Here is a 137,771-nt window from a genome sequence, read left to right as displayed (position 1 = left end):
TTTACCACCCTCAGCATCTCCCAGCCGAGAGGCCAAGGCCTAGCATCCTCTTGCACGCCCGTTCGTCGGCCTTCGCCCCAGCTCTCTCGGGGTTTGACGGGGCTTGAAGGGGCAGAAGGGCTTCCTCACCTTGAAGACTTCTCCATAGGTTCCGCCGCCCAGTCGCTGCAGGAGATCATAGTGTTCCCGGGGGTCCTTAGTAAAGATGTCGGGGTCCACAAGGGCCATCCCTGGAGGCCGGGGCTGGGCCAGCAGCCAGGGTTGAGGGGGTGGGGGGCCAGCAGGGGCCTCGGGGCTCGAGTTTGGTTATTACCCGGTGTCTCCACAAGTCTTGGGCCCGCCTTGACTCTGCGGGCTGTGGCCTTCCCCCTCCCCACTCTCGCTTCCTGCCCCAGCTGCAGGGCTGTACAGAGGGCTCCACCCCCCAGGTCCCTTGGGTTCCTGAAAGCCTGATTGCTTAGAGACCCACGGGACTCCCTTTTACCCCCCTGAAGGGCACTATGTAAAATAGTATGCAAAAGACCTTAATTGCAACCCCGGGGCTAACCTAGCACCCTCTCCCCAACGCTCTCCTATTCTGGGAGGAGTGACAAGTCACAGTTGAACCTCGGCTAGGTAGTTGAAGCTTTGGAGTCAAGCCAGAGCGTTGCGCGTGTGCACGACGCTGGCTAAGTAGCACATAGGCCTGTTTGCCCGTGACACGTACCTACGTGTCACTTTTAAGTGACAGCTTACGCTCAGGGCACCTGCCCACATTGGCACGTGCAGGTGCATGGCGCCTCGAGTGTGTGCAGTCTGTAGCAGGCGTGGGACACTTGCGAGGAGCCCCTACCAGGAGCCTGATGGAGACTCCGGGGTGCCACACGGCAGGGATGCAGGGACCCATTCGGAGCAGAGCAGTGTGGCATCCCAGGGGCTGGGACCACGGTCTGGGACTTAACAGTGAGGAAGTGAGAATACTACACACACACCACACACACACACACACACACACACGCCTTCGCGCGCCTACACGCGTTTACGGCTACGCATGCGCTCGCAGAACCCCCCGACGCCTTTGCCTAGACCTCCAGCGCACGCGCGTCCGGAGCTTAAGCACAAGGTTTGGGCGGCCCGGGAAAACTCGGCCCCGCCTCCCTGCGCCTGCGTAGTAAGGCAGACGAGACCTTTTCTCACGCCGTCGGTCCCAATTAAACGGAATGGGAACCGGGAAATAGGGCCCAGGACCAAGGCAAGCCAAGTATTGGTTCAGAACGGGATCCAAGAGGAGGGAATCCTCTTGAACGAGACCGATGCGCGTGTTCTAATTGCGACTGCTGGGGAAAGAGATCACGCGGCAGCCGGAAAACCGGGCGGATGCCAGAAGCGGGTTTCCTATTGCCTTCCTGGCGGAAGCTGGCGCGAGGGCGTGACGTAGTTTCCGCTTCCTTCGCGTCCTTTTCTCTCCCTTCCGGCCCGGGAGAAGCGCACACGGAGGCTGGTGTTCGACTCCCGCCGTGGGCTGCGGAGGACGGCAGTGATCATGGCGATGTTTGAGCAGATGAGAGCGAACGTGGGCAAGTTGCTGAAGGGTATCGACAGGTCTGAGCTCGGCTGGAGGGCGCGCTCTGGCCAGGCGGGGTGGGGAAGCCACACGCTCGCCCAGGGGTGGAGTTTCTCCGAGATTCTCTCCGTCGCTCCCTCAACCTTCTCTTTCCCGCCGCCTCAGACTCTCGGTGTCTCCTTAGTGTCACCCTTCTCTGCTCGTCTTGTCAACCATCCAGCGTAGTAATGTTCGCTGGTGTCTACCTCGGCTGGTGGGAACCGGGGGTGATGGAGACGGCGCCAGGCCCTGCTTCCCTGCACCCGTGCGACAGCAAGGGGTGGTGTTGGGGGGCAGTCAGCCCAGGGCAAGGGGCGGCGAGGGTGGTGTTGGGGGGCAGTCAAGCCAGGGCAAGGGGCGGCGGGGGTGGTGTTGGGGGGCAGTCGGCCCAGGGCAAGGGGCGGCGGGGGTGGTGTTGGGGGGCAGTCAGCCCAGGGCAAGGGGCGGCGGGGGTGGTGTTGGGGGGCAGTCAGCCCAGGGCAAGGGGCGGCGGGGGTGGTGTTGGGGGGCAGTCGGGCCAGGGCAAGGGGCGGCGGGGGTGGTGTTGGGGGGCAGTCGGGCCAGGGCAAGGGGCGGCGAGGGTGGTGTTGGGGGGCAGTCAGGCCAGGGCAAGGGGCGGCGGGGGTGGTGTTGGGGGGCAGTCAAGCCAGGGCAAGGGGCGGAGGGGGTGGTGTTGGGGGGCAGTCAGGCCAGGGCAAGGGGCGGCGGGGGTGGTGTTGGGGGGCAGTCAGGCCAGGGCAAGGGGCGGCAGGGGTGGTGTTGGGGGGCAGTCGGCCCAGGGCAAGGGGCGGCAGGGGTGGTGTTGGGGGGCAGTCAAGCCAGGGCAAGCCACGAACTGGTCTAGGCAGGCAGAGAATGGGACTGGGTCAGAGCTGGATCCAGGAGGTGGTGGTGGATGTACAGGAAGGCACAAAAAACAGGCTGCGGAGACTGGCCGAGGTTGGAGGCATCCTAGATGCCTACCCAGGGCTTTCAGTAGGTTTGAGTTTTGAGCGCGCTTTCTGGAGATTGTACAGTTGGTCAGCTGTCTAAAGGTAGGTCCAGTGGGGAGGGGGAGGGGGAGGACCAGCTTTATTTCCAAGATCGAATGGATGTCGACTTATTAAAGAGACATTAAGAGGAGGAATAACCCCTTGGGCCAGATTTAAAGCTGTCAGAAGAGAGTGATTTCAGGTTAACATTACAGTGGCCTGTTGGGCTCATAATGGGCCTGGCATCTGTTCTTGGCATCGCTCTGTTCCCCCAATCTGTCTGTCTGTGTCGCTGTCTCCCTCTTCCCTTTGAGACAGGTTTTCACCATATACCCCAGACTAGTCTCAACCTTGCAATCCTCCTGCCTCGGCCATCCCCAGGTGCTGGGATGGAAGGCACGCACCTCCACGCCAGGCAGTTTACTTCGTCTTGGTTCCCTTCCAGGTATAATCCAGAGAACTTGGCTACCCTGGAGCGGTATGTGGAGACACAGGCCAAGGAAAATGCCTATGACCTGGAGGCCAACCTAGCCGTCCTGAAACTGTGAGTGCCCGCCCCCCCTCCCTGCCCTCGGGCCAGCAGCTAGCCAGCAGGGTGCAGAGATGCTGCAGGATGTGGCTTCTCTTTGGTGTGCAGGCTAGGAAGCCGAGAAGGTCAGGGTAGGGTTTTTCTGTTGTGTTTTGTCTTTGACTTCAAAACATACTAAGCAGTTCTGTTGCTTGACGCATTGCCGAGAGCAAACATCTTTTTCTCGCTCACATGCCCCGCCCCATCAAACCCCCAGCTTAGGCAAGAAGCACCATTGAGCCCTCATGGCTTAGCTTTGGGTCCTTGCGTCCACATCGGCTGCTTGCACACCTGCTTGCCTCCAGATCAGCTTAGCTCAGCCGTGCTTGCCTTCAGCTCTGCTGAAACCGCGCAGCACAGGGCCTTCTGCACCAGGCATCTTCCTCTCGGGGCTGGGCTAATGCGGCCTTCCTTTGTTCTTTATTTTCATGTGTGTAGGAGGAGTAAGTGTGTGCCTGTGCGTGTGGAGGCTTGAGGTTGTCATTACCACCTTTTTATTCCTTGACTTGGGGGGGGGTGTCTCATGAATCCCAGAAGTCACCAACACAGCTGGTCTATGCTAACCAGCTTGTGTGTGTGTGTGTGTGTGTGTGTGTGTGTGTGTGTGTGTGTGTGTATTTAATTTTAATTTATGTACGTTGGTGTGAGGGTGTCAGATCTTGGAGTTACAGACAGTTGTGAGCTGCCATGTGGGTGCTGGGAATTGAACCCGGGTCCTTTGGAAGAACAGGCGGTGCTCTTAACCACTGAGCCATCTCTCCAGCCTGTAAGCAACTTGTTCTTGGGGTTCCCTTGTTTCTACTTTCAGAGACTGGAATCCCAGACAGGCTGCCGTGCCTCCCTGGCATAAATATTTGCTTTATTCCTTTTTGTTGTTGGTGGTGTTTTGTTGTTGTTGTTTCAAGACAGGGTCTCTGTGTAGCCCTGGCTGTCCTGGACTCACTTTGTAGACCAGGATGGCCTCGAACTCACAGCAATCCGCCTGCCTCTGCCTCCCTAGTGCTGGGCACTCAACTGCTTTATTCCTTTTAACTCATTCCTGCTTTATGAGTGAGGGTGACCATGGAGGTCCAAGGACAGCTTGGAGGGGTCAGTTTTTGCTTTCTACCTGTTTTGTTTTGTTCTTTGACACAGGGTCTCTACAATCCCTGGCTGTCCTGGAACTTGTTCTGTAGGGAAAACTGGTCTCCAGCTCACAGAGATCCACCTGCTTCTCTTTGCCTCATGAGCACTGGAGTTAAAGGTGTGCCCTCGCCCAGCACTCGGGAGGCAGAGGCAGGGGGATCGCTGTGAGTTCGAGGCCAGCCTGGTCTACAACGTGAGTGCAGGACAGCCAAGGCTACACAGAGAGACCCTGTCTCAAAAATCCCCCCACCCCCAAGAGAAGGAGCATGCCCTCCACCTCTTTCAGTTCCTGCCTCTTAAGGCTAACTGGCCTACACACTTCTAGAAGATTCTATTTCATTTTTTCCCCCCCAAGACAGGGTTTCTCTGTGTGGGAAGATTCTGTTTTCTATCTCACTGTTTGTAAGTCCTGAAATTGACTGACCTTGAGTCACTGAGGGATTCACACAGCGGGGTTTGACTAGCCGGGCCATCTCTCCCACCCCTTTTCTGGTTTGGTTTTTGTTTTTTTAAGGAAGGGTCCTGTAGCTCTCACGGACTTTGAACTTGCTATCAAGATGACTTTCAACTCTTCTTCTTCCCTGGGATTGTGAGCGGATGCCACCAAGCTTAGCTTCCCCCTAGACCTACCCTGTATTGTACTGTATCGGCTGGCCTCACACTCCTGGGGTTCTCCTGCCTCAGGCTTGCACTGCTGTGATCACAGGCATGGGCTAGGCACACCTAGCCGTCCTCCCATGCTTTCTTGACACACTCCCAGCTGTAGAACTTAGTTTTTCTGTTTTGGTTTGAATTGGGAGTCTCTCGCTATGCAGTTGTTGGCTCTACAACTTTTTTTTTCTCCTTAAAGACTTATTATACATACAGTGCTCTGCCTGCATGTACCCTTGCAGGCCAGAAGAGGGCGCCAGATCTCATTATAGGTGGCTGTGAGCCACCATGTGGTTGCTGGGGATTGAACTCAGGACCTCTGGAAGAGCAGACTCTTAACTGCTGAGCCACCTCTCCAGCCCCCCAGAACTTGTTATGTAGACCAGGCTGGCCTTGAACTCACAGAGGTCCACCTGCCTCTGCTGTTAGTTGTACCAGTTTATGTAGCCTTAGCTTTCATGTCTTTAAGATGGAGATGTCACAGCCCGGCTAAAGAGCCTTAACTCCCACTCCAAAATGCCGCTTCTGTTTGTGTTCCTTTGAGAGTTACATGACAGGGTCCACCCTGTTGTGTGGCTATGAACTTTACCTGCCCCTCTGGTCCAGAGCAGGGAAAGAAGTTAGTTACATAAACAATGCAGTTGAGACCCTGGAGAATGGCTCAGCAGTTAAGGGCACTGACTGCTCATCCAGAGGACCCGGGTTCAAACCCCAGCACCCACATGGCAGCTCACAACAAATCTTAAAAAGTAAAAATAAGCCGGCGTGGTGGTACATGCCTTTAATTCCAGCACTCGGGAGGCAGAGGCAGGCTGATGGCTGTGAGTTTGAGGCCAGCCTGATCTACAAAGTGAGTCCAGGACAGTCAAGGCTGCACAGAGAGACCCTGTCTAGAAAAACAAAAATCCACCGTTGCTGTGTCTCCGACTGTCCTCCTCAGGTACCAGTTCAACCCAGCCTTCTTTCAGACCACAGTCACCGCCCAGATCCTGCTGAAGGCCCTCACCAACCTGCCCCACACCGACTTCACTCTGTGCAAGTGCATGATTGACCAGGCACACGTATCCTTCCAGCGGCGCGGCCTGGAGGGGGCTAGGAAGCAGGCAATGGGTGGGGTGTCTGCGTGTGCCTGGGATGGGGTAGGGGTGGGGGGGCAGGCGGGGCTGGTGCCTGTCCTGGCATCAGCTGGATGCTGGTCAGCCTCTCGTGCTGTGAGGTGGTGCTGTGTCTCAGGAGTGCATATCGACGTCAAGTTCAACTTGTGGCTGTTCTCCCTTCCCTGTGTGGGTTCCAGGGGTTGCAGTCACGGGGTCTGCTGGACCATCGTGCTGGGTCAGAATTTTTCATTTATTCTTATTGCTGTGTTTATTTTGAGGCAGGCTCTTGCTGTATGACCCTGGCCGGCCTGGGACTTGCCATGTTAGCCCAGGCTGCGCCTGAACTCAGAGGTGCTCTGCCTCCCAAGTGATGTCAAAGTGTTAACCAAGCCCTCATCCATGTGAGGCGAGAAGTCAAGGGCTGAACTACTGAGCCCTCAACCCCATCCTAATAACCAGTTCTTGGGGGGAGGGGATGAGCAGCCGGAAGGGGGGGGGAGAGGGTTGGGCTAGACCCACCGGTTCCTCCGCCGTTTTCTTAACGCCTCCTGACGGCAGCAAGAAGAGCGGCCCATCCGACAGATCCTATACCTTGGTGACCTGCTGGAGACCTGCCACTTCCAAGCCTTCTGGGTAATGTCCTCTGGCTCCATGCTGGCTGGAGTGCTTGTCGAGCACCTGGGAGCCCCTGGCCCCCAGCCCCACCCAGCACTTCATAGACCGAGGCATGTCAGCACAGGCCTGTAATTGCAGAGCGTGGGGGGGGCATCAGAACAGCACAGAGAGGCCAGCCTGCCCGCATGAGCACCTGTCTCAAGCAAGCAAAAGCAGCGGTGCCTGCTGGGTAATGGGCCCTGCCCTCACTTTCGTCACATAGAGCCAGGACTGAATGAACACGTGGCGCAGGCTGACCCTGTCCTATTGCTCGGTGTCTTCAGTTCAAAACAAACGCTCTCTCATCTGTCTGAGCACTCTGCCTGCCCAGCCTTCACATGGGCAGCCACCCAGGGCAAGGCTGTGCTGGGCGGGTGGTCCCAGCCTGAGACATCAGAGCCCCAGGCCAGGGCCCACCTCACAGGGTTCTGTGATAGCCTGCACCCAGGCTGGTCACTCCTGCTATGTAGCTGAGGCTAGCCTTGAGCTCCTGACCCTGCTTCTGTCTCGGTACATGCAGCGTCGCTGCCACGGCCAGCAGTAGGTTTGCTTCCATGTTTGGTTTTGAGGTGGCTGTGCTGTACGCCAGGCTGACCTGGAGCCCGAGATCCTCCTGCCTCGGCCTCCAGAGCGTCTGCGCGCTTGCTGAGAGCACTGGCCGTAACCCTGCTAGTGTTGATACCGTGTCATTGTCCCTTGTGCAGCAAGCCCTGGATGAAAACATGGACCTGCTGGAAGGCATAACTGGCTTTGAAGACTCTGTCCGAAAATGTGAGTCCTTCTCAGTCCTCCTGAGCCTGGGTTCCTGAGGGGCCAGGGAGGGCGGCAGTCGCAGAGGGTCCTGAGAGATGGCCTCTTGTCACCATTCTGGAGGTGGTGGGACCCGGGAGAAGGGAGCCTAAAAATGAGGCAGGCTAAAGTCTCATGCAATAGCCAATTTTATTTAGAGCATCGGGCAATTTATATTTTGAAAGTTAAGCAGAATCTATGAGAAAAGGTCACACAGTTCAAGCCGTATCCAGTCACAAGGATAAAGTGTGCTTGGAAACGCTTTTTGAATAAAGAAAGTAAGCCGCTGTGTGTAATCTGAAGCAAGCCCGTTCCTATTTACTGTACCTGGGAGGGGCAGGAAAGCACATTCCAAGACCAAACCCGCGTTTAGAAGGAAGCGGAACAGGCCACAAGCCTCTTCCGGGTTCCTTGTAGTTTTCTCACAAGCATTCAGAATTCTCACACAGCCTGGCGCTTGTGCCCGCTGCCCCTGACAGTCTTTGTTTTGACTTCCGCAGTTATCTGCCACGTGGTGGGCATCACGTACCAGCGCATCGACCGCTGGCTGCTGGCGGAGGTGCTTGGAGATCTGACCGGTGGGTGAGGCCTGGTGCTGTGTGCATCTGTCTGAGAGGCACAGGGCGTTGGGGCCGGAGCCGCAGCCAGCTCAGAGAAGCCCGGCATGCCACTTCTAGGTCGTTATCTGGTCCAGAGACTGGGTAAAGGTTTGGGATAGGGTGCTGCCCTTTGCGTGTCCTGTGAGCCCAAGGCCAGCCAGAGCTACATAGCGAGATGCTTCCCCAAAAACACGTTGCTAGAGGCAGGTGGATCGCTGTGAGTTCGAGGCCAGCCTGGTCTACAGAGCGAGTCCAGGACAGCCAAGGCTACACAGAGAAACCCTGTCTCGAAAAAAAAAAAAAAAAAAGATGTTGCTGCCCTCACCAGCTGTGGTGTCTACCTGTAACCCCAACAGTACGATGCAGGAGGATTGTATGGAGTTCCAGGCCAGCCTGGGCTATAACCTAGGACTGCACCAACTGGTTACTGAGTTGAGTGACTGGGTCAGACAGTGGTCCTGATGCTGGTCCTCGTACTAAACACAAGAGCTCGGCCCTTTTGTCTTTTTGTTTTGAGACCGGGTTTTTCTGTTTAGCTCTGGCTATCCTGGAACTCACTCTGTAGACCAGGCTGGCCCAGAACTCGCAGCGATCCTCCTGCCTCTGCCTCCTGAGTGCTGGGATTAAAGGCGTCCACCACTGTCCAGCTTAAGAGCTCAGGCCTTTTTCATAGATGGAGCACAGTGGAAGCAGTAGGTATTTGCATCTTGAAGTAGTTGATACTGCACAGGGTAGTGAGGCTGCTTTAGAGGGACAGCATTTGTTAGGGCCCCCGTTCCTTGAGGTGGGCACCCCGAAAGGAAAGCAGATACTCCTTTCCTGTCTGTTGTGTACTGAGGACCTGGAACAGCATGACTGGGTGAGAAGGCTTCCTTCCCGTCCTGTGGGGCTCTTGGGAGGACCGTGGAGGTCTGTCGTGATCGGTAGGCTCTGAGGGTGCTGGCCTTGGTCACAATGATGTCTTTTTTTTTTTTTTTTTTTTGGTTTTTTGAGACAAGGTTTCTCTGTGTAGCCTTGGCTGTCCTGGACTCACTTTGTAGACCAGGCTGGCCTCGAACTCACAGCGATCCGCCTGCCTCTGCCTCCCGAGTGCTGGGATTAAAGGCGTGCGCCACCACACAATGACGTCCTTAAAGGGTCCCTCCAAACAGGCTGGAGAGATGGCTCAGCGGTTAAGAGCACTGTCTGTTCTTCCAAAGGTCCTGAGTTCAATTCCCAGCAACCACATGGTGGTTGCTATAATAGTCTGGCGCCCTCTCCTGGCCTGCAGGTGTATAGGGCAGAGCAATGTATACATAGTAATAAATAAATCCTTACAAAAAAAAAAGTCCCTCCAAATAGAAAATGTTGACATATTTGAGCTTGCAAAAAGAAACAGTGTGCCTGGTAAGAGGGTCTGGTGGGTGGGAGCCACCCTAGCACCCATGGCGGGCAGTTCACAAGCTCCAAGGAGTTCAGCACACTTTCTGGCCCTGAGAGACCTGTGTACATTCACACTTGCACACACACAGGAAGGTTGTTTAAAAGAAATAGAAAGGAACATTTAGCACCCTGGGGACACCCACTCTATAATCCCCAGTACCCACCTACACTGTATTGGGCTACATGAAATTCCACCTCAGAAACCCTATGTGAGCCGGGCGTGGTGGCGCACGCCTTTAATCCCAGCACTCGGGAGGCAGAGGCGGGCGGATCACTGTGAGTTCGAAGCCAGCCTGGTCTACAAAGTGAGTCCAGGACAGCCAAGGCTACACAGAGAGACCCTGTCTCAAAAAACCAAAAAAAAAAAAAAAAAAAAGAAACCCTATGTGAATAGGATAGAGACCAATGGCGCCCTCTGGTGGCCACATGGGGGACGTGCCCCAGAAGGCCCGCTTTGGCCTGGAGCCCTGATTGCCTTGCCGTGTCGTCTGCAGACAGCCAGCTGAAGGCATGGATGAGCAAGTACGGCTGGAGCGCCGACGAGTCCGGGCAGATCTTCATCTGCAGCCAGGAGGAAAGCATTAAGCCCAAGAACATCGTGGAGAAGATCGACTTTGACAGTGAGTGGCCTGGGGCCGCGGGCCTGGGCAGGGCATGGCGCCCTAGGCCGAGCCGCGTGAGGGGGCTGAGATTGTGTGCGCCGCGCCGTTCATGGAGAGTCAGGGCTGCCAGGCGGCCTGCCCTGCTCTGAGGCCTCCCCTGGCTTGCTCACTGTCTTTGGTTTGGGTTGGGTTTTAAGAGGGTTTCTATGTCGCGCTGGCAATCCCACAGGCCAGGCTGGCCTTCTTGAACGCAGAGCTGCGTCCTCTCCTTCGCCAGTGCTGGGATCCCACCCCACCTTTTCTAGGTCTTTCCGGGACTCAGAGTGTCCTGTGCCTGCTGGGCCCAGGGCTGCCTTAGGCCCGAGGCGCTGTTCCTGCTTCCCAGCCGCCTGTGCCAGGGTAGCCTTGCTGCTCTGTGCCTCCTTTGTCACCTCAAAAGGCAAGCGTCCCGTTCCTCGTGAGTCATCCGGGAGCTGACTGAAACGTCGTGGCACCTGCCTCCTATCGTGTAGGGCGCTCAGCCAAGGGCACAGAGCTCAGTCGGTGTGGCTGACAGCAGCCAACGTCATGCCTTGAGTAAACAGACTTACCCAAAAAGAGCAAAAGGCAGGTGCGGTGGCAAGTGACTTTAGTCTCAGCACTCAGGAGGCGGGAGGTTCAGGGCCAGCCTGGGTTACCATGTAAGCTACTGCCTTTAAATAAGTCATAACTAAGTACGTTTAGCTAGGTGCCTGCACCACCCTTCTGTCCGTCTGAGCAAATGTGGCGAAGGGAGAAGGACAGGGACAGGCTTCCTCCTGGGTCTCCTCATTCTCCCAACTGTGGCTCTAGTGAGTGACCCAGCCAGGGTTCAGCAGCCAGCGTGAGTGTCAGTGAGCGGTGTCACTTCCAGGCTGGGCACCCTGAGCTGTACAGGCCGTGTTCACCATGTTTGGGGCTCAGCGTCCGTTGGCAGTCCACAGTCTGCACTACAAGGAACTAGGACGGGGCGACCTGTGCACAGTACTTAGTGCTAACGTGTGTTCCAGCACTTGCTTAGCCCTGTGATCCTGTACAGTAGATGCTGTATGCAGATGGGGAAACTAAGGCACCGAGCTATTAAGTGACAGATCCAAGACCTCCAAATGCCTTTGTGATGACCGACCTGGCCCTGAGGGGAGGTGGTTCTCGCCCCCACCCCCATACATTTACCATTTTATAGCCGGGCGGTGGTGGCGCACGCCTTTAATGCCAGCACTCGGGAGGCAGAGGAAGGTGCGTCTCTGTGACTTTCAGGCCAGCCTGGTCTACAAAATGAATCCAGAATAGCCAAGGCTCCACAGAGGAACCCTGTCTCAAAAAAACAAAACGAAACTAAATTTATAATGTTCTCTCCTTCTCAACAGGTGTGTCCAGCATCATGGCCTCCTCCCAGTAACTGTGTGCATTTAATAAAGCTGTGTTCGCTCCACCCTGTTGTCTCCCACCTCTGTCCTCAGAACCCCAGCTTGTGCCCCAGCTGGGTCCTTCCCTCCTGGGTGTCCCCCCCATGTCACTTCCTCCTTTGCCCCACCCTGCCGCCTCTCCCTGCCTGCCCTCCTTCCTGACCTGTGAGTCACCGCAGATGAGGTAGGCAGAGGAAGCGAATGACCTGGAGAGCTGCCGCCCTGGGCTCTCGGGAGAGTGGAGAGCAGGCTTTGTGTCCCTGACAAGTCACCTGCTTCTGAGCATCTGCGTCCTTATATGGCAAAGAGTACGGAGCCCAGCTGGGTGGCGCACGCCTTTAATCCCAGCACTCGGAATGCACAGGCAGGTGGATGGATGAGAATGCGAGGCCAGCCTGGTCTACAAAGCACATCCAGGATAGCCAAGGCTACACAGAGGAAAACACACACACACACGGAGAGAGAAAGGCATCTCAGCAGGGTGGCTTCTGGGGAGCTTAGGGCTGGGAGCGGCAGCTCTTGGGAGGTGCGGCCAGGGAGGTCAGAAGTAACAAGTTACCTTAAACTGGGGCAGACTCTGTCTTTAAAGGGGAGGAGGGGGAGGTTCAGTCCGTGAACTCAACTGAATTAAAAAGATGTGGTGCCTCACACTTTTTACCCGCCAACACTTGGGGGCACCCTATGTCTCTGACCCAATTGGTGAGCTCCAAGTTAAGGGAGGGACCCTGATTTAACTGGGGCCGCAGCTGTAGTTGACGTGGGTTCAGTCCCCGGCATCACAAGGAACACAGCTTTAATTCCGGTCTTTGGTAGGCTGACCCCCCATGTGCCCGTGTGTGCACACACGTCACACTCGACTTGAAGTCCCTCTATCCGCCCCTTTGACTGTTCCTGTCAGTGATCCAAAACGAGTCACCGAGGAAACAGACCAGGAAGCAAGCGGGAGCCATCATGCCCTTTAGACTGCAGGTCCCTCAGGGTTGTTGGCTGGCCTTTATGGTGGTGTTCGGATTGGAAAGGTTACCAGACTGCCCGCCCGCCGAGTCAGCCACCCGGTTCTTGTCACACCCAAAGCATTACAGGAATTCTGACCAAGTGACCTTGAGCAGTTTGAACAGTTGATTTCTGTGCATGCAGGGACAGGGGTGAGGTGAGTGGAGATAAAAGTGACCCAGTAGATGTTCATCCCGCGCCACTCCAGCCTGTGAAAGGACTGCACGCCTGCGGAACCCTCCCGTGGAGCTAGCACTCACCCCACATAACTAGGATCCCATCCCATCCTGGAGAGCCAGGGTGGGGCCGGCACCCTTTGCTCAGGTCTTCAGACTGACCTGAGCAGCCACCAGGAACTAGAAGGCGCCCTCCTAGCCTTGGGGACAGAGTAAATATAGGACTGCTGTTCCTGAAAGTCAGCTGTGAGGTGCTGTAGGAGGGAAGCCTGGTATGCCGCCCCGCCCGCCGCCAGCCATCTTTCGGGCCATCCCTGGGCGGGGTTGACAGCCAGGCCTCCGCCCGCAGATACTCTTGCATAGGATGTAACTGGAACACCTGGGCATGGCTGCTCAGCTGGAGAAATGACCTCCCGTCCTTTGGCAGTCCCAGCTGGTCCTTTCTCTAGCCCTGACCAAGGACTGCTGAGCAGTCGCAGACCGGTGGCTTGTGAGCTTTGGTTTATTGGCTGGAGTGTGTGTGTATATTTGTGTGTGTTCTTTTGAGTTAGTACCTACACCGGGCATGGTGGTGCGCACCTTTAATCCCAGCACTCGGGAGGCAGAGGCAGGTGGATCGCTGTGAGTTCGAGGCCAGCCTGGTCTACAGAGGAAGTCTAGGACAAGCCAAGGCTATGCAGAGAAACCCTGTCTCAAAAAAAAAAAAAATAATAAAAATTGGTGTTGGACAGACGGGTCAGTGATTAAGAGCACTGGCTGCTCTTGTAGAGAACCCCAGTCCAGTTCCTGAACCCACATGGTGGCTAGTTTCAGGACGTTTCTGCGGGGACCAGGTGTTCACATAGTGCGTGCACATGTATGTAAGCAAACAGCGCACACAGGTCAGTCTTAATGAACTAACCAGCACCTGTGGTTATTTATAGCAGCCCCTAGGAGGACTTGGTCCTTAACAGTCGTTCCCTGAGTAGGAGGAAGTGCACGAGGCTCTCCATCTTCATCTGCCACCCCCGCCCCCACACCATGTATATAGAATTTGTTAGCACTCAGTGACCGACCGTGGTGACCGGTGAGGACCATTTCATGCAAACGTCACTGTTTGGGCTGGGAGTCTCAGGTGCCTACCGTTAGTGTGCCAGAGGGCTGCTGGCCAGTTGTACCCTCGGCGGGAGTTCCGGGCCAAGCAGGCCATGCTGCCCACACCTGGAATCCTAGATGGGCATCCGAGGGCTCAAGGCCACCTTCTCAGACCAGTAGGGAGTTTGAGGCCAGAATGGGTCACTTGAGACCCTGTCCCTGTCCCCTGCCCCCAAGAAAGAGCCTTTTCCCTAGGGGTCCAGATGTTAATAAAGTCTCCATACATGATCCCGGTCCTAGAGGGGTCACCCTGATTGTCCCTACAAAGTTAAATTCATGACAGACCTGCCCACCCCACTGTGCTGACTTCCCTCCCACACAGCACGGCAGGTGACAGGCCGCAGCCCCTGCACTCTCCTCACGTTGCCAGACTCTGACGGTATGTTCCTCTCCTACAGCAGTCACCCACTGCTGAAGCCCCACTTTAGCTTCCTCATTAAAAAAGAAAAAAAAAAAAATATATATATATATATATATATATATATATAACAATTGAGATATAATCTGAAGAAATTAATAAAAATTTAAAGAACAACAATAATAATAAGTATTATTATTATTATTATTATTATTATTATTATTATTATTATTTGGGACTGGAGGAATGGCTCATGAGTAAAGAGTGCCTGGGGCTCCTGCGAAGGACTCAGGTACAGTTCACAGCATCCATGTTGGGTACGTGGCTTATACCTGCTGTAACTGCAGCCTCAGGGCAGCCAGTGACCTCTTAGGTCCTCCATGGGCACCACACTCACCTCTATACACGCACACACAGTAAAACGAAATATCTAAAAATTACATTTATGCCCCAGGTGGCGCACGCCTTTAATCCCAGCGCAGGGAAGGCAGAGGCAGGCGGATCTTTGTGAGTTCGAGGCCAGCCTGGCCTACAAAGTGAGTCCAGGACAGTCAAGGCTACACAGAGAGACCCTGTCTCAAAAAACAAAACAAGAACATCAGGCTGAGCAAGCCACGAGGAGCAAGCCAGGTGTGGAAGTGTAAGCCAGCCAAACCAACCCTTTTGTTTCTGGTTCTCCTGTGGTTTTGAGCCTATTCATTCTGTCACCTAGGATTTTGACCGTTTCTTCTGCCGGCCAGTCGCTGCCTCAGAGGCCAGGGCAAGGGCAGGGTCTGAAGCAAAGGTCCCCTCGTCTCCCTTGTGGGTTGCTATTTTGGGGGAGGAAACAGACAAGACAAGGCAGGGAAAGGCAGTAAATCAACACTGTTAAAGGGTGATGAGCAAGGCCGGGCGTGGTGGCGCAGGCATTTCATCCCAGTATTCGGAAGGCAGAGGCAGGCGGATCGCTGTGAGTTCGAGGCCAGCCTGGTCTACAAAGTGAGTCCAGGACAGTCAAGGCTACACAGAGAGACCCTGTCTCAAAAAACAAAACAAAAAAAACCCAACAACAACAACCAAACAAATGGTGAAAAGTATTATGGACAAAGGTGCAGGAGGCAGTTTCCGTTTGGCGCTTCTCTGGGTGGAGACTAGGCTCCTCAGGTTGGGCAAGCATTCTATCAGCAGGCCACACCTCCAGGCCCTCACAAGGGGATTCCAGTGAAGCATCTACCACTGAGCCATGCTCCCACCCCCTCAGTACTGGATTCTAGGCAAGTGTTCCGCCACAGAGGCACAGCCACCACCCCCCCGCCCCCCACCCCACCACCCCCCCCCGGCCGCCCCCACACGCAAGCTCCAACAAAACATTCCTCCACCCTCCCAGCCCAGAACGCTGCATTATATACAGTGGTAGGGACAGGCTCGTGGAGGAGGAGAGAGAGCAGGCTGTGAGTCACAGAGACGCGGAACGGGTGGAAAGTACAGCAGCGCAACACTCTACCCTGTGCAGAGGCCTTGGACAGGGGCAGCAAGGGGGCCAGCGAGCTAGGGAAAAAGTGGCACCGGACGCCATGAGGAAAACTGGGACCCAGGCGCGGAGGACCTTCTGGGTCCGGCTGGAACTCCAGGACTTTCTTTTTTTTTTTTTTTTTTTTTTGGTTTTTCGAGACAGGGTCTCTCTGTGTAGCCTTGACTGTCCTGGACCCGCTTTGTAGACCAGGCTAGCCTCGAACCCACAGCGATCCGCCTGCCTCTGCCTCCCGAGTGCTGGGATTAAAGGAGTGCGCCACCATGCCCGGCCTCTCATTGTTTTATTAACTATATTCTTGCACGTCGTGGTGGCGCACGCCTGTCATCCCAGCACTCGGGAGGCAGAGGCAGGAGGATCGCTGTGAGTTCGAGGCCAGCCTGGTCTACAAAGTGAGTCCAGGACAGCCAAGGCTACACAGAGAGACCCTTTCTCGAATCTCCCCCCGCCAAAAAAAAAAAAGAAAAGAAATGAGGACAAAACTGGTCCTGATATGGCTGAGGGGGATGGGCTGAGGGGGATGGGCTGAGGGGGATGGCTGAGGGGGATGGGCTGAGGGGGATGGCTGAGGGGGATGGGCTGAGGGGGATGGGCTGAGGGGGATGGGCTGAGGGGGATGGCTGAGGGGGGTGGGCTGAGGGGGATGGGCTGAGGGGGATGGCTGAGGGGGATGGGCTGAGGGGGATGGGCTGAGGGGGATGGCTGAGGGGGGTGGGCTGAGGGGGATGGGCTGAGGGGGATGGGCTGAGGGGGATGGCTGAGGGGGATGGGCTGAGGGGGATGGGCTGAGGGGGATGGCTGAGGGGGATGGGCTGAGGGGGATGGGCTGAGGGGGATGGGCTGAGGGGGATGGCTGAGGGGGATGGGCTGAGGGGGATGGCTGAGGGGGATGGGCTGAGGGGGATGGGCTGAGGGGGATGGGCTGAGGGGGATGGGCTGAGGGGGATGGCTGAGGGGGATGGGCTGAGGGGGATGGCTGAGGGGGGTGGGCTGAGGGGGATGGCTGAGGGGGATGGCTGAGGGGGATGGCTGAGGGGGATGGCTGAGGGGGATGGCTGAGGGGGATGGCTGAGGGGGATGGCTGAGGGGGATGGCTGAGGGGGGTGGGCTGAGGGGGATGGCTGAGGGGGATGGGCTGAGGGGGATGGCTGAGGGGGATGGCTGAGGGGGATGGCTGAGGGGGATGGGCTGAGGGGGATGGCTGAGGGGGATGGCTGAGGGGGATGGGCTGAGGGGGATGGCTGAGGGGGGTGGCTGAGGGGGATGGGCTGAGGGGGATGGGCTGAGGGGGATGGCTGAGGGGGATGGCTGAGGGGGATGGCTGAGGGGGGTGGCTGAGGGGGATGGCTGAGGGGGATGGGCTGAGGGGGGTGGCTGAGGGGGATGGCTGAGGGGGATGGGCTGAGGGGGGTGGCTGAGGGGGATGGCTGAGGGGGATGGCTGAGGGGGATGGCTGAGGGGGATGGCTGAGGGGGATGGCTGAGGGGGGTGGCTGAGGGGGGTGGCTGAGGGGGGTGGCTGAGGGGGATGGGCTGAGGGGGATGGCTGAGGGGGATGGGCTGAGGGGGATGGGCTGAGGGGGATGGCTGAGGGGGATGGCTCACGGGGATGGCTCACGGGGATGGCTGAGGGGGATGGCTCAGGGGGATGGCTGAGGGGGATGGCTCAGGGGGATGGGCTGAGGGGGATGGCTGAGGGGGATGGGCTGAGGGGGATGGGCTGAGGGGGATGGCTGAGGGGGATGGGCTGAGGGGGATGGCTGAGGGGGATGGGCTGAGGGGGATGGGCTGAGGGGGATGGGCTGAGGGGGATGGCTGAGGGGGATGGGCTGAGGGGGATGGCTGAGGGGGGTGGCTGAGGGGGATGGGCTGAGGGGGATGGGCTGAGGGGGATGGCTGAGGGGGATGGCTGAGGGGGATGGCTGAGGGGGATGGCTGAGGGGGATGGGCTGAGGGGGATGGCTGAGGGGGATGGCTGAGGGGGATGGGCTGAGGGGGATGGCTGAGGGGGGTGGCTGAGGGGGATGGGCTGAGGGGGATGGGCTGAGGGGGATGGCTGAGGGGGATGGCTGAGGGGGGTGGCTGAGGGGGATGGCTGAGGGGGATGGCTGAGGGGGGTGGCTGAGGGGGATGGCTGAGGGGGATGGGCTGAGGTGGGTGGCTGAGGGGGATGGCTGAGGGGGATGGGCTGAGGGGGGTGGCTGAGGGGGATGGCTGAGGGGGATGGCTGAGGGGGATGGCTGAGGGGGATGGCTGAGGGGGATGGGCTGAGGGGGATGGCTGAGGGGGGTGGCTGAGGGGGGTGGCTGAGGGGGGTGGCTGAGGGGGATGGGCTGAGGGGGATGGCTGAGGGGGATGGGCTGAGGGGGATGGGCTGAGGGGGATGGCTCACGGGGATGGCTCACGGGGATGGCTCACGGGGATGGCTGAGGGGGATGGCTCAGGGGGATGGCTGAGGGGGATGGCTCAGGGGGATGGGCTGAGGGGGATGGCTGAGGGGGATGGGCTGAGGGGGATGGGCTGAGGGGGATGGCTGAGGGGGATGGGCTGAGGGGGATGGCTGAGGGGGATGGGCTGAGGGGGATGGCTGAGGGGGATGGGCTGAGGGGGATGGGCTGAGGGGGATGGGCTGAGGGGGATGGCTGAGGGGGATGGCTGAGGGGGGTGGCTGAGGGGGATGGCTGAGGGGGATGGGCTTAGGGGGATGGCTGAGGGGGATGGGCTGAGGGGGATGGCTGAGGGGGATGGCTGAGGGGGATGGGCTGAGGGGGATGGCTGAGGGGGATGGCTGAGGGGGATGGGCTGAGGGGGATGGCTGAGGGGGATGGCTGAGGGGGATGGCTGAGGGGGATGGACTGAGGGGGGTGGCTGAGGGGGATGGGCTGAGGGGGGTGGCTGAGGGGGATGGGCTGAGGGGGATGGCTGAGGGGGATGGACTGAGGGGGGTGGCTGAGGGGGATGGGCTGAGGGGGATGGCTGAGGGGGATGGGCTGAGGGGGATGGCTGAGAGGGATGGCTGAGGGGGGTGGCTGAGGGGGAGGTTTTTTTGTTTGTTTATTTGTTTGTTTCCAGCATAGCCTTGGCTATCCTGGAACTCACTTTGTACACCAGGCTGGCCTTGAACTCATCACGGAGATCTGCGTCCCCAGGGCTGGGGGTACAGGTGTGCGCCATCTTGCCCAGCTAGAGGGAAAGTTTGTATAATCAGATATGAGGGAAGAGTACAGCTGGAGGTGTCTGGAAGAGTCCAGAGCTGGTAGACGGAAGCAGGCCATGAGAGGAGGCGGGGGGGGGGGGGGGCAGCAAGAGGAAAGCAAGAGGCGGCAGGCTTGCAGGGGACCTGGAAGCTGGCAGAAGGGAAGGCCAGCAGCCGGAGGAGTTTAGGGTCGGGTGAGGGTGAGAAGAGCCACAGGACTCACTACTGAGTCCACACAGAGAAACCCTGTCTGGAAAACCAAAAGAAAAGAAAAGAAGAAAGAACTGACTGGGTCTACAGGCCAGGTGCCCTTTGGTAGGCTAATTGATGCCATGGTTAGCCATTTGCCCTTAGTTTCTCTTGGACTTGACAGAAATCCATTCTTCTCGTCAATTACTACTACTACTACTACTATTATTGGGTTTTTGAGACATGGTTTCCCTTTGTAGCCTTGGACTCCCTTTGTAGACCAGGCTGGCCTCAAACTCACAGTGATCTACCTGCCTCTGCCTCTCTCCTGAGTGCAAGTGCTGGGATTAAAAGCGTGAGCCACCACTGCCTGGTGCAATTTTTTTTTTAATTTAAGATTATTATGTGTTTCGTTTTGTATAAGAGCACATATGGAAGTCAGAGGGCAACTTTGGAAAGTGGTTCTTGTACCTTACGTGTCTCAGAGATTGAATTATGGTTGTTAGTCTTAGCCACCAGTACCTTTAATCTGCTGAGCCAGCACACCAGGGCATCTTATTTATTTATTTATTTATTTATTTATTTATTTATTTATTTATCAAGACAGGGCTTCTGTGAAGCCTTGGCTGTCCTGGATTCACTTTGTAGACCAGGCTGGCCTCAAACTCACAGAGATCTGCCTGCCTCTGCCTCCGAGTGCTGGGATTAAAGGACTGCTCTACCACGTCTGCCTGGCCACACACCGCATTTTAAATAATACAAAAAATTTTAAATTACTAAGGAAGGTGGGCCTAGACCCGTAGCCTGCCCAGCGTACCTGTACCTGACTTTGCTTTCTCTAACTATAGAGACACACAGGGCTCTGATCTGAGCAGGGAGGGTCATGGTCTGACTCCAAGGTGAACAACCAGGCAGCTGACCCAACAGCACTCTGCTGAAAGCTAAGGCTGTTCTGAGTTCCCTGCTAGCCAGGGCCTGTTAGAATAAAAGACAGAGAGCACTCGGGAGGCAGAGGCAGGTGGATCACTATGTGTTCAAGGCCAGCCTGGTCTACAAAGGGAGTCCAGGACAGCCAGAAACAGCCAGGGCCACACAGAGAAACCCTGTCTCAAAAAACAAAACAAAACCCAGAATGTGCTTTCATTTTAATCCCAGATGTGGGGCTACTTTGGACTGTCGGTAGCAGCTGACTACAATCTGCCTGGAGCTTCACCAGAGGTGTGGTTTTGCCAGCTGCACATAGTTTCTGAGATTGTGTGATGTTTGGAATTCTGGGAATTTTTCAGAGGGTAGCTAAATACTAAACCCCGTTAGGCAGGGTGGGTTGGTCCTTCAGGGTGATTGTTTGCGGTTTGTCACTTCTTTCTTTCTTTTTCTTATCTTTTCTTTTTGTGTGTGTGTATTTTGTTTTTTGTTTTGTTTTTTCAAGACAGGGTTTTTCTGTTTAACAGCCGTGGCTTTCCTAGACTCGCTTTGTAGACCAGACTGGCCTCAAACTCAGAGAGAACTGCCTGCCTCTGCCTCCCGAGTGCTGGCTGTTTGTTAGTAGTCATACTCAAGAAAGAAACAAGAAAGAAAAAAAAATAGATTTAAGGGATCTCTCTCTCTCTCTCTCTCTCTCCTTCTCTCTCTCCTCCCTCTCTCTCTCTCTCTCTCTCTCTCTCCCCCCTACCTCTATCCTTCTTTCTCTCCTATCTACTGATGGGGCATGAGAGGGTTGAGAAAAGAAGAACCCACAAAGTTACAAAGTCCAGCTACAAGCCTGGGCTATATAAGACCCTGTCTCGAGTTCGAGGCCCGCTTCCTCTACAAAATGAGTCCAGGACAGCTAAGGATACACAGAGAAACTCTGTCTGGAAAAAACCAAAAAACCAAGAAAAAAAAAAGAAAGAAAGAAAGAAAAAAATAGACCCTGTCTCAAAACAAAACCAACACCTCAGCTGGCAAAAGCATTTGCAGCCAGGCCTGATAACTGGGTTTTGTCCCCAGGACCTCAGGTCACAGATGCAGGGAACCAACTCCGACCTCTGGGGGTGGCATGCCCAGCCTTGTCCCCCACACAATAAATAAATGTAAATTTAAATAATCAAACCCAGAGCCAGGTGGTGGTGGCGCACACCTTTAATCCCAGGACTCGGGAGGCAGAGGCAGGCGGATAGCTGTGAGTTCGAGGCCAGCCTGGTCTACACAGAGAGACCCTGTCTTGAACCCCCCTCATACCCTCCCTCCAAACAAAACAACTAAGATGGAGAGAGCTGCCCTACCCTGTTTGGATGTCACTTGCCTGTTAATGTGGCACTTATTTTTCTGTATGTGTTTCTTTTTTTCCCCCTTCCTTCCTTTTCTCCACTCCCCTATTTTTCCTTCTTTCTTGGAGACAGAGTTTCTCTGTGTAGTCCCTTGCTTCCTGAAACTCACTTTGTAGACCAGGCTGGCCTCGAACTCAGAGATCTGCCTGCCTCTGTCTCCTGAGTGCTGGGATTAAAGGGTTATGCAACCATGCCCGGTTTCCAAATGTTTCTTTCTTTCTTTTTTTTTTTTTTTTTTTTTTTTGGTTTTTCGAGACAGGGTCTCTCTGTGTAGCCTTGGCTGTCCTGGACTCACTTTGTAGACCAGGCTGGCCTCGAACTCACAGCGATCCGCCTGCCTCTGCCTCCAGAGTGCTGGGATTAAAGGCGTGGGCCATCACCGCACGGCTCGCAGCATGGTTCTTATTCTTGCCCATCTCCCCTACCAGGTTAGTTATTTGATGATTGACCTAGTTTATCACGCTGCCCACACGTGCTCAGGGCCTGCACATCGCAGACGCTCAGTGTTTGCTTAATGAAAGACGATAGAAGAGAGCCGAGTCAGAAACAGATGCCCTGTGTTCTAGCTACCCGTGTATTCCAACCTACTCTAACCCCATGCCAATTCTGTGAATCCTTCAAGACTTTAAATATCTACCTTTCGCCTGGCGGTGGTGGCGCACGCCTTTAATCCCAGCACTCGGGAGGCAGAGGCAGGGGGAATCTCTGTGAGTTCGAGGCCAGCCTGGTCTACAAAGCGAGTCCAAGAAAACAAAGGCTACAACAGAAGAGACCCTGTCTCGGGAAGAAAAATGAAAAATCTACCTTTCCCATAAAGTCTACCCTGAAGATTTTATAGATCAGGCCATCCTAGAGTTTCTTCTATTTATTTATTTTTAGACGGGGTCGGTCCTCATGTAGCCCAAATTCACCTAGGCTGTGTATCCAATCTGGCCTGGCAATTCCTGATCCATCTGCCCACACTTCCCGTTGGGATTAAAGGCATGTGCCGCCTTGCCGAGTTTTAAGCTCGATTTTATTTATTATTTAAATTGAGACAGGGACCTCCAACAGGTTGTCGTCTGTCCTTCAGTCTCACAGGCCGGAGACCAAGAGACAGACACCTCAGGGTGTCCGGCCTGATTGATGCAAGCTTCTTGGAAGGTTGAGTGCCGAGAGGGTGGGGACCATTTCTGGCTTCTTCAGTGCCCGAGGCATAAAACACCATCTCGCGCACACACAGTAGGCGGCAGCCAATAAATCTCGATTAGGTCCGAACGGCTCGAGAACGGGGAAACTCACATTCCATCGCCAAACAGGTTAAAGCCGGACGACGGAGCCCCCGCCTTATGAATCATTCATGACTTGAGCCACGCCCACACCGCGGGGGGGGAGGGAGGGGGATGGGGGAGGGAGGGAGAGGAGGGAGGAGAAGGAAACAGGGGTGGGGGAGGGGGGGATGACGCGCGCGCGCGCGCGCTCACGAGAGAGACGCGGCCCCGGGCTCCCACGCTAGGCAGGCGGGCGGGCGGCGGGAGGTGTGGATCCGCGGGTGCGCGCGCTCGAGGGCGCGGGAGGGAGGGAGGGCGGCGGCGGCGGCGGCGGCGCAGCGCGCAGTGCGCAGGCGCAGGCGTGGCGAGCCGACTGCGCACGCGTCAGCCGTCTTGGGCGGGCTGGAAAGCAGCTGAAGCGGCGGCCCGAAGTCGGAGGCTCCGGCACAGGGGCGGGCGCTGAGGCGGGAGCGGAGCGGTGCGGAGCGGAGCGGCTGGCGGGCTTAGCTAGCAAGAGGCGGCGGGATGGTGGACTACCACGCGGCGAACCAGGCGTACCAGTACGGCCCGAGCAGCGGCGGCGGCGGCGGCAATGGCGCGGGCGGCGGCGGCAGCATGGGCGACTACATGGCCCAGGAAGATGACTGGGACCGGGACCTGCTCTTGGACCCGGCCTGGGAGAAGCAGCAACGCAAGGTGCGTGGGCCCCGTGGGCCGAGCTTGGATGGCGTCCTGCCGGGGACGGGGAGGCGCTGAGAAACAATCCGGCCGGACCAGGAACCGGGTGTGGAGTCCCGGAGAGGGATAAAAACAGAGCTCGAGGAAGCAATTGGGAATTCAGGAGGTGGGGAAGGGGGGGGCGCTGGGGTGGGGTTAGGGAAAAAGAAAAGTGGCGGCCAGGTATGAGATACGGGGAAACCTTGTCGAAGGCTGTGGCAGGAAGAAGGCTGGGCGCGGGAGGGGGGGGGGAACTGGGGCTAACCGTGATGGTGATTCGGGAGGTAGAAAAGGGAGCTGGGTTTTAAGGCGGGATTGCAGGGTCAGAGGGAGGAAGCATTGGTAGGGCCCAGGCAAGCGAGCCAGGGGGGTCCGGGGAGGGAATTGGTGAGCTTTGGATAAGTATTTAGGGGTTTGGGAATCCCGGTATGGGGGAGGTGGGTCCGGGGTGCGGATGGAGTGTGAAAGAGAGCTTGGAATGTCGGGAAGCCTTGGTGTGTGTGTGTGTGTGTGTGGTGGGGTTGGCGGGGGGGGGGGCGCGGGGGGTCGTGCTAGAGGGACGAGAAGAGTCAGGGAAGGTAAGGAAGGGCCACTAAGAAGAGGGTTGTGGAGTCTGGAGAGAATAAGGGTGGGAGCCTCGGGGAGTCTCATGGGCTTGGGGTGGGAGGTGGTTAGGGCTGTTAGGATGGTCTGGTCTGCCGGGACTGGGGGGGGGGGGTGGTCTGAGAAAGCTAGGTGTTTAGGGGGAGAAGTTAGGGCCCTAGGAACAGAATGTTTGCCAAGTGGGTGAGATGTATCGAGGGTGCCCTGTTGTAAAAAGGAAGAGGATTAGGATCGTAAGTAGAATTGATGGGTGGGGGGGTGGGGGCGCCCAACAGAGTGTTTGTGGGTGCTTTGAAGCAGGGAAAGGTAGCGCAATAATAGTAGAGGTTCCAGGCCCACGAGGGAAATGCAGTCCCGCAAGGGTGAGGCTGGTGGAAGACCGTGGGGGCTGGAATGGAGGGTACCGGGAAGAGGTTAGTTTGGGGAAAAAATGGAAGTCTGGCTATATAAAGGTGATTCGGAGCCCGAGAACGAAAGAGGGTTTAATTCAGTGAGGAGGAAATGGGTGCTCGGGGCAATACGGTCTTTTGATGGGGGGGGGGGAGAGTGTGATACTAAAACTGTATTTTCTGATGGTGCTTGGGGGTGTGGAATGTAAAAGGGAAGCCACAGTAGCGAGGGGAGTTTAGAGGAGGGAATGGTGCTGTGCTGGGGTGGTTGAGAGGGAAGCTCAGAGTGGGGGGGGGAGCAGGAAGAGCTGTAGCAGGCTGGGCTGAGTGGGTGAGAATGTGGGGGCGGCTCACAAGTGTGTGAAGCGGGTGGGAGGTAATTGAAATTAGAAACAGTTTCATGCCTTCTAGAGGTTGAGACATTCTTTCCAGATTTGTAACTAATTGATGGGCAGGGTGGCATTGGATAAAGACCTTTGCTCTTAGGGCAATGTCGGGTGTAAAACGGGAGGGGGTCAGGACGGTGCCTTTGGTGACTGCAAAGGGGATTGTGACTTTGGGATGTGGGAGCCCGGGGCCCCAAGGGGTGTGGGAGAGAGCCGGTTAGGTGACATTTCCCAGAAGCCCCCTGGGGCAGACTCCAGGAAGTGTGTGGTAGTGGAAGGAGCTGCTGTGCTTGAGAAGCCCCAGGTGGGGCCTGGTGTAGGTGTGACCTGTGTAACCAGTGTCAGCGCGTGTGTTCCCAGCAGTCGCCACTGGGTGGAGGGCAGCAGTGGTGTAAGGGGGTGTCTGACGCCGAAAAGTGGGTGTTGTGTGGAGACGGAGAAGGAATGAGTTCATTTTGAAAAGAAGGGGAAATATAGTTAGGATCACAACAGTAACTTATTGCCTGAGGCCATAGAGATTGGAAAAGGTTGGAAGTTGCCAAAAGACTGGGAAAGTTGGAAGGAAACTGGGTCACAGCCTCGGCTTTGAGAATGCGTTGGGTCTTTCTTTTCTAATGTTTAGGAAAAAATGTGCCATGCCTCCTTTTTTCCCCCCTTAGATGACAGGGTAGAGCGAGCACTCTTCTTTTATTTATTTATTTATTTTTGGTTTTTCGAGACAGGGTCTCTCTGTGTAGCCTTGGCTGTCCTGGACTCGCTTTGTAGACCAGGCTGGCTCGAACTCACAGCGATCCCCCTGCCTCTCCCTCCCGAGTGCTGGGATTAAAGGCGTGCACCACCGCACCCGGCGCGAGCACTCTTCTTTCACCATCTTGTCCCAGCCTCTGGTACCTCCTTGGTGTTTTGTTTTCTTTTGTTTTTGTTTTTCTTTTTTGTTGTTCTTTTTTTCTTTTTCTTTTTTTTTTTTCGAGACAGGGTCTCTATGTAGCCTTGGCTGTCCTGGACTCACTTTGTAGACCAGGCTGGCCTCGAACTCACAGCGATCCGCCTGCCTCTGCCTCCCGAGTGCTGGGATTAAAGGCGTGTGCGCTACCACCGCCAGGCCTCCTCCTTGTTTTTCTAGCCCACCCTTCGGGCAGCTAGGGTGTGTGTTTCAGAGCCTGCGTGGTGAGGCTGGTGTTCGTTGGATTGAGACCCTGGGCAGGAAGCAGGACTCCCTGTGTCATTTTCCCCCCTCCTTCCTTCCCAGCCAGGAAAGGCTGAGAAACAGGGTGGCTGGCTCACCCAGTTCTGGCTGCAGTTGTTTCAGCCGCCCTAAGGGCCGGGCTTTAGTGCGCTGGCTTTATAACCTGCTCCAGCAAATATTTACACTTAGCTGTCTGTAGGGGAAAAGTATTGCTTCACCTCTACACCCTGTCCTGCACAGGCTAGAGCTCCCTGCTGCTGTGGGGGAAGGAGGAAAGGAACAGACCAGTTGCTGCTCCCCCCCCCCCTGCTTATAAGAGCCCCCAACCCAACCCCCAATAGGACGGCTAGGCCTTTTCCTTTTATGGCTGGGCCTTTGCACTGTTGCAGTGCAACTTTTGCGAGCATGAGTGACAGCCTGCCTTTCTTGCCTCTCGCTCCAAGGCGTTATCCCAGCCTGTCCGCACACTCAGATTCTGTGGCCAGAACAGCTGAAACAGAATTGGCCCCAGTCAGGCGTGGCCCTTTGCTCTGCATTCTAGGGGCCCCATACCAAAGGCATTGTCAGTAAGAAGGCGATGCAACAAGTGGGCAGCCTTGAACACTCTGAGAGGATGGGGCACTGGTCTGCTCTTTTAAGACCTCTTATTATTGTTGTTTTAACCTAGGTTTATGCCCAAGCTGTTCCTGAATCCTGGGCTCAGGTGATCCATGAGCCTTAGCCTCCTGAGCAGGCTGGCAAGCAAATTCTTATTTATTTATTTATTTATTTATTTAATTTATTGTGTACACAGTGCTCTGCCTGCCCGTACAGCTGCAGGCCAGAAGAGGGCATCAGATCGCATTGTAGATGGTTGTGAGCCACCAGGTGGCTGCTGGGAATTGAACTCAGGACCTCTGGAGGAGCAGCCAGTGCTTTTAGCCTCTGAGCCATCTCTCCAGCCCCTGTAAGCAAATTCTTGAGCAATTAAGAGTACCCAGTTCCCGTCCCTAGTTTGTCCCATCCGAGTACTGATCAGGCCTGACCCTAGGATGGTGTGGCTGTGGACCACTTTCCTAAAGTGGCTTCAGTAACACACACACCCCCCCCCACTCTTGTGGAAGGGTGAGAGTTACCCCAGACCTCCTCACAGAAAGTGGAAATGCCTTGTTCTGAGCTGAGTGTTCACTGGCACGCCAGCCATTGTATACGGACCTCAGAGTTTAGACCCTGACCTTTGGCTCAGGCTGTATTAAGTGCGAGTTAATTATTTGAAAGTTCTGATAGGGTTTTGTCTTCCTCTAGGTCAGTCCTTCTCCCCATCCCCGCTTTTCTTTTTGACTGACAATGAAGGCCCCAACGTGGCCGTGTGGTGTTTTGCTCCATTACTCTAATTGCTCCAACACTAACGGCTCCTTAGCACCTTTCAAAACTGAATAACATACTTACATTAAAAAAAAAAAAAGTCACTAAACTGGGTTGTCCTTTGGAAACAAGATAAGCAGGCGAGCTGGCTGAGTGCTGTGTGCTGCGTGCCTCATGCCCGCTTGGGAAGGGAGGAGGAAGCACCTCAGCTGCCAGTGTCCTGCTTCTTCCTCCCCGCTGGAAAATGTGTGGTGTTCTGTAAGCCCAGGGCACTCGGGATCTTGAGTCAGGCCGAGCTCCAGCTCAGGGCTGGCCAGCATGAGTAACACAACAAGACTCTACTTCAGAAAGCAAGAAAAGGAAGCTGGGAGGGCAGCTTCTTCACACTGGGGAGTTCAGATCTGGTCGTGGCATCTACCGCTTCACCTAGATGGAGCAGGGGGGTTGCCTTTTACCCTTTGAGACTACGCCCTCTCTGTTTCCAGCTTCTGAGACCAACTGGGGAGGTTTCTTTGGCAGCCGGGACTGACTCATCCTCCAGTTGGAAGTCAAGCTAAAAGCTTTCATTTAATGGCAGCCAATTGCTTGGCCTAGTGGGGAAAGCTGGGTGAAAGTGTTAGTGGAAAAAACGACCCAGGAGAGTACAGCACCACAGCGCACGCTCGAAATCCCAGCACTTGGTATTCTGAGGCTGGAGGATCATTGAGAGTCCAAGGCCAGCCTGAGTGACCTAACACATTCACGGCAAGACTCTAGCTTAACAGGGTGGCACACATTTGTAATATCTCTCACTGGGCACAGAGGCAGGAGGATTATAAATGACTTCAAAGCCAGTATACATAGTTTTAGGCCTGATAGAGCTGCATAGCAAGACCCTGTCTTAAAAACAAAACAAAAACAGCCAGGCGAGGTGGTGGCTGTGATCCCAGCACTAAGGGAGGCAGAGACAATCAGCTCTCTGAATTTGAGGCCAGCCTGGTCTACAAAGCAAGTCCTGGACAGCCAAGCCTACACAGAGACACCCTGCTTGGAAAAAAAAAAACCAGAACAAACAATAACAACAAAAGAAGCCAGCAACTAAAAGCCCACCAGGAAATGAGGGCGTGGTGCCTTGTTTTCCTATCCCAGGGAGAGGCTAGCTAGTAGGGAAGGCCAATTAAAACGTATCTTCACACTTAACATTTTCACCTGTCACCTGGCTGGGGAGGAGGGACTAGTCTTTGCTTCCAAGCCTAAATCTAGCAGGCAGGTAAGGAGAGTTCTGCCGTTTCAACACATGCTCGGCTCATGGCCGACTTTGGCCAGACAGCGGCCTTTCCAGAGTTAAGTGAGTGCATAGTACAGGTTGTCTGGCAGTGCTGTCTAGCAGATGACAGCTGGGCGGAGGGCGCCAAAAAAAGCATCAGTTTGGGAAGGCCCAAGGAATTTGCGGCTGTTGAGATGAACACGCTAGGGTTTTTTTGCCTCGCTGCCACTGCTGCTGGTGTCTTGAAGGGGAGAAAATGAGCCACCAGCTGTTTGCTGTAGTACTGCTCACCCATTCAGCTCCTCTGAATAGGCAGATAACCAGGGCGCTGCTCTCCCCGTGCAGCTCGCATGGTTGGCTCAGTGTCCACGGCTTACCCTTCCTTACTTCCCTTGCTCTCCGTGGCCCTGTTCTCAGCATTCAGCTCCCTTCCCTGGGTTTCCTTCCGCTGCCTTTATTTGTGTGGTCAGTTTTACAGAATAACAAAAACACTCATATTACATTGCTGAAGCTTTTTTTCTCTCTCTCCCTTTCTCATGGAAATAAGAGGCCAGTGATATAGCGAGCTGGCAATCCAGTGACCAAGGTAACTGAAACACTGACCTATTAAAGGGGAGATGAAAGCAGACACAAAAACCCATCTTCCCTGGACCAGTGAAAGAAGCCTTTATTCTGGGTAGTTTGAGACCTCAAGATTAGAGTCCTTTTAGCTGGGTGGAAACATCAAAGAGGAATTATAAGGAAACGTAGCTGATTTGTTGCAAAGTATCTGAAAGTGGGCAGAACAGCACTTAACACTTCAAGAAGGTTGGTGAGCAACTCTTTAGTCAGCTGCCCAGGTATCTGAGGTCTAAGGTCATTGAGTCAAAGAGAAACAACCATTTTCAATTGTAGCCTCTTTTTAAAGAGGAGGCGAGCAAACCATCAGTCAGGGAGGCGCTGCCTGGCAGAAAGTGCGCTCTCTATGGAGATGAGCAGCCCCCCCATGCCCTGACCTGAGTGCTTTGGGGTTTTAGCCCAGGAGCAGTCTCCCTGAGGCACTTTTCTCGATGCTATGCCTTTTTTTGTTTGTGTGTGTGTGTGTGTGTGTGTTTTCCACATTCTTGCCTCTTCTTGTAAGTAGCAGAAGCATTAGCTCGGACTGCCCACATAGAGTCTTTTGGCTGGTTGATGGAACTTGGTGCCCTGTCTTGAGTTTGCACCACAGTTACCAGGAGGCTGCAGACTGACCTCCCCGGGCCTTGCTACTTCCCACCTGCTCTGCTTGCTCCTCTGTTCTTGGAATGGCCTCTTCCACCCATACACTCCCTGACTAACAGGTAGGAGACATGAGCTTGAAGGAACTGGCCCAGATAGCCCACACTTCTCTCTGTCTCCTAAACTCACCCTGCTTTACGCACTTAAACATCTTTAAGTCACCTTGAAGTTTTTTAGGTTTTAAAAATAAACTAAGCCGGGCTTAGTGGCGCACACCTTTAATCCCAGCACTCGAGAGGCAGAGGCAGGCGGATTGCTGTGAGTTCGAGGCCAGCCTGGTCTACAAAGCAAGTCTAGGACAGCCAAGGCTACACAGAGAGACCCTGTCTTGAAAAACAAAAACAAAACAAAACAAAAAAATTAAAAGCTGAACGTGATGGACAGCACATGACTGTAACCCCAGTACTTGGGTGGTGGGAGGCAGAGGAAGAAAAAGTTGAAGTCATCTTTAGCTACTGCTGAGCTTATGACCAGCCTGGGCTATAAGGACATCCTTTTTTTTTTTTTTCTTTTTTTTCTTTTTTTGAGATAGAGTCTAACTATGCAGCTCAGATGAGCTGGAATTCACAGAGACCTGCCTGCCTCTGCCTCTGCCTCCAGAGTGCTGGGATTAAAAGTGTGTGTTACCCTGCCTATTCCTAAAAACCTTTTTTAAAAGTTTAGAGGACCTGGGTTCAATTCCTAGCACACACATGGCAGCTCACAACTGTCTGTAATGCCTGTTCTAGGGGATGCAACATCCTCACACAGCCATGACACCGATGTATGTTGTTTTTAAAAAAAAATATTGAAAAATTAAAAAGGGTATGGCGTCTGACAGATTTGGTTTCCCTGGCCATACATAAAAGGAAACTATAAAAATAAATTCATGGAGAACAAAAGAATGTTAAGTTCCAGTGGGGCTCTATTCCAGCCAAAGGCTCTGGCCCATGGCCAGCTCCCGTTGGTCAGAGAGTGGTACATGCTAGTGGGTATTGAAGACCCATGTGGCAAGAGACCTCTGAAGTCATCAGGTTAACCAGCGACTTGCAGAGACTAACTGCTTTGTGGCTCAGGGCTCCACAGAGGATGTGGATCATCCTGAACATCCCTGTGTGCTGCCGCACTCAAAACTAGCTCAACTGTCCGCAGAAACATTTCTGGAAGTGGGCAGAGCAGTGGCTCACCCAGGGCTGTTGGATGATGTGGATGCATCCTTGCCCAGCCCTCCTCTTCCTCCTCCTCCTCCTCCTCCTCTTCCTCCTCTTCTTCTTCGAGACAGGGTCTCTCTGTGTAGCCTTAGCTCTCCTGGATCTCTCTGTGCTACGCTGGGACTGGAACCTAGGACACCATGCTTGCCAGACTCGTCGCCAGGTCACCTTCCTAGATGATGTGTGAGCCAGGATGGCCTCACACTCCTGCCTGTGCCTCCCGGGTGCTAGGATGACAGGCACTGCAGGTATAGGAATGTGTGGGTTGTCAGCTGCTCCACCCATAGCTTCTCTCCCAGGCTCAGCGTTCTCAGGACTGCCCCGCTGGCCGCCTGGCCGCCGCTGTCCCCGTCAGAGGACAACGGTGCTGTCCTGAGGAGTAAGAAAGGCTTACCAAAATGTTTTCCCTCCAATATCAGAGCAGAACAGACTCCTTGTGTTCAGTGGAACTGTGGACACGGGGCAGCAGTAGTTGGAAGTGGCTTGTTCCTGCCCCGCGGAGCGCAGTGGCGTCATCTTGGGAAATATCCTTGTGATGGTGTCGCAATGACTAAATGCGGTGCAGGAACACCAGCAGCACAATAGCATTTGTGTCTTCGCTGCAGAGAGAAAGAAAGGCGACATTGTGGTTTGTTTTATCCTTTTTAAAAAAAGTTTTTCCCTCAAAGGTGTGGGGCTGAGTGATGTCTGTCACTGGCTTTCTAGTGGCTTCTCTCTGACAGTCTGACAGTGGGTGGGTCCCAGGCAGCAGGTCTTGTTGCCTAACCCCACACACAGGTGCACGGTGCAAGTGCAGTGGCGCACCCCACGCTCCCCGCCATAGTAGAGGAAGCCAGTTGAGGTGGACAACATCATGGAAGGAAGCGTGCAAGTGATTCAGCCTCCAGAGGGACGCTGACTGGACAGGGATGATGAGGCCGCTTCAGGGAGTGTCACAGGCAGGAAGAGGCGTGGGTCCTCTGCCTCTGTATTGGAATAGCAGGCATTTGACCATTCAGAGTCAAAGGCAGTGCTGGAACCTGGCTCCAGTTAGTGTGTGTGTGTAGATTAGCACATTAAGCACATTAGCACTCTTGACTGACTAAGTCTGGTGTGAATAGAAGGTATTTAATTGCTCTCACCATGGAAACCCAGTCTGCTTACTATTTGGGGGAAATGCCGCACCCAACGGGGGGGGGTTGGGGGCCTGGGCAGAAGAGGTGCTGCTACCATGTGGTCTCACAGGAAGATGCCCACGTGTCTTGCGCAGTGGCCATGCCCAGAGCGGTGTGAGTGGCTCTGTTCCCTGCCAGGGACAGGACTTGGGCCTGCTTTGTTGATAAGGGCTATGCACAGCGGCTGCAGGCTTTGTGGCCACTCTAGGGTCCGCATGCTTTTTCTCTGGGCATTTAGAAGTGGAATTTCAGCTATGTGGCCTTTTGTTGTTGCAGTGCTGGGGGTCGAACCCAGGACCTCACATGTTAGGGAACAGCTCTTCCCCTGAGCTGTCCCCCGCCCCTGCCTGAGATGTGTCTTCATCTTTTGCCTGCTTTTACAAACACAAATTAAAAACTCTAAAGTTCCCACAAGACCCCAAGAACAAATAAAGCGCACCATTAAAAAACAAAACCCCCTCCACACTTTCCAGCTCTGAGAACACCCCCCTCCTTTCCTTTAAAACACATGGCTCATTAAACTCCTGATGAAACAAATACTTCTGAGACTCGCTGCTGCTCCGCCTGTCGCCGGCATGGCTTGCTTTGGGAAGCGTCGGGTTTTCTTTGTTGTTCCTTTTCCTTTCTTTTTCTTTCTTTTTTTTTACTTTAAGAAAACATAATCTTCTAGTTTGGGCCTATGAAGTAACCCCAGTTTCAAAATTCAAAATGCCTGGAAGCAGTGACTTGCCAGGCTGGTTCAAGGGCAGTCTGATGAATTGGCCCTTCTTCCAGGCTGCCTGCGAACCAGGCATGATTCAGATTTTCAAGCCCTGGAAGGTGTCCAGACAGTAAACATCACCAGGATTGTGAGGCAGTTACTTTTTTTTTTTGGATCGTTTGAGCTGTGCTGCCAAGGCTGTGTGGTAGATTTGACTTTCTGTAAAACAGAACGGCCTGTATCAAGATGTCTTATTCAGACATGTTGGCTTTAGTCACCCAGCCCTATGGCTCTTGGTGAGGTGGTCAGGAAATACCTACACCCCTGAGGGGAGGAGGGTCTTCTTAGCCACTGGGCCCCCTCCCCTTTTTCAGACAGGATCTCACTGTGTGCTTGTAACTGGCCTGGGACTCACTGTGTGGACCAGGCTGACGTCCAGATCTGTCTGCCCCTGCTTCCCAAGGGTTTGACATTAAAGGCGCGCGGACACCACCCCCTCCCCGGGCACCTGCCTGCCTTCCCCACTTCTTAAAACTTTCCCTTCTTTCTTTTTTCTTCCTGATACTAGAGATTAGATCCAGGCCTCATGAGTTCTCCAGACTCTCTGTGCCACACCCCTGCATGCCAGCCCCTCCCCCTCCCTTTGAGAAAGGGTCTGGAATGAAATCCTGATTAGACAGTTACTCCTTCTGTCCCAGCCTCCTGTGCGCTGGGATTCCAGGCTGCGACGCCCAGCTCCTGTGGTAGGGGCCAGCTTTTCCGCCCGCTGAGGACTGTGAACGGTTCCTGGACGGTTGGTTAATGGGTCTTGTCCCCAAACTGAGGAAGGTGTGGAAGAGACACTTGGCTTCTACCACCACACACGAGCACCCCAAGACTCAACGGGGCCAGCTTTGACTAAGGATAGACACCGTGTTCCCTGGGCATCTACCTTAGACTTTAGAAAATTCTGGGCCTTTCTGATAAACAAGCCCAAGGCGATCCTTGCCAAATACGGCCTTCTCTAAGACTGCAGGGTTAGCTTAGGAGACTACTTTTCTTGCCTAAAAATAAATGCCTGTTCCTATCAAACATTCCAAGCATAGTTGGAACATGAGATTTCTGAGGAGTGGCAGTTCAGGCTCTGATGGGTTCAGTTTTGTCAGGAGTCCAGGGCTTTGGGGACTGCTTTGGGATTGGTCTGTGACCACTGAGGAAATGGGGAGACCAAGAAATGCATGCCGACTTCCACCTCGTTCTATCTGTTCTAATTCTCTTGGGGGTTGGAGGTCGCTAAGCATGAGAGATGGTTCAGGGTTAGGGTGCGTAGCCATGGCAACACATGTCTGTAACCATAAGGTCTACGCGTGCAGGGAGGCCGGCAGCTTTAGGGGGCTTGCTGGCCAGCCAGTGTAGTCAGGGCAACAAGTTGCATGTTAAGTGAGAGACCCTGTCTCACCAAGGCTCAGTTCCCAGTGCTCACTTGGCTCACTTGCCCACAACGCCAGTTCCATGGATACCCTCTGGGCACTCTGTTCCATTACATGCGTGTACACACACACACACACACACACACCAGAGAAGCAGTTGAAGAAGACTCAGTGTAGCCCACACACACACACACACTCAGGAACAGGGAAGACAAGTCGCATGGACACACACAGAGGAAACAAGGCAACTTCAGGTCGGATTGTGCTGTGAACTAACAGGCGGCCAGCATTGCCCTCTGTGGTACGTTGTGGACGGCCCTGACTGCCCTCCTCCAGAGCTCAGTAACAAGAGCACAGAACAGAGCCAAACCTTTGCTACAGGGTCTCTCTGTGTAGCCTTGGCTCTCCTGGACTCACTTTGGAGACCATGCTAGCCTCGAACTCACAGCGATCCTCCTGCCTCTGCCTTCTGAGTGCCGGGATTAAAGGCGTGTGCCCACGACGCCCTGCTCCTTTCCCCTTTAAAGACAGTCTCTCTTAGCCTAGGCTGGCTTGAACTTAGGATCCTTCTGCCTCAAAGTCCTCAGTGCTCCGACTAAAGATGTCTGCCATTCCACCCAGTTCACGGCTCCACCGCTGCAATGTGAGGAGACTGGGACTAGCTCTGGAGGAGGGCGCTAAGGGCAGGTGCAGCTGGAGTGGAAGGGAGGAAGGCCTGGGTGCCAGAGCCCTCTCCTGAAGGGCAGTCTTTTCCTCCTGGGCTCCCTAACAAGCCAACCGAGAACTGACTTCTAAAGCGGGAACCCCCAAACTGCAGGAACAAAGGCTTCAATTATCTCTGTGATCATCACTGCATAGGCACCTGTGTTTGATTAAAGCGCGGGTGACTCTGGAGTTTTACAGTACTGTGTGCTTGTGCTTTGTAGTGTGACTGTCTGCACCTAACTTTTACCACATGAGCAGCTTCCCCCAGCCCCCCAACTGTTCAGTGTCTCTTTGAAGCCTGAAGCCTGTTTGTTGGTGTTACTACTGTTGGTTTTTTGAGACAGGATCTTACACACTTGCCTTCACCGCTCAGCTGCTAGGAACCAGGCACATGCTACCATACCCTGTCAGAAGTCTGACGATTTCTACCTGCCCCCCTCCCCCCTAAGACAGGATTTCTCTGTGTAGTGTGGCACTGGATGTCTTGGAACTAGCTCTCTGCCCTGAGGATTCTGGGAATCAGGTCATCAGCAGTCACCGTTACTTACCCATCTTGCAAGTCCATGGAGTCTCAGTTTTGTTTTGTTTTGTTTTGGTTTTTCAAGACAGGGCTTCTCTGTGTAACCTTGGCTGTCTTGGACTTGCTTTGTAGACCAGGCTGGCCTCGAACTCACAGAGATCCGCCTGCCTCTGCTGGGATTAAAGGTGTGTGCCACCACACCTGCTCTGGAGCCTCAGTTTTAAGAGAGCTCTTCCAGGCTCTTTTCTGTAAACCCTCTCTCACCCGCTCCATCTCTCTTCCTGGCCACTCCAGTTCAAAGGACCTTTTAGGCGGTCACACCTCAGCACCTCTGCCTTCTGTATCCTGTTGCAAGCCAGCACAGGACAGTCCAGTTTCCCTGGGCCCATGGCTCCACCATCCAAGGCTCAGCTTGTCAGACTAGTTGTGCGGCTTTTACTCCCCGGAGGGAGGAGCAGAGACTGAGAGCTTGGGGCTCTGGGGGAACACTTGCTTTTTTCTATGCACTCTGTATCAGAGGGAGAAGGCAAGTTCCCGGATACTCTGAGCGTGGGTCTGGACCCGCCCTGCCTCCAGGGGGTCCTAACAGCAAACACGTCTCTGTCACAGGAGGGAAAGAAGTGGTGGAGTCCCAGACTGTCTCAGGCAGCTGGCTGCTTCAGTGGGTGTCTGCCCTGTTGGCAGGGCACCCGTGTGACTTATTAAATCTTTCAGTAGCTGTGTGGCAGGGCAGCTGAGTGTGTGTGTGTGTGTGTGTGTCTGTTTATCTGAAAATAAAACTTCCTCTTGATAAAATTGACTCAGAGTGAGCAAAAGGGATGCAGCGAATGGCAAGTGTGTCAGAGCCCATTGTCTGTCTGTCTGTCTGTCTGTCTGTCTGTGCCCCCTGGTGCAGGCTACAGCTGGTTTCCATGGTGGGTAGCTTATTATACATTTATGCGCACCTGAGCCCGCTCCAGGCTGCTGCTGTGTATAGAGAGTTACTATTAATCTTTGGATGGGGGTAGAAGCTGTGTTTCCATTATGCTGTGACGTGAAGGAAGGTTTCCTGAAAGTGTCCACTTAGCAGAATGAGGGGCCACTGTGAGTAGGTTTGCACTTTATAGCCGACTGGCTTCTCGTGTAACTTGAGTTGGGGCTTCGTGGGCCCTGGAGTCTGGTACTTAGGTAGAAACATGACCGCCAGGGCCAAACAACAGCCCTCGCTGGGCCTCCCTGCTGAGGGGAGCCCCGCGCAGGGCCCTAGGGGTGTGGGAGAAACCGGAGCCCCAGCCCATGCCTTCGAGGAGCTCACGGGTAGCTGGGGAGAAAGCAAAGCTACGTGAGACCTCAGAAGGCCACGGAACCGCACACCGGCAAGCCACGGCCCCCTAGCTGTGTCTTGGGAGAGGAGAGGGTGACTCAGGGCAGGTGAGGTCGGTCAGTCATGGAAACTTTCATAAAGGAGGTGAGTGAGCTGTACCACAGCTTTGGGCAGGTTTTGGGGGGCAAATGTTAGAGCTGCGTGCATAGCTGCCTCTTTCAAATAGTGTTTCCTCTGATGAATGTTGTCTGTCTTTGGGGGCGCTCCAGGTGTGAGGCTGTGGTACCTTGTTTTAGCTCAGCTGTGTTTGGAACCCTCTGAGTAACAAGACCCTAGATTTGTGAATTCAAGTCCACGAGGGACCCCTTGCTCTCTACACGTAGGGTGTTGTAGGTGGCCAAGCCCAGGTAGGGATCTGCTCTGGCTGCCTTTGCCTTTTAGACCGCTAGCCTAACTGTATTCTGGAACTCCCTCTGTAGCTGGGCCTGGCTTCACGTTTATAACAGTTGCCCTTCACAGGTCCCGCGACGCCCAGCCAGGTGATGAACACCTGTGATCCTGGTGCTCAGGAGGCGTTGGATGATTAGAAGAAGTTCAAGGTCATCCTCAGCTTCATAGTGAGGTCACCATACTGAGCTTGTGCTACAGGGGACACTATCTCAAAAAATTCAAGCAAACCAGGAAACTGGGTATGGTGGTTCTCCTGAGTTCGTGGCCAGCCTGGTCTACCCAGTAAGGCAGGGGACTCTTGTGGCCACATGGAGAAATCCTGCCTCAAAAACAAACAAACATGAATAACAGCAACACACCGTTTGTGTGTCCAGTAGTGTCAACACATCCTGTGCAAGGCTGCACACTGTGGCTTGGTACAGATAGCCACTTAACCCTAGGAACTGCCTTTCTGTATGGTGACCTCAGAGATCACCAAGGCCTGTCTCTGGTAGGCTGGCCTGTGGGGCATTGTACAGATGATACATTGCCCCTGCAGTGCCCAGGAGTGCCCTATCCCAGGAGTTACTTTTACTGCCAAGCTAAACTTCCAGGTGCCAGTAATAGAGTTGGCTTGTGGCATCTAAGAGATCCCATCCCAGGAAACACAGCTGCTCCTGGCCAACTGTGTGACTCAGACACCGCAGTGCCCTTGATGTGCTTTATAAACAGACATCTCTGGTCTCGGTGTCGCTAGCTGTGCCTTTGTCCAGGTGACATCGTCCCCTCTGCTGCAGCTCTCCAGCAGTGCTGTCTCCTCTTCCTCTACCTGGGATTACTGGGTTTGTTGCAGAGCCCTCCTGCTGAGGTAGTCACTGTAGCCTGGTGCTGTCAGGTCCCGAGGGTGGAGGCTGTTGCACACAGCCAGTTTCTGTTTCCTTTTCCACCTGTCGAGGCATCCGGTCGGAGCTGCCCGGCAGTCTTTATGAGGTTTCCCTTCTCCCCTCCATGAAAGGCAGAGAAGTTAGGGAGGCAACTCTCCTATCAAAAGGGAACCTGGGAGTGTAGAGGAATGTTAATTCAGAACGTGGCTGTTCTGGCAAGAGATCACATCCAAAGAGGTCTGTGTGATCCGGCTGGAATACAAACAAGCCTTTAACCCAGGAGACAGAGGCAAGCAGATCTGAGTTCAAGGCCAGCCTGGTAAAGAGCGCAGGCGTGGTGGTGCATGTCTTTAATCCCAAATAAAAGTAAAGTTAGTTTGTAGAAGGAAGCACATGAAAGTGATGTCTAATTTAGTGGTAGAAAAGATGACGAATCATATAAGATTTGACAGAATAGTATAAGCCCAACTCTCGTGAGACGAGAGAGGAAAGGGAAGCTACTTAAGAGGCAGTTTTACAGAGAGAGGAGGGAGTGTTACCAGGACAGCAATAGAGAGACGGGCTGCAGAGAGAGAACTCAGGTGAAGACATCCGGAAAATGAGAAGCCAGGAGATTAGAGCAGATCGCTGAGTTAGTCTGAGGCCAAGCAGGGCAATTCTGGGCTGAGGGAAGCCAGACTAAATAAGTCAGCTGGGATGAGAGTTTGAGCCAGAACAGCGGAGTTGAACCAGCCAGCCCAGAAGACAGTGTTTATTGAGCGGACCCAGGCTCCTGTCAGGATACTTGCTGGGCAAGTGGGTTAGTCGAGTACTCCCAGTTCATCACTAGACACAAGAGGCAGCTCAGATGGCACCTAACGCAAGCTGTCTCCTGACCTCCCGGCACTTGCACCCTGGGTGGCGGTAGAGTTGGATCCCTGTGGGTGGGCACTTCAGACGCCGCAGTCTACACCGTGTCCCTGCGTGTCCCTGCGTCAGGCAGGAGGCAGTGAAGTGTGGGTGGGGGGCGGCTTCAGAGCTGTTCTAGGAAGAAGTCAGATCCGGACTCCACTCCTGCTGCCTTCCTGCTGTTTGCCCTTGGGCAGGGATGGGGTTAGGGCTCCGTGTTGTGTTGGAAAGGGGCATCCCATTACCTCACAGGTGAGGCTGAGGTGTAAACAACGATGCAGAAGCAGGCTGTAGGGGTTCCACCCTGCATCCACGCAGTGTTTGCTGGTTTTGCCTCCTCTGCAAAGGGGTTGAAAGTGCTGTTGAAATTTGCGGCTCAGTGGAAAGCCCAGCATCACCCCCTTTTTCTTTAGCTCTTCCCCAAGGAAGCTCTAGAGCCTAATTCTGCCAGTGATTTCAACTGAGCACCCTACATCAAGTGGTAACCTGCACTGGGCTGCACGTGGCACAGGCTAGCCCTCTCATGTCCACCAGTGCCTCACTATCTGGGAGGTGGTTATGATCGGTTCAGAGTTGAGTCCTGAGCAGTTTTCTGTATGGATGAGCTACACAGATAGTCCCAGCAGAATCAGTGCCTCCATGGCCAGTGCGGTCAAGCTTGCTGTCAGCCGACACTCTTTCCCGGTTCTCCTCCTGTGTCGCCGCCCCCCATACCCCCCCCCATTCTTCAAAGCAAAAGGGGAGAATCTATGACCTCACATAGGACACAGACACACGCGCTCGCTTGCAGTCAGCAGCCATTTCTTCTAAGGGATGTTGGAGCAGGAAGGCTTCCCACTGATAACCCCCAATTAATGGCTCAGAAAGGCTGTCAGCAGGGCCACGAGGTGCACAGGAGCCTCTGCCCAGACCCCAGGCGTCAGCCCTGAGAAAGGGACTCACTCTGGAGAGCTCAGCAGACCTGCCGCCCCCCACCCCCACCCCGTGAAGGACTTCTCATGCCTGCTGCTCATCTCCTCTCCTCTTTCTCAGCCCCCCTCCTTTTCCTGGGGTTACTTCCTGATGCCATTCCTCAACTTGGCCCCTTCCCCCCAAAGCAATCAAGCCCACAACCTAATAAGGCAAAAGAACGAGGGGAATGTCGCCTCCCAGCCTCTCCCAGCAGGCGCAGACCAACAGCAAATTTGGAAAATGTTGCAGCGGAGTGACAGCTGACTGAGGGCTGGGGGCGCTGGGTGGCTGTACGGCACAGCCATTCTCAGGGGCTCCCATTGTTGGCGGCAGAATGGACCCTGAGGAGGGCCACCCTGCTCGCACTTTCCAAACCAGGCTGTTGACACTCCTGTGGAAAGTAACAGCCTGAGTCAGCTGCACCTTCAGGGCCGGGCTCACACATCAGGAGAACACCAAGTACAAACTTAGACTTGCAGTGGGAGCGAGCGCAGCCAAACACTTCTTGCCTCTGAGATGAGTGGTTTTCTTACCCTTTACTGTGCCAGGGTTAAATTATCCTCAGTGTTAATTAAAACTTGTCAGCATTTAGAGTGGGGCCCCTCAGAAATCTGTCACCTCCCCCACATCATTATCCCAGCAAATCGAGCCCTCCTGAAGCCACATCCATTTTAGATTAAGGAGAGGGAGGCCCAAGCCTCTCCGTAGCAGGATCCCTTGGAGAGAGGATCTCTGGGCCAGAAACTTGTTTTGGGAGGTCAAGCTTCCTAATTAACCTGAACTGGGGAGGGGGCGGGGGAAGAGAAGCATCAGAGGGGTGTGCCAGCTTTTCACGTTGCTAATTACCAGCAAGCATGAGGTCATCCGTAAATATATCTAATTCTTCAGTTTATAATTAAGGTGCTCGTTAAAAGTGCAAGGGTGTGTGTGTGTGTGTGCGTGCGCGCTTTTAAAGGGAAAAGCGTAAAAAAGTCTTTGTTTCCCCCTGACAGGATGGCTCAGATCAGGCAAGGGGCTGAGGCACAGGGCTGGTTTCCTGTCTTCAGAGCCTTTGCAGGAAACTCAGTGTGAACAACATTGGTGTCCCTGCCAAAGACCCAACACTTGGATTATGATTGTGTTAGGTTAATAGTTCTCAAGTAGTGGGTCTCAACCCCTGTGTGTGGGGTGGGTAAGTGTGGGGGGATCTAGTTACCTTTAACGGGGTGGGGGTAGGGTGTCCATATCAGACATTACATTGTAGCAGAGTTACAGTTATGAAGCAGCAATTAAATTGTTGTGTGGTTGGGGGTCACTACAACAAGAGCAAATGGATTAAAGGCTGCATTAGGACTGTTGAGAACTGCTGCTTTAGTTGACAGCACCCAGTGTCTGGCCTGGCGTGGTGTGTGATGCATGCATGTGTCTTGCGGGGGAGGAAGGGGTAGCTGCCTGTCCCTAAAAAAAGGAGGTCAAATGGAAGAGAATTGTGGGAGGCAGAGGCGGGTGGATCTCTTGAGTTTGAGGCCAGTCTGGTCTACAGAGTGAGTTCCAGGACAGCCACGGCTACACAGAGAAATCCTGTCTCAAAAAAAAAAAAAAAAAAGGAAAGAAAAAAGAGAGGGGGAAAAGGGTCTCTGTGTGTGATTCAATTTTTCTAACTTAAAAAACAGAACACTGTTATTATTCTTTCTCCTCAATGTTTTTTCAGAGACAGCATTTTCTGGTCCACTCCCCATCCATTGGGTGTCTTGGGTAACGGGCAGCTCCCCTAATGAAGTACTAGGTAGCCGCTCCCTCCTGCACTAGGGAGGATGCAGCCTGACACAGAACATGATTGATATGTCCGCTTCCTCCATACAAGACATTTCAGAAGAACTGCCCATGGCCAAGGGGCTGGTGTCCTCATGTTGTTCATCCTCCACGCGCCTCCAGGAACCGTCTGGATTGTCCCTGAGCAAAGGACAAGCATTGCACCTGGTCATTTCCACCCTGGCTGGGAGTTGAACACAGAGGCACAAACGCAGCCTTAAAATGAAAGCAACAAAAATAAACTCAAAGCAGCCCCATGCAAGGACATTAATGGAACACATGCAGGCTGGCTAGCCGCTGATGAGGTCGGGGAAGTCCCCGTGCCTTCGCACTGCAGACACCCAGGTGGGGCTAGACCGGTGTTGGCTTCGTGCTTGGCATAGTCTACCTCTAAAGCCACTGCAGGCTCCTGATACAGTTAGTGTGCCCCTCCTAACAGTCCTGGAAGGAAGTGTGAGAATTAAGCAGAGCTATGGACATTTACTGTGGTTCATATGGTGTGTGTGTGTGTGTGTGTGTGTGTGTGTGTGTGTGTGTGTGTATGTGTGTCTGTCTGTTTGTCTGACATTTACTCTGAAGCCATGTGAGGACTGGAGAGGGAGAGAGAGATTGAGAGATTAAAGTCTAAAGCCTAATTATGGCCTTAAAGCAGTTAAATTAACACACACACACCAGTGCTGGAATGGACCCTGGGCATGCTAGGCAGGCACTCTGCACGCTGAGTCTTACTCACCCCAGCCCCTCACGAGCCCCAGCGCTCGCAGTTAGGTTCTAAAAAGGACGAAAGTGTTTACACGACGCAGAGTTGATTTCAAGCTTTGGCTCAGCCCACGCTGACTGATGTACACAGTATGGTTGCTGCTGCCTCTCTGGGTTCAGAAAAGATCTTAGCTGTTGAGGGTCCCCACCCTTACACATGACCTCCAGGTGTGTCCTGGTGTGTGGCTTCACAGGTTCCCTCAGCCACTTTGAGATCCAAACTTTTTTTAGTTCCTGGTTTGGATTGCTCTTGCTAGAGAGTGGAAGACAGACCATCACCTGGGCAAGGCAGCCTGAGTCCTCAGCCATCTATGGAGCCTGTACAGGGAACGGCCTAGTGGCCTGCCCAACACTGGAGTGGGCACAAATCACTGCCACTGCCTGGGGCCGTGGTTGCCCTTGGGCTCCTCAGGCTGCTGCTAGCTGCTTCTGTCCCAGCGCAGTTGGAGGGCGCTTCTATGGCGACTGCCAGGAAGCTGGTCCCAGTGTGGTGATGGGCGGCAAACAGTTCCAAGGCTGACACTGTCGTGCCTGGAGCCTTAGGGTTGTGTTCTGTTAGGCCACTTGGGAAGGTCTCTTGGGAACTGTGCTTACTAGTTGATTCAGCAGGCAGCTTGAAACGAGAGGCGGGGGAAGGAGGGAGAGGCTACACAGCCCAGACTCAACGCCCAGTCGCCAGCGTGTGGAGGCTTAGGCCTTCTCTAATCTCTGTGGACATAGCTGTCCTCTCTGAACACAAGCTGGAAAGTGTTGGCCCTCACAGGGGTTTTTGCTCAGGCCTGCTGAGCCAGGATATCTGGTGTTTGGGATATTTTCTTAACCACACCTTTCTCCTCTTTGTGCCCCGTCCCAGCCTCTGAGCACCACTATCTGGACAGGGTGCTTGGAATGCCTCCTGCATCCCTGAGGAAATGCAGCGTTTCCTCTCACTTGAGTTAGAGCTCACACGGCCCCTCCATGCTTCCCTGGGCTCCTGGGCCGCCTGTGGAAGGCAGGAGCACGCCTGCCATAGAGGTCAAAGGAGACCAGGAACAGAGCCCAGGCTGTTCTTCCCTCGGTGCCCTTCAAAGGCAGGCGGGTGGGCAGGCAGGCAGGCAGGCAGGCAGGCAGGCAGCAGGCAGGCAGCAGGCGGGCGGGCGGGCGGGCGGGTGGGCGGGCGGGCAGCAGGCAGGCAGGCAGGCAGGCGTGCCTCCATCTCGGATCCACTCACGCAGCGGGCAGGCCTGTCCTTTGGGCTGCCCTTGCGGGGAACAGACGTGGGTCCTCTTGGGGGATGAGGGACACTGGTCCTAAATTATCATAGGATAGGTGACCCACAGAAAGCTGCAATGGCTTTTGCAGCCCCAGGAAACCCCCACTGAGTGCTATGAGATGAGAATGGGTCCTGGGATGTCATATTCCAAGACTGACCGTCTGTCTGTCTGTCTGTCTATTGTTTTTCAAGACAGGGTTCCTCTGTCTAGCCCTGGCTGTCTGGAACTCACGCTGTAGATCAGGTTGGCCTAAAGCTCAAGAGATCTGCCTGCCTGTGCTGTGCTCGGATCAGTGGTGTGCTCTCCCACCACTGGCTTAATTCAACTCTTAAATCAAACAGCCAAGCCCACAGGGGTGTTTTGTAGGCCGCTTGCCACCATCTGCCCCTCTGGCTCCCTCTCCGTTTTTCCCTCCTGTAAATTGTTGCCTCAGAATCCTCTTTGTGGGGAAGAGAATCCACTTCCCGTGCTCCTCAGTGGCAGCCCTCCATAAAGGGGGAAGCAGCAATGCTCGACTTGACGATGGTGTGGACTCTGTCCGCTTTTACCTCAGGCAGTTACTGCGGACTGGCAGGCGCGTCTCGTACAAATGTCCACATTTCTAGGCTCTCTGTCCCTGTGTTTATGTGAACAGAGATGCAATGGGAAGTTTGTTTGCTCATTCTAGAAGGGCCTAAAATGCATACATGTACACCCAGGCAGCTGTTTGCACCACAGCAGCCTGGGGAGCAGTACCAGCCTTCACACAGCCTGCCAGCTCAAAATCTACAGGCAGATGACATGGAGAAAGGCTTGTTTAGGATTGGCCATTTAATTCTGAGCCCTGGAAGAGGTTGACAGTCCCTGTTTGGTGACGGTCACTGCCAAGCCCAGTAGAAGGAACACTTAAGCACAGTGCTTCCTCCTGATGAACCCCAGGAAAGCAGGCTCCAGTAGGTGTTCAAATGTGTCCACTCCTGATAAAGAAGGACACTGACCCTGAGAAATTTTTTTTCCCTAAGCTCTTAATTGAATCCTGTGCTAATTCTATTAGCAGCCCTAGTGTCTCCATCAGACTTTACTTGGAGCTGCCTGTGAAAAGCCAGGAAATGTCTCCATAGAGGCAAAGCCCTCAACTTTTGACTTTTTTTGGTCTGTGTTGCCTTTGAGCTGGTCAAGTATTTCCTGGTTGGATTGTTTTCTCAAGCTGGCCTTGAGTTCTTAAAATGTTCTTTGTGTGCCTAGAAATAGCTAGAGGAAAAATGGTTGCCGTGCTTCGCACTGCTCACCACTTCCCCCGTGCACGGAAACTGTCTGGGGAGCGGCCTGTGCATCCAGAAAAGTGGCCGCACAGAGCGGCCTTCGTCAGCTGCTGGCTGCCGTATAATCCTACAAAGGGACTATAAATCCCCATGGGTTTGCAGCCCAGGGAACATCAGGGCAGGGACCAAAGTGCAGGGGTTTCCTGTCATGGCCTTCGATGGCAGCTGTGTCGGTCACATAGCAGTGTGTGTTCTGTGAGGCTTTAGTGGGCTTTTTGTTTGTTTGTTTTGACAGAGTCTCAATAAATAGCCCCGACTGGCCTGGAAATTGCTATGTAGACCAGGCTGGATTCAAATTTTAGATCCTCCCGCCTAAGCTTCCTGGGTTCCAAGGTTCCAGGTGTACACCCACCACACCCAGTTTTGTAAGTGTGCCCCTCTCAGTGTGTGCCCTCCCCCCAGTCTGCCCTCCCCCCAGTGGGTCTGGAGTGAATGGAGGAAGGCTGGCACTGACTCAGCAGAGGGGAGCAGCCATCTTACCAGCCTCATAGTGCCCTTGTGGAGTTGACGGTGAGCCCACCACACAGCACCCAGATGACCCAGTGCGCAAGTGTGCAGTGAGGCTGGGAAGGGGGGACCATGGCCTCCAGGAGAGGCCTGGGGAGGCGGGCCAGGGGTGGACAGAGCAACCAGAACCATGCCCTCCTGAATGGTCTTGGATTTTGGTCCTAACAGGCCCCAAACGGTCAAGCCCACAGGCATTTGGTCAAGGTTTTAGGCACTGAATCTACAGTGTAGAAAAGACCAGAAATAGGTTTGCCCCTGCGAGGCTCCCAGGCCAGAGGAACAGCACAGGAACACGTGTCTCCTGGTGCTGGTACAGACCCGCGCACCAGCTCAAGAACAGTTCCCAGTGTTTGTTGTGAGTTGGTCCCTGGTGAAGCTTGGGGTGGCGGCATGTCCAGAGGACCGGGTGTGGTGAGGAGAGAGCGGCCACGTCTGGTTTCATAGCTCCCTTCACTGGTCCCTGGGCCTCTCAGGAGAGCGGCGTTTGGCTGCCGGTTGTGTTGGGAACCTAATTAAGTGGTGGCGAGTGGGCAGCGGAGCCAGACCTTCTGAACTGGGCTGCCTATATATGGCCTGGTCTCAAGGAACAGGTGATGGCAGTGGGAGGTAGCTGTCTACTGTGTTGCTAGTGGGAGGTGCCCAGGAACATTCCTCTGTAGACAAGCACAAACTAGATAGTTTTGAAATTGAAGGTTTCAAACCAGCCAAAGAATTAATCCTGGTCTGAGAAGCGCATGGTGAGAGCACAGCCAACCTGGATTGGGTGTGGTTTTCTTGACTGTTGCTTTTTAATAAGCCCAGAAATATCTTCCGAGAAGGAGGGTCTGTGTGCGCGTCATTGCTGCGTTCTTCAGAGCTGACCTGGGAGCCTCCAGCTGTCCGAAGGGCTCAAGTCCATGTTCCTATCACAAGCACTTTGTCTAATGAGGCGCCGGGCAGAGGTTTCCTGGTGAAAGTTCAGTGGAGCGAGCCTCGCGAGGTGCACCCCATCGCACCCTCCCCGGAGGCCTGACCACAGGGGCCATGCGTCCTTGTGAGCCATGCTGTGTGCCTTTACCTGACCACGCTGTCAGGCCCTGAGCACTACGTCACTCTTGAACTTGGTTCCCAGGGGTACTTGCTGCAAGCTGGAGAGCACCGGATGTTCCTTCTGCCCGAGGAGAAAGAAGCCTTAGTTTCCTCACTTACAGAATGACGTCCAAGTCAGGATCTGGGGAAGGGATGCTGTCAAGAGAGATGCAGGGTTGTCAGGTTGGAAGGCTGAGCTGCAGTTAGTCCAGCAGCTGGACTGTCAGCGCGCCTTCCTCATCCCTCCTCAGAGCTGGTGCGGATGGAGCCAGATCCGAGGCAGGAGAGGGCAGCATCCTGGATAGCAGTGTCCCTGGAGCCAGCCCAGAGCCCGCAGCTCCCAGAGCCCACAAGCCTCTCTAAGCACATGCTGAGCTGGCCCACGTCACGCAGAACACTACACACATGTAGCCTCTTCCTAGGAAGCCTCAAGCCAGTAAGCCTCTAGACCAGATACCAGGAAGTACACAGGCAGCTCTGCTCTGCCAGACAGGCCCAGAAAAGCCCAAGCTGTAGCTTTTCATCCCAGGAAGCCCTGAGGGCCCACCAGTTCTCCTGAAGCGGCCTCTTTGTCCCTTTGTAAGAGCATAGCCAGGCGTTCAGGTCCTGGCACCAGTTGGAAGGACTGCCTTGGGCCCTCTGAGCTACTCTCATAGGGCTGAGCATGAGGACTCTTCCTGCGTGGACTCTTCCTAGGTACCCTTGTTCCCGACGACGGGGCCCCATGGAGCATGTGCTTTGTCCAGTAGCCTTTGGAGCCATGGCCACTTTGTCCCAGACACAGCTGTCTCTGTCATTTTCCCTCCTGCCTGGCACTGTCCTGGGCCTCTGGGGCAGCCTCTTTCCACTCCACATCCCGCCGTCTCACCCTTCTCCAGACCTCAGTTTTCTCTGTCCTACTTGTAGATTGGTCCTTCCTCTCTTTCCCTCCCTCCCTCCCTCCCTCCCTTCTGTCTTTCTTTCACTGTATTCTGCCTACAAGTGTGCCTGTGAGGGTGTCAGATCCCCTGGAACTGGAGTTAAAGACATCTGTGGGATGCCATGTCGTTGCTGGGAATTGAACCCAGGTCCTCTGGACGAGCAGCAACTGCCCTTAACATGGCTTAGCCATCTCTTCAGGCGCCTTACCTCTGCTTCCCTCCACCCTGTTTTTTGTTTATCAAGGCATGGTTTCTCTGGAGCCCTGACTTTCTTGGAACTTGCTTTGTAGGCCAGGCTGGCCTCAAACTCAGGTCTGTCTCTGCCTCCTGAATGGTAGGATTAAAGGTGTGTCACCTCTCCTGGCTTCACTTCTACTTTCTAAATTATTATTATTATTATTATTATTATTATTATTATTATTATTATTATTAGTAGTAGTAGTAGTAGTAGTAGTAGCAGCAGCAGCAGCAGAAGCAGCAGCAGCAGCAGCAGCAGCAGCACTAAGTAGTAAGTAGTCATCTGTGCATGTGTATATGATGTGAGAGAGAGTGCAGGCACAGGCAATGGAGGCCAGAGGCCAGCTGTGAGGATTTAGTACTCTCCTTCCACTGTGGGTTCCAGGGACTGAACTCATGTGGGTCAGCCATCTCACCCACAGTAAGCCATCTTCTACTGCGTAACGCCATCCTCTGCTCTCCGTCTGCCATAAGACTATGAGCATTTCAAAATTAGAGGCAGTATTTGGTCCAGTGCTGTGCCCCAGCGTGTGGTTTGACACAGGTGCTGGGTTGCTATCCGTCCGTCCGTCCGTCTGTCTGTCTGTCTGACCTCCTTCCTAGAACAGCCACTCAGGGTTAGGGTAGGGATTGGTTTTACCCTGGGCCTGCCCTCTGAGGAAGAGGTTCTTTTTTTGGTTTTTCGAAACAGGGTTTCTCTGTGTAGCCTTGGCTGTCCTGGACTCACTTTGTAGACCAGGCTGGCCTCAAACTCACAGCGATCCTCCTGCCTCTGCCTCCCAAGTGCTGGGATTAAAGGCGTGGGTCACCACGCCCGGCGAGGAAGATGTTCTTGCTGTCACCTGCCAGGCCCGGCTTACTCCTACAGGCCTGCTGTGACACACCTAACAGCACCGTGTCCAGTGTCATAAGAAGCCCCCGCATGGCAGCCAGCTGTTCTTACAGAGCTCTGCAGGAGTGTCTCGCCTGTTGTGAGGCAAGCAGCATGCTTTGCCAGCAGGCCGAGCAGGAAGCTGTTGTTTTTCATCGAGAAAGGTGGGGCTCTCGTCCTGGTTGGGCATAAATATTCGCAGGGGGTCCAAGCAGTAGGGAGACTTGTATGAGGGTGTCCAAGGGTCCTGCCCTCAGACCTTTTTCCGCTGCTGTTATTGTTCCTTTGAATAACTTTTTCTTTGATACAGAAATTGCTGCCTCTAAGTAAAATTTAGGGAGTCATAGACAATACAGTATTTTGTTCCGAGGGACAGCTAAAAAAAAAAGTTAAAGTGTAGCCCCGTGGTTAGCTGGCTGAGCACCTTCCTGAAACCTGGCCTCCAGTGCCCCAGGTTCCGGCCCCACCCAGCCCTGAGATGAGCGGCACAGGAAGGGAGGAGCACGCCAGGCTGGCCTTTGTCATTAATGGTCCACTGGCAGAGAAGCCGGTACCAGGGAAAATGTGGAGAGAGAGGGGGGCCGTGTGGTATGGCCAAGCTGAACCTGATAGCTCCTCGCTGTCTCTGGGCCATGGGACCCAGAGCTACACAGCTGCCCCTTTCTTTCTCTGCTGTCTGGCTTTGGTTGGGGCTTTGTGTCCCATGTCCCTCTACACCTCCTTCACAGTCAGCGGTGACCCATCCTGGGGAACTGGCTGCTCTGTTCCCCAGCCCTTGCCCCTGGGGCCTTAGCTGTTTGGGAGACAAAACCTGAGACTGTTCTCCTTTTAAATGCAACCTTGCTCTGCAGGAGAGGGAAAGAAAAGGGTGGCTTGTTCTGTGACGGTGGTGGGTGTGCTCCCCTCTGCCTGCCTTCGCAAAGGGCACAGCCTTACCCTAGCGTCCTTTGCTGGGTGACGGATGCCAGGAAGAGAACACAGGGAGTTCAGTGTGGATTTGGAGTGTGGGCTGGGAAAGTCCAGCTTGTACCTGGGGACATTTGACTCTGTCGTGCCGTGTCGGTGCAGGAGGGCCCTCAAGCTGGATTAGAGCTGGGAGAAAGCTCTGTACTTGGATATTGGTTCTGCTGTGCTGTTAGGCCATAAACCTTTGCCAAAGGAACCCATCTTTTCACTTCCTGAGTGCTTTCTAGGTACCAGTGTCCCAGCCTTGTTCTCAACTTCTCTGCCCTACAGGAGACTTAAAAACCTTATGCACACGAGCACACATCAACACACGCTGATCTTTGGAAATAATCACGGATCCATCACAAAGCATCCGTGACTATCAGTGTCTTCCCAGACTCCTCAGCCCCCACCCCTGCCAGGCTGTGCTGCCTACAGAATGCTTATCACGTAGCCCTGGGACCTATTTGGCGTTGTTCTTACAATGCTGGGGGTGGAATCCAGGCATAGACGTCCAGGTTAGACAATCACTGTACCATTGAGTTGCACCCCAACTCCTAGGCTGTCTGCACTTTAGATAGATCCCAGTTACTATTCCTGCTCATCCTCTGTCCCCGAGCGCCCCGGGGCCCCCCCCCTTTCCTCGAGGTCTTGGTGTTCTTCCCTTGGGCCGCGCAGAGCTCGTCTGTGATGTGCGCCTCCATCTTTCTCTCCTCTCACAGGTGTTTTCAGACCCTGGTGTCTCCCCTACTGGACATGGAAGGTTCTCTCTCTCCCCTGTGTCCCTAGGGCCTGCGGCATGGCAGGATGTGTTTGGATGAGTGTGCAGTGAAACCACGCGTGAACAGATTCCCCTCTGCCGGCCTCAGACACACGTTTCCGCGTGCCTGCTGGTCCTGTGGTACTTGGGTTTGGCGCTGTGCAGATGCTGTTCCTCGGTTCTCCACACCACACTTTACATTGTCCTTCATGATCCTCACCCTGTAATATGTGACGCTGACTTTTCTGTCTTTCTCTAGCCAGCAGCTCTCAACCTGTGGGTCGAGGCCCATTGCAGGGTTTCACAGGGGTCACTTAAGACCGTGGGAAACATACATATTTGTATTACGATTCATAACTAGCAGAATTACAGTTATGAAGTAGCAAAAATAATTTTACGGTTGGAGTCACCACAGCATGAGTAGCTGTATTAAAATGTGGCAGCATCAGGAAGGCTGAGGACTACTGCTTAGACTATTCTAGAATCCTGGCCTTTTTCCTATTCTAGAATGTGCCTTCCATTGCCCCATATGGTGGGTAGTAGAAAGTGAGGATGCTACAGCTGCAGCAACCCTCCGAGTGAGAGCCGCCCTGCATGCCTGGTGTGCGGGGTCTGGGGTCTTCACTGCTCTGCTTCCTCCTGCAGTGCCCCGCCTGGCTTGACTCCACTCTCCCCGACGGTCTTGATTCCTTGCTGAGCATTGTCTTTCTGAGACTGTCTAATCAGGTCGCCCTGAGTTAGCCTGCTCTGCTCCCAGCTGCACAGAGAACAATCCTTGCTCTCCCCAACTTCTCTCCACCGCGCGCACACGCGCACACGCACGCACGCTGATCTTTGGAGAGTTGTCAAAATGTCTGGCTCCCTAGGTGCCGAGCCCTGCCACTGCTCTCTGGGGTCCTTAGCTTCTGTTCCCTTGTGAGTTCCCATCAGTGTTCTGACTGTGGGCGACCTTCGTCCCAGGCCACCACGCATCAGCACAGCTCCTCTTTCAGGTCCTATCAGGTGTCGGCTCACCTCTGTCCTTGTATCACACTGCCCTGCAGTGACCGGCTTACCAGCGTCTCCTTCCATGTCCTGATTCTCAGCGCTGGTAGCGGGGCAGCTACTGGTTCTTGAGGAGATGGTGTTGAGGCTAGAGAGGCGGTCATTGCAAGAGGCTTTCTCTCCCGAGAAGAAGGGCTCCCCGGCTTTGCAGCTCTGCTGTAGAGCCAGGCTGCCCCTTCCCCACCTCTCCTGTCAGGGCCCAACTGTTGTCCCTGGACCCTCAACGGGGTTTGAGACCTTCCGTGCATAGGGGAGTGGCCTGGGCCATGGAGGCCTGGGTTGCAGTCTGTGTGCTGCTTGCGACCTGTATAGCAAAGGAGCAGAGAGGCTGGGGAGGGGGCGGGTACCTCCGAACTCCTCACCTCCCCAGGGGGATACAGGCTATAGCCTGCGAGCATCTAGAACAGGTTTTGTACAGAGGACTTAAGACTCAAAACTAAGATGTCACAACAAAGCAGCCGCTTTTCAAATTGAGTCTCACATGGGTCTGCCATGTTACAAATTAGACAAGAGCTCCTGAAGGCTGGAGGTGTTCCTCGGGTACAGTGCTTGCCGAGCGTGTGCAGGGCCCCGGGATCAGTCCCTAGCACCGCAGAAACAAACGAGAGAAAACACGCAAGACAAGAAACTACTGAGATATAGGGCACTGGGACCCTGCACCTCATTGTTGGGACAGTTTTAAAATTCACTATTAGCTGGGTCAAGGAGAAGGTTTATATATATGTAAAATATTTAAATATATTTTACAATTTTATTTCCTATGTAATGGGTGTTTTACTCACATGAATATCTGTGCACTGGCACGTATGCCTGATGCCCGGGAAGCCAGGAGAGTGCATAGAGGCCCCTGGAATTGCCAGGCGGTGGCAGCGCACACCTTTAATCCCAGCACCCGGGAGGCAGAGGCAGGTGGATCTCTGTGAGTTCGAGGCCAGCCTGGTCTACAAAGTGAATCTAGGACAGCCAAGGCTACACAGAGAAACCCTGTCTTGAAAAACCAAAATAAATAATAAACAAACAAATAAAAGTCACTGTTATGGCTTCATTTCGCTGCCGCTATTGCTCTTGGCCCATTGTAGTCACTGGCTGCATGGGGTGGGTGAGCCTTGGAGGCACCCACTGGGTGCACTGGGAGCACAGCAGTGCAGAAGTCTCCTAGTGCCCCTGGCTCTTGTAGGGAGAGTTCTGCAGAAGGAGGCCCTGCTCCGGCTGTCTGCAGAACGGACTGCAGTCTCCCAGGGTCCCGTCCTCTTCAAGAAGTCTAGTCCAAGACATTCCGCTTTGCTCCGCCCACCCACAGGGGGAGACACTTTACCATACACCTGCGCCTGGTCTTCCCTTAGCGCACCTTCAAAGGCTTTCCCTTACCCTAGCAGAAACCCGCCTGGTGTGAGCCAGCGCCGCGGTGTGAGCCAGCGCCTAGTGCTCCCTCTCTCCTGCTGTGGGTTTCTCTGTTTTGCTCTTTGAGTGCTTGTGTGTGTGTGCGCGCGCGCGCGCACACACACACACACACACACGGCTCGTGCCTATGGGAGTCGTCAGCGCATGGCAGATGTTGAGCACCTTTGTAAACTGGAGTGGATGGAGGCTGGGTCAGAGTGGTGGTTCTTCTAGGGACCTGGGGCTGCGGCCCTGGGGTAGCTCTGAGGATCCCTGCAAAGCCCAGCTGGCTTCTTTGGTTCTTACACATATCTTTTTATTCATTTTGTTTTGTTTTTAAGCGAAACAAAGGCCCAGGGTCTTTGTGTAGCCCAGGCTGGCATGTGTAGTCCTGCAGTCTCGACTTCTTGCTGGTCCCTTATGAAGGAGCCCTGTGCTCACACTGCCTGTCTGTCCTGTCAGCCTGGAGAGCCCTGCCTCCCGGCAGGCACCAGGCTCTCAGCACCCGGAAGAGATGTGCTGTTCTAGCGCAGCCTGAGCGGTGTCCTCAGGCCTTAAGCCGGGTCTCCCCACCAGGTGCCAGGCGGAGCCTCTTGGTCCGCAGGCCACTCACCCCTCCCCCTGTCTAAAAGTCACATAAAAGCCGTGAGTCACTGGCCACAGGCTGTCAGAAGTTGTTATTTCCTATACTCTCAGAGCAGCTTTATCTGGTGTCGCCCGAGCAACCTGGACTGGATTTGATGCAGGGTCAGTTAACACACTGTGTTGAAATCTGTCATTGTGCCCATATAAGGCAAACTGCTTGGGTTACTTTTTACCTTGGCAGAATCGCAGGAATGTCAAGGTAACCAGGCTACCTCAGGAGCTCTGATTCTCGCCTGGTCACCCGGCTTGCCCTCCCTCTGCTGTGATTCGCCCTGCACTGCAGGCACCACACACTGTCTGCGCTGGGAATCTGCCTGAGGGCCTGAGACTGCCACTGGGCCAGTGCCTTCCTGGGCGTCAGATGGGGAGCTTAACGGGAGACTGAGGCAGGCGGCTGACATTGTATGGCAGTCTTGGCTAGTTAGTGGTCGGGAGCCTTACCTGTAAAACCACAGCCTAGGCGACAAATCCCCCACACAGGGACTCTCAAGAGCCACGGGTCATTTGTATAATTATGCTTGGGTTAATGCAACACCCCACCCAGTCACAAAACACCTCTCCGTAGCTTTGAGGGTGAGCTTAGGAGGGCACAAAGCCCTTGTGCCCAATGCCCTCCTGTGTTGAAATGGAAAATGGTGCCCTGTGCCGTCCTCAGAGCAGAGGGTGCCAGCCTGCCACGCTGCGGCCAGCTGTATGCTCTGCCCCAGCGCACCCGAGCCCCCTCCTCCTCGGGACAGCCAACCAGCGGTCTGCTCACATGCCAGGACCAGGCTGGGAAGGTGTGTGGGCAGTGCGAGCCAGCTGTGAGTCAGAGGCTTCAGCCGCTCCCTGCTGGGCCCTCCTAGTCCTGTAATTACTCTCTGACTATAGAATCTGATCTTGGTTTTTCTTTTTTAAAATTCTCCCCAGACGCCATTCTATTGTTGGTCTAGGTTTTACATCCTTGGAGTCTGAAATAGACTGAATATGTGTGCAGAGGTGGGGAGACCCCTAAACCCAGAGTGCTTAACCCACAAATTGTGTACCTCACAGCATCTCCAGACCAGGGACCAGCCAACGCCCAGTCACCCAAGGCTGGGGCAAGCTTAGATAATGCCTAGCTCCACCAGTTGCCCCTTGGCAACCTGCACAGGAGGGGTGCAGCGTCTTCCAGGTGGGCAGGGCTCCCTCACTCTCACCAGGGCTCTCTGAGGGGAGGCATGCTGGTCAGCAGCACCCTGCGGCCCCGCCGCTTGTCCTTGGACGGACGCAGAGGCAGGTGTGGAGCCCTGCATTTTCCTCGGGTTCTAACCTTGTAACCTCAGGCTCAGAGGACAGGAAGGCATTACAGCAGCACTTGCAAGACATCTGTACTCGCCTCCTGTGTCCCCTGAGGGGTTCGAGGCCACAGATCTCTAGACTCATTTTTCTCTACCATGGGCTCTGTGGGCCCACGTTCCATCCATGTCCAGGTGGCTCCCTTGGCTCCATGGGCCCATGCTCCATCCATGTCCAGTCTCCTCCCTGGGCTCTGTGGGCCACGCTCCATCCATGTCCAGTCTCCTCCCTGGCTCTGTGGGCCACGCTCCATCCATGTCCAGTCTCCTCCCTGGCTCTGTGGCCCACGCTCCATCCATGTCCAGTCTCCTCCCTGGGCTCTGTGGCCCACGCTCCATCCATGTCCAGTCTCCTCCCTGGCTCTGTGGGCCACGCTCCATCCAGGTCTAGTCTGCTTCCACTTCCGCAGGAGAATGCTGTGAGCTGGGATCTGAATACCCCCAAAAATGGGGGGAACCAGCCACTGAAATTTTCCTTGCAGAGGTGAACCCGGTCCAGTTGTTAACAGCCCCCCAGTCTCCCGGGGCTGTGAGCACCAGCAAAAAGCACATTCCCTGCTGGTGTCTGGATGGACAGGGGGAGTGGGTGCTTGCTCTCGTCCCTGGGGCCCTGACTCCCTGGCCAGTGGCACTCAGGACCTATGGGGACTTCCTACATCACAGCCCATCAGCGCCTGTCTGATTTCATCCCGTCTTGTCTGGATGAGCAAAGCCTGAATTCTAACACTGGGTCTCTGGTACCATAGTGTCCAGGTCAGAATCAGCTGCCTCGGCTATCTTTTTGAAGGATCAGAGTTTAACCAGATATTTAGTCCCCAACCCTCACCAAGAAACCTGAGCTCAGCTGAAAGCATGGAAGACAAATGGGCTTTTTGTCCTTGGAGCTGGCTCCCTGTCCTCCAGGTGAGAAGGGCCCTACCTGTGGGCCTTCCCAGCAGAATGCCAGGGGGAGTGGGCAGGGCCCTAATTTTAAAACCTTGGGGAGTGGAAGTTTCGTTTTCAGCCTAGCTCTCAAGGTAGGCCTCACCCATTTCCTTCCCTCTGGGGAAAAAAATCATGGTGGCGAGGGCTAAATCTGCCTCCTCATTCTGTCCTCTGTCCCACTCCTGACTCTAAATCAGGCTAGTTTCTTCCTAGACAGGTGGACTTTGCCTTGGGAAGCTGACACACCTCCTTAGGGAGGACCCAGCTCTGTGCCTTGTAACCCGAATAGCCTTGGGTTGCTTGACTAGTTCCCTCTGTGTGAGGTGGCTCCGGAAAAGTCTGTGTGACCTGGCAGGGACAGCTTGAGCACCTTCCAACCCCAGGCTGCCAGTCCCTGCTCCATCGCTTGGATCTCCTGGTCTCACGAGCCCAGCAGCAAGTCCTCTTTGCTGAGGCTCAAATCCCTGTGTCTAACAGAGCAGGCTAGAGTGGCTTGTCTCAGCCCTGACGTCCTATGTCACCTGATGAGTGTTGTCAAGTGTCACTGTCTGGGATCCACCGCCAGGGACGCTGACTCATTTGGCCTTAGGTAAAATTCTGGGAGTCTTTTCTATTAAATGTATTTAGTGTGTGTGCACATGCCATGGCACGCCTGGGAAGCCAGAGAGCAACCCCGAGCCAGTTCCCTCCTGCAGCACATGGGTCATTAGGCTTGGCAGCAAATTGTCTTTACTTGCTTACTGAGCCAGCACTAGGGAGGCAGAGGCAAGTGGACCTCTGAGTTCAAGGCCAGCCTGGTTTACAGAGCAAGGTCTAGAACATCCAGGGTAACACGGAGAATCCGTCTCAAAAAACCAGGGGAAGGAAAGGGGGCGGGGAGAAAGCGAAGCGCCCCAGGTTCCATACGTCTATGGTTAGTTGGTTTTTAGATGCAAGACAACTTAAATGGGGAAGAGGACAGCGTCCACCCCCCCTCCCCCCATAGGGGCTCTCTGTGTAGCCCTGTCTGTTCTGGAACTCAGTCTGTAGACCAGGCTAGCCTCAAACTGAAGAGATCTACTGCCCCTGCCCCTGGAGTGCTGTGACTAAAGGTGTGCGACACCACCGCCCTGTTCAAGAATCGTCTTCCAACAAATAGTGCCTGAACAGTTGAGCACCACGTGCAGAATGGTGCTGCATCCCTCATCACACCCCAGAGGTGGCTCTCCGTGCCTCAGAGCTCTTCCAGAAGCAGACGACGCTCGAGTTAGGTGGCGGTGATTAGATACGGCAGGGAGTCCTCAGCCCAAAGACATTAGGAAAACGACATGGCGTTTCTCTTAAGTATTACGCAGACACGATGTAATATCCTGCACCTTAGCAATAAAAATGAAAATTTAAAATCGGCATGCCTTTAAAGCTAAACAAGTGTCCAGGACGCCCTTGTCCAGGTGTCTGACATCAGCAGTGAGAGCAGGAGGAGCGGGGAGAGTAGTTTCAGGTCAGGTGCCTGCCCAGCACGCCGTAGGCCCTGGGTTTGACCCCAGCACCGCCACAGCAAAACAGAAGCCCACAGCGAGACGTCAGGAATAAAAGGGCCAGGCTGGAGCGCCGTCTGGGGAGGAGCTGATGGGACTGGAATTCTTGGTAGGAATGTGAGATGCCAAAGTCTCTTTGGGAAGCCATCAGCCTAGAATCCCCACTTGTTAGACCCCAAGGATGACTTGACAGCCACTGTCCATAGCCACGTGGCAGAAGGCTTTTGGAAAGGGAGTGTTAGCAGACGCATACATGACTCAACATGCTGAAGACATACTAGGAAGACTTACTAGGAAGAAGCTAGCTCGGAAAAGCTGCACACTGTCTTTTGTATGCAATGTCCAAAAGAGGCAACTCCACAGAGATAGGAAGTGGGCTGCTGCTGCCTCAGGGCAGTGACGGCTACAGTTTTCAGTGACGCAGATGTCCCGGAAATAGATAGATGGTAGAGACACTTGCATGCTGAATATGACCATGAGATTATTTTTAAAATTTTATTTACTATGTATACTGTGTTGTACCTGCATGTACACCTGCAGGCCAGAAGAGGGCACCAGATCTCACTATAGATGGTTGTGAACTCAGATCAGTCAGCGCTCTTAACCTCTGAGCCATCTCTCCAACCCTACCATGGGATTTTTTTAAGCTAAATTTTTATTATTTTCAACTACATACTGTGTGTGGGTGTAAGCCCCTGAGTGCAGCTGCTGGCCAAGTCCAGAAGTGAGGTGTCCCTTTGGAGCTGGGACTTGAGGTGATCATGAGCTCTCCGGCTGGGTGCTGGGCGCTGAGATCCAGCCCTCTGCAAGAGCAGCACGTCTGTCTGTCTCTGTCTCTGTCTCCCCACCCCCCCTCTGTTTTTCAAGACAGGGTCTCTCTGTGTAGCCTTGGCTGTCCTGGACTCACTCTGTAGAACAGGCTGGCCTCGAACTCACAGCGATCCACCTGCCTCTGCCTCCTGAGTGCTGGGATTAAAGGTGTGCATTACCACACCTGGACTGACTTGAATTTTTAAAGGATTAATCTTAAGTTATGTGAATTACATCCCCTAGAAGCAACACTGACTCTGCAAACCATGTATTTTAAGAAGCGTGCAGAAGGCCAGGTATGGTAGCACATACCTTGAAAGGCTAGCACTCAAGACATAGCGGCAGCCGGATCTCTCTGCGTTTCAGGCTTGTCTGTCTGGTCTACATAGTGAGGCCCTATCTAAAAAGAAAAGGGGCTGGGGAGAAAGAAGAGTCCAAATACGCCCGTGGTCTAGAAAATTCTTCCTGGGTTGGTGAGAAAGGGAGATGCGCTGGCAGGTGCTTCTCGCATATTGCCACGTGGAAAACTGCCGGTTTGAAGGATCTTTCTGAAGGTTTCTCTCTAACCCAGACCTGACACTCCTGTTCCAGCGCCCTGCGGGTGTCCTCGAGGCTGCCCCCCCCCCCCCCCCCCGACTGTGGAGCGCAGCCTCGGCCCTTGGAAACAGGAAGCGCACAACCCTGACCCTCTTTTGTCTTTATTGATTTACGTTTCCCCTTTGTTTATTTTGTCTGTTTGTCTCATATAGTCCAGGCGGTGTAGCCAGGGGTGACCTTGAGCCCCCGTCCTCCTGCCTCTACCTCCCGAGTGCCAGGAGGAACATAGACGGGGCCACAGTGCCAGTGCCCTCTGTTTGTTTGATAGCACAGCCAACAACTTGGCAAACCCCAGAAGGGCCTGGCTTCACCTGTGGCGCCGGCGCTGAGGATTGGCATGCTCCAAAGCGCTGCGTGGTAGCAGTGAGCAGCACCTCTCCTGATTGCCCCCTAACTCCACCAGGCGTGGGACGGTGCTGGGTTTTCTTGGTTTTTGAGACATGGTCTTACTCTGTAGCTCAGGCTGCTTCTCCTCCATTGGAGTGACAGACAGCATTGTCTTCCCTGGCTTGCTTACAGAATATATATATATTTCAAGATTATTTTTGTGACTTCCTGTAATTTTATCCCCCCATAATGATTCTGCTCAGTATAGGACAGGAAGAGAAACATAAAGTCCAGCCTGACACGGGGGTGGGGGGTGTCCGGCCTGGCGCGGTGGTGCGAGCCTGTGGTCCCAGCACTTGGAAGGCTGAGGCCAGGAGCATTGTATGTTTGAGGCCAGCCTAGGCTTTGTGAGGCCCTGTAACAAACAAATGAGCTAGCAAACAAATGAAAGCACTAAGAGCAAAATGGCTGACTGTGAAACGCCCCAACCCTGACCTTCCTCACAAGGCCCCATTCCCCCAGAAGGGTCCCCAGACACAGACGGCATCAGTTCTTGTGTGTGGTGTGCAGACTGCTTGTGAACAGGTAGTGCAAGTTCCAATAACAGTGCTGTGAGACGGTGGCATGGGGAGGCGGTGCTGAGTGACACCCAGCCCTCTGACAAACCAGAAGAAAGGCTTGGGCCAGCATTTCTCAGGAGGAAGGACTGCACTCCAAAGTCCGTAGGGGCGTGCGTGCTCTCTGACACGATTGAAAGAGACTGGCCCTGGCTGGACCGCCGGCTGCGGGCTGGGGGCTGGGGGCTGGTTCCTGGACAGACACGCAGGACCTTTGGAATGCTCACGACTGCACTTGACAGTGTTTATGCCTCCTCCAGAGGGGAAGGCAGTCAGCCTTTTTGTGTCGGCCGAGAAAATGCCGAATAAGGCAGCTTCAGAGCAGAACACGAGAAGCATGCCATATTTCACTGTGATTGCTTTCAAGTTAAGCTGTGTTGTCATGAGGCGGCCAGGCCACAGCCCGCTTTTGTCCTGGTCCCTGCTGCAGGGGCTGCCCTGTGCTGCCGCGACCTCCCCTTCCAGGAGTGGCCATGAGCATGCTGTGATGGCTTTACCAGCTTGCTTTCTAACTGTGGCCCCTGGGTTCCGTCCCCTCTGGGATACGGTGCAAGTAATGGATCCGCACATCGCTCACAGGTGCAAGCTTACCCAGTTCGGAGGCCCCGTGGACCAGCCAAAGCAATCACCTCTTTGCCTGGGCAGCTGGTAACCTAGATTCCAGATGGCTGAGCCCTGAAAGCACCTTTATAGTGGGTGACGAGGCCCAGGGCCCAGGAGCAGTCTCTGCTTTCAGGAACTGAAAGGCTGTCTTGCTGGGCCCAGCCTGACCTGAGGCCTGGCAGTAGCCTGACAGATGAGCCAGCGATAAGAAAGGTGGCTGTTTACACCAGAAATAAATAACTGCACCTCTCCATGCCCAAGCCTTGGACATCCCTTCTGCGGAACCATGGGCTCTGTCAGAGGCCACGGCAGACCAGGTGGGAGCTCAGGAGGTGGGGCGGCACCCCAGTGGAGCTGCAGACCCAACACGCCCAACACGGTATTTCAGAGATGAGGTTTGGAACCCCAGGACCCTAGGCTGCTCTGCCTGGCCTTCGTGCTCTCCGGGGAAGGTTGCTGTGGGCCACTGCAGCTCACCCTGGGCTGAGGGAAAGTGCAGCCCGGTCTTCTGGGTCAGGCAGTAGCAGAGCGGGCTGCCGAGTGGGTGGCAGTGCACACAGCGGAAGGAGGGGGTGGGATCCACATGTGTGGTGTGTCGGGGCCGCCCAGACGCCTTTGTCCCTTCACAGCAGGGCCAGCACGTGCACCTCAGCCTTGGGACACATCACAGCCTGTCTCTTTAAGTCCAGACAGACGTCACAAGGTCTGTGCTGAGTTTTGTACTCGCAAGGCAGAGAGAAAATGGAAGGGACACTTCAGCCGGCCGGCTGTGTTCTGTCTCAGGCCATTCTTGTGTTTGCTGTCCCAGCCTGCTGCGGCCACACTGGGCTACTGGCTTCTGGAGTGTTTGCTTCTTGCCCAGGGACAACTGAGAGAGATGAGAGTTCACCTCTCTGGGTTGGGGGAGGCGTCGTCATCATCAATGAAAGGCTCATTAAAGCCCACTGCTGCCACATTCCGGGCCGCTTAAGTCACCTCCCGAACAATGTCCACCATTCATTCACCCAGCCACACCACAGCCTGGTGGCTGGGAGGGGTCCCTGTGACACAGGAAGGACTTTATGACCAGTGATGCAAAGCTGCCTTCCCCTCCCCCAGCCCTCAAGCATGACAGCGCAGAAAGCCCTAGCTAGGGTCCCCCAAGGAGGCACCCCGCTCACCACTGGCCTTGTACCTGAAGCCTGCCCACTCCCGCCGCTAGGCCTCCTAGAGCTTGCTGCAGGCAGGCAGGGCAGGCGAGCTTCCACGGGCCTTCTCCAAGGCATGCAGCCCACATCCTTCCTCCCAACTTAGGCCAAAGGCCAGGGATGGCTCCCTTCACGGGGCAGCTTCCTCTGTGGGGAATTGTGACAGGCAGAGGGCAGCAGGGGCAGCACCTTCCTGATGAAGTCTCATAGTGGCTCCGGTTCCTCTGTGGTGAGGCCCAGACATGAGTCACAGGAGTCCCTGACGTGGCTTCCTGCCCTCCTGCTCCTTGTGTACAGCGCAGCAGTCCATGTGGTCTTTGAAGACCCGGGAAGCTGCCCCGCCAGTGCCGTTCCTTCGTCTCATTCCTGTCTGCCACAGGGCCTTTGCACAGGTCTGCGCTGCTGCCGCTACTGGTTCACACCTCACCCTGCGCACGTGCTGTGCTTAGAGGGCCTGAGGCCTCAGCACCTGTACATGTCCGGGACGGTGGGCAGCTGCCTCGGCTGCACGCTCTCTGTCTCCTCTTCTGTCAGATAGGAGCAGTGACAGCGCCTGCTTCACTAAGCAGTGCGAGCACGGAGATGCGAGCATGTGACAGGCATGCGAGGTGTCCACGGCAGTGAGCTACCTGTAACTGACCTGCCACGGTGGCCGCTCCTGCTCGTAAGGCCCGCTTGATGTGAGGTATGGCTGCGTTGGCCGTGTATTGGCCCCGCTCAGGGTGAGGCTCTGACAGCTCAGCTTCCATCAGGTGGTGTTTGGTTGATTGGTTTGTTGCCTTGTTTGTTTTGAGACAGGGTCTCCACCTAACCCTGGTTGTCTTGAACTTACAAAGATGGATCCACCTGCCTCTGGAGTGCTGGGTTTAAAGCCTCCATGGCCATCTTTTCTGTGGGGGTCTGGTTTCTGCTAGGCCTTCCACGGGCCTGGCCTGGAGACATTTAGCAGATGGCTGACTCCAGGCAACTGGATCGTTGCAAGCAGGCCTGGGAATTGTGCGTGGTGGAGGAAGTTAGGGTAGGCACATGGATCGAGGCCTCCAGCTATAGAAACCACCCTCTGTCACCACCCCACAGTGCTAGTCTGAACTGAGGAGAGAGAGGAGGAATCTGAGCAGAGTGTTATTTTTGTAACCAAGTATAAAAAGCTATGAATTTTTAATGTCTTTTTCCAACCCTAGAGCCCCCTTGCTAGTCTTGCTGCATGGAGCTGTGGTGACTGCAGTTGGTTGCTCCCCGTATGTCCCTGCCCTCAGCTCAGGACAGGAGAGCCACACATCAGCAGACAGCCCTTGTTCCCTGGAGTACTTCAGGGCTGGGGAGGAGAGCTCGTCTCTGTCCTCGAGCTGGGTTTCCTCCTGGCACCTGCTCTGTGTTCTGCAGTCAGACCGGCAGATGCGCGTGGCACAGCTGCTACTCAGCACACCAGCCTTTGGCATGTGCCTCCTGTGCCAGGCCCAGTGCAGGGTGACTGGCTCACATCACCCGGCTTAATCCTCATCTTAAGAGAGGTCACAGTCACCATTCAACTTTCTTATTCTCCCAAGGTTATGGCAGTTTGCCTCAGCGGCAGAGGCCAGGCTCCCTCATTTATTTACTAGCCAGGGGGATGAGGAGAGACGGAAGATGTGTTTCAAGGGCAAGTAGTGCGGCAGCGCCTGTGAGGCCAGGTGGCCTACCCGTGACCAGGAGGTCGATTCATCATCCCCCTGTGTGGGAATGGCACGTCTGCACAGTCTCATCTCCCCTCTAAGCTGCAGGAGTGGGCCAAGGATCTGTAGAGGGAGGGCTGGCTCGGAAGGAAGCCATCAGTGTGCAGGATTCGACTGGCACTGCCTGTCTGCCAGGCCCCTGGTCCTTCCTCCATAGGGCAAGGGCAGGAGATAGGCTCTGCTCACTCCATCCCACAGCCAGGGTTAGGTAAAGTCATGGTTGGAAACAACAGATACCAAAGACGCTGGCACCGTGACCCTCGCCTGTGCCCCTCCCGCAGCGTGCTGGAGCAACCCACGCAGGCCCAGGGCACCCTTCTGAGCAGCACCTCACTACCAGAAAGCTCACCCACCCTTCAGGAACTGTCCTCCTTCCTGCGTGCTGGGGTGGGCGTGATTTGGTTACTTTGTGGTCCAGCAACATCTTTCACACACATCAAAAGCAGAGACCCGGCCAGCTCAGCCCCGGCTGCTGCTGCTGCACTCTGGGCCACGTTCCTCTGACTTTCTCTCTTGAAATTAGCGGCGTTCTGGACAAGACCCAAGGCCTTTGGTGTAGCAGGCAGGCTGTCCACCACTGACCCATGCCCAGGCCGTCCTCTGGGTGCTGTACCTGCCCACTGTGTTTTGGGCAGCAAGAAGGATGTGAGATATACATGTTTTACACGTTTACACGTGTAGGAGTTTACACGTGGCAGGAGCGTGGGGTGTGTGCCTGCTGGGATCCGTGGGACGACGTAAAGGCCAGGCATGGTACTTCATGCTTGTCATCCAAGCACTTGGGAGGTGGAGGCAGGATGACCAGAACAGTCCAAAGCCAGCGCTGGAGAGCTGGCCAGTGCTGAGGGGTGCCGACTCCCCCAGGGCCTGCGGTCAGCTCCCAGCGCCCACAGGACTGCTCCGTTTTGTATAATTCTAGTTAGTTCTGGGGGACTCGAATGCCCTCCTAAAGCTTTCAAGGTAAAGAGTTCAAAGCCAGCCCCCGCCACACAGTGAGCAAGACGTCAGCCTGCCCATCCGCTCACTCCCCTTCCCCCCAAAATGAAACAAACCAGGAAAAACTACATAGGTACGTGGATGGGGAGGGCTGCACGATGCGGGCCACGGCTGACAGAGCGGCCGCTTGTGGGAGACCGGATGCCTCAAGCCAGGGAAGGAGGAGAGGTCGAGCTGTGCCCTCCACAGCCTCAGTGCGCGGGTTTTCAGCCGGGTCCTTTATTTACTCCAGCATCTTCGTTGCTGCGGTGCAGAAGAGAGAACGTGTGAGGGGAGGCCGGGAAACTGTCAGAGCATGGGGAGGGAGCAGGGAAAAGTGGGCTGCAGCGGGAGGAGATGGGCGAACAGCTCAAGATAGCCCGCCCGGGGCCCTTGGAGGAGCACGCAGCTGTGGGCAACACCTGTCAGAGACCAAGACGTGCTGTGAGGCCCACATAAAGCTGTCCGAGTGGCACCCAGTCAGAACCAGACTGGGAGAGCGGGTGGAGCAGTCCTTAGGACGAGCCACACTGTGGGCTGGATTTAGGGATTGGTTATTATTTTATTTATTTATTTATTTATTTATTTTGATTTTTCGAGACAGGGTCTCTCTGTGTAGCCTTGGCTGTCCTGGACTCATTTTGTAGACCAGGCTGGCCTCGAACTCACAGCGATTCACCTACCTCTGCCTCCTGAGTGCTGGGATTAAAGGCGTGCGCCACCATGCCGGGCTATTATTTTATTTTTATTATTTTATTATTATTATTTTGAGACCAATTCTTGCTATGTAGCCCAGGCTGGCCTCAAACTATGGTCTTCCTGCCCCAGCCTCCTGAGTGGTGGAATTAAAAGCATGTATGTACCACCACACCCCCACTGGCTGCGTTTAGTGGTGGTTCCATCGCAAAGCTACAGAGTAAGCAGAGGCCTGGTTAGTTGAGAAGCAACAGTGTATAACCAGGAGAGGCCTTTGTGTTTCAGGCAAGGAACTCTGCATGGCAGTAGTGGGGGGGGGGGTCTGGCCACTCCACGAGCCCCCATCTGCCGAGTCCTCACTGTAGGCTGGTGTATTATTAGGCAGTGTCTCTGTCTGGGAGGCGCCCAGTGCCGAGGCTCCATGGAAGAAGCCTGTGGCACGCTGTGTGGCCTGTGCTTACACCCCAGGCACGGAATGTGCTCCTGCATGTCCCTGGCGGGGTGCTTATTTCTGTTCTGGGGGCTCCGAGGAAAGCAGAGGCTTGGGTTTTCCCAGACCCCGCCGTGGGAGGGAGAGGGCCAGCTTCCCCAGAAGACGCCCAGGCTTGTTGGCGTTAACTGATCTGAGGCGCTTCTGTGGCACAGATAACACGCCCTAGCTTGCAGGAGCTGAGTGGCCCTGCGCTTGGGTGTTCTGCCACCGCTTTCAGTGTGGTGGGGTCCGGGACTGCCGCCTCTTGCTTTGCAGGCCTCTATTCCAGAGATTTCGCCTTCTGCCTGGTCTTCAGAAACTTCTCAGATATGGCTGCCTTCCACTCACCTTTCTGCCACCCCTAAGGAGCATCTAGTTTCCAAGACTTGGACGCATGGGCCATGGTGGGGGGCTAAGATGTTTGCCCTGCAAGGCAGCACACTACAGCACAGATTGGGGCTCAGGGTCCTGGCCTCATGGTGGACGCCTGGGCTGCTGGGCAACCTCAGCTCCAAGAAAAGCCAGTGCGCCTTGACTTGTAGGATGCTTTGCTCTCCAAATGGCTCTCCTGTCCTGGGCCCTCTCAGCAGGGCGCTAGGTTAAGAAGGCCCGCTCCCTCTGTGCCAGCGTCTGCCCGCGGATGCCTGCCCGCATCACTGCTGAGATCAGGAAAAGACTGTGTAGCTGCATGTGGTGGCACACACCCGTATGCCAGCACTTGGGCAGCGGAGACAGAGAGACCCGGCGTTCGGGGCCAGCCTGGGCTGCGTGAGACCCTGTCTTTAGGCTTCAGGGTCTGTCCTGGTTGGTAGGAAGCCCCGGTGCTGGCTCACCCTCCGCCCTTCCCTCTTCCCTAGACCTTCACGGCCTGGTGCAACTCCCACCTGCGGAAGGCTGGCACTCAGATCGAGAACATCGACGAGGACTTCCGGGACGGGCTGAAGCTCATGCTGCTGCTGGAGGTCATCTCAGGTGAGGCTCAGCTCGCACGGCGCAGCCCCCGCTCCGCCGGGAGGGCGGCTTCGGCCCGTGTGGCAGGGCTGCAGCGGCTCGGGTGGATGTAAAGATCCCCTCACCGTCTGTCTTCTCAGGGGAGCGGCTGCCAAAGCCCGAGCGGGGCAAGATGCGAGTGCACAAGATCAACAACGTGAACAAAGCCCTGGACTTCATCGCCAGCAAGGGGGTCAAGCTGGTGTCCATCGGGGCGGAAGGTGAGCGGGGGCGGGGGAGGCCCAGGCACGACTTCCACGAGCTCAGTGAGCGCAGGAAGCTTTGCTGGTGCTGGCCAACGGTGGCCACTGCCCTTGATAGCATGGGTGATCCGCAGCCCCTACAGCCTTAAGCAAAAGCTAGTGTGCACCAAGCATGAGGAAAAACCCTGAGAACTGGCCCCGAACACAGGACCTGGTTTATGTCTGCCAAGAACACCTCTGCCTGGTCCATATGCAGAGAAGGAAATGCAACGAGAAAAGGGAGGTAGTAGCCTGAACAGGGCATTGGAACAGGACGCGCAAGGTCAAAGGTCAGCCCCTAGGCTTTGCTCCAGCTGCACAAGCTGAACAAGGCTCTGGACACCCAGGATCCCTCTGTCCTGAATGGATTCCCCGATCTGTGCCACCAACCCCAGCGAGCCCCTCCTTGGAGCGCAGGCTCCTTAGGGCCCTGGGGTTGAGTTTCCAGGCACCTTTGGATGAGGCGTGAGGCCCACGGAGCCCAGAAGCTGCCAGCAGCCGGGGCTCCCAGCTCTGCGCATTACTCAACATCCATGTTGTCCCAGCTTTGAGAAAAACAAGGAAAACTAATTGCCATTAATGACAGGGCTGAGAATTTGGCAGGACAATAGGCCAGAATGTGTGCCTTTTGAGTTCCAGGGCCCGGCCCCAGCCTGGACCTCTGAGGAGGATGCCAAGCCTTGCATGCCACAGTAGAGGTAGTTGGTGTTTGTTTAAAAAGCAAAAACCCAAAAATTCAGTCAGGCCCAGAGATTTTCTGTCTTCCCATGGATCTTTCCTCCGGGCTCCGCTCCAGCCCTGTTCTCTCACAGCTGCGTTTGTTTTGCTCAGAGCCTCCATCTGTAAATACAGAGGGTGAGGGGAGGGGCCCAGTTCACGTCCAGTCTCCACTGCATTAGGGGGGAAGCTTGGTCTGCACATGTTTGCTTCTCGAGCCCCAGGTGATTCTGTCCCAGGCCCCATGACTGTCACCTGCCTAGACGAGGGCAGAGGGCAGCCTGAGGTCGCCGGCCCCGGCCCCTCACGTGGTCTGCCAGTTGAGGGGCATGGCTTCCTCCCCAGGCCTATGAGAGGGGGTGACAGCTGCGGGCCACAGAAGCAGCTGGTGGATGTGTCCCTCCCAGAACCCTGGCCAGCCTGTACCTGTGGCAGCTGAGCAGCTGGCTGTGTCCCCTGAGCAGCCTGGCCCTCTTGAAGCTTAGCTTAACTTTTCTGGTGGGAGAGCCGTCTTGGCCCCGGGCTGTAGCAGGGCCAGCAGCCTGCGTGGTATCTGCATCTGTAGCTGTGGAGCCTGGGAAGACTGGGCAGATATGGCATTTCCCTGCCTTCCCTAGAGTGCTTGCCTCACACTGTTTACTGCAAAGGAACTTTAAGTAGGGGTACCTGCTGTGCACAGGGGCAGGCTGCAGGGCCACTAGGAGCCAGCGTTGTCTAGAGATCCTGTGACTAAAAGGAAGTGGCTGGTCCTTAGTACAGCCAATAGACTGACCAAAGACCCACTTAGCCCCGAGTGCAGGCTGCTCACATAAAGGTGGAATTTCACCACAGTAATGGGTGACCAGTTTAAGGTGAAGACCACAGGCTTGGACAGCCTTGAGAGGCGCAGTGCTGTGAGCTGGCCAGGGGGAAGGCCTTGGTGACTAGGAAGCGTGTGTGCAGAGACCCCGGGACAGCGCCCCAGGCTTCCACGGCAGTGCTGTCTACAAATGCTCAGTGCATCCTCCTGGCAAGGTGGGCTTTGCTGGGGTGAGGTGGGAAGCCTGGCACTCGCTGACTGTCTTCTCCTTGTCCTGTGTGCAGAGATTGTGGATGGCAATGCAAAGATGACTCTGGGGATGATCTGGACCATCATCCTCAGGTTCGCCATCCAGGACATCTCTGTGGAAGGTAAGGAATGCGGGGTGCGCCTCCCCTCTCCCGGGACGGGGTGCCTGGAGAGGGTTATGTCTCCACGCTCCCGTTCTCTTCCGTGCTGTGTGAGGCATCTCCCACAGCCCTTCCTGACTCCAGCTTACCACAGCCGGCAGAGCAAACTCCAGAGGATACCTACTGGGGCTCTGTGTCCTGGCCTGCTTAGGCCACCCAGGAATGCCGCCAGTTCCACCTAGCCACTGCGTGCGTGCATGTCACATGCACCACAAAATAAGAAACGCCGTGAGGCCAGTGTTTGGAGGAGTTCCTGTTGTTGGGTCTCCACAACATTCAGCACAAGATGGCACTTGTGAGGCTAGTCTCCAGGGCTAACAACAGGCTAGTCTGGATGGGGAGTAGGTTCAGATCCCGTCCTTGCCATTTTCTGGGGAAGTCCCTGTGACAAGGCTTCTTGCAGCTGGGCTCCGTGTTAGCAGATGGACGGATGGGCATCCGTGTCCACGCTGGAGCAGCTGCTGCTGCTGCTGTCCTTCCTCTGGGGCTTTGTTTGTCCCCAGGCCCGAGCTGCAAGTCCTGTCCAGCCTGGGCTGTTGCTCAGAGCTGTACTTTTGAGCTCACCTCTCTGTCCTTGGATGCTTTGCAGAGACCTCTGCCAAGGAAGGGCTCCTCCTCTGGTGCCAGAGAAAGACGGCGCCGTATAAAAATGTCAACGTCCAGAACTTCCACATCAGGTAGGCGCTCCCCACGCCTGACACAGCCACGTGCGCGTCCTGGTCTCTGACCTGCTGCGGGCGCCTGCCCGCCCACTGGAGAGTCCTCTGTTCAGAGAGGAGACTGGAGTTGCTTAACACAGCTGCAGGCTTTCTAGCACTTTCTCACACAAGGCAGCCCTTGGAGGCCACAGGCAGGCCCGTGCTTCCTCTCGACAGGAGGGCCAGCGCACAGACTGCTGCAGTTGCGGCCTGGCCAGGGCTCAGGGAGGCAAAGGGTGGAGGCCGCTGTGAGGGGCTACTGTCTGCCCGCAGTGCCCAGCCTTAAACTCATTCAATGCACGGCTTTCCCGGCTGGGCTCTGGGACCCCGTGCTGACATCACTGTGCTCTGTCCTAAAAAGCACATGGTCACCCCTTGGCGGCTCTGCTCAGTGTGTTTCTTCTGCTGCAGCCTGCAGGTGCACGCCTGTCGCTTCCACACACACACAGGGTCACAGCAACAGACTGCCACCCGGGTCACCTACGCATTAGGTAACCCAGGCACAGGTGGTTGCACAGCTGTTCTAACAGCGAGCAGGCGATAGAGACCCATCCTAGAAGGAACCACCCCTTGCAGGCTCTTAGCCTCCATGCGCCAGGGTCCCAGCCACCTTTCCTAGGGGCTGTCCCCTGGTGCTGGCCTTCCTGTTCTGCAAGCCCTTATTGCATGCTGGTGGCCAGCAGACAGTCAGTACGTGTCACATGTCAGGCTCTGTGCCAGCATCAGCTACTTCATCTTCATAGCAGCTCTGAGGTGAGGAAACTGGGCGGCCAGTTCTGTGATCATCTCAAGGTCACACCATCTATACCAAATCGGTGCCTTCTGCATACGGGAAGGCTCACAGGGTTAACCGCGATGCCCGGGCAGCGAGTGCTGACCTCATAACCTCTGCCTTCTCCTACAGCTGGAAGGACGGGCTGGCCTTCAATGCCCTCATCCACCGGCACAGGCCCGAGCTGATTGAATATGAGAAACTGAGGAAGGTAGGCAGCCCCGCCCACCCGGGAGAGCCTCGTGCCAGCTTCCTCCCAGACAAACTTCCGTGGGCACCCTCCCGATTCCCTCCATGGCACTGGCTGGAATATTTTAGGGACTGTCTTACTTGACCTTTGACTGATACACACACACACACACACACACACACACACACACACACACACACACACACACGACCTTCTAGAATCTAGAAATACTCTTCCTTCCAGAGGAGGGAAGAAGGAGCGTCAAACCTCCCACCAGCTACCACGTCCTGTGTAGAGTTTTACTCTTACACACAATCGAAAGGCAGGGGACTATGTCCCAAGCAGCCAGCCACCTGCGCCACCCTGGGCGGAGGGCCTGCAGGGCGCAGGGCCAGACAGCTGCTGCAGAGTGGTGGTACTCCCCTGGAGAGGGAGGGGACCTGCACCCAGTCTGCTTGCGTGGCCTGGGGACAAGGATTCTGCTGTAGCTGAGAACTGCCGAGGGGAGCGAGGTCGGTCAGGCGTGTTCAGCAGGCCCTCGCTGGTCTGGCAGCAGCGGGGTCCTGTGTCGGAGCTGGGGTGTTCTCCACTTGATACCCACACATACACAGTCCTATGGTCTCTAGAGCCTGAGCCGTACCCGCAGAGGTTCAGGGCGCACGGACTGACTGTGCTGTGGCTTGCTGGCAGTGCTGTGGGGCACACAGGGATGAGGATTCCTAAGACCCTTCCCAGCCCTGCCCCTCAGGGCTCCCTGGCTCAGGCCAGCCTGTGCCTGACGGAACTCTCCATCTGTCCACTGCCTCCCCAGGATGATCCAGTCACCAACTTAAACAACGCTTTTGAAGTGGCCGAAAAATACCTCGATATCCCCAAGATGCTGGATGCCGAGGGTGAGCGCGCCCCCCCCCCCCCCCCCGCAAGTTCAGGCCTCACCGCTCTACACCTTAGGGAGCTAGCTGGCCGAGCCAGGCAGAAGGCTGGGTGAACCCAAGGCAGCCGGAGCAGGGCAACATGTACCAGAGGTGGCCAGGTGTACCCAGCGGGGGAGAGAGGGCGCAGCTTGGAGAAAGGGTCAGGGATTTTGGTCCCACAGATTGTCTAGACTCCCCGAGAGGGGCAGGGAGGCTGAAGAGGCCGGCCCTGGCTTCCTGTGAGCAGCCCTGGCTCTTTCCTGACACCCCAAGGCTGGGGTCTGGAGCCCGACAAAGTGGAATGTTGTTTTTTCCTTTTTCCGGCTTTGCTCCATTTCCCTGCCAGGACCCGTGACTCTGGCCTCTGGAGTTCAGTGTCCTGCGGCCCTCGAGGCTATTCCCAAAGAAAGGAAGCGGCTTCATTCCAGCCCAGTTCCCACAGCTTTGGCCTTTCCGGAGACCGTGGGGGGTGTTAGGCTGTAACGGAGCCCACCCTACTGAACAGCTGGTGTTGAGTCAGCTTAGAGGGTCTTCTCCTTGGCGTGGCCGTGGCTTTGGGAGCCGTGGGTCCTAGTCAGTGACCCCACCCCGCGTGGGCCGTTTAACCCTTGTTGTTCACTTACAGACATCGTGAACACAGCGCGGCCCGACGAGAAGGCCATAATGACCTATGTGTCCAGCTTCTACCATGCCTTCTCAGGAGCGCAGAAGGTACCGGGCAGGGCCAGGCGGCCCGCCGCGCCTCCACGCTCACTGCACTTCTCTTGCAGCCGACAGTGGCCTCTCTTGGACTGGAAGCCAGCTCCCTCAGTCCCCGGCATGGCCGCCGCCTAGTCTTTGCTCAGTCTATTGAGTGCCTTCCGTACAGAGGCTCTGTTCAGGCAGTGAGGACGCAAGCAAGTCCCTGCTGCGAGGAGGCTTGCTTCTTAGTCTGTGAGACAGACAGTGTGCGTCAGGGCGTGTGATAGGAGGCGGCCTCACGTCAGTCAGAAAGGGGCTCCGGCGGAGCCGAGGCCGCCAGGTGAAGCCTGCAGAGGCAAAGGCAGGGAAGGACAGCTGGGAAAGCTAGCCAGCTGTGGGTGACCTCCACTCAGGGCTTTTCTTCTCTTAAAACTTATTTAGGGTTTTTAATTTTCTGTGTGTGAGTGTTTTGCTTGCATGTATGTGTCCAACATGTCCATGGTCCTGGTGCCCAGGAGGCCAGGTGCTAGAGCCCCGTGGAACCAGTTACAGGTGGCCATGAGCCAGACGTGGGAGCTGGGAATTGAACCACAGTCCTGGAAAAAGCCAGTGTTTGGGTTTTTTGTTTTTGTTTTTTTGAAATAGGGTTTCTCTGTATAGTGTTGGCTGTCCAGGAACTGTTTCTGTAGACCAGGCTGGCTTCAAATTCACAAGAGATCCACCTGCCTCTGCCTCCCAAAATGCTGGGATTAAAGGTGTGTGCCACTATCACCCGGTTCAGTCAGTGGTCTTAACTGCTAGGCCGTCTCTCCAGTTATATGATTTTTGTTTGTATGTCTTTTTTGGGGGGAGGGTTGTTTGTTTTGGTTTTTTGAGACAGGGTTTCTCTGTGTAGCCCTGGCTGTCCTGGACTCACTTTGTAGACCAGGCTGGCCTCAAACTCACAGCGATCCACCTGCCCCTGCCTCCCAAGTGCTGGGATTAAAGGCGTGCACGACCACGCCTGGCCTGGGTGCTTTTTGGTTTGTTTGGTTTTGGGGTTTTGGGGGTTTTTTTGAGACAAGGTCACATGTACAAACAGCTCAGCTAGCTGTGACGTCCTAATACCCCTTTTGTCTGCCTGCCAAGTGCTGGCATATGCTACCACTTGGAGTTTTTTTTTTTTAAGTTTCCTTTTTCTTCTGTCTGTCCTGGAACCCTAGAACTTTCTATGTACAGACTAGGCTGGCCTTAAAGTCAGCTGTTGACATTGTTGTCTCTGCCTCTTGAGTGCTGGGATTGCCAGTGTGCCACAGTGTGCCCAACTCTGAGACAGAATCTTACTCTGCAGCTCTCGACTGCCATAGCCTCCTCAGTGCCAGGGTTACCAGTGTGCACAATTGAGCCCAACATCAATAGGGGTGCATGCAAAAATGGTTGTAGTTCAGGTGACATAATGCTACTCAGGCTTTCAGAAAACAGTCACTTAATGTTTGACTTTTCTGGCCCCAAATGCAGCTAGCTGCTTTCTCACAGTCTAGTTAGATTGTTTTCACTAGCCTGTTTGAGAATGAGGCTCCTCCCTCAGAGCCTCCTGGCCCCTTCTGCACACCATGGCGGCCATGTCCCCAGGTCTGAGGTCCGCTGGTTTCCAGTCCAGAGCAAGCGCTATTCTTCCTGCATGGGCCTCGGGCCGGCTGGCCGCCTCCCTCCTGCCTCTTTCACTCTCTCCTATCTGTCTCTCTTTCTCTCTCTCTCTGCACAGATATTGTAGGCACTCTGAGGCCAGATGAAAAGGCCATCATGACTTACGTGTCCTGCTTCTACCACGCCTTCTCAGGGGCCCAGAAGGTGAGCCAGGGTGGGAGGCCCCTGGGTGTAGCCCTGGCTCAGCAGCCTCACAGGCAGCCTTGCATTTGAGCGTGGCCACCTGTGGTGAATACTGACAGCTCTGACCACAGACAGGGTCACTGTACATGACAGCGCTGGAGTGTGACCTCCTGCCTGTCAGGACCTCTGCTTCAGGGCCACCTACTTGTAGGCCTCCCTTGAGAAAACTCTTTGCTGCCAGATGCTCAAGAGGCCCTGAGAGCAGGCTGCCTCCCTCAGGAGCTGATATGAGCAGGCCAGGCAAACCCTGGTGCATCTCCGTGAGTCCTGCTGGCCTCACATCACCCACGACTCCTGGCTTGGAGAGTGGCCCAGGTGCTCAGCAGGGTGGGTGCCTGTTTTGGGAACTACCTCCCTGGGCTCTCTCCAAGGCCTTTACCTGCCTAGGTCCCGGCAAAGCTCCACCACAGAGGGGTAGAGGCAGCTAGACCCATCTGAAGGGCAAGGAAGCTGAGGTTCAGAGATGCCACTGGCTGCTGAACTGCCTTCTTAGAGCCTTCCATCCTGAGGGAACCTCCTGGGGGCGGGGTGGGGCCTGGCCCTGCTTTGCCCTTCTCAGCAGCATGGTCTTGGTTAGGTTAGTTTACCTCAGCTTCCCCATCTATAAGATGGCCCTCACAGGGGCGTGGGATAGTGAGCACGGGCTAGCAGCCCCTTGGGTCAGTCACTAGCAGAAGGTCCAGGGCGGAACAGTTGCAAGTCTGGGCACACCTGCTAGATTCACCTTTCTCATCAAAGAATGTGCCCCTCAGGGCACCTTGCAGTGCCTTTACTGTGGCCGTCACGTCCCAGAGGCCAGCTCAGTCTCCTCAAAAAAGGGTCTCTGGGTGAATGCAGGCCACTCACCAAAGCACTCCTTTTTGTTTTGTTTTGTTTTGTTTTGTTTTTGAGACAGGGTCTCTCTGTGTAGCCTTGGCTGTCCTAGACTCACTTTGTAGATCAGGCTGGCCTCGAACTTACAGCGATCCCCCTGCCTCTGCCTCCCAAGTGCTGGGATTAAAGGTGTGTGCCACCATGCCTGGCCCTTCTTTCCCCCCCCCCCCCCACCCTTTAAATTCTTGTTTATTTTATTACGAATACAGTGCTCTGCCTGCATGTACACCTTCAGGCCAGAAGAGGGCGCCAGATCTCATTATAGATGGTTGTGAGCCACCCTGTGGTTGCTGGGAGTTGAGCAGTCAGTGCTCTTAACCTCTGAACCATCTCTCCAACCATTCTTTTTTTATTTTAATTTTTTGAAACAGGCTTTCCCTGTGTAGCCTTGCCTGTCCTAGACCCACTTTGTAGACCAGGCTGGCCTTGAACTCACAGATAGCTGTCTGCTTCTGCCTCCCTAGTACTGGGATTAAAGGTATGCGCCACCACCGCCTGGCTCATTCTTTCTTCTTTTACGCACTGAAATTCACCAATCCTGAGCACGTAAAGTGTCCCTGTTCCAGCAGTGAAGTGGAACGCTTGGCTGGCAGCCCCCCAGCAGCAGAGTAGGTTAGAGCGTGGGGTCCCAGCAGTGTGCTCAGTCACAGCGGCTTGTGAGTCTGACCTCTGGAGCAGCCTTGGTGCCGTGCTGGTCCTGGGTGATCCCTGCAGCGTGCTGTGTAGCACAGGTTCACACCCCTTGTGGCTGCTCTGTCAGCTCCATACTTGTCCTGTGCCACGTGTGGATGGGAAAGCGCTCCGGGCCTGGAGCTGGCTCCCGAGCCTCTGTTCTCCTCCTCATCGCTCTGTAGACCCTCCTCACTCTCCCTGCTCCTGTTCTGTTGCCGTTCCAACTCTTCCTGGACCTTTTCTGTGCTTCCTGAAAGGTACCTGCCTCCCTTCTCCTGTGTGGCACTTCCCCTCCCCCAGCTCCTAGAGCTCAGGACCAGGGCCAGCTTTGTGTATCTGTCCTCCCTCTGTTTCCCTTCTGCCCTCCGGCCGTGGCCTGTGCCCGCGCGGCTCCTACACACAGGCAGCCGCACCTCTGCGTAGGAGCCAGCATGGGTAGAGCATGCACTGAGCGCTGGGACGCCGTGGTGTCCGCATCCCACCTCCAGCCATGTTCCTGCTCAGAAGGGACTCTTTCTCAGCGCAGCCCCACCCAGTCCTGGGCACCGGCCTGGTTCTCCGCAGGGGTGCAGGTCTTGCCTTCCTTTCTCAGCACAACTCCTAGGACATGGCCGCTCAAGGCCACCGTACTGGGGATGCACTTCTCTCCTTTCCCTCTGTGGGGAGTTCTCTGTGGGTCTTGGACAAGCCGCTTTCGGGGGGCCTGCTGATTAGGAGGGGGGTTCCCTAGCGCCAGGCAGCCCTGACCATGTGCTTCCCCACTTCAGGCTGAGACTGCTGCCAACCGGATCTGCAAGGTGCTGGCTGTGAACCAGGAAAATGAGCATCTGATGGAAGATTACGAACGTCTGGCCAGTGATGTGAGTGCGCGCCATGCCCCACCGTGGGCTCGGGGTCAGTGATGTGAGTGTGCGCCGTGCCCCACCGTGGGGCTCGGGGTTAAGAGCACGTGCTCCTCTCCCAGAGCCCTGGGGCGCTAGGCACAGAAGTGGCATGTGGACACACACGCAGGCAGAGAGTGCCTACACACAGCACATAAAAAGTAGATGTTTGGGGGTTTTTTGTTTGTTTTTGTTTTGGGAGGGGAGCACTACACAGGAGGCAGGAGAAATGGAGGGAGTCTGAAGTAGCCCAGGGTGACCCTGAACTTCTGATCCTCCTGCCTCCACCTCCCAAGCACTGGAATAACCAGCCGTGTTTTGCTGAGAAAGTAGCTGTGGCAGCAAGACCTAGAAAACATGGGGTGCAGCCCCTTTGGCTTGGCGGTCGCCGTGCCACTAGAGCTGAGGGTCACACCAAGATTGCAGAGCCAGCTTCCAAAGAGCGTGCGTGTGTTCTTAGACCTATGACTCCTGGACCCAAGGATTTCAAGGTCACTGGTTTCAGAAGCTGGATGGCAAATACACACACACACACACACACACACACACACACACACACACACACACACACACACACACACACACCCGGCTTTAAGATTTTGTGGACTGGGAAAACTAAAGTGGCAACTTCTGCGCAGCTGAGGATTTTGTGGACTTTATACTGGCGGGGCTAGCGCTCGGGTGTACTCCTCGCTGGAGCTCCTGCCTAACCTGCACGAGGCCCCAGATTCTGTGGGGCTGAGAACAAAAAGGCAGAGCCGCCGGCTGTACTGTCATTCCCAACCCCAAGATAAGGCGTCAGTTCATGGTCTTCAATACCGAGCGTCAGACGCAGGCTCAGCCTGCTGCCTCTGCTTTTGGTTTTGCCCTTGCTGTTAGGAAGCCATCTCTCTGCCTACCTGTGCTAGTAATAGCTGCTTTCCCTGTTCTGGGATTGTTCTGGAATGCCAGTTGGGGCCTGTTGATATTCTTCCTCGCCCTGTCAAAGATCAGAGTGGGTTGTAAGAATGCATGGATTACTTGGTTTTTGTTGTTGCTCTCCGTTTCCTAAAGCAGTATGCACTGGCCACCCAGCGGGGCAGCCGCTTGCCGGCCACTGTGCTGCTGCAGTCAGCAAACCCAACCTGAGCAGAGTCTCAGCAGACAGGCCTGCTGGGAGGGACAGCAGTCCTGAGCCACCACACCAGTCAGGGCAGGGTTCCCAGGACTCTGCAGAGACCATGGAGAAAGTGGGCTTGAGAGCAAGGCAGCCCTGAGGACGGGCTGCTGTGCGTGCACTCCCTGTGTCCGCACTCTGAGCGCCATGGCGTCCTGTGGGCCCACAGCTTCTGGAGTGGATCCGCCGCACCATCCCGTGGCTGGAGGACCGCGTGCCGCAGAAGACCATGCAGGCCATGCAGCAGAAGCTGGAGGACTTCCGCGACTACCGGCGCGTGCACAAGCCGCCCAAGGTGCAGGAGAAGTGCCGGCTGGAGATCAACTTCAACACGCTGCAGACCAAGCTGCGGCTCAGCAACAGGCCCGCCTTCATGCCCTCCGAGGGCCGGATGGTGTCGGTGAGTGCCCCGCCCCCGCCACTTCCACCATCACCATGGGTCCCAGGAGCATGGCCTGCCAAACAGACCACCTCAGGCACAATGCTCGGGTGGCATTGTCATCAGCCAGCCTCCGAGGTGGGCGGGAACGGTGGTGTGCATGCCTCACCGTGCCCTACTGTTGCTCTGTGCTACTACTCTAGTCTGCCAGGACTGCAGGACTGAGTCTGAGACTCCGTCTCTGAGACGCTTTAAGGGTAGGGCAGCAGGCCAGGCGCCCTTCCTAGTCTGCTTGCAGCGACATTGACTTGCCCACCCGCCCACACGTGCTGAGCCCCATCCGGGTAAACCAGAGACTAAACGCTTGTGCTGCTGGAGATGATCAGTGCTTACACATCTGCAAAGGGCCTGAGTTCAGTTCCCGCGTCAGGCAGCTCGCAACCACCTGTAACTCCTGTCCCCCGGTATTCAAAGCCATCTCCTGGCCTCTGGGCGCCCACACGCATGCCACGCAGCACCAGGGTCGGGGCGGCCTCTCCGCCAGCATCTTGTCGCGAGCCCTGCTCTCTCTCCTGCCCCTCAGGACATCAACAGTGGCTGGCAGCACCTGGAGCAGGCGGAGAAGGGCTACGAGGAGTGGCTGCTGAACGAGATCCGCCGGCTGGAGCGGCTCGACCACCTGGCCGAGAAGTTCCGGCAGAAGGCCTCCATCCACGAGGCCTGGACCGACGGTAAGCTTCCGGCACTCCCCTCCTCAGCTGTGGGCGCACAGCCCTGCCATGTGGGTCGGCCGAGTCCCTTCCTAGCCGCAGAAATGCCGCTTTGGGCTTAGGGAGCTGTCAGCAGCAAGGTCTCCCCTGTGCCTCCATGCCCCTCTCTGGGTTTTTCCCTGTACCTGCGCACTTGCTGTACCTCCTCCAAGAACGGTTTCCAGCCCCAGGTTCAGCCACCACGCTGACCCAGCTGTGTAAGTCTGTCTCCAGCCACCTCCTGGCCCCCCTGGCTCTAGTCACCCCCTGTCCGTCCCAAAGCACTTCCCAGCCGCCCCCAGCTGCCTGGCTCTGGCTCTGGATGTGGAATTCTATCACGTCCTTGGCCCTTGGTGGAGACCCACTCTACCACTGAGACTCCAGATTCCTGGGGGGCCTAAATCCCACAGAAAATGAGGGCAGAAAGCAAAAGACATGACACAGCACACCCACAGGGGAGCTGCCGCTCAGTGGAGGCCCTGGGCCCGATCCACTGTGCCGAAACATGAGCCGCCCTCCCATCCTCATCCTCCACACCACCACCCCAGCTGTGTGGACACAGCCCCCACTGTAGCCAGACGTCGAGACAGACCCCCCTCTGGCGACACTGTGGCAACTGCACCACCTCCTGCTGTTGTTCTCAGCAGGCCAGTCTTGGAACTCACAGCTCTAGCCAGATGTGGCAATTCATGCCTGTAGTCTTTGTACTTGGGAAACTGAGGCAGGAGGCATCTAGACAGGTGTGAGATCCTACCTTGAAAACCAGAACAAAATACCACGCAGGCTCTGTGAATCTTAGCCACCTGGCTGTGCTTGGCCCCGAGTGGACTGAGGCACATATGCTTGCTCTCCTCTTGTGAGGCCCTAAGCATGTGAGGAACGCTGTAACTCCTGTGCCCCGTGCACAGCTAAGGCACTTCCTGCTGTCGTCCTCTGAGGCGTCTGGCCTGCACATTTATTTATTTATTTATTTATTTATTTATTTATTTTTACGTTTACATTGTGGTTCTCACCAAATGAGTTAGAGTACCTAGCCTAGGGCTGCGGGAGGCTTGGTAGCTGGGTTCATGAGCTGGAGGTAGTGACCACTCAGAGCTCCGTCTCTGGGGACACCTGGGGACAGGCTTGCACTGCAGAGACTTGTGGGTGAGCCGCGGCTGCAGCCAGACCTTCACACATCTGTCCCTTGCACCAGGCCAACCGCCCACCCTCCTCCTCAGCATCAGCCTGCGTTCTGAGTCACTGTAGCCTAGAGGGGTGGGCTGCCTGGGAGAGAGGGGCTCAGAGGGGGCGGGGCCCATGTGGGTGCTTTCCCGAGGGACTGGGGATAAAACCCAATGCTGGTGAGTCCCACGTACTCACGCCTCGTGGCTGCCATGTGGGCCACGCTTGCCAGCTCTCCACTGAAACAGCTGAGGCCTGAGGTTTTCTCAGCTGCTATTTCTGGTTCCCACCCTTGAGAGAAAGCAGCTTGGAAAAGGGAATTGCAAGCTTGCCTTGTGGTTAAGCCCTCCCACCCGCTGGTGCCAGCCCTGGCGTGGCGGTGGGTGGCTGCCAGTTGCTTGAGAGCCACTGAGGTGGAGGTGGCACCAACTACTTCCATTCTTAAGCATCACCTTGATAAAATTCAGGGTGGCCCACAGCTGCATAGGTGCCATTGCTGCCACTGTTTTACAAGTGAGAGATTGGCCAGGGAGTGCCAGCTGTATACCAGGTGCTCTGGGTGCCCACCTGAAGGTGACCCTGGACGCCATTGGCTGCCATCCTGGTCGGCGTCTCTCCAGGTCCGCAGGAGTCCCGTGACTCACCAGCAGGCTGTTGGGCTTTTGCTCTGGGCATGTAATTAGCCTGGCTCCAGGACTAATAGTAGCGTTTCTCCCTTCCCACCCACTGTGCCGAGAAAGCGGGTGGGGCAACAAGACTGAGATAGGACCACCACCCAGGAGAGCTGGCACAGGCACCCCTCCTGCGCCCAGGCCCCACGCCCGTCCCTTGTCTGATCCCATGGGCCTGGCTATAGCACTGTCCTCCACCAATGGGTGCCTGTAACTTTCCTGTTGGTGTCGGCCATCCTGTCCTCCGCGGCTCCTACAGGAAGGCAGCACAGGCCTCACCTGTGCAGTTTCTTCTAAGCCTGCACAGAACTGCACGGGGCGAGCAGAGGCCTCCAGGAGCTCCTAGGCTCCATCCTTTGGGTGTCTCTGCACCTGCCCCCCTCAGACAGGTGCCCTCTGCTCTGCCACACCTGCAGGGAAGGAGGCCATGCTGCAGCACCGCGACTATGAGACGGCCACCCTGTCAGACATCAAAGCCCTCATCCGCAAGCACGAGGCCTTCGAGAGTGACCTGGCCGCACACCAGGACCGAGTGGAGCAGATCGCTGCCATTGCCCAGGAGCTCAAGTACGTGCGTGTGCGCCTGTGACCTCGAGTGCGGTCCCCAGCTCCAACCCCTCCTCACACACACACCAGGAGAGCGTGGCAGGACGGTCCGCCTGCGCTGTCTCAACACCAAAGAGGTTCTTCAACACAGTGATGGCGTCTGGCCGCTTGGCCTGAGAGGCTCTAGGGCCCCTCTCTCTCCAGCCTGTCACCCCGTGTCGCGCCCCAGGCCCCTCCTTCACGTGGGGAGTTTTGGGAGTACAGTGAGTCTGTTGTTCTCCCTGCCCCTGTCCCTCCTGCTCAGAATACACCCACTGTAAGGGCTTATAGGCGGCCGGTGTCCCTCCCTCCCCCGCCAGTCACAGAAATTTGTGCACACAGTTAGTACACTGCGTCTGCAGAGCCAATGAATGGGGCCTTATTCTCCCACTACAGTAGCCGGCAGCAAGGAGGAGCCAGGGAGTGGGAGGCCCAGCCCATTACCTCATGGAAAATCCACAGGCCCTGGAGGCGCTCCCGAAATAGCCGTCTGCTCCAAAATAAGCCCCTGGGCTGGAGCTGTTCCTTCCACAGCACCCCACCCACCAGTCACCCCAGACTTCAGCAGCACCCGTGCCTGTGGGGCCTCAGGGGCAGGGCTGGCGTCCTCCTGCTTTCTCACCTCTGTGGGCCACAGAGAGCTTGCTAGCACACCAGAAGCAACGGTACTGGGGCCAGTAACTTGGTTTGGTTACCCTCCAGAACCCTGCTTGTCCAAACCAGGAGACGCAAAGCAAAGGCACTTTGGTATTAGTGATGAGGTGCCCATGAAACACAGACTTGGAGGGCCGGGCTAGCCTGCTCTTCAGATACTAAGTCCCAGCCATATTAGGCCGATCTCCCTGATGCACCAAAGTCAGGCAGCTCCCGAAACAGCATTCTAGACAAGGCCCTAGAGGAAGGAAGGAGGCTACCTGGGCACCATCCCATTGCCAGGTACATAGCAGCATCACAGTTTAGCCCCATGCCAGGCAAGTACCAGGGATGTCGCGCCCAAGACAGGGTTTCTCTGTGTAGCCCTGGCTGTCCTAGAATGCACTTTGTAGACCAGGCTGGCCTCGAACTCACAGCGATCCACCTGCCTCTGCCTCCCGAAGTGCTGGGATTAAAGGCGTGAGCCACCACACCCAGCTGTAGAATACTTGCGTAATGAGCATTAGCGAGCTCATTGCTTTGTGGATTCTTCTCTTTCCCACCTTTTCTCTTCCTGGCTTGTGCCCTAGAACAAGCTAGGAGAGAGAAAGCGGGGAGGGAGATTTCTGAATGTCATTTATCCTTTTGTTTCTTCTTTGAGCACAGCCCCCACCCTGCCTGTAGCACTTAGAGACCATCTGAAAAGTTCCCAGAATGCATCACACAATTGCAGAAACTGTGCAGCTGGCGAAGCCTCTGCTAGAGCACAAGGCACATCATAGTTGGCGCCTGGGGACAGTCCAGAGCAGCCCCACATATATAAAGAGACCACTCTTAGCCCAGCCCTGCTGTGCTGGTGCTGATCTGCCCCTTTGTTTTGTTTTGTTCCTGACGACCCTAAGTTCTGTGGTTCAGCTGTGACCTCTGCTTTAGCTTCCTTGGTGTTGAGGTTACAGTTTGGAGCCAGGAAAATGGCTCAGCGGGTCAAGGCATTTGCCTACAAGCCCAGAGACCTAGGTGAGATCCTGAGACCCACAAATTGTCCTCTGACCTCCAACACGCACTAAATAAATAAGTAAATAAATGTGGAAACAGTTTAGAAAGAAAAGAGAGGGCTGGAGACATGCTCGGTGTGCGAGTGTAGTGTGTGCCACTCTTGGTACCTGCGCCTGGCAGCTCACAGTGCCCGTGACCGCAGTTGCATGGGGTCCCCTTCCTGGCCTCTGAGCACACATGGTCACATCGCTCAGTTGGTGGAGTCTTTGTTGTGAGGCGTAAGGACACCTGCGGAGGCAGGAGGATCCTCTGAGCTCTGCGTAAAACAGCAAGGAGGAGAGGACAGGAGCCGCGCAAGGCTGACAGCCTGAGTTCATTCCCCTGAGGCCACGAAAAGCTGGGTGCCGTGCAACCCCGCACCCCTAACTTCCCAGAAGCCCCTGGCCAGCTAGCCTTAAGTATGACGCCCAGAAACCTCAAAGTGGGAGGGAGGCAGGACCCAGATCCTGAATGTTGTCCTCCTGTCTCCCCACACAAGTGCACTCCGACATAGGTGTGAACAGGGCTGAGGTGGGTGTGGTGATGCACACCTTTAATCCCAGCACTCAGAGTGGAGGAGGAGGAGGAGGAGCTCTTGAGTTCCAGGCCAGTTGGACTCTGTCTAAAAGGGGGATCGCAGACGGTGACATTGATCCCAGCCTAGGAGGAGGAACACAGGGCGGCCTAGTTGAGGCCCGTGCTGTAGTCAGTAGCCCACAGTGAAAGGAAGCCCAGCTCCGCCCGCCCGCTCCAGTCCTGGCACCTGGCACCAGGGCGTGCGTCCCAGGTGGCGCTGTGTGTGCCGTGTCCACTGCCGCGTCTCACCCTCCCTGTCCCCGCCACAGCGAGCTGGACTACTATGACTCCCACAACGTCAACACGCGGTGCCAGAAGATCTGCGACCAGTGGGACGCCCTGGGCTCCCTGACCCACAGCCGCCGGGAAGCCTTGGAGGTGAGGAGCAGCGCTGCGTCGCCAGGAGCCCGGTGCCCTCTGGGGGTGGCTGTGCAGGTCTCCTCCTCGGCGGCTGACCTGCCTTCCCTTCCCTGTCCCCATACCTCTCTGACACTGCAGAAAACAGAGAAGCAGCTAGAGACCATCGACCAGCTGCACCTGGAGTACGCCAAGCGGGCCGCGCCCTTCAACAACTGGATGGAGAGCGCCATGGAGGACCTGCAGGACATGTTCATCGTTCACACCATCGAGGAGATCGAGGTCCGCCCCCACCTGTAGGGGACGCACACAGACACGCACACACACACACACACACACGCACGCGCGCACACAGAGGAGGGCTGCACTCCTCACTTCCATCCTTCCTGCAGGGCCTGATCTCAGCCCATGACCAGTTCAAGTCCACCCTGCCAGATGCCGACAGGGAGCGCGAGGCCATCCTGGCCATCCACAAGGAAGCCCAGAGGATCGCTGAGAGCAACCACATCAAGCTGTCGGGCAGCAACCCCTACACCACCGTCACCCCGCAGATCATCAACTCCAAGTGGGAGAAGGTGGGCGGGCCTCTGCCCTGCAAGGGCTGCACTGTGGGGGGGCTGCGCCCTGACCTCTGCCCTGCAAGGGCTGCACTGTGGGGGTAGGGGGGGCTGCGCCCTGACCTCTGCCCTGCAAGGGCTGCACTGTGGGGGCGAGCTGCGCCCTGACCTGCCGTGCACACCCCACAGGTGCAGCAGCTGGTTCCGAAGCGCGACCATGCTCTCCTGGAGGAGCAGAGCAAGCAGCAGTCCAATGAGCACCTCCGCAGGCAGTTTGCCAGCCAGGCCAACGTGGTGGGGCCCTGGATCCAGACCAAGATGGAGGTGAGGCTGCCCCTCCCCTGTCAGCCGAGAAAGCCAGGTGGTTCTTGAGTTCGGGAGGTTCCTATGGTTCCTGTGGCCTAGGCTGCAGCCTTCAGCCCTGGTAGATCTGTCCTCCGCTCTTACTGGCCAGCAGCCCTGGTGACCTCGGGGGGCTTTGCAGCTGAAATGGTAATGTGACGATGGAAGCCTGGCTAGAGACTGGCTACGGCCAGCTTGAGCCTGGAGCTGGCTTGCTTTCTGCTCCTTTGCTCCCTTCTCCAGAGACAGCATTCCCACAGCAAATGGCCTCTGCTCACCACTCTGCGCTAGACCCTGTGAGGGCTGCAGCGCAGCTGCACAGAGACATTCGTAAGGCAGCCAGGAGCAGTGCTTCCTGTTCACGGGCACAGCACAGCGGCTCTGCCAACACCCTCCTTTTGTTTCTTCGTTTCTTTCTTTCTTTCTTTTTCTTTTTCTTTTGTTTTTGTTTTTGTTTTTGTTTTTCGAGACAGGGTTTCTCTGTGTAGCCTTGGCTGTCCTGGGCCCACTTTGTAGACCAGGCTGGCCTCAAACTCACAGTGATCCACCTGCCTCTACCTCCCGAGTGCTGGGTTTATAGGCCTGCGCCACCACGCCGGGCTTCTTTTTCTTTTTCTTTCTTTTTTTTTTTTTATTTTTAAAGGTTTATTTATACAGTGCTCTATCTGCATGTACACCTGCAGGCCAGAAGAGGGCATCCGATCACATTATATAGATGGTTGTGAGCCACCATGTGGTTGCTGGGCCATCTGAGCCATCTCTCCAGACCCCCCCCTTTCCCCCCCCCCCCCAGACAGGGTTTCTCTGTGTAGCCTTAGCTGTCCTGGACTCGCTTTGTAGACCAGGCTTGCCTCAAACTCAAAGCGATCCACCTGCCTCTGCCTCCCAAGTGCTGGGATTATAGGCGTGCACCACTACGCCTGGCTCTATTTCTTATTTTTAAGGAGCAAAGGAGTTTTGTCTTAGGGTGAAGGTGTGTGCACTCAAGTTGTGAGTGCAGTTCCCCAGTCCGTGGGTCTCCCCTCTCTACAGTCACCCTGTCACAGTGCAGGGCCTGCCATACAGACTGACAAGGGCAAAGGCGAGGTCAGATGTGAAAAGCAGCCTCCCTGCCATCTCCAGAGAGCAGCACAGTAGCCAGGGCCCGCATCACCTGGGGGCCTACCTTCCTGCAGGAGATCGGGCGCATCTCCATCGAGATGAATGGGACCCTGGAGGACCAGCTGAGCCACCTCAAACAGTACGAGCGCAGCATTGTGGATTACAAACCCAACCTGGACCTGCTAGAGCAGCAGCACCAGCTCATCCAGGAGGCCCTCATCTTCGACAACAAGCACACCAACTACACCATGGAGGTGCGCCCCTCAGTGGTGGAGGCGGGGGAGTGGGAGGGGCTAGCCAGCCTGGACCACACGTGGAGTGGGAGGGGCTAGCCAGCCTGGACCACACGTGGAGTGGGAGGGGCTAGCCAGCCTGGACCACACGTGGAGTGGGAGGAGCTAGCCAGCCTGGACCACACGTGGAGTGGGAGGGGCTAGCCAGCCTGGACCACACGTGGAGTGGGAGGAGCTAGCCAGCCTGGACCACACGTGGAGAGAGAACAGCAAAGTTTAGAAAATAAAAGATAGAAGGCTAGATTACATAGACATTTGAAAAACCGAGGCCCCCTAAGTTCCATTCTAGAAAGAGTCTCATCCACCCCCACCTGTGGCCTCAGCACACCAGAGTCGGGAGGCTGTTGCCCTAGAGTTGGGGGTCTAGTTGCACATTTCGCTGTGCCGACCCGCGGGGCTCGGTGACCGGTATCCTTCCTCCCTCAGCACATCCGCGTGGGCTCCGAGCAGCTGCTCACCGCCATCGCCCGCACCATCAACGAGGTGGAAAACCAGATCCTCACCCGAGACGCCAAGGGCATCAGCCAGGAGCAGATGCAGGAGTTCCGGGCCTCCTTCAACCACTTCGACAAGGTCAGCCCCTCCCCCGGGCTGCCACAGAGTGGCCGCTCCTCTCCCCGGTGTCACGCCCTAGCCCGCCCTCCCATCTACCCGTCCATCCCATCAGCTGCTGCCCACAGGATGGGCAGGACGCCAGCGCACACACAAGGCCAGGTGGGGGGTTCCAGGACTCTGGTCCCCATGTGCAGCTTCTAAAGGAGTCTGGTAGGCTCCTTAAAGGGTTCGATTGCCTCCAGATGACCTTTTGACCCAACACCACAGCTGCACTGCAGCCTCTTATGCTCCCCTGTAAACACTGGGAAGGCAGGGAGAGGTCCCCCCTGTCTTTGAGGCCTGGACGTGGCCCTCCATGTTGCCCACTGAGGCCATGGACACCTCACGCCCCTCCCGTCCCTGGCCGCCACCTTGTTGACATCACCTCTAACTGTGTGTTTCCCTTCCCCATGTGCCCTCCCCTGCCCACTGCATGTGGTCTGGCCCCTCTCCCTCTCCTGTGGCCCCGTCTCCGCACCGCCCCCAAACGCCTGCCTTCGATGGCCCCCGCAGGACCATGGCGGGGCCCTGGGGCCTGAGGAGTTCAAGGCCTGCCTCATCAGCCTGGGCTACGACGTGGAGAGTGACCGGCAGGTACGCGCCGCGGGCCCAGCAGGCTGCGTTAACTGCTCTTCTCTCTTTCTCTCCTCCCTCTCACCACCCCACCCTGCCGGCGTGTGCTGCCCCCTGGCTCTCTGGCCACTCTCCCCCTTACCTGGTCTCCCTGCTTCCTTCACTGTCCTGTCTGTCCGCTGTGCACATGGGGCCTACTCTGGGCCTGGCCTCTGCTATGCCTGCGTCCTGGGAGCAGAAGCAGACAGGCAGCATGGACTCAGATGACTTCAGGGCCCTGCTTATCTCCACAGGATACAGCCTGGTATGCAGCCTCTGCTCCTCCTCCTTCTCCTCCTCCTCCTCCCCGGCCCTCACTGCTCCCTCCTGGGGACACTCCTCCACCTCCAGTGCAGCATGGCCAGCCTGCCTCCTCCTCTGCTCTGCTGCACTCCCCTTCTTCCCACAAGGACCCAGGGGACAGTCCTCCACTCTCTCCCCTTCTCTCTGCTGCTGCTTCTCTCCCGCCCTCCAGAGTTAGCTTAAGCCAGAGCTGGGGCAGTGGACCCAACCCCCTGCTTCCCCAGGCTCAGGGGAGGAGGCCAAGGGGCAAACTCCCAAGGCCTGGCACTGTTTGGCCAGGCTGTGCCCAACCGACTTCTGTCCTTAAGTCTATAAGCAGCTCTGCTAAGTGCTGTGTCCCCCACCCTGCCCCTCCCCACAGGGTGATGCTGAGTTCAACCGCATCATGAGTGTGGTCGACCCCAACCATAGCGGCCTTGTGACCTTCCAAGCCTTCATTGACTTCATGTCAAGGGAGACCACAGACACAGACACAGCTGATCAGGTCATCGCCTCCTTCAAGGTCCTGGCAGGGGACAAGGTGAGCAGGACCCACAGAAGTCCTGGGGGACCCGTGGCCAAAACCTCAGCCGGCACTCGGCGCCGGGTCAAGCGGGCGGTGACAGGGTGGCTCAGAGTCCTGTCCTGTGCTTCTAGAACTTTATCACCGCCGAGGAGCTGCGGAGAGAGCTGCCCCCGGACCAGGCTGAGTACTGCATCGCCCGCATGGCGCCCTACCAGGGGCCGGATGCTGCTCCTGGGGCCCTCGACTACAAGTCCTTCTCCACAGCCCTCTATGGGGAGAGCGACCTGTGAGGCCCTCAGCCACCCTGACCAGCCTCCCTCAGCCTCCTGGAGGGGTTGAGGAGCCCTGCCCCCACCCTGACTCTGTATCTATGCAAAGAGCTTTTTGTGGTCCTTCTAGGGGTCAGGCAGAGAGGGAGGGGCCAGGCAGGCCTCTCAGCCTTGTGGGGTGGGGAGGCAGGCGTGGAGCTCAGCACTTCTGGTCTGCTGAATATATATGCTGTGTCGTGGGTTTTTAACCTATGTGGCAGGGGCAGTGGACCCCTGGGCCCCATCTGTGCCCCCAGAGGCACCCTTCCAGACCCAGGTCCCTCCTCTGCCCCTGGGGCCCCCTCAGGGCCTCTTAAATCCAGGCCAAAGCCCCATGTGCCTTGTCCAGGATCCTCCTGCCCTACACGTCCAGCAGAGGGCACCCAGCCCCCCTGGACCAGATCCCAGCGTCCCTTCCCTCTTCCTGTTCCCTGTGTGATCACCCCTCTCTGCCTCAAGAGTGGCGGCTAAGGCACCCAGCCTCCGCCCACCTGGCCTTGTTTCACCTGGGCTCTGGGTCTCAGATTTTTCTAAGGACCAAAACCAACACAAACACAAAGAATGGAACAGAAACAAATAAAAAAAAAACTCTTAAAAAAATTAAAACTATTAAAAAAAAAACTATAAAAAATGTAAAACTTCCAGAGAATTACTATTTACTTTATTAACTTACGGATTTATTATATAAATATATATCCATCTAGCTGCATATCTCTGCCACCTCTCTCACTCTTGTAATGAAGACATAGCTGATTGATGCCCTCCCCAGCCCCCGCCCAGTTCCCCCCTTACCACGGTGGCCAGGGGTCTCGGGACCTCCTGAGGTGGAGGTGGGCTGCTGGCCTGCCTGCCTGGTAGTTAAGGGTTTCTCCCCACCCCCACCCCCTTGAGTTTACTCTGATGATTTTTATTTTCTTGGTTTCTGGATAAACCACCCTCTGGGGATGGGAGAATAAAACGTGTAATATTTTTAAGAAGGGTTCTAGTGTTGTATATCGTCCCTGCGATCCTATTGGAGGGCCGCCCGCCATGCCTGTGCCTCTAAGCAGGGCCTGACATGCGCACAGAAGGAAGGGGGGCCCGGCCCGGAATCCCAGCACTTGAGGGGCTAAGCCAGGGCTCCCTAGCCGCCACCCGCGCGGTGGTGGGTTGGGCCTCAGACCCCAGGCGCTTGCTCATCCACGGTCCGCTTCCACCGCTGGTGCCCAGCAGGGCGACTCAGGCCTGGCGTGGGGTCCTAGGAGAACGTGGCCACCTCCGCCCACTGAGGAAAAGGAAGGGAGAGCCTTGGGGCACGGGCCTCGGGACAGCGCCGGGGCCACGCTGTAACCTCGCGCCAGCTCACCTGTTTGTGCGTCAGGCAGACGACCCCCTCGCCGCCGTCCAGGTGTTGGCTGCAGTGGCCTGTGTGAGAGGGGGCAGAGTGAGTCGCGCCGCCCCGCCATGCCCCACCCCACCCCACCCCGCCAGAAGCAGCACTCACGGAAGATGCAGGTGAGGCGGGCTGCGCAGGACACGAAGCGCTCGAAGTCCACACGGAGCCGGCTGTCCCGGTAGCGGCTGGTGAGGGACTGGGTCAGCTGGTTGTTGAGGTGGAAGCCTAGGAGGAGGGATGCATCTGAGGCGGTTACAGCATCCCACGTGTGCCGGTCCTTTTTGTTTCGACTTAAGGGGGCGGTGTTGGCTTCCTAGGTCACACCCCACTTGTATGTGGAGGCATCCTCACCCAAATCCAGACCCAAACCAGATTGCCCTCGCCAGCCTCCGGCTTCCTCTGGAGGCCACTTGTCTCCTCCCAAATGCTGGGATTGTAGGCAGAGCACCGTGGCCGTCACCTGGGAGCTGGGGCATCTGACCTCTGGCCCTCACACATGACTTTACCTAAGTCATTTCCCCAGCCCCGTGTTCCGTTTTGTGCTGTGTTGTTTGCAGGAAGCTGGCCTCCAACTTCTCCCACGGTAGCCGAGGCTGGTCATCAACTCCTGATTCTCCCTGCCTCCACCTTCTAGGTGCTGCGGTTTTACCCTGTGGTAGAGCTCAGGGCCTGCAGCCTGCTAGCTGAGCGCTCGCCAACTGATGTGGGGGCTTCATTGCTGCTTTTGGGGGTGTTAGAGGTGCAACCGAGGCCCTCGCGCATGCTAAGCAGGCGCTCTCCGCAGCTCTGCGCCCTCAAGCCCCTCGCTGGTGGGGCTCTAGGCATGATCTCCTACCGAGCCACATCCCCCCCCAGCCCTTGTGTACTTTGTGAGGCACTATGTTGTTTGGGCTGCAAACTTGCCATCCTGTCTCTGCCTCTCAAGGTGCCAGCAGGAGCAGCTCGCTTTGTGGTGGTTCCTGCAGAGGCTGGAGACTGTCTCCCTGCCCCCGGCACCGGGAGAACACCGCTTTGTCGCTCCTCTTCTAAGGCCACACCTAACGTCTAAACATGGCCTCTGTCATATCACAAGGAGTTCCTAGAAGCCCCAGGCTGGGAGGATTTGTCCCTCCCAGCTTCCACGTACCCAATACAGTCCCAAAGACACAAGTTTGTGCCCCCCCCCACACACACACACACAAACACCACACCTACAGCTAGGTGGCCTGAGGCAGTTCACTGTCCATGTGGTGTTCATGTACCCTGGTATATTGGGCAGAGGGGAAACTGGCTAGGTGGGGACAAAGGACTCCAGAGCCCTTGGCCAGCCTGCTAGAATTCCTGTGAGCCCCCAAGAAGACATTAGGTGCCTTGTGTCCTGAGCAACGTCTGGCATGCGCCAAGCACTGTGGGCAGACGGATGGCTGGTGCCATGAACCCCCAGCCTCCCCTCTACCCTACGTCCCTACTGCTTTGGGTTCAGCCTGCTGGCCCCCAGCCTTCTACCGTCACGCCTTGGGCATCACATCACATGTTCCTGGATGCCTGCCGCTTTTCCAGATCTCATGCTTGTAGCCTCTCACTCTCCCCTCACTGGTCAGTTGTTCCACCCCGCCCCTCCCCCCGCTCCCCGGTCCCCTGTACTTAGTGGTCACGGATGAGCCCAGCAGGAAGTAGGGAGCCAGCTCGTCTTCCAGGACTTTTCAGTAATCCCACCCAGGCCCCCTTATACACATTTCCCGTGACTTAGGTCTTGGGTGGGATTTCCTTCCTCTGCCGTGACGCAGCAGCCTCAGAAGGGGTTTTGGGGATGGCTGGGGGTGGTCCTTGGCACCAGGTGCTGTCCAGTGGCATTCTGGGGGCTCCTTGTCACCTTACCCATTAGTCATGTCACAGATAGGAACAGACAGGGCTTTGCGCCCAGAGCCACCACATAAGGAAGCTGCCGGTGCCGGGCCTTGGGGACAGCCCCAGTTAGGGACGGCCACGGCTGAGGGGTGCATTCAAGAATTCGAGGAGCCGTCCCTACAGCCGTCCCAGTTACTTAGCCATACCTGCCGCGTTCAGTGCCAGCCTCAGCTCGCAGGAGTCCATTGTCCCAGAGGTATCTTCATCAAATTTGTCAAATGTGGCCTGGAGGACGGAGAGGCAGGTGGAAGTCAGTGTCCCATTTCCAGACTCAGCATTGTCCCTGCACCCGGGAGCAGAGAGGACCTCTGAGGCCAGACAGGTTGGGCTTAGGCCCAGCTCCCCTGGCTCCTAGGCTCTTGGGAACAGTTTCAAATCCACCTACCCACAGATGCTTAGGGCGGGCGCAATACCAGGGCGTTGCCGCTATGGGCAGTTCTGGGAACCTTCAGCTGCCCCCTCCTCGGCTGAAGGAGTACCCATGGGTAGCTAAGCAAAGGCTCTTCGGAGGGTAGGGGACAGGCCTGACGTCCCCCGACAAGGAAGGAGCAAGTTGGGAGCTGGGAGTCCAACAGGAACCAGAGGCAGCTCTAGATCAGTCTATTTAGTGCCCTTAGGGGCCACCGTAAGGTGCGAGGGACTTTATCTATCTCACCCCCAAGTTGGCAGTGCCCCTTGGTAACCCACGGGACATCGGTGTCTAGGAGGAAGCGGCTGCTCCCAACCTTCACCCACCAGCCACGCCAGGAGATGGCCCCAGGTCCCAACCCTCACCGACCTGCCACGCCAGGAGATGGCCCCAGGTCCCAACCCTCACCCACCAGCCACGCCAGGAGATGGCCCCAGGTGCCAACCCTCACCCACCTGCCACGCCAGGAGATGGCCCCAGGTCCCAACCCTCACCCACCGGCCACGCCAGGAGATGGCCCCAGGTCCCAACCCTCACCCACCGGCCACGCCAGGAGATGGCCCCAGGTCCCAACCCTCACCCACCGGCCACGCCAGGAGATGGCCCCGGGTCCCAACCCTCACCCACCGGCCACGCCAGGAGATGGCCCCGGGTCCCAACCCTCACCCACCTGCCACGCCAGGAGATGGCCCCGGGTCCCAACCCTCACCCACCTGCCACGCCAGGAGATGGCCCCGGGTCCCAACCCTCACCTACCTGCCACGCCAGGAGATGGCCCCAGGTCCCAACCCTCACCGACCGGCCACGCCAGGAGATGGCCCCGGGTCCCAACCCTCACCCACCTGCCACGCCAGGAGATGGCCCCGGGTCCCAACCCTCACCCACCGGCCACGCCAGGAGATGGCCCCGGGTCCCAACCCTCACCCACCGGCCACGCCAGGAGATGGCCCCGGGTCCCAACCCTCACCCACCGGCCACGCCAGGAGATGGCCCCGGGTCCCAACCCTCACCCACCTGCCACGCCAGGAGATGGCCCCGGGTCCCAACCCTCACCCACCTGCCACGCCAGGAGATGGCCCCGGGTCCCAACCCTCACCCACCGGCCACGCCAGGAGATGGCCCCGGGTCCCAACCCTCACCCACCTGCCACGCCAGGAGATGGCCCCGGGTCCCAACCCTCACCCACCTGCCACGCCAGGAGATGGCCCCAGGTCCCAACCCTCACCCACCTGCCACGCCAGGAGATGGCCCCAGGTGCCAACCCTCACCCACCTGCCACGCCAGGAGATGGCCCCGGGTCCCAACCCTCACCCACCGGCCACGCCAGGAGATGGCCCCGGGTCCCAACCCTCACCCACCTGCCACGCCAGGAGATGGCCCCGGGTCCCAACCCTCACCCACCTGCCACGCCAGGAGATGGCCCCAGGTGCCAACCCTCACCCACCAGCCACGCCAGGAGATGGCCCCAGGTCCCAACCCTCACCGACCGGCCACGCCAGGAGATGGCCCCAGGTCCCAACCCTCACCCACCTGCCACGCCAGGAGATGGCCACAGGTCCCAACCCTCACCCACCTGCCACGCCAGGAGATGGCCCCGGGTCCCAACCCTCACCCACCAGCCACGCCAGGAGATGGCCCCGGGTCCCAACCCTCACCCACCTGCCACGCCAGGAGATGGCCCCAGAGCTCCTGGAAGTGATGTAGGGTCAGCCTTTCCCCATGCTGCGGTGAAGACATTTGATTACAATCAATTTTCCCTAAAAGGCAAGGGGAAACCCCAGCATCCCAGTCCCTCCTCCCCACGCACTGCCTCACGTACCCCAAAACACTGCACAAGCTGCTCGCAGGTCCTGAGCCCGATTTCTCCAGAGTGCCTGGTGTTGCCCCTAGCTACAAAAAAAAAAGAAAAAGAAAAAAAAGAAAGAATGATACCCTATGAGCATATACAGGGGGAGGAAGTCCCCCTCAGGAACAGTCATAGGGGAGGGGAATAAGGGGAAAACGGGGGCTTGAGAGTTGGTTCAGTGGTTAAGAGCACCGTCTGCTCTTCCAAAGGTCCCAGGTTCAATTCCCAGCACCCACATAGCAGCTCACAACTGTCTGTAACTCCAAGATCTGACACCCTCACACCAATGCACATAAATTTAAAAATTAAATTAAAAAAAAAATTTTTTTTTAAAAGGGGGCAATGGGAGGGAGGGAAAAATGGGAGGGAGGGAAGAATGGGAGGATACAAGGGATGGGATAACCATTGAGATATAACAACAATAAATTAATAAAAAATTTAAAAAGAAAGAAAGAAAGAAAGAAAGAAAGAAATCCAGTGCCCCTCGCATAGTAAGCCAACACTTCGAGAACTTTGCAGACTAGCTTCCTGCAGTGGGCATTTTGTACATAACGGGTGCAGAGAGTTCACGCCTGAGGAAACCGACAGAGCTGGGGTTCTGTGTCTTTGCTCATGATGCCTCTTAGAGGAAGTGGGCCCTGTGGGTGGCCATGACCCTCACAGGACCATGATCCTGGAGCAGAGCTCCGTGGGTGTGCTGCTGGCGTTGCAGGGGCCCCCACCCGACCCGGACCCCCGACTCACCAGGCTCCAGGGCAATGCTTATTAAAGTCTGCAGCTGAAGGGCATCCAGCTCCTCCTCCTTAATCAGGAAAAGAACCACTTGTGAGGCCACTGGCTCGAACACGGGGTGGACAAACGCCCCGGGCTCTGCGGCGCTCAGGGCACATCCCCAGAGTGGTCAGGGCAGCCAGGGCGGGAGACACACCGGGGCGGCCCACAGTGGGCAAGTGACGACGTCTGAGTGGCTGGGGATGTGACTGACCCTCCAGAGAGAGGTGTAGGCGGAGCAAAGACCATCTGAGCACCCCCAGAATACAGAGGGAAAAGCCTCATGGGAGTAAAGCAGAGACACCCCCAAACCCCAGCTAGATGGCTCAGGTCTGTAACCCCAGCATTGGGTACCTGAAGGAAGCTACCGGGCACATAGTTGTTCCTGGATGCCCTGGTCTACAGTATTTGGGGGCGGGGGGTAAATTGGTTTAGTTTGGGTTTTTGTTTTTTAAGACACCTAGGGAGAAAAGGGAGCTCAGCGTCATTTGGCCGGGCGCCCCCCAGTTCCCCCCGACCCCCCTCACCTCTCCAGCCAACTCTAAAAACAGCTGTGCCAACTCCAGCTCCAGGGGCTTGTAGGGGGCCTGTGAGGTAGGGGAGTTCAGTTCCTTCCCAAAGCGGACCCCAAAATCCTGCCCCCCCCCACAACAGTCCGCACCTGGAGTGCATCCAGGTCAGCGCTGATCACGTCATCGATCTCCCTGCAAATTACCAGGGGAGGGGGTGGGGTTGGGGTCCTCAGCAGAGGAAAGTGGGTGGAGTCAAAGGGCAGTGGGTGGAGTCAAAGGGCAGTGGGTGGAGTCAAAGGGCAGTGGGGTTTTGTCAGCGCCAGGTGGAAGATGGGGGAAATCCTTGGGTGGGGTGTGGCTGGGGTTGCAGGGGTGGGGCTTTGTGGTCTCTGGGTGGGACTTGGTGCCAGTGGCGGGCGGGGGCGGGGGAGGGGGGACCTATGATTCTAGATTGAGGTCCCTGGGCCCTGGGCCAGGCTCGGGGTACCCCTGGTAAGGCTTGGGAAGCGGGGTGCCAGCTCACACTGCGGTGTGGCTGCGCTCCGAGAAGATGCGCAGCGTGAAGTCGGCTTCGTCACCCACACGGGAGGCGCTGGGTACCACCAGGTAGTGGCCGGGCGGCAGGCGGCAGCGGCGGCTCACGTCGCGGCGGGCGCAGAAGACCGAGCGGTCGGCGCGCAGCAGTCCCGGTAAGAGCGCGCGGCTGCGCGGGGAGTCCCAGAGGCCCAGCAGCTGCGGGCGGGGTGCCATGACCACCACCACCCACCTGAGCTCCCAGCCCAACCCTCTGGTCCTCCAATACGCGCGCGCGCGCGCGCACACACACACACACACACACACAGTCTGGCCAGGCCCTCCCGTGTCCCCAGCCTTCCTGCGCTGGTCAACCGAGCCCTAGGGCAGGTCTGGGGCCGCATCTGAAACCCACCTCCTCAGGAATCTGCAGAAAGGAAAAGCCACGGGGTGGGGTTAGGGGAGCGCGCAGATCCCCTCCCTGCCCCTCCACACTTCCCCCACTCCTGCTTCTTTCTGTTTTTGTTTTTGTTTTTTTTTTTTTCGAGACAGGGTCTCTCTGTGTAGCCTTGGCTGTCCTGGACTCACTCTGTAGACCAGGCTGGCCTCGAACTCACAGCGATCCTCCTGCCTCTGCCTCCCCGAGGAGTGCTGGCATTAAAGGCGTGCGCCGCCACCGCCCAGCTCCACCTTCTTTCTGAACCCTTAATATTTCCCCACCCCAATCTCTGACCTAGGTCCCCTCTGATCCCTTCCCCAAGCCCTTCCTTCCCCTCGGTGCCCTCGTCCCTTTGGTCTCCTCCTGCCCTCTGACTCTCAGCTTTTTTATTTTATTTTACTTTATTTTAATCCCTGTACCTGAATCCCTTCTCTCCCGTTCTCTCTGCAGTGGCGCTCCTCTCTGCACCCCCAGTACCCCGCTGCCCGAGAAAAAAGACCTCAATCAGCTTGACACCTCGGCCTCACCTGGAACACGTGGAAGCCCACGGTGAGGTAAGTGAGGCCCTTGGCCCTCAGACACCGGCGGTTGCGCTGGATGAGCGACAGGAGAACCGTGCACTTGGGGATGCGGCCTCCCCTCGCTGGGCCCCGTGCCCCGACAGCTCCCCAGCCCCCCCAAGGCCCCTCCTCGTCGTCGTCATCCTCTTCCTCATCAGGCTCCAAGAGCGTCAGCCGGAACTGGGGGTTGGTCCAGAAGTTTTCTGATGGAGAAGAAGGCGGTGGGGTGCCCAGCCTGCCCCCCCCTCCTGGGCCCCACGGGCAGCTTGCTTCTCAGGGGACCTCCCGGCGGTGGGGGGGGGGGGTGCTCACCAGCACTGGGCTGGCTCCCGCCAGAGTTGAAGCCTCGTACCCAGCGGCCCTGGAAGATGTGGATGTGCCAGCCGCCGCCAGCGGGGTTGGGGCCCAACACCTCAGGGCTCAGCGAACAGATCTGGACCGTGTTGAAGTGCGTGAGGAAGTCCTGAAGCTCCATCCTGAACAGGGCGGACCATGAGAGGTGCCCGGCCACCTCAGGGCCCAGCTCGAGGCACCCCGCAAGTGGGCCCCTACCACAAAGCCCCCCAATTTCTTTTTTGTTTGTTTGTTTGTTTGTTTTTCGAGACAGGGTCTCTCTGTGTAGCCTTGGCCGTCCTGGACTCGCTTTGTAGATCAGGCCGGCCTCGAACTCACAGCGATCCACCTGCCTCTGCCTCCGGAGTGCTCGGATTAAAGGCGTGCGCCACCACCGCCCAGCTCAGTTTCTTAAGTACTGCCCAATAACCTCCAATTTCCAGACACACACACACACACACACACACACACACACACACACACACACACACACACACACACACACACACACACACCCCGCGCGCCAGCCTTCAGGCCTTGCGCCGAGATTGACACGTTCTCACAGATAACCCCACCTCTGTGGAGAGTCACAAACCCCTCTCAGTATATCTTCAAATTCACCTTAGAATGTCCTCAGACATTCTAATGTGAGCCCACCTAATGCTACGCCCCACCCGCCCAATGACAAGCCCCGGTCCCATCCCACCGGGAAGCTGGCCGACCTGATAAAAACTATTGCCCTACAAGCCTGCCAACCTGCGTTCGATCCCACTATCCACCATGCGTGCTTCGTGCACAGACACCAATAAATATAAAACTAGGAAAACAGCTTATACGTATGCAAAGCCCCAAATGTCACCAGGCCCCCCCCAGATCACCCCTAAATATGATTCTGTTCCCGTTACGCCCCCCCCCCCAAATCACTATCTCCAAATTCCTTTAGATTCCCTCTTGCCTGCAATTCCAGCATTGGGGAAACTGAGGCAGAAAGATTGCCGTGAGTCTGAGGCTAGCCTGGTCTACATAAATGAGTTTTGGGCCAGCCTAATCTCAATGTTCTCCTTCTAAGAAACAAATGCCCTTAACAGTTATTACTGATTCTGCCCTGACTTTGACAAAAATGGATCCAGACTCAGCCACCCACCCAAATCGCAGCCGATAGGGATCGTTTCTCTGCCCCGTGAGTTTCTCTGTGTCCCTTCTGGTCCCGTATCTTAGGCTCCTTCCACAGCAGAGTGTCCCTCAGAACTCACCAGAACTCACCATCCTCCTTTTTTACAAGCAGGGCGTCTCGCCACTCGGAGGGGAGCATGTCCCAGCGTGGGCAGCTGAGGAGACCCCATGTAAAATGTAGGCATGTGGGGACCACGCCCCGCCCACCCAGTGCCAGGCCCCGCCCACCTAATGCCCCGCCCACCCACCCCAGTGCCATCCCACCTGTCACTCCAGGGCCCGGACCACTCCACGCGGCCCCAGGGGTTCCTCAGCCGCAGCAGCCGCACCTTAGTGAAGCCTAGGAACATCTGAAGACAACAGGTCATCGGTGAGGAGGATGGGATGGGGGGCATCGTGGAAGGAGGCAGCACTAGCCTGGTCCAGCGATGGGAGTGACTCACCTTGTGCGTGCCCGTGACAGAATAAGCGTGCCCCTTCACCAGCCCTTCATCTGTGCGGATCTCACCCCGATCACTCTGAAAGGGGGCCGAGATCGCGAGGCTGTGCCAGAAGCATCTGGCACTAGCATCCCAACCCAGCCTCATGCTTCTAACTCAGGAGCTATCCAAGCCGCATAAAAATAAAATAAAGTAAAATATCAAAGGAGCCGGTCGTGGTGGCACACGCCTTTAATCCCAGCACTCAGGAGGCAGAGGCAGGCGGATCTCTGTGAGTTCGAGGCCAGCCTGGTCTACAAAGTGAGTCAAGGACAGCCAAGGCTACACAGAGAGACCCTGTCTCGAAAAACTAAAAAAAAAAAAAAAAAAAAAAATCAGGGGCTAGAGGAATGTAGCTCAGCTGCAGAGCACCGGCCTAGGACCTGCCACTGAGGATTTGGGGGGAGAAAGTGAGGAAGACACTAGACGCTGTGTTCCCTCCCACCACATCCCTGACTGTGCTGGTCTAGTGGAGGTCCACACGGGAGCTTAGTTCTCACCAGGGCCGTGGCACCCACAAGGGACTCCTTGGCCAGTGCATGGCGCAGGGCAGCAAAGAGACCTGGAGTGTTCTGTCTCAGGTAGAGGACCTCACCCACGCCGCCTGTAAAGTCCACAAACGCCTCGTTCATGTGGCCTCCCCGCATCACCTCGTAGGAGCCATGGAGCCTGTTGGAGACATCGCAGCCCTTGGGTCTCGGGGGTGGGGGGGTGGGGGGGTGGCTCTATCAAGGTAGGGATTCCCAGGACCTAGCCCTACTTGTGTGTGTGTGTGTGTGTGTGTGTGTGTGTGTGTGTGTGTGTGTTCTGGTTTATTTGTTTACTTATTGGTTTTTCAAGACAGGGTCTCTCTGTGTGTAGCTTTGACTGTCTTGGACTCTCATTGTAGACCAGGCTGGCCTCGAACTCACAGCGATCCACCTGCCTCTGCCTCCCGAGCGCTGGGATTAAAGGCGTGCGACACCACCGCCCAGCTGGTTTATTTATTTTTATATGTATGTTTTGCCTGCGTGTATGTCTGTGCACCACATGTTTAGTGTCCAAGGAGGCACGAGGTATACTGAAATTACACACAGTTGTGGCCGGGAGTCAAACCCAGATCATCTGGAAGAGCAGCCTTAACACTGAGCCACTTCTCTGGACCACTCCCACCTCCCCTTCATCTTGTTTTTGAGACAGGGTCTCATCATATAGCCTCAGCGGGCCAGGAAGTCATTCTCCAGACCATGTGTGCCTCAGAGTCACAAAAAAAAAAAAAAAAGAAAAAGAAAAAGAAAAAACCACCTGCCTCAGCTGTCAAGAGTGCTAGAAATCAAGCTGGGCGTGGTGGCATACACCATTAATCCCAGCAGTTGGGAGGCAGAGACAGGCAGATCGTTGTGAGTTCAAGGCCAGCCTGGTCTACAGAGCTGAGGCTACACAGAGAGACCCTGTCTCGAAAAACAAAAACAAACAAGCAAGCAAAAAAAGAGCTAGAAATCAAGGTGTTCTCTATGCTCAGCTAACCGGGTTTGTGTTGTTTTGGAGACATGGTATCACTGTGTATCCCGTCAGTCCTCAGGCTTACAATCCTCCTGCCTCAGTATACTCAGTACTACCTTGATTATGGGTGTAGGTTCCCATTTCTGGCTTGACCCCCCCCCCTTTAAATATTCAGAGATGGGGTTAGGAGTGAGGGGGTGGGGTGGAGCCTGTGATCTCTAGGGTGGATGAGACTCTGCCGTCCGGAGGCCATAGGAGGGGCTGTGGCACAATTCTCAACCCTTCAGGGACCTAACAGGCTCCAGGAGGCCATGGCCTTGGGGGCTCATCAGGCCTCCCAGAGCCTGCAATGGGAAAGGAGGTGCTGTGGATGACTCAACAGACCAGGAGGGATGCGGGAGGTTAAAGGCCCTTCAGGGAATAAGATTTGGCAAACCCAGGGTCTGATAGGCCAGGGGATTTCAGGGATATGTGGGTACTCAGTAGGGGTTCTAGGGATGTTTGTGGGAAATGTCAAAAGAGGGAGGCCTTTAGGATTTGAAGGTTCAGCCAGGCATGGTGGCACAACACCTTTAATCCCAGCACTCGGGAGACAGAGGCAGGTGGATTTCTGTGAGTTCGAGGCCAGCCTGGTCTACAGAGTGAGTTCCAGGACAGCCAAGACCACACAGAGAAACCCTGTTTTGAAAAACAAACAAACAAAACAAAGATGTGAAGATTCACAAGCTGAAAGTAGTATGCCTCAGTGGTAGAGCCCCTGCCTAGAGTCCCCCAGTGAGGGGCTGGGGTGTGGCTCAGTGGTAGAGCCCCTGCCTAGAATCCCCCAGTGAGGGGCTGGGGTGTGGCTCAGTGGTAGAGCCCCTGCCTAGGATCCCCCAGTGAGGGGCTGGAGGTGTAGCTCAGTGGTAGAGCCCCTGCCTAGAATCCCCCAGTGAGGGGCTGGGGGTGTGGCTCAGTGGTAGAGCCCCTGCCTAGAATCCCCCAGTGAGGGGCTGGGGTGTGGCTCAGTGGTAGAGCCTCTGCCTAGAATCCCCCAGTGAGGGGCTGGGGCGTGGCTCAGTGGTAGAGCCCCTGCCTAGAATCCCCCAGTGAGGGGCTGGGGTGTGGCTCAGTGGTAGAGCCCCTGCCTAGACTCCCCCAGTGACGGGCTGGGGTGTGGTCAGTGGTAGAGCCCCTGCCTAGAATCCCCCAGTGAGGGGCTGGGGGCGTGGCTCAGTGGTAGAGCCCCTGCCCAGAATCCCCCCAGTGAGGGGCTGGGGCGTGGCTCAGTGGTAGAGCCCCTGCCTAGAATCCCCCAGTGAGGGGCTGTGGGCGTGGCTCAGTGGTGGAGCCCCTGCCTAGAATCCCCCAGTGAGGGGCTGGGGCGTGGCTCAGTGGTAGAGCCCCTGTCTAGGATCCCCCAGGGAGGGGCTGGGGGCGTGGCTCAGCACACACAATATCATGGGTTCTGTCCCTGGCACATAGACTCCCTTCCTAATCCACATGCACAAGAGCACAACAAAGGGAGAGTACCCATTCGAGGCCAGTCTAATAAGCAAGGGCTGGGGATGTGGCCCAGCTGGGAGAGAGCTTACCTAGCAGGCATGAAACCCTGGGTTCAAGCCCCCTGCAATGCATAAGCCTGGTGCGGTGGCACACACCCGCAACCCCAGCCCTCCTGAGGTAGAGGCAAGAGCATCAGTTCAAGGTCCCCCTTGAACATAGCTAGTTCCAGGGCGAGCTGGGCTGTATGCAAACCTTTCTCCACACAACCCCACAACATGAAAGTCCTTCCAGGACAGTGCTGCGACACTAGGGCCCTGGCGGCTAGGACTTGATTTAGGCTCCTCGTCTGGAGCACCTCAGATGTCAGTACCCGATGTCACGGCCAGCTGTGTTCCCGAGGACTGGGGGCTGTGGTCCTTACTTGGCATAGGCCTTTTCCAGCAGAGGCGCCCAGAACTCGTTCCTTTGCTCCGAGCGCACGAACATCAGCTTCCCCTCACGCACGGGCAGTTTGTCATCTACCACCACATCCACCCAGCGGCCAAACTGCCAGAGCTAGGGACAAAAAAAAAAAAAAAAAAAAAAAAAAGGAGGCAGGTGTGGTGGCCTCAGTTTCCAGACCCTACACGAGTGCTACCTCCAACCCCTGCCCCCCCCACCCCCAACTCCGTTCTGCCTACCACCTCCCAAGTTCTGGGATCCCATCCTTTTCCCCTCCCCCAGACGGAGCATTGGGCGGGGAGTGGGGGGGGGGGAATATATGAAACCTATCTCATCATGCTACCATGTGGGGAAACTGAGGCATGGAGAGAGGGAACTGAGCTCTACCTGAAAATGGAAGACCCCCGCGTAGCCATGTTGGAAACTTTGCCCAGGGGGGACCACCCGGTACAGGAGTCTGGGGTACAGCGTAAGGGAGGCGGCCGCTGCAAGAAGCCAACAGTTTCCTGGGAAGAGAGAGGCTCAGATTAGATGTATGTGGGTTGTCGGGAGCAGGGGTGGGGGGGAGGGAAGGGGAACTGATGGGGGGGACCAGAGACCAGCAAACTGGGAATGATGGGGGGGGCGGGAGGAGGCAGAGGTGTGGAGCAGTCTGAGTCCTGGGCCTAGGGGCTCAAGATGGCCACAAAGGGGCATGGGGGGGGGCGAGGCTCACCCAAGCTTCCCTGGCACACATCAGTTCGGCTCACGTCCTCACAGATGAACTGGGGCTCGGCACAGAACTCCTGGAACGTAAGTTAGGGTTCCGGTGAAGCCAGGAGAGGAGGTGAGCAACGGAGAAGACAGGCCCAGGTCCCTGGCACCAGCATCCCAAGTGATGAGGGCCCCCAAGCCTGGGAAGCCCCGTGGGTGGGAGGTTTACCTTCCTGGATCTCCCTGAACCCAATGGCCAAGGCGGCTCTCGTCCCCCAATTCCCATTTCCTCAGAGCTAGGCTTTCACACCCCAGCTTGCCTCTCTCACAGTCAAGGGTCCACGTCGTGGCCTTGGTGACTCTGGCTGCCCGTCGGTCGTCCCTCCTCCCTCAGACCCAGGTCGCCGCACCCTTCCTCCCTCAGACCCAGGGCCCAGCCCAGCCCCGCTTTACGTGGGGCCTCTTCCATTCCACCCCCTTGGCCTTCTCCGAGTCCGGTCCCAGCTTGTCATAGCCAAGGGCGTCAGGACCAGCAGGAAAGCAAGGGTCACGGAACAGGATCCCGGAATCCAGGCAAGCCGCTCGGATGGCTTCGTAGTTCTGCCCTTTAAAGAGCTGTGGGCCCCTGGCTCCAGCCCCGGAGGCCCCGTCGTGGTCGTCGTCCACCAGCTGGATAGTGACCTTCCTGTCGCCGCTGCAGCTCGCCATCCGGAAACTCTGGCCTCACAGATAGGGACCCAAGCCCTTTAACCTCCTGAGCCAAGAGGCGGAGCTTCCGCCCCATTTGCACCCCGCTGGGGGTCTTTAGGTAGCGAGGAGCATTCTCTCTTGTTAATATTAATTGATGGTTTGGGGCGCCAGGGAGCAGGGACGCCTTTTCAGTGGTTTCCTCCCTGGGGCGTGGAGCCTTCAGTTGTGGCCAGTGGTTTAATGACCTGGAGTAAGACGGGAAATAGGACGGGCAGGACCTAGAAGGACCAGCCGCCACTATGGCAGTGCCAGGAAGGAGGTCAGTGTGGGGGTGTGTTTTTGTGTGTGTCCCTGTTGCCACATTTCAGCCCCACCCCAGCCTCACTGGCTCCTTATGTGTTCTGGGGGAGGACCGTGCCAAAGGTGGACTGGCCCCCGCGTGCTAGGCAAGAACTGCACATCTCTTTCTCTGTTTGGTATTGGTTTTGTTTTGGCTTTTGGTTTTTCCGAGACAGGGTCTCGCTGTGTTAGCCTTGGCTGTCCTGGAACTCACTCTGTAGACCAGGCTGGCCTCGAACTCACAGAAATCCACCTGCCTCTGCCTCCCGAGTGCTGGGATTTAAAGGCGTGCGCCACCATGCCCGGCTTGTAAGTTTTAACTTTGTTTATGCTTGTTTGGTTTTGTTTTGTTTTGTTGTTGTGGCAAGGTTTCACTAAGTGGACTAGGTCAGCCTTGAACTCACAGAGTTCTGCCTGCCTGGCATGCACCCTGACACTCAGCTTCTACATCTGACTTTGTCTCCCGTCTCTGGTCCTGTCTGTCTGTGTCGTCTTGCTGTGTCATCATGTACCCCACATGTGGCCTCAGTCACTCACCTTTAGCACCCTGGTTTCCTACCGGCTCCCTCTGCCATCGCTCAGGAAGGTGGACCAACGCCAGGTCACCCAGGCAGAGCTGACTAGGGGAAACAGGTTCAGCTTGATCCGGCCCTGTGACTACAGGAAATAGGTTATGCCCAAGATGTGGGGGAGGGGGAGAGGGAGAGGGAGGAGGGGGAGGGGGAGAGGGAGGAGGAAGAGGGGGAGGGGAGGGGAGGGGTTCTCTCTGTGTAGCCTTGGCTGTCCTGGACTCGCTTTGTAGACCAGGCTGGCCTTGAACTCACAGCGATCCACCTGCCTCTGCCTCCTGAGTGCTGGGATTAAAGGCGCGAGCCACCACCACCAGGCTCCCAGTGCAGACTCTTCGCTGGTCTCTCTCTTTCCTTGTGGAGTTGGTTAACACGAGCACCAAACCTAAGATGACCTCGGAGGATGAGAGTGACATAGAGGCACAGCCAAGCATGGGGAGACCTGATTCCCCCCAAGTGTGAGCCCCTGCTCGAGGCGTGCAAGTGCGCTGAAGCCCTGCTGGGTTTGCTAAATTGGTCACTTTGTTTTTGAGACAGAGTCTCCCAAGGCTAGCCTCCAGCTCATAGAGATCCGTCTGTGTCTGCCTCCAGTGTCCTGGGATTAAAGAAGAGCCCCAGACCACTCAGCTGTGGCGAGACCTTTCCCTCGAAACAAATTACCCGGTAGGGAAACGGTGTTGGCCACCCAGTGCTCTCCGCAGCTGCCGGTACCTACCAGATCTGATGCCTGCATGGGACTAATTTGGCTCAATTCACAGCATTAAGCTTATGATTAGAGCCCGGAGACCTAGCTCAGCTGGTAGAGTCCCCTTCCCCCCGCATGTGTGAAGTCCTCAGCTCTGTCTTGGCAGCACAGATTCACCCCTGTAATTCCGGCACCCGGGAGGTGAAGGCAGGAAGATCACCAAAGTGATCCTTGGTTGAGCGCGGAGTTGGCCGCATGGATGGTCTCTGAGCGGAGCGAGGTGAGGTAGGCCCGGATGACACACGCAGGCACAAGCACAGCCACACAACCTGTTCTGTAAGTTGATGCGGTCTGTGGCGTTGTGCTCTGAACGCGCCTTGTGTACAAGGTTCGTTTGAGGTCAGCTTGCTCGTGCCCTTGGAAAACCATACTACTTTGGAAAACTAAGGTCAGGGGTGCCTTAGTCACTGAAGGCCGGATTTTTACAGTGCACAGCTGGTCCCCAAGGGGGCACTGGATCCCTGTAATCCTCTCAAAGAGGGGCAACAGCATCTCAATCATTTTCGCATTGCATAACGACTTCCCTGCGCTAATTAATAAGCCAGTGAATATGCAAATGGAAGCCCTTTTCGAAACACCACCATGTTCGCCCGTTAAGGCTGCTGTTTCTGACAGGTGAATAGAGGAACCCTGGTCACAAATGCCCTTTTAGCTTTCAATATTGGTAGTGTGAGTGCCGGGCGCAGTGACACACACCTTTAACCCCAGCACTCGGGAGGGGGAGGCAGAGGCAGGAGGATCGCTGTGAGTTCGAGGCCAGCCTGGTCTACAAAGCGAGTCCAGGACAGCCAAGGCTACACAGAGAAACCCTGTCTCAAAACAAAACAACAACAACAAAAAACCAAGACAAGCTCTCAGGTAGTGCAGGCTAGCCTCGCTGGCCAGCTGAGATGACTTTGAATTTCTGCCGCTCCACCCTGAGCGAGGCGTTCACGGGTGCGCAGCAGCACACTGGCCTTATAAAGAGCTCTACCCAGGGCCTGGAGGAGGCTACGGAAGCACTCTAGCGCCGGGGACATCTGCAGCCCCTCCTCTCCAAGTTCAACTGACTCCCAGCCACTGCACATATTCATGAGGCAGAGAACAGTTACCAGAGCCTCAGTTTGCCTGCCACTTGGGAGCCAGGGTTCTAACCAGATGGGGTGCGGCATGGCATATCTAAAAGCCCAGCATGAAGGAGGCCGAGGCACCGTGAGGTCCAGCCAGCCTGGGCAACTGATTAGGACAAGACCTTTCACATACCAGGTGTGGTGGCACATGTCTTTAATCCCAGCACTGGGGGTGGAGGGGTCGGGGTGGTGGTGAAACAGAGGCAGGTGGATTGCTGCCAGTTCGAAGGCCAGCCTGGTCTACACAGTGGGTCCAGGACACCAAGGCAACACAGAGAAACCCTGTCTCAAAACAAACAAACAAACAAAAACACCAAGACAAACAAAAAATTTGCATAAACTGAAAGCCACTGTCACCTTCTTTGATGATGAGACACAGACTTACAAATACCCAGTAAAAGCCGGGCGGTGGTGACGCACGCCTTTAATCCCAGCACTCTGGGAAGCAGAGGCAGGCGGATCGCTATGAGTTCGAGGCCAGCCTGGTCTACAAAGTGAGTCCAGGACAGCCAAGGCTACACAGAGAAACCCTGTCTCGAAAAACAAACAAACAAAAAACCAAATACCCAGTAAAAATTTGGTATCTCACCTTCGGTCAGAAGAAACCAGTCCTCAAGGAGCAAAAAGAGCCTGTGTCAGAGTAGGATTGCTTCCTGGAGTTCCCAGGTGCAGCTAGGTATGCTGATACCAGAGTTGATGGCCACTATATGCCAGCCCAAAGCAGGTCACTGAGGCCCTAATCTGACCCCAGGTGCTCATCCATGACTATCATGAGGTGAAAGGCAAAACCAAGTCTGTGAGAGCTGCAGTGTTTACCTTAACAGGAAAGATTTGGGCCTAAGCTGGGTACCTCAACCCAGAGAGCAGAACTGGACAGACCTGACCAAGGTTGTCAGATGAGGAAAAGGAAAGCCCACACGCCATATACACGGACAGTTGCTCTGCTTTTACTACCACGTCCACGATGTGATCCATGGAGGAAGAGGGCTTCCCGCCACTGGGAAAACGGACATTAGAAATGTTGGCCCAGGCTGGAGAGATGGCTCAGAGGTTAAGAGCACTGGCTGCTCCTCCAGAGGTCCTGAGTTCAATTCCCAACAACCACACAGTGGCTCACAGCCACCTATAATGTGATCTGATGGCCTCTCTTAGCCTGCAGGTGTACATGCAGGTAGAACACTGTATACATAATAAATAAATAAATCTTTTTTTATTTTGGTTTTTTTTCAAGACAGGGTCTCTCTGTGTAGCCTTGACTGTCCTGGACTCGCTTTGTAGACCAGGCTGGCCTCGAACTCACAGCGATCCACCTGCCTCTGCCTCCTGAGTGCTGGGATTAAAGGCATGTGCCACCGCTGCCCAGCAAATAAATAAATCTTTTTAAAAAAAAAGAAAGAAGCTGGACGTGGGTTTCCTTACAAATTGTTGTCCCCCATTGCCAGGCTCCTCAGCTGGCTGTGTGACAAATAGCTCTAAGCCCAGCGCTGCCTATTGATAGCTCAGTCACATGCCAGGCCCCAGTGTGCTGTGTTGGCATGTTTTTTAAAAGGTATTTTGTTGAGTTCTTATACCTCTACCTCCCTTCCAAACCTTATTCCACCTTAATCTCTTCCAGCTCCCGAACACTAGGTAGGAAGGAAAGAAAGTCAGAGAGGAAAGAGAGTGTAGACCTCTATAGGCTAATCCTGCTGATTAGGACATTGGCTTCCTTGGGGCAAGTCCAATCTTTGTCATCAGAATGTCCAACCGTCCAGCAAACACAGCAGGAGGGTGAACCAGCAGCAGCTGCCGCAGGCCTTCTCGGGGGGGGGGCCCCTCCATCCATACCCTCTCTAGAGTCCCCAGAATTAAACTATCTTCAGCTATCCGTGCACGCCCCTGCTAGTGCACAAGGCAAACCGTAATCACCAGCTGTGACGCAGTCTCTTATCTCACACCTGGGATTAAAACAGGAACAGAAGCACATAACGTAACTGCGGTTTTGGTTGGTTGTTTACTTGTTTGAGACAGGGTTCCTCTGTGTAGCTCTGGCTGTTCTGCACCCGATTTGTAGACCAGGCTGTCCTGGACGCACCTTGTAGACCAGGCTGGCCTCGAACTCACAGCGATCCCCCTGCCTCTGCCTCCCCGAGTGCTGCGATCAAAGGCGTGCACCACCGGGGCATCCATCTTCAGACTACAGGCCCAGAATATCTGACAGACTTTTCTGTCAAGCAGGAAGTTTGAAGGGCTGGCTTACCTTATCTCTGTAAAGTTGGGCAGTCTACTTCCCAGTGTCCTGGTTGCCGACAGTTTGGACAGTCTGCTGTCAGCTGTCAAGGTAAGGGCCCGCTTTTGCCCAGTGGCTAGCTTTGCCACATTTGAAGCAAAGTCCATACGGGGGTTCTTTGGTGCCCTTCATCTTCTTTGAAGTAGACTGGGGTGTGCTGCCAGGAGAAGATGTGTCTGTCAGAAAAGCCTTTTAACGTCATCATCATCATCATCATTATTATTAATGAAGTGTTGCATGCATGCATGCCCAGAAGAGGGCACCAGATCACATTATAGATGGTTGTTTTGTGTTTTTTCTTTTAAGATTTATTATTTATTTATTATCATGTATACAGTGCTCTGCCTGCATGTACACCTGCAGGCCACAAGAGGGCGCCAGATCTCACTATAGATGGTTGTGAGCCACCATGTGGTTGCTGGGAACTGAACTCAGGACCTCTGGAAGAGCAGCCAGTGCTCTTAACCTCTCCAGCCCACCTTTCAACATTAAATGCCATATTCTGTTGGATCTCTGAAATGTTTGAGGGCCACCTATCTATCTCAGTATATCTAAATGGACAAACATTGCTTTTTCCCCCCTAGATATTTCTTTCTACTTAACTTTGAAAACATATACAAGAGGCTAAATAAAAGCTTATTTCTGAAATTAACTAAACTAGTACCCAATAAGACTACAAGTCAGAGTATTTATAGGCAATTAACTACTAACTTGCATTTCTTTCATTTTCTTTTCTTTTTTTTCTTTCTTTCTTGTTTTTCCGAGACAGTTTCTCTCGGTGTAGCCCTGGCTGTCCTGGAACTCTCTCTGTAAACCACGCTAGCCTTGAACCCAGACATCTGCCTGCCTCTGCCTCTCAAGTGCTGACATTAAAGGTGTGCACCACCGCCCTTGGCCTAACTTGCATTTCTAAGTACCCTACACAGTTTTCAATGGTAGCTTTCATAAGACTAGAACTTTACATTACATTTTAAATGAGTTGCATATGTACAAATACGTCAAGCAAGGGTTGAACAAAATAAGCTTAAATTTCTATCAATATGCATAATTCATACCAATGTAAAGCAGTTGAGACTGGTAAAATCTACCTTTTATCCTATCACCCTGTATCCTACCTCTAAATGTATATATACCTTTTCCATCCCCTCATGCCCATCTTCCCCCTAACACTAGATAGGAGAGAAAGAAGGATAGAGGCGAGAGAGAGAGAGACAGACAGACAGACAGACAGACAGAAACACAGAGAGAGAGAGACAGAGACAGAGACAAAGAGAGACAGACAGACAGACAGACAGACACACACAGAGAGAGAGAGAGAGAGAGAGACAGACAGACAGAAACACAGAGAGAGAGAGAGAGAGAGAGACAGAGACAGAGACAGATCCCTGATTCTAACCTCCTTTATTCTGTGCCCTCCCTGACCATGACCAATAACAACCTGTAACTAACTCCCCTAAATGACAGTAAACATCCAGAACCCACTGAGACTGAAAAACCACCCACCCACACCCTCTTGTGAGCGGGTGTGGGTGTGTGTGTGTGTGTGTGTGTGCCAGTGCCAGGGTTCTTAGAATTACCTCCTGCTGTCTGGGGCTGAAGGCATCTTTCGGGGGACCCTAAGAAACTGGGATATTGGCTAAGTCATGGGAGAGCTAGTTGTGTCCTCTGCTGTGCAGTCTCTGTAGCATGGGAAAGCACAGGGCTTTCTTCACACACATCACATGCGGTGTTGCACCCACACAACTCAACTATAATACAAGGTTTTACTTCCAGTGCTTTGAAAAGTGCTATTGCAGGCTGCTTAGGATAATTAAGCAATACAAGCTAATCGTTACGTGATCAGATTGCGGTCATCAATTACTAGACTTTTTTTTTTTTTTAAGATTTCTTTATTATTATGTATACAGTGTTCTGCCTGCATGCACACCCGTAGGCCAGAAGAGGGAATCACATCACATTACAGTCGGTTGTGAACCAAGATGTGGTTGCTGGGAATTGAACTCAGGACCTTTGGAAGAGCAGGTGGCGCTCTTAACCACTCAGCCATCTCTCCAGCCCCCTACTAGATTATTTTTATCACAAGAACACACATCCTAGGTGTAACAGATACATACGATTCTATAACAGATAAGGTGGAATAGTTAGCTAAGGCCCTCAAAAACCTCAGAGACCTACAGAATGTGACGCTTAAAGATGTTTTTATTATTTTAAAGATTCTTCGACGATAAAACAGGTTAACTCCTGGCAACCCCCAGCCTAGCTCAAAGAAAATGAGGAGCATCAAAGGACCTCCTTATGGAGATGGCTTCAAATGTGGCAAACAAAGCACTGGGCAAAATGTCCTTGTTTTCTACCACAGACAGAATTCTCCCTAAAAATGGGCAAGTTTGGATACAGGTAGAGTCAACAACCAAACTCTGCCAAGACGGGGTAAGCAAGTCCTCAATAGTTCCTGCTTCACAGATATGTCTGTCAGATATACTGGGTCACAAGGCTGATGATGATGCTCCAACATTATAGTGTGTTTTGGGTGACTGTTCAGGCAGCAAACTGTCTCTGTCATTTTCTCATTTGGGAAGTTACTAAACAGCACTTCCTGTCTGCTCAGGTAACTAATTGTATTCCTTCTCAAGTCTCTGATGGGGTTGAAGACCAGGATACTTGAGTTTTACAATTAAGCTTAGTTGTTTAGGGGCTAAGACGTTTTTAGGTCCAAATAAATGTTTTAAGTTACTAGAGATGAGGTATGACAGATATTGATTTACATTCAGAATTTTAGATACACCAAGATAGGAAAGATGTTTTCCTCAAGTTTGCCAAATACAAATAGCCAAAACACTACAAATGTAACGTTTATATAATTCTTGATTGTCTTGTGGTTCTTCTTTCTGTAGGTAGTTTATTGTTTATATGTGTAAAAATATAAATGTATATGTAAAAAAAAAATAATAAAAAAGGGGGAAAAAGAGCATAATTGATATTTCCCAAAATAATGTCCTTCTGAACACTGTAAGCTGTAAAGGTCTTGTGAGTTCTACCCTGCCCTTTCTTTCTTCTTTTTTTAAAAAAAGATTTATTGGGCCTGGAGAGGTGGCTCAGGGGTTAAGAGCACTGGCTGCTCTTCCAGAGGTCCTGAGTTCAATTCCCAGCAACCACATGGTGGCTCACAACCATCTGTAATGTGATCTGATGCATGCTGTATACATAATAAATAAATCTTTAAAATAAAAAAAGATTTATTTATTTATTATGTATACTGTGATGCCAGCATGTACACCTGCCGGCCAGAAGAGGGCATCAGATCTCATTATAGATGGCTGTGAGCCACCATGTGGTTGCTGGGAATTGAACTCAGGACCTCTGGAAGAGCAGCCAGTGCTCTTAACATCTGAGCCGTCTCTCCAGCCCCTCCCCTGCCCTTTCTGACAGCGACATCACAGGGTCACCCTTGTCAAGCCAGCCTCATAATCACATACACCAACATCTTGCAATAAATCTGATAATATAGACAAGAGAAAAAGAAAAAAAAAAAAAGAAAAGAAAGAAAGAAAGAAAAAGAAAAGTGCAGGGCTTAACTGACGTCCTGGCTGAAACAGTCTGTGAGGCTGGACCATCTGAGCTAGCCATTCTGAAGTTGATTTGGGAGCAGATTTTTTTTTTTGTAAATGTTTTTACTTAATTTTAATTTATGTGCATTGGTATGAGGGTATCAGATCTTGGAGTTACAGACAGTTGTGAGCTGCCATGTGGCTGCTGGGAATTGAACCCGGGACCTTTGGAAGAGCAGGCAGTGCTCTTAACCACTGAGGCATCTCTCTAGCCTTGGCTGCAGATTTTTGAGGAAGCAGTAACTAAGGCTGGATCATCTCTGACACTTGCTTTGTCCTCATTAGTGTCTCATCTTTTTGCTCTGAAAGCGCACACACACTGTGTAGCCTTGGCTGTCCTGGACTCGCTTTGTAGACCAGGTTGGCCTCGAACTCACAGCGATCTGCCTGCCTCTGCCTCCTGAGTGCTTTCTGTCTTTTATTCTAACAGGATTTCAGTATGCTGGGGTTAAAGGTGTGTGCCACCACCGCCCGGCCTTGGTTTTTGGTTTTTTGAGACAGAGTTTCTCTGTGTCGCCCTGGCTGTCCTGGAACTCGCTGCATAGACCAGGCTGGCCTCAAACTCAGTGATCTGTCTGGCTCTGCCTCCCAAGTGCTGGGATTAAAGGTGTGCACCACCACTACCTGGCTAAGGATATTTGTCATTAAGTTCTCCCAAATAGTTACTACAAGCTGTTTGCCAATCTTCATTGATGACCCATAATGACATAATGTCAAGATTAGTAAGAGAGAGTACAATTTCAGCTGGGCCTATTCCTGACAAGTGATGTAGTCTTATTTTACCTTTTGTATTTAAAAAAAAGTTTTATTTTATTAATTTATTCTTATGACATCTCAATGATTATACCTTTTATGATTAACTCGGTGGTCTTTTCTATGTAGGTCTTTAATTTTTACTTTTTTTTTTCCTTTTTGTTTTGGTTTGGTTTTTAGAGACGGGGTCTCTCTGTGCAGCCCTGGCTGTCCTGGACTCACTTTGTAACCCAGGCTGGCCTCGAACTCACAGCGATCCACCTGCCTCTGCCTCCCGAGTGCTGGGATTAATTTTTACTCTGTTTATGTGCTAAGAAAATCAATTACATAGCCGGGCGTGGTGGCGCACGCCTTTAATCCCAGCACTCGGGAGGCAGAGGCGGGCGGATCGCTGTGAGTTCGAGGCCAGCCTGGTCGACAAAGTGAGTCCAGGACAGCCAAGGCTACACAGAGAGACCCTGTCTCGAAAAACCAAAAAAAAAGAAAAAGAAAAAAAGAAAATCAATTACATAATACTATCTTCCCTTTGCGTAATGAGCCCAGTAAGAGAATGAGCTGAAGGGAAAATAACCAAGCTATGAGCAAGTTTGGGATCTATGGGATCCACATATGCATCCTGCAGTCTCTGCTCTGCCAGAGCAACTCCCTTTCTCGGCTTCAGCCGTTAGACATCCTGCACTGTTTAAATCCAAATTTCCTTGTAACATTTGAAACAAATTACTTAGCTGTGGAGCAGTTAATCCCTGTGGTGGATCAAAGTCAATTAATATCTCCCATTACTTTGTGAAAATCATTGAGAGTTTGCAGCTGGGGCTGGAGAGACGGCTCAGAGGTTAACAGCGCCGCCTGCTCTTCCAGAGGTCCTGAGTTCAATTCCCACCAACCACATGGTGGCTCACAGCCATCTATAGTGAGATATGGCGCCCTCTTCTGGCCTGCAGGTGTACAGGCAGGCAGAGCACTGTATACATAATAAATAAACCTTTTAACCAAAAAAAAAAAAAAAAAGAGTTTGCAACTGACCTCTACAGATCTGTACCTTTTGTGGTTGAACTTTTTGTTGACTTATTTCATAACCCAGATAGTTAATAGAATCTCCTTTCTGCCCTTTCTTTCTTTCTTTCTAAATCTGTAACCCTCAGCACTGCAGAATTCTTTGTGCTTCCTTAAACATTTTCTCTAAAATATCTGCATCAGACTCAGCCAACAAACTATCATCCGTGTAATGATACATTGGGGAAATTGCCTACAAATTATCTCTAGTAGTTGTTGCATAAAATATTGATATAAAGTTGGACAATTTAACAGTCCCCATGTAAGCATTTCCCAGTGGTATCTCTTCATTGGACAAGCATTATTACAAGTAGACACTGAAAAAACAAACCTTTCCCTATCATACTCATGCAAAGGGATTATGAAAAGCAATCTTTTAAATAAATTGCTGTCATAGGCCATAACTTAGGGAAGAAGATAAAGGAATTCAGGATGTAATTACTCTATTCACTGCTCTTAAATCTGTCAACACTTTTTGTAGACTCAATTTTTTTTTTTTTTTTTTTGGTTTTTTGAGACAGGGTTTCTCTGTGTAGCCTTGGCTGTCCTGGACTCGCTTTGTAGACCAGGCTGGCTGGGATCAAAGGCGTGTGCCACCACCGCCCGGCTAGACTCAAATTTTTTAACCAAAATATTTTATTAACAACTTATTGACCTAGCCTACGTCAATTATAACCAGATTAACCAAAACAGTAGGAAATGAGGATTAACTGACACAACAACAAAACCTTAAGGATATCAGTCCCGAGGAACGATTCTCCGGTCGGGAGCCGCAGGATTTATTTCTTCCACTGGAACCTGGGGTACCCAGACCCCAGAGCCTCAGCAGGAGCCGGAGCCCTGAAGCCTTCCCTCAAGCGGTTCTCTCTAGGAGCATCTAGAAGGGCAGTGATGAACAGCCAGATCTGTCCCAAGTCTTCAATCCGTGCCACCTCTAGTTCTGGGCTCATTTATATGGCTCCTCCCAGAGTCTGCAACGGGATCTTTTTCATCTGGTAGCAGTTAAGCTCCTGCACGAGGTGGTTGCCCTGCTAGTGAATTACATCACCTGTTCTCTTACTAGACTGTTCGATCCCACACTTGAGATCCTAAAGAACAGGTTTCTCTCCTTCACCTTTTTCCTGATTTCTTTCTTTCTTTCTCTTTTTCTTTTTCTTTCTTTCTTTCTTTTTTTTTTTTTTTTGAATTTTTGAGACAGGGTCTCTCTGTGTAGCCCTGGCTGTCCTGGACTCACTTTGTAGACCAGGCTGGCCTCGGACTCACTGTGATCCGCCTGCCTCTGCCTCCCGAGTGCTAGGATTAAAGGCGCGCGCCACCACGCCCAGTTTAGGCTTACTTCTCAGGAGACAAAGGAAGTAACATCTGGCTTTGGGAAAAACCTTGTTGTTTCTATGCTAATTGATCAGAAGTAATTAAAACAACAACAACAACAACAACTTGCCATGGTTGGGGGAAAAAAAACTCAAAAAGAGAAAGAGGCAAAAACATAAATCAGAGGATGCGTACCAGTCTCTGCTCTGTGGCTGCCCCTGGCTAACTACCGTGCTTGTCGGCACGGAACCATGGGCTCCCGCATCTTAAACTGTATGGCCAATTATGTATCTGCTAAGTAAAATTAGTGCTCCTTCCGACCAACCCCACCTACTTAAAACAGGATGGGTCCACCGTTTCACTCATTCACTAAGACCAGTGGGGAACGTAACACAGCCCCCGACCTTAGCACAACTGACTCCATGATGGAAGAACCATCCAGACTGTAAAACTCGGCACACAGACAGCACCACCTGCCAAAACCAAAACAAAGACCTAATCCGCCAAAGCCCATCCTTCTGGCAAAGTCTCTAAATGTACTTTTGGCCTTTTGGCTTCTGTGTTTTTCTGGTTCTGGCCAACTGCTCCTGTTAACTGAAGGACTTCAACCCGGGACATGGCTTTTGAGCGTAAAAGCTCATCCTGAGAAAGGCTCAGCGGCTACAATGAGACCCCGAGAACCCAGTGTAGTTATTGGCCAGCTAATAAAGACTTTTTTTCTTTTTTTTTTTTGGTTTTTTCGAGACAGGGTTTCTCTGTGTAGCCTTGGCTGTCCTGGACTCGCTTTGTAGACCAGGCTGGCCTCAAACTCACAGCGATCTGCCTGCCTCTGCCTCCCGAGTGCTGGGATTAAAGGCGTGTGCCACCACGCCCGGCTTTTTTTTTTTTTTTGGCTTTTTCTTTTTTCTTTCTTTCTTTTTTTTTTTTTAAGATTTATATATTTATTATTTATAGAGTATTCTGCCTGTATGTGAGTCAGCAGGCCACCATGTGGTTGCTGGGAGTTGGACCCAGGACCTCTGGAAGAGCAGCCAGTGCCCTTACCCACTGAGCTATTTTTCCAGCTCCAACTGTTTTTTTTTTTGTTTTTTGTTTTGTTTTTGTTTTTGTTTTTTTTTAATTAAAACAAGGTATCTTTATGGCCTGGCCTGGAACTGGCTATGTAGATCAGGCCTGGCTTTAAATGCCGCTGCTGCCCCCAATGCTGGGATTGAGGTCCTGTGCCAACAGGTAGAGCGAAAACAACTATTAAACCGGTCACAGCGGCGCGTGCCTTTAATCACAACACTCAGGAAGCTGAGCCAGGAGGACTCAATTTGAGGCCGGCTTGGCCTACACAGAAAGATCGTTCTCAAAAGGAAAACAAAACAAAACAAAACTCAGAGGTTGTCTGCAGCACAGCCGGGTCCATGGTGGCGGAACTGGGAGTGCTCATCTCCCAAATCAAGGTTGGAGGGGGGGGTGTGTGTGTGACGAGGTGGCCAAGGGAGTTGCACCAGGTCTAAGACGAGGTTACACAAAGCATCACAGCTTCTACTCTGGGCAGCCCCTCGGGACATGCGGACACTTCTTGTGCCTCCAATGGGAAGACACAAGTGACATAAAACTTCGGCTTCCTTTCAAGACCCATGTCTGCGTGTCTCCACAGCGTCCCCCAGCTCTTTGGAAATGCTGTACAGGGCTTGGCTTCAGTGCGCAAGCGCGAGGCACTGCTGGGGCGATGCAGGCGCTGAAGGCTTTGTGGGCGATGCCACAATGTTGCAAAGCCGGAGAGGCACCATACCAGCAACTAGATAACGCAACAGAATGAGCGTGGCTGAGTGCCAATAAAACTTTATTTGTGCACATGAAAGTTTGAATTCATATAATTTTCAGTATCGCGTAATGGAAGTGACCTTTGATTTTTTTTTTTTTTTTTTACCCTACCTCTCTACCTATTTAACTTTGGAAAACTCATTCTTGGTTCGTGAGCCATAGGAAGTGGGATGGACTGGCCCCGGTCCATAGTGTGGCGCTGTCTCTTTTAATATAACTCTAACCTCCACTGACAAGAGCAGTTCCGAGCCACCACCCAGAAAGTCACTCCCAAATTCCTAACTTCGGATACCAAGTAAGATAATTAGTGGGGCTAAGTTTTTGGGGTGCCTTGTGGTCCAGCAATAGATGACCAACACATCCTCAGACAGGACGAGAAAGCCAGATCAAATATACGTTGTCTACTTTTTTTTTATTCTTATTTTTTATTTTTTGCTTGATCCCAATGCTGCAGAGGTACAGGCAGGTGGATCGATGTGAGTTCCAGGCCAGCGGAGGCTAAACAGAGAATCCTTGTCTTGAAAAAATAAATAAATAAATAAATAAATAAACAAAACAAAAATACAGGGCTGGCCGAGGTTAAGAGCACTGAAGGGTCTTCCAGAGGACCCAGCTTTGGTTTCCAGCGCCCACAGCCACCTGTTACTCCAGTTCCGGGGGGTCTGATCATCCCTCCGACCTCCAAGGGCGCCAAGTGTGCATAACGGTGCAAAGACACAGGTGCAGGCAAACACCCATCCCACACTAAATAAATAAATAAACAAACAAACAAACAAAAAACAAATAAATATTTTAAGGAGCCGGGCAGTGGTGGCGCACGCCTTTCACTCCAGCTCTCAGGAGACAGAGGCAGGCGGATCCCTGTGAGTTCGAGGCCAGCCTGGTCTACAAAGTGAGTCCAGGACGGCCAAGGCTACACAGAGAAACCCTGTCTCGAAAAACCAAAAAAAAAAAAAAAAAGAAGAAGAAGAAGAAGCAGCAAGGGACCACACTGCCACTTACCCAGAGAGGGGAAACTTAACTAATGCAAATCTGTTTGAAAGTTTACAGAGAATATACAAGAAAATGCCCCATGTGAAAAGCTGAATCACATCAATTTTGTTTTGTTTTGTATTTGGTCTGTTTTGATTCCTCCCCCTTTCCCACACGCCAGACAGGGTCTCTCTGTGTAGCCCTGGCTGTCCTGGACTCGCTCTGTAGACCAGGCTGGCCTCGAACTCACAGAGATCCTCTTACCTCTGCCTCCCGAGTGGCTGGGATTAAAGGTGTGTGACACCACCGCCCAGCTTTTACTTTTATCTTTAAACACATGCATGTGTGTGGATGTTCGCACATCCAGTCCTGTGCATTGGAGGCCAGATAAAGGCAATGTCTGCCCTGGAGGTGGAGGTCAGAGCCCGCCGCCACCGGTGCTGGGAAGGGAACTTGTGTCCCAGCAAGAACAGCATCAGTCGCAAACACTGAGCCATCTCCTCAGTCCCGAACACTGCTTACAAACACCAGCGAGCTCCCGCAGCAAAGTGAGCAGACCCCGCTTACCGCTGCGCTTATTTAACATTTTACTTTGAATATTTCCCAAAGGCATATAGTTTTAAAATTTGATTTGATTATTTATTTGTTTATTTCATGACAAGGTTTCTCTCTCTGTAGCTCCTAGAACCAGGCTGGCCTCAAACTCAGAGATCCGCCTGCCTCTGCCTCCCAAGTGCTAGGAGATTATATGTGTGTGTATATATATATTATATATGTGTATATATTGCAGGTCCCATGCCAGTCAGGGGCTGCAGCGACATCCTGCCTCCAAAACAAAACAAAAAAAACAAAAAACAAAACAAAAAAAAAAGTAATTCACTCATTGAGGGATGTGGAAGACGGCCTAGGGTTTAAGGTGCCTGTGTGGTGATGTTGATAAAGAGCTGCTTTCCAGAACCCACATAAAAGCTGGGTGCGTTTGGCATGCCTCCATTAAAGGGCGGATGGGTGCAGGAACCCAGGGCCGACTAGCTTCCCTCCCAGAAACCAGATCAGGGAGCTGGGAGACTTTCTGAGACCTATTCATTACCAAACTGAAAAGAAATGGAGGAAGTTGTTGGTTTGTTTGTTTTTTGTTTTTGAGACAGGGTCTCTCTGTGTAACCTTGGCTGTCCTGGACTCACTTTGTAGACCAGGTTGGCCTCGAACTCACAGCGATCCGCCTGCCTCTGCCTCCCGTGTGCTGGGATTACAGGCGTGCGCCACCACCACCTGGCTAGAGGGAGATTCTTGACATCAACCTTAGGCCTTCATGCCTGCACACACGTGCATACACACACACACACACACACACACACACACACACACGCACACACTCATAGATACCGACGTGCACACCACACACACACACTCATAGATACCGACGTGCACACTACACATACACACACACACACACACACACACACACACACACAGAAAAACAAAGAATTTGGACTAATGGGATGGCCGTTTAAGCTAGACCTGGAAACCCCACCTAAAGGTGCAGGGAGAGACCCGACTGACTGACTCCACAAAGAGTGTTAGCCCACACACGCACCATATGCACAAACACACCATACACAATAACAGGAGAATAAATAAATTCAATTTAATTTAAATAAGAAAAAGACACCAGGCGTGGTGGCGCACGCCTGTAATCCCAGCACTCGGGAGGTAGAGGCAGGGGGATCGCTGTGAGTTCGAGGCCAGCCTGGTCTACAAAGTGAGTCCAGGACAGCCAGGGCTACACAGGGAAACCCTGTCTTGAAAAACCCAAAAAAAAAAACTTACCACACTTCCTCGCCGTGGAAATCTCTTCTACCGCTGGGGGGCGCCCGTCCTTAGCGCGGTCTCCGAGTATTCGGGGTGCAGGCAAGGCAAGGGGTCTCCACCGGAAGGTCCCAAGGGCAGAGACCCTAGGGTAGAGGAAGGGCAAGACCCTGGGGATCCGGCCTCCAGGGCCCCAATGAGGCCTCCGAGTTTTCCTGGGCTCGCCTTCATCTAGGTGGCAAGGCGGGCGGCGGCCGCCAGAGGGGGACTGTCGTTTGTGTTCTAGGCCTGGGCACAGACTTGGGGCGCGTCCCTCTTGGGTGTGTCTCCAGAAGAATGTTCTGGAAAGAAAGGCGACTTGGCGCTGCAGCCTGCTGGCCTACGTGGTCTGCAGAGGGGAGCGGTGCTGGCCCCGGGGGCGCCGCGGCTGGTGCCTCCGGGGAAGGAGCCTGAAAGAAACTTGCTACGCAACCCAGAGGCCAGGCAGCGTTAGTGACCTGGTCTTTGCCGCCAAAATAACTTATTTCTGGCACAGCCGGGAGTGGGGGATGGGGGCGGGGGGGTGTGTCGGGATCTTTGGGTCAGGGATGAAGGGGTGCCCGGCTGCCACGGGGACCCAAGCCTGCCCCGGCGCCACGCCCAGCTGGGGAGTATCATCTGCTGGAGACACTGCGTCTGCCCTGGGGATGTGTGCGAGTGGGGACCTGTCCAGACGCTGGGAGCCGCTCCCAGCGGGATGCCCTCCCCCCCCCCGCCCACCCTCCCCTCACCCCACCCCCTCCCCCGCCTTCCCCGGGCGCCTTCGGGGGGGCCCAGGGAGTGTCAAGTTTGGGATGCCCAGGTGTGAAAGATAAGGCTGGCCTCGAACTAGGGCACGCTTTTGCCTCAGCCTCCCGAGTCTCCTTTTTCAGAAGGAGGCATTTTGGTGACCTTTGTGAAGATGACACAGTGTCATACGGAGGGAAGGTAGCTCCAAATGCTAGGCAGGCTGCCCCAACACAAACGGCTTGCTGTCCAAAAGGCGCTCGCTTGGTGCTCTTGCCTTCGATCTGAGTTCGGTTCCCAGCACCCATGTCGGGCACCTTGCAATTGCTTGTGACACCACGTCCAAGAGATCTGACACCTTTTTCGCTCATGTGCACCTACTCCACACAGATAGACACACACACACGCGCTTGGGAAACTGAGGCAAGAATATGGCTATGAATTTGAGGCGGGCCTGGGCTACACGGCAGGGCTGTTTTTATCCCTGTCTCTCCTGCGCACCCATCCTCCCCCCCCCCCCCCCGCAACCCGGCTGCTCCCCAAAGGAAACCCTGCTGGCCTTCTGCTCAGCTACGTCCTTGGCGTGAAGGCTCAATGGTGTCTCAGACACGGGCTCTGTTTCTATCTGAGCCTCAGTTTCTTCGGGCCGTACAGAAAGCACACAGAACAGAGTCAGGAGCTACAGTTACATTTTATTCGCCGTCCACAACCCTCCTCTAGGACCCTCCTTCCACCCCCACCCCCGACGCCCACGGACCCTCCTCAGAAGATCTTCACGGAATGGAGCTGCACGTCTCCGCCCACCTCCACCATGCGCACGCTCCCGGGCGGCATCCTGTGGCGGAAGTGGAGGTACTCGTCGTCCCCGACCACCGTCTGCGGGGGGGGGGGGGGGGCGGGGGAAGGGGGGGAGAGGGGGGGTGGTTGAGAGCCTAAGTCAGGCTGCGGCCCTGGAAGACCCTAACCACACCGCGACTCCCCTCTCCTCGGAGGGGAAATGGCTCTGATGCCCATTGTAATGGAGGCACAATGAGTTCTGATCCATACAGTACGAAGGAAGGTGGTTCCCAAGTGTGGGCGACTGATTTCTGGATGACAACGTGAGCGCACCAGTGTCTGATACTGGGATGCTAGTCTCAGACCAACAAGGATATTGGCTTGTGTTCCCGCCACCCTACTAGGACACCCACCCCTTGCGCACCAGGAGAAGGTCTGTGGAAGCTCGCTCCCACCCACCCCCGCCTAACCCCCCCCCATTCCAGCACCCGGGGTGCTGGAGAGAAATCTCCATCCTGGACGGCAGTTTAGTCCCCAGCACTGAGCTCTAGACCTAGGGTCTGGCCTGTTCCCCTTCAAAGACGCACCTTGAAACCTTGGTCTGTGGCGATGAGGAGCACTTCAAAGGGCTGCCCGCGCTGGAAAGGGATGCCGGCGCCCCGCTCCTCCGGGCCCCACTTGCCTTGCTCTTTGGTGTTGAACACAACCTCGGATGTATCCAGCCTCGGGTTAAAGTGTAGGGCGGCGTCTGCCCCCTGCTCCTCGCTGCACAGCAGGTTTACATGGAACCTGCCAGGGGCAGTAGGACTCAGGGATCTGCAACCACCATGCGCAACCACGGACACACCCACACCCACGCAGAGTCCCTGCTTATCCACAGGATAAGCCTCATTTCCAGAGGCTGGATCTGTCCTGGAGGGTCGGCTGCCACGGCCCGCTCTTCCCGATTATAGGGAATCCCACACCCCAATAATCCAGGTTCTCAACACTGCCATGAAGACCCAAGGCAGAGTTTCAAGCACCTGGAAAATTGGTCATGGAGATCCTAGGACTAACCAGGAACTTTGGGGGGGGGTGTAGCCTTGGCTGTCCTGGACTCCCTTTGTAGACCAGGCTGGCCTCGAACTCATAGTGATCCACCTGCCTCTGCCTCCTGAGTGCTGGGATTAAAGGTGTGTGCCACCACGCCCAGCTAAACAGGAACTCTTGATGTTGCCCTAGGACCCTAAATTTTTAGGGAAACTTGGGCACCCACCCATGACATGGGGAGGAACATCGGGAATTCATCCCCATTAAGATAGCAACAGGGATCCAAGGCCCCACTTGGCAGAAAAGACCCCAGGGACCCCATGTGTGGGCTGTAAGAAACAAGGATCCACTGCGCCAGGAGATGCCCCACCCTCTCCTCCCCACCCCCAACCCCCCGCTGGAACTGGGGAAACAACCTGCTGGCCTGCTCAGGGACGACACCTCGAATTCTCATGACAGTGCCCACGCGGACGCCCTCGGGCAGAGAGGCCTTGTGATGGGTGGCCTGAAAGATTTGGGTGGGGCAGGAATAAGAACCAGGAGACAAAGAAACAGATGAGGGCAGCCCCAGCTGGGGGCGCCGGGGACAGCACACGAGGCAAGGGGAGTTCCGATTAGAGCAATGGTGTAACTAGGCACAGAGATGCTATAGAGACAGTTACAAAGAAGGAAAGCAGCCGCCGCCGCCGCCGTCGCCGCCCCTGAGGACCGGCTGGTGAAACCCACGAGATAGGTAGCTCTCAGCTCTCCTGGTGCCTATCCCCCGCCCCCCACCCCCTTTTCTTTTTCCTTTGAAAAAGAGGTTTCAGCCAGGCCCAGCCTCCCGTCTCGGCCCTGCCTTGGCCCCAGCTCGCCCAGCTCTGGGCCCCAGACCACTTACTGACATGGCTGGCACAGCGATAGAGCAGCAAGGGTAGCCAGGAGCTTGCTGGAGGGGACCTTAAGTACAGGCAAGGGGGTGGTTCGGCTCCGCCCCCTTCCATCCAACGCCCACACCTGGCACAGACCCCTGCCCTAGGGCAAAGCTGTCAAAACTGGGCGAGTCGCCTCCTGCCCTGCCCCCACACCAACGGGGTGGGGATGGGGGTGGGGGGTGCGGCTACCTCCTCTTTTCCCTAGGCTTGTGGATAGATAGGGACAGCCTTTAACTGGAGATGTTTGCCCTGCGCTCCCAGCCCTCCCTCCAGCCCCCTTGTCCCCCTCCCCCCTCCCCGCCAGGCGCAGGCCTTCTCTGTCTGGGGTTCCTGGAGACCTGTTGGCTGAGCCTTCACCAACTCTTAACAGAAGGAGGCTCGTTCTGCTTTGCTCAGCCCAAGTCTGCCTCTGGCCTTTGGAGGCAGGCATTCATTGGGGGCCCAGGAAACCCATTTTTCCTTCTTCTTCTTCTTCTTCTTCTTCTTCTTCTTCTTCTTCTTCTTTTTCTTTTTCTTCTTCTTCTTCTTCTTTTTTGTTTGTTTGTTTTTCGAGACAGGGTCTCTCTGTGTAGCCTTGGCTGTCCTGGACTCACTTTGTAGACCAGGCTGGCCTCGAACTCACAGTGATCCACCTGCCTCTGCCTCCCGAGTGCTGGGACTAAAGGCGTGCACTACCACGCCCGGCTTCCATTTTTCCTTCTTGTCCTGTGCTGCTGTCGTCCCCCCCCCCCTGGGGTTACCAGAGTGTACCTGGCCCACTTAAAGTGGCCAGTAACGGAGAGTGAAATTAAGAAGGTGTGTACACTTGCAATGACCTGGGCTGAGGCCTCTGGGTGTTGAGATGGATCAGAACCTCTGACGTCACCAGGGTAAGTGCAGTGTGGCTTGGCCACTGTGCTGACAGGCAGGGGACGGAGCTGCTTAGAGCAGTTTGCACAAAGATCAAACTGCCACAGGCTGGTAGTCTCCGAATGCCTCTCTCTCAGTGGCTCCGCCCTGTACCATCCCTAGTAGCACACTGTCCTGTTTCCCCCTTTCAAGTCTCTAGCAGGTCCTCTTTGCTTTTTGTTTTTGGTTTGGTTTGGTTTGGTTTTTGGATTTTCGAGACAGGGCTTCTCTGTGTAGCCTTGGCTGTCCTGGACTCACTTTGTAGACCAGGCTGGCCTCGAACTCACAGCGACCCTGCCTGCCTCTGTCGGCTTCCCGAGTGCTGGGATTAAAGGCGTGCGCCACCATCGCCCGGCTTCAAGCAGCTCCTGTTTGAAACGAGCCAGCTTCCCACCCAATTGGGTTAAGACAGAATATGGGGGGGGCTGGAGAGGTGGCTCAGAGGGTAAGAGCACTGGCTGCTCTTCCAGAGGTCCTGAGTTCAATTCCCAGCAACCACATGGTGGCTCACAACCATCTATAATGTGATCTGGTGTCCTCTTCTGGTGTCCAGGCATACATGTAGACAGAATGCTGTATATGTTATAAATAAATAATTCTCTTTAAAAAAAAAAAAAGACAGAATATGGGTTAGTGGGTGTCACAGCTCCCCCCCACACACACACAGCCACCACCCAGATCAATGAAACATAAGGTGAGCACTGTTGATAGCCTAAGTTTTAGTCTCCTTGGACTAAAGAAAGTAGGGGAGAGGGGAGGCAGATAAAGGATGAAAAAGGAAGTTTCCGGAAGGCAGGCAAAGAGAGCCGGAGTGCTGAGGCACTCCCACCAGCCCAGCAGCTTTCTTGGAAGGTCTATTCCCATCCCTTTTTTCCACCACACTCCTCCTGCCCCACCCACAGGTGGCGGAGCTCCTGGGCCACTTGCATGCTGGGAGTGGAAAGTTACGGCAGAGAGCGGGAGCCTGCTTTCTCTCCCGCTCCTCCGCCCCAGTATCCCAGTGCCACCTCCCTTGCCTACAGCGTTCATCAAGGGCTCCCACGAGCAGGTCCAGTGGGGTGGGGGGTGGCGTTGGGGGAGGGGAGCAGAACCCGGACTCCCACGAGGAGGTGGGGGGGGGCAGAAGCGGACGCACAGCTGAGCAGCACGCCCCCTCCCTTTGTACAGACTCCAGCTGGGCAGGACTCACACTTGGACCTCAGCACTCAGAGGTGAAGGCTGGAGAGTCAGCGCAAGGTGGTTGAAGCCATCCCGGTTTTCTCTAGAAAACCAGCAACAGCTTTTTTTTTTGGAGTGGTAGCGCACGCCTCTAATCTCAGCACTCAGGAGGCTGAAGCCGGTGGATCCTATGAGTTCAAGGTTAGCCTGGTCTACATAGCTAATTCCAGGATAACCAGGGCTACCTAAAGAGACCCTGTCTCAAAAACAAAACAATAGCAACCCGAACAGATGACAGCTGGAGAGAGTTACCCCTGCTCTTGCAGAGGACCCTAGTTCAGTTCCCAGCACCCACATCAGGGGCCTCACAACTGACCGTAACTCCAGGCCCAGGGAATCTGATGCCCTCTTCTGGCCTTTTCAAGTTCCCACACACATGTGGCACATATGCTCTCTCCTCTCTTACACACACACACACACACACACACACACAGACACACACACACACACACACACTTTAAAATTCTTTTTTTGTTTTTGGGTTTTGGGTTTTGGGTTTTTGAGACAGGGTTTCCCTGTGTAGCCTTGGCTGTCCTGGACTCACTTTGTAGACCAGGCTGGGATCAAACTCACAGAGAACCCCCTGCCTCACTTTAAAACCCTTTAAATACAAACAGGACCGCTACCCAGATCTAGCCAATGGACAGGACATTCTCCACAATCGAGTGGAGAGTGGGGTCTGACCTTCACACGAACTCTGGTGCCCCATATTTGACCACGTCCCCTGGATGGGGAGGCCTGGTGGCTCTCAGAGGAAGGACAGGGACAGCAGGTTACCAAGAAGAGACTTGATACCCTATGAGCATATACAGGGGGAGGAGGTCCCCCTCAGTCACAGTCATAGGGGAGGGGAGTAAGGGGAGAATGGGAGGGAGGGAGAAATGGGAGGATACAAGGGATGGGATAACAATTGAGATGTAATATGAATAAATTAATAAAATATATTAAAAAAATAAAAAAATACGAACAGGAAACCTTGGGTTAGAGAGGAAATTCTTACAGCGACTTCTGAAGGCTTTGGCTTGGGTTTCCACAGGACAAGGGCGCATCAGAGGGCTGGACCAGGGGACATCAAGTTTCATGTTACGCCACCAACGCCACCATCCATTTGTCACGGTTAGGCCGATAATTGCGGCTTCCATTATTGCAGCTTCACGCTCTGTATAAATCACCGTCTGACACTTGTCTGCACTCCGCTCTGTCTGTTGTCGCTGGTTCCCACGGGCTGGCTTCTCGTTTCTTCATCAGAGCTGGATGTAAGGTCACGGTAGAGCTCTCTGCAGGTCTGCACTTGCCCTTGGTGATTGGTAAAACGCTTGCATTTAATCCTTTATCGGTTCTTACATCACCCCTCTCTGAGAACTGAGACGTGCCGTGGTTTTGATGGATTCTACTTTAACTGTCTCACTTGTCTTTGTCATTTCTGAATAACATTTCCTTGAACATGTTTTTTTTTTCTTTTAATTTTTTAATTCATTAGTGAATGTATCTTTTTTTCCCAGGACTTATTCTTATGGAAATATACTATGGATTAATTTAAAATTTTAGCCTGGTGGTGGTGGTGCACGCCTTGAATCCCATACTTGGGAGGCAGAGGCGGGTGAATCTCTGCGTTCGAGGCCAGCCTGGTCTACAGAGCAAGTTCCAAGATAGCCAAGGCTATGCAGAGAAACCTTGTCTCGAAACACCCACCCTCCCTTGAGGCTAGCCTTGAATTTCCTACCTCCTTTTTTTTAAAAAATATTTTATTTAATTTTAATTTATGTGCGTTGGTGTGTGGGTGTCAAATTTTGGAGTTACAGACAGTTGTGAGCTGCTATGTGGGTGCTGGGAATTGAACCTGGGTCCTTTGGAAGAACAGGCAGTGCTCTTAACCACTGAGCCATTTCTCCAGCCCCCCCCCTTTTTTTTTTTAGTTGTTCAAGACAGGGTCTCTCTGTAGTCTTGACTGTCCTGGACTCACTCTGTAGACCAGGTTGGCCTTGAACTCACATCGATTCACCTGCCTCTGCCTCAACTTTGAATTCTTTTTTTTTCCCCCAAGACAGGGACTCTCTGTGTAGCCTTGACTGACCTGGACTCACTCTGTAGAACAGGCTGGCCTGGAACTCACAGAGATCAGCCTGCCTCTGCCTCCCGAGTGCTGAGATTAAAGGCGTGCGCCACCACCGCCCGGCTCAACTTTGAGTTCTTGATCCTATTTTCCCCAGCGGTAGGCTTGTGCCACCACAGCTGGTTAAGCTGAACCCAGAGCTAGATCCGTAACAGAGAAGCACCCTGCCATCTGAGCCACATCCGCAGCTGAGCTGTGGGACTTAAAACCCAAGCGAGGGTCTGCTCATCAAAGTCCGTCTGTTGGGCTTCCTAGCAATTTTTGTACATAGTGGAACAGTGACGCCGGCCTTTAAGTCCAGCACTCAGGAAGCAGAAGCAGGAAGCTCTCTAGACCGACATGGTTTACATAGTGAGTTCCAGGACCCCCAGCAGGAAACAGAGAAGTGCTGTCTCAGCAATTAAGAGCTCTGACTGCTCTTCCAGAGGACCCAGGTTCGAATCTCAGAACCCACATGGCAGCTCGCAAGTGTCTGAAACTCCAAGATCGGATGGTTTCATGTAGGCATACATGCAGGTGAAACACCAATGCACATAAAATAAAGAATGCAGTGATAGTAACATTGATGATTTGATTAAAACTCTAAACTTCAGAGATTTTGATTTAGGTGTGTGTCTGTGGGGAGGTATGTGCATGTGAGTGTAGTGCTTAGGGAGACCAAAAGAGGGCGCCAGAGCCCCCAGAGCTTGTGAGGCCTCTGCCATGGATTTTGCTTGTTTTTATTTTATGTGCGTGGGTGTATCATGTGATTACAATACCCGGGGAAGTCAGAAGAGGGTGTCAGAGCTTCTGGAACTGGAGTTATACAGACAGTTTGTGGATCCTGAGAACAGAACCCGAGTCCTCCAGAAAAGCAACCAGTGCTCTTAACCACGGATCCATTGCTCCAACCTCTTCTTTATTTCTTTTTACATGAGGTCTCCCTACCCAGCCCAGGCTAGCCAGAAACCATCAATCAGTGTTTCTTTTTTTTTTTTTTTAAATCATTGTTTCTCAGCCTCCCCACTGCTTGGATTACAGGATAGAGCCGCTGCACCTGGGTGAAAACTTAGGATTCTAATGATGGCTATAGTAGGTTGAACACTCCAGACTCTGCTGAGGGCAGGCCTTTTCTTGTCCACTTATATCCATTTTATGAACATATTTAATTAAAATCTCTTAATTATTTTAAGCAGACAGTATGGTTTTTACAAAGCATTCATTTTTCCGGGTTTTAATTGTGCAGTCAGCATGACTATGTCATAAAGTCAGCCTTGTAAATTTCTTTTTTTTTTAAGATTTATTTATTTAATATGTATACAGTGCACATTAGATCACATTATAGATGGTCGTGAGCCACCCTGTGGTCGCTGGGAATTGAACTCATGACCTCTGGAAGAGCAGACAGTGCTCTTAACCTCTGAGCCATCTCTCCAGCCCCCATTTTTCAGTGTTTTAATTGTGCGGTAAGCATGACTATGTCGGTCTTGTAAATTTCAAGGCCTGATAATAAAACGCTCTGCACGGCTCTCTCCTCCGACTTCCTGTCTCTCCCCCTCCCCGTGCCCCTGCCCCCTTTACCAAGTCTCGCTGTGTAGACCGGGCTAGCCTGGAACCCACAGATATCTGCCTGCCCGTGCCTACATAGCAAAGACAGGTCCCACCGCAGGCGGCAAGCCACCCAGTCTTGGGAGACAGCGTTTCTCATCAGCCTAGAGTCTGAGGTGTTGGCTAGGTCACCATCGGTCTCTAAATCTCCAGTGTGGGATGACAGGCATGTTCCACCATGCCTGGCTTTCTGTGCGGCTGCCGAGGATCAGGCTCTCACAGGTGTATTAGCAAGTGAGTAATCCTGTCAGTCTCCTCAGTGACGGCACCATCGGCCCTGAGGAACATGGAATGAGTTAGCTAGCTACCACGAGGGCCGGACACATCTACCCCTCTTGGACTGACTAACATGGTTTGGTTTGGTTTTTTTCAAGACAGGGTCTCTCTGTGTAGCCTTGGCTGTCCTGGATTCGCTCTGTAGACCAGGCTGGCCTCGAACTCACAGCGATCCGCCTGCCTCTGCCTCCCGAGTGCTGGGATTAAAGGCGTGCGCCACCGCACCTGGCTAGGTTGTTTGTTTTGAGATAGCTATAATATTGCTCCTTTCTCTTGCCTCCCTCCAAACCCTCCCATATACCCATTTTGATCTCTTTCAAATTCATCGCCTCTTTTTTCACTAAATATTATTACATGTATATATGATTTTTGGGTATATTTTCAGGGCTGACCATTTGGCACTGGAAAAACCAATCCAGGAACTCTTCCTGGAGGAAGACCACCTCCCCCACTCCCAGCCCCGTCCTCGGTGGCTTGCAGTTCTTTGTGTGGGGTTGAGACTGTGTGGGTCTTTCTCCGTCTACTTTGGCATGTCTGCTGATGCAATCCTTGCTCATCTCATGTGCAGAGTGTCATGCGGGCGTCCCTTCTGATGTCACTAGGAGACACAATCTCATAGCAAACACCTCGATCCTCTGGCTCTTAACATCTTTCCACCACGTCTTCTGCAATACGTTGGGTGTTTTATAGACATGTCGATTAGGACTGGGCTCCACAAGCAGGCATTTTGGCTAATTTGTATGTTGGGGGAGTGGAGTTGTTTTGTTTGTATTTGTTTTTGTTTTTTGTTTTTTTGTTTGTTTTTCGAGACAGGGTTTCCCTGTGTAGCCTTGGCTGTCCTGGACTCACTTTGTAGACCAGGCTGGCCTCGAACTCACAGCGATCCCCCTGCCTCTGCCTCCCGAGTGCTGGGATTAAAGACCTGCACCACCACGCCCGGCTTGTTGTTGTTTTTTTGGGGGGGGGAGATTTTTTGTTTTGTTTTTTGTTTTTTTGACTGAACATGAGTCTTTATTGGCCGTGGCTATTTGAGGGGGATGAAGCTGGAGGAGCCGGTGACCCCGATACCACGCCGGCCGTGTTTCAGGGGCTTGTAGGTGATGGAGAACTTGCTCAGGTAGTGGCCGGTCATCTCTGTTTTGATTTGCACCTGGTGGAAGGTCTTGCCGTTGTACACACCCACCTTCCTGCCCACCATCTCGGGCAGGATGATCCAGTCCCTGAGGTGGCTCTTCAGCACTTCCGGCTTCTCTGTGGATGGAACCTCCTTCTTGGGTTTCCACTTCCCAAGTGCTACACTGTCTCAGTAACGTCAACACTGAACTCTGAGCCAAGCAAAGTTACTTTGTGTATCTATTACACTGAGCCAAGCAAGGTTACTTTGTGTATCTATTACACTGAGCCAAGCAAGGTTACTTTGTGTATCTATTATCCACAGTGGCCCATGAGCCCGACAGGCTGTTTGGTCCCCTAATAGCAAACCAGGAAGAAAGCGAGGGCTGGAGAGATGGCTCAGTGGTTAAGAGGGCTAACTAACTGCTCTTACATTGGGAACACATCAAGAGACTCACAACCGCTTGCAACCCCAGTTCCAGGGGATTCCATGGCCTCTCCTAGTGCCCTCAGGGAGGGAGGAAGAGAGAGACAGAGACAGAGAGATCTTTAAAGGCTGGAGAGAGAAGAACACATCGGCTACGAGTGCATTTCACTACTGCAGAAGTCCCTGCACCTTTGTCGGGCGGGCCCTGTACACACCCACACACAGAGACACACGGAAACTCATAGTTAAACGGAAGTGCATCCTTAAAGAACGCAACTCCAAGTCCTTACATGAATAGAGTGATCAGGCTCTCCTGTTGTGGACCCGGTGCTGCCTGAGACATAGAGCAGTGAAAGAGAAAGCTGTATCTTCTTCCTCCACAGCGGCACCTGAACAGGCAAAACCCAGAAGGAACGGTCAGTGCACTGTTGCTGTAATTATCGCATCATTACCTCTAGACTTAAAAGATCCAACTGAAAGCCGGCCATGGTGGCGCACGCCTTTAATCCCAGCACTCGGGAGGCAGAGGCAGGTGGATCGCTGTGAGTTCGAGGCTAGCCTGGTCTACAAAGTGAGTCCAGGACAGCCAGGGCTACACAGAGAAACCCTGACTCGAAACAAACAAAATCAAAATAAATAAATAAATAAATAAATAATCCAGAGTGATACAACAGACTGGCTTGAGGCAGGTTGGGGGTAGCAGGAAGTGACACACAGCCTCTCCAAGAAGATGACTTTTGACCTTTGGGTCTTGTCCAGCTGGAAAGACGCAGGACTGGTCATCTGTAGGGAAGAATGCTCCAGAGGGGCAGCCCATGCAAAGGCCTGTGGCCAGTGGGTAGCAGGTGAAATGGAGTGGTGCAAGCAGCCGGAATAAAGGGTGACATCAGGTCAGAGAGGCACCTACGTGGCCCCTTGGGGTCCTTATTGGATTTATTTCCCCTCTCTCCATGTCTCTGGATAAGGAAACTGAGCTCAGAGAGAGAGAGAGAGAGAAAAAAAAAAAGAAAATGAAAATCACTTTCCCCAACAGAGAAAGCAAGTGAAAGGCAACACCAGGTGTAACTCAGAACCGGAAGTCTACACGTTACAGCAATCCCAGTCACACCGACAGCCCTGGCTCCCACTCTCTCTAGTGTGAGAACGCAGGGAGGAGGAGCCATGGCTCAAACCCGCCGAGGCGCTGTCTACTCCAGAAGCTGAGGCGGAAGGATCGCTTGAGTCCAAGAGTTCAAGACCAGCCTGGATAATATAGCCCTATCTCGGTTGATAGATAAATGATAGGTAGGTAGGTGGATAGACAGACAGACAACGACAGACAGACAGATGACTAAATGAATATATGATGGACAAAGAAGAGCAGAATACAATAAAATAGTGCAATTTTCAAAGCCAGGCATATCCAGGCAGCGGTGATGCAGCCTGTAATCCCTGCACTCGGGAGGCAGAGGCAGGCGGGTCGATGTGAGTTCGAGGCCAGCCTGGTCTACAAAGTGGGTCCAGGACAGCCAGGGCTACACAGAGAGACCCTGTCTCAAAAAACTAAATAAATAAATAAATGATCCAACTAAGATCCAACTAAAAGTGTTTGTCCTCTGCAGAACAAACACCTTTTTTGTGTGTGGACAGCGTTTGGACAGTGGGGAGATGGAAAGGGAAAAAATATTCTGATTTCCACCACTAGCTTTATAAAACTGAGGGGGGCTGGGCAGTGATGGCGCACGCCTTTAATCCCAGCACTCGGAAGGCAGAGGCAGGCAGATCGCTGTGAGTTCGAGGCCAGCCTGGTCTACGAGTGAGTCCAGGACAGCCAAGGCTACACAGAGAAACCCTGTCTCAAAAAACAAAAAAACAAAAAAGTATACACACACACACACACATACATATACTGAGGTAAAACTGGAACTTGCTACATAGCTGAGGCTGGTCTTGAACTCCTGACGCTCCTAGTGCTGAGACTACAGGCATGCACTGCTACATCTATTTTATTCCATGCTGGGCATCGAACTCAGGGCTCCCTGCATGCTGGGTAGGCACCCTGTCATCTGAATTACACCCCAGTCTCATTTATTCAGAGCGTATCCGTGTGCATCTCTGACTCTGAGAAAGGAAGCTCGGGGCGTGGCACAATTCTGTAACCCCAACACTTGGGAGGCTGAGGCCAGGGAACGGTGACTTCCAGGCTGGGCTGAGCTTCCCAGCGAGACCCTGTCTCAAAGGCAAAAGTAAAGAATGAAGGAGGCAGCAGAGCTCAGCGCAGCCCCTGCTCAGATAGGAAACAAAAATGACCCCAAACATGGCCACCAGATGGCTTAGTGGCCCTGACACACAACCTTGGTAACCTGAGTTCAGTCTTGCACCCAGACAGAGCCACAAGGAAAGTTGTCCTCTGACCTCCAGACCTGTCATAGTGACACACACACACACACACACACACACACACACACACACACACACTTTACCCTTTTTTTTTCTGTTTGTTTTTTGTTTTTTTGTTTTTCAAGACAGGGTTTCTCTGTGTTATCTTGGCTGTCCTGGACTCACTTTGTAGACCAGGCTGGCCTCAAACTCATAGCAATGTACCTGGTTTGGTTTGGTTTGGTTTTTTTGAGACAGGGTTTCTCTGTGTAGCCTTGGCTGTCCTGGACTCGCTTTGTAGACCAGGCTGGCCTCGAACTCACAGCGATCCACCTGCCTCTGCCTCCCGAGTGCTGAGATTAAAGGCGTGGGCCACCACCGCCCAGCCAGAAGAGAGCGTTTTCACAGCAAACTTCTGCTACTCTGCCTCTCTTCTGTGGTGTGTGTGTGTGTGTGTGTGTGTGTGTGTGTGTGTGTGTGTAGGCATGGTAGCTAATTCCAGCTAAGGAATCAAGGGAGGCTGAGGTGGAAAGAGCCACTGAGCTCCTAAGTTCAGCAGCCATACGTGAGTATAGCTAGAACCTCTCTCAAAAGAAGAAAGCATTAGCCAGGAGTGGCGGTAGACACGGGTCATTTCAACACTCAAGAAGCTGAGGCAGAGACGGCGGTGGTGGCGCACGCCTTTAATCCCAGCACTCGGGAGGCAGAGGCAGGCGGATCACTGTGAGTTCAAGACCAGCCTGGTCTACAAAGAGAGTCCAGGACAGCCAAGGCTACACAGGGAGACTCTGTCTCAAAAAACCAAAAAAATAAAAAATAAAAGTCTGGCTGCTGCCGGCATTAGCCTAGAACACTGATCTTCTCTTTCAGGCTTTAGGCGTCACCGCTCAAATCTGCAGAGGCACCACTGAAATTCTGAGTGATGTGCAGCTGATAAGAACTAGAGATAAAGTAGAAGCCAGTAAAGCCTGATGGCATCACTGACATGCCGGGAAGTGCTTGCCGTCACCCAGCAGACTCTGCACCCTCACTTCCCACAGGGGGCCCCCAAATGTTGCCTGTGTCTGTCTGACGATTGGACTGTTGCCTCAGGGCCACACTCTGTCATCAGTGGATGCGAGCGGGCCCTGACTTTGTCTGTGGAGACTGACTACACCTTCCCACTTACTGAAAAGGTCAAGTGCTGGGGATTGAGGACGCGTGCGTGTCACCACACCCGGATGCCGGGGTGTTGAACTCTGGTCCCATCCTCTCTTAGCAATCACTCTACCTGAGACATCTTACGCCATTTTTCCTTTTTTTTTTTTTTTTTTCAAGACAGGGTTTCTCTGTGTAACCCTGGGTGTCCTGGACTCGCTCCGTAGACCAGGCTGGCCTCGAACTCACAGCGATCCGCCTGCCTCTGCCTCCCGAGCGCTGGCATTTAAAGGCGCGCGCCACGACCCAGCAACATCTTTTACCGCAGTACCTGACTCTCCTACTTCAAGATTCCCCTCCAAGAGGATTGGGCCCAGAGATGCGTGGGCAGTGTTTCCGATTTCCTCTCATCGTCGGTCCGGGTGGTGATTGGGGGCCTGGAACACTCATATCCCATCTCTCCCCGTCTGCGAAGTGGGGGACTTACGGGATCAAAGCAGGACACACGTGCCCGGACTCCGAGCTGGGGATGGAGACGGTCAGGGTAGATCCCTCAGGAGAGAGGTAACCTAGAGACCCTGGCCCAGTTAGTGGTCGTGCAGCGCAATCTTCAGGAAAATTGCTCCCACCGGCTCAGTCCCCTGTATATTAGCGCTTCGTGGAGGTTGCTCTCTGGGTATCCTGGTGGCTTCGTGGATTCTGACGCATCTGCACACCCAGAGGCCTCAGCGGGGCCATTGTTAACTGTTCCTTCTTGGGCTGGAGAGATGGCTCAGAGGTTAAAGAGCGCTGGCTGCTCTTCCAGAGGTCCTGAGTTCAACTCCCAGCAGCCACACGTTGGCTCACAGCCATCTATAGTGAGATCTGGCGCCCTCTTCTGGCCTGCAGGTGTATGTGCAGGCAGAGCACCGTGTTCATAATAAATAAATCTTTATTTTATTTTATTTTTTTGTTTGTTTTTTTTTTTTTTGAGCATACCTTCTTCATTTCATCCTCCATCGCTGGACCCTTCTCAGATGCCAGACCCCAGGACCCAGCACTGGGCAAGCAGACATAACAGAGCCCCTGGGAACCCCCGCATTATAGCTCTTATGGCTGGGACCGATGGCAGAGGCTGGTCTTGGCTCTGAATAAAGCAGCCTGGGCTCCTGGACTGAAAGCCCTCTGGGGAGAGGAGGTGGCTGCTGCGGCTCGCTGAGCCTGTCTGGACCCAGCTAGTCAGTCTCCGGGAAACCCAACAGAGAGAGTCCTGTGCTAAGGCAGGAGGCAGGGGCAGCCACGCCCCAGAGCGTGGGGGAGGGGCAGGAGGGAGACTCGCCCAGTCTTGACAGCAGCTGTGCCTCAGGGCCGGGGTCTGTGCCAGGCAGGTGTGAGTGATGGTCGGAAAGTGTGGGCTGAGTCATCAAACTTGGCCCCACCTGCCTTTACTTAAGGTCCCTTCCCCCAGCCACTCCCAGCCACACTGTCACTGCCCACCTCTGCTCTGGGCTTTGGGATAAGTGGTCTACATCAGGATAGGACCAGATAAGGAGGCCAGGCTTGGGTGAGGCCTCCCATCAAAATAAAAGTTGTCAGAGAGTGTGGGCTGAGTCACCAAACTTGGCCTCACCTGCCTTTACTTAAGGTGACACACCCCCCCACCCCCCCCCACCCCCCCCCACCCCCGCAGCAGCTTGGGTGAGGCCTCTCATCCACCCTTTCCTCTGGCGCTCACATTTTATTTTCTGCCAGCTTCTCCCACAGTGCTCCCTGAGCGGCGGATGAAGTCATGTGGTTGGCTAGCTATTGTCCTCCAGCGGTGGCTGTGTTCCTGGGCTGTTGTGCCACAGCAACAGTCGGCCCCAGGATATCGAACAGTTACTGATCTCTGATGAATCCCTGAAGATTCCAGGCTGAATGACCCAAATCCATAGGGGGTTCTCAACAGGGAGGTGTCAATCAGAAAGACCAGGGGTGAGAAATAAGGAAAAGGGAAAAGGGTTGGAGAGACGGCTCAGCGGTTAAGAGCACTGTCTGCTCTTCCAGAGGTCCTGAGTTCAATTCCCAGCAACCACATGGTGGCTCACAGCCATCTATAGTGAGATCTGGCGCCCTCTTCTGGCCTGCAGGTGTACAGTCAGGAGGAACATTATATACATAATAAATAAATCTTAAAAAGAAAGAAAATTAAGTAGCATGTGGTTAAAGAATTGGGAGAGAAGAGGGTTTGGGGCTAACATTGGCGGCTGGGTTGTTGACGAGTGCAGGACAGATGGACAGACTTATGGTTGGCCTCGCCAACACAGATAATGATGAAGGTCAGACGGTGTGCTACCATCTGCCACTGTGATAAAAACAAAACCCTGACAAGAACAACTCAGGAGGAAATGGTTTTTTCAGCTCCCAGCCCCAGGTTGTCGGGAAGTTGAGGAAACGGAGGACTCAGTCTCGGAGCAGCTGGGGAGAAGACGAACGCTTCTTTGTGCTACGGAAGGCAGTTCAGGGTGCCCTGCCTGGGGAATGGTGCTGCCTGCAGTGAGCTGTCGTCCAGCCTCGGTTAACATAACCAAAATAACCCCCACAGACGGTCCACAGGCTACCCCGATTCTCTGCGGGTGATTCTAGCTGTGTCAGGTTGATGGTCAAAACCACCAACAAGCTAGATGTGGCGGCCCAGGCCTTTAATCACAGCACTCGGGAGGCAGAGGCTAGCCTGGTCTACACAGTGAGTTCCATGTTAGGGCTGCAAAAAAATTGTCTGTCTCCAAAAGTTATTGAAGCTTAAACACCACAGGACTGGAGAGACGGCTCAGAGGGTTAAGAGCACTGGCTGCTCTTCCAAACGTCCCGAGTTCAATTCCCAGCAACCACATGGTGGCTCACAACCATCTATAGTGAGATCTGGCGCCCTCTTCTGGTGTGCAGGCAGAATACTGTATACATGATAAATAAATACATCTTAAAAACAAAAACAAGGGCTGGAGAGATGGCTCAGCGGTTAAGAGCACTGACTGCTCTTCCAGAGGACCCGGGTTCAATTCCCAGCACCCACATGGCAGCTCACAACTGTAACTCCAAGATCTGACACCTTCACACATACAATACATGCAGGCAAAGCACCAATGCACTAAAAATAAATTATTAAAAAAAAAAAAAAAACAAAAAAAAAAAAAAACAAAAACAAAAACAAAAAAATTCCCTAAACACCACAGATGCGTAAATGGGTAGGTGGATGGGACATTGGGCCATATTCCTAGTTCTAAGGTTTATAGGCTCTGTAACCTTGGCCAGTTTCTTTCTCTCTTCCTCCCTCCCTCCCTCCCTCCCTCCTTCCCTCCCTCCCTCCCTCCCTCTTCTTTTCCTCTCTCGAAGAGTAAGTAGGGTCTTACTCTTAGCCCAGCCTAGCCTCAGTATGATTGTAACCCTACGGCCTTAGCCTCCTAGATGCTGGGATTGTAGGGCACTCTGCACAGCATGGTTTTGTTTGTTTGTTTGTTTGTTTGTTTGAGACAGGGTCCCATTATATAGTTCTACACTATGTAGCACAGGCTAGCCTTGAAAACCCTTCTGCCACTCCAATCTTCCAAGTACTGGATCTACAGGCATGTTTTAGTATACCTTGGCAATTTGCCTGTTTTTCTTCCCTCCCTCCCTCCCTCCCTCCCTCCACCCTGTCCTTTTTCTTTTCCTTCCCTTCCTTCATTGGGTTTCATGTAGCACAGGCTAGCCCCTAACAGACTGTGTAACTAAGGATGACCATGGACTTCTGAACTTCCTGTCTTCACTTCCCTAGTGGGGATTAGCAGCGTGTTCAGCCACGCTGAGCTTTGTGTTTATTCCCTACAGCGAGCACACACCGCCTGCTTCTTCACGGGCTACGGATAAAACTCAGCAGCCGTTCGTAAGCCTTGTGTGAGGAGGGAATAGGTTGATTCACACAAAGCCAGGGCTTGGAGCACACCTCGGTTTATTGTAATGGGAGGGAAAACAGTGCAGGATGGAAGCCAAGGGCACAGGAGCCATGGGGGA

The 137,771-nt window shown here is 54.5% G+C and overlaps 6 protein-coding genes and 3 long non-coding RNA genes across 14 annotated transcripts in view; 4 read left to right on the top strand and 5 right to left on the bottom strand.

Moving 5' to 3' along the window:
• Positions 1 to 700, bottom strand: part of MAP4K1 (mitogen-activated protein kinase kinase kinase kinase 1) — a 28,158-nt gene extending 27,458 nt beyond the window's left edge. The window contains 1 exon segment of the mRNA XM_084770548.1: positions 130 to 700. Coding sequence (XP_084626674.1) covers positions 130 to 228 — 99 coding nt within the window. The 5' untranslated portion in view covers positions 229 to 700.
• A 694-nt stretch (positions 701 to 1,394) lies between these two features.
• On the top strand, positions 1,395 to 11,510 carry EIF3K (eukaryotic translation initiation factor 3 subunit K). The gene is made up of 8 exons (XM_084770565.1): positions 1,395 to 1,581; positions 2,999 to 3,097; positions 5,838 to 5,958; positions 6,553 to 6,627; positions 7,353 to 7,419; positions 7,938 to 8,015; positions 9,953 to 10,078; positions 11,446 to 11,510. Exons 1-8 carry the CDS (start codon positions 1,523 to 1,525, stop codon positions 11,475 to 11,477), a joined length of 657 nt encoding a protein of 218 aa, XP_084626691.1. The 5' UTR covers positions 1,395 to 1,522; the 3' UTR covers positions 11,478 to 11,510.
• Positions 11,511 to 22,976: 11,466 nt separating this feature from the next.
• On the top strand, positions 22,977 to 88,698 carry ACTN4 (actinin alpha 4). 6 transcript variants are annotated; one of them, XM_084770547.1, is made up of 22 exons: positions 22,977 to 23,294; positions 65,951 to 66,065; positions 66,185 to 66,304; positions 68,126 to 68,212; positions 68,841 to 68,928; positions 69,854 to 69,932; positions 70,723 to 70,804; positions 73,251 to 73,336; positions 75,688 to 75,780; positions 77,127 to 77,357; positions 77,920 to 78,067; positions 80,337 to 80,487; positions 83,019 to 83,127; positions 83,248 to 83,388; positions 83,499 to 83,681; positions 83,853 to 83,987; positions 85,181 to 85,360; positions 85,826 to 85,972; positions 86,507 to 86,587; positions 86,805 to 86,870; positions 87,270 to 87,428; positions 87,545 to 88,698. In XM_084770547.1, exons 1-22 carry the CDS (start codon positions 23,124 to 23,126, stop codon positions 87,701 to 87,703), a joined length of 2,811 nt encoding a protein of 936 aa, XP_084626673.1. In that variant the 5' UTR covers positions 22,977 to 23,123; the 3' UTR covers positions 87,704 to 88,698. The 6 variants fall into 6 exon arrangements, with proteins under 6 accessions (XP_084626673.1, XP_084626671.1, XP_084626672.1 ...); XM_084770546.1 differs by lacking the exon at positions 73,251 to 73,336 and adding an exon at positions 71,451 to 71,536 and having other exon boundaries at positions 22,978 to 23,294; XM_084770545.1 differs by lacking the exon at positions 86,507 to 86,587.
• Positions 88,361 to 103,001, bottom strand: CAPN12 (calpain 12). The gene is made up of 21 exons (XM_084770568.1): positions 102,573 to 103,001; positions 102,142 to 102,211; positions 101,814 to 101,932; positions 101,407 to 101,540; positions 98,519 to 98,687; positions 97,983 to 98,057; positions 97,804 to 97,889; positions 97,620 to 97,694; positions 96,346 to 96,509; positions 96,001 to 96,236; positions 95,450 to 95,461; positions 95,045 to 95,253; positions 94,671 to 94,713; positions 94,537 to 94,596; positions 93,983 to 94,040; positions 93,212 to 93,282; positions 93,052 to 93,114; positions 91,130 to 91,208; positions 89,205 to 89,321; positions 89,067 to 89,125; positions 88,361 to 88,985 (listed from the first exon to the last, which is right to left on the bottom strand). The coding sequence occupies exons 1-21, from the start codon at positions 102,825 to 102,827 to the stop codon at positions 88,959 to 88,961; spliced, it is 2,181 nt and encodes a 726-aa protein (XP_084626694.1). The 5' UTR covers positions 102,828 to 103,001; the 3' UTR covers positions 88,361 to 88,958.
• LOC311591183 lies at positions 95,089 to 96,090 on the top strand. Its single transcript, XR_014777026.1, has 2 exons — positions 95,089 to 95,210; positions 95,924 to 96,090. It is a non-coding gene; the product is annotated as an uncharacterized lncRNA (long non-coding RNA).
• Positions 103,002 to 120,598: 17,597 nt separating the features above from the next.
• Positions 120,599 to 122,682, bottom strand: LGALS7 (galectin 7). The gene is made up of 4 exons (XM_084770584.1): positions 122,613 to 122,682; positions 122,149 to 122,237; positions 121,291 to 121,492; positions 120,599 to 120,802 (listed from the first exon to the last, which is right to left on the bottom strand). The coding sequence occupies exons 1-4, from the start codon at positions 122,616 to 122,618 to the stop codon at positions 120,689 to 120,691; spliced, it is 411 nt and encodes a 136-aa protein (XP_084626710.1). The 5' UTR covers positions 122,619 to 122,682; the 3' UTR covers positions 120,599 to 120,688.
• A 5,927-nt stretch (positions 122,683 to 128,609) lies between these two features.
• LOC311591197 lies at positions 128,610 to 134,678 on the bottom strand. Its single transcript, XR_014777036.1, has 3 exons — positions 134,251 to 134,678; positions 130,559 to 130,657; positions 128,610 to 128,729 (listed from the first exon to the last, which is right to left on the bottom strand). It is a non-coding gene; the product is annotated as an uncharacterized lncRNA (long non-coding RNA).
• Positions 130,571 to 134,694, top strand: LOC311591198. Its single transcript, XR_014777037.1, has 2 exons — positions 130,571 to 130,684; positions 133,497 to 134,694. It is a non-coding gene; the product is annotated as an uncharacterized lncRNA (long non-coding RNA).
• Positions 134,695 to 137,692: 2,998 nt separating this feature from the next.
• LGALS4 (galectin 4) overlaps positions 137,693 to 137,771 on the bottom strand; it is a 6,641-nt gene continuing 6,562 nt past the window's right edge. The window contains 1 exon segment of the mRNA XM_084770404.1: positions 137,693 to 137,771. This exon segment is cut by the window's right edge and continues 925 nt beyond it. The gene's annotated coding sequence lies outside the window, so the exon portion shown is untranslated.

The sequence above is a fragment of the Acomys minous genome, assembly GCF_964271855.1.
Source record: "Acomys minous genome assembly, chromosome: 20".
Classification (NCBI taxonomy): Eukaryota; Metazoa; Chordata; class Mammalia; order Rodentia; family Muridae; genus Acomys; species Acomys minous.
The sequence above is the reverse complement of the archived record's forward strand: the minus strand, read 5'-3'. Positions and strand labels throughout refer to the sequence as shown.

Coding starts and splice junctions, on each gene's coding strand:
- EIF3K (XM_084770565.1), top strand. CDS start 1,523: ATGGCGATGTTTGAGCAGATGAGAGCGAACGTGGGCAAGTTGCTGAAG. Junction 3,098..5,837: donor AACCTAGCCGTCCTGAAACT/GTGAGTGCCCGC, acceptor TGTCCTCCTCAG/GTACCAGTTCAACCCAGCCT. Junction 10,079..11,445: donor GGAGAAGATCGACTTTGACA/GTGAGTGGCCTG, acceptor CCTTCTCAACAG/GTGTGTCCAGCATCATGGCC.
- ACTN4 (XM_084770547.1), top strand. CDS start 23,124: ATGGTGGACTACCACGCGGCGAACCAGGCGTACCAGTACGGCCCGAGC. Junction 23,295..65,950: donor GGGAGAAGCAGCAACGCAAG/GTGCGTGGGCCC, acceptor CCTCTTCCCTAG/ACCTTCACGGCCTGGTGCAA. Junction 83,988..85,180: donor GGATCCAGACCAAGATGGAG/GTGAGGCTGCCC, acceptor ACCTTCCTGCAG/GAGATCGGGCGCATCTCCAT.
- CAPN12 (XM_084770568.1), bottom strand. CDS start 102,827: ATGGCGAGCTGCAGCGGCGACAGGAAGGTCACTATCCAGCTGGTGGAC. Junction 94,714..95,044: donor GAGCGCAGCCACACCGCAGT/GTGAGCTGGCAC, acceptor GGTAATTTGCAG/GGAGATCGATGACGTGATCA. Junction 91,209..93,051: donor GCCATCTCCTGGCGTGGCAG/GTGGGTGAGGGT, acceptor TCCGTCCTCCAG/GCCACATTTGACAAATTTGA.
- LGALS7 (XM_084770584.1), bottom strand. Junction 121,493..122,148: donor GTCCCTGAGCAGGCCAGCAG/GTTGTTTCCCCA, acceptor TGCCCCTGGCAG/GTTCCATGTAAACCTGCTGT. Junction 120,803..121,290: donor CCACAGACCAAGGTTTCAAG/GTGCGTCTTTGA, acceptor CCCCCCCCGCAG/ACGGTGGTCGGGGACGACGA.